Source organism: Drosophila nasuta, chromosome 2R, assembly GCF_023558535.2.
Source record: "Drosophila nasuta strain 15112-1781.00 chromosome 2R, ASM2355853v1, whole genome shotgun sequence".
Taxonomy (NCBI): Eukaryota; Metazoa; Arthropoda; class Insecta; order Diptera; family Drosophilidae; genus Drosophila; species Drosophila nasuta.
The window spans coordinates 7,199,131-7,343,309 of NC_083456.1; the positions used below are offsets into that span (position 1 = coordinate 7,199,131).

At 36.1% G+C, this 144,179-nt stretch overlaps 8 protein-coding genes and 3 long non-coding RNA genes across 24 annotated transcripts; 6 read left to right on the top strand and 5 right to left on the bottom strand.

Moving 5' to 3' along the window:
* Positions 1-29,987: 29,987 nt before the first annotated feature.
* On the bottom strand, positions 29,988-31,420 carry LOC132785656 (opsin Rh3). Its single transcript, XM_060791854.1, has one exon. It carries the CDS (start codon positions 31,388-31,390, stop codon positions 30,245-30,247), a length of 1,146 nt encoding a protein of 381 aa, XP_060647837.1. The 5' UTR covers positions 31,391-31,420; the 3' UTR covers positions 29,988-30,244.
* A 9,608-nt stretch (positions 31,421-41,028) lies between these two features.
* On the top strand, positions 41,029-43,500 carry LOC132785637 (transcription initiation factor TFIID subunit 6-like). 3 transcript variants are annotated; one of them, XM_060791829.1, is made up of 4 exons: positions 41,029-41,047; positions 41,878-42,729; positions 42,784-42,953; positions 43,013-43,500. In XM_060791829.1, exons 2-4 carry the CDS (start codon positions 42,073-42,075, stop codon positions 43,440-43,442), a joined length of 1,257 nt encoding a protein of 418 aa, XP_060647812.1. In that variant the 5' UTR covers positions 41,029-41,047; positions 41,878-42,072; the 3' UTR covers positions 43,443-43,500. The 3 variants fall into 3 exon arrangements, with proteins under 3 accessions (XP_060647812.1, XP_060647810.1, XP_060647811.1); XM_060791827.1 differs by lacking the exon at positions 41,029-41,047 and adding an exon at positions 41,720-41,810; XM_060791828.1 differs by lacking the exon at positions 41,029-41,047 and adding an exon at positions 41,736-41,805.
* A 3,282-nt stretch (positions 43,501-46,782) lies between these two features.
* On the top strand, positions 46,783-51,937 carry LOC132785819 (dual specificity protein kinase zak2-like). Of its 4 annotated transcripts, none has more exons than XM_060792101.1 (18): positions 46,784-46,972; positions 47,206-47,457; positions 47,511-47,834; positions 47,885-48,061; positions 48,128-48,272; positions 48,327-48,514; positions 48,572-48,886; positions 48,950-49,126; positions 49,187-49,325; positions 49,652-49,839; positions 49,900-50,208; positions 50,257-50,430; positions 50,500-50,599; positions 50,656-50,831; positions 50,892-51,230; positions 51,293-51,469; positions 51,528-51,660; positions 51,753-51,937. In XM_060792101.1, exons 2-18 carry the CDS (start codon positions 47,407-47,409, stop codon positions 51,905-51,907), a joined length of 3,267 nt encoding a protein of 1,088 aa, XP_060648084.1. In that variant the 5' UTR covers positions 46,784-46,972; positions 47,206-47,406; the 3' UTR covers positions 51,908-51,937. The 4 variants fall into 4 exon arrangements, with proteins under 4 accessions (XP_060648085.1, XP_060648084.1, XP_060648083.1 ...); XM_060792100.1 differs by having other exon boundaries at positions 46,784-46,933; XM_060792102.1 differs by lacking the exon at positions 51,528-51,660 and having other exon boundaries at positions 46,783-46,933.
* Positions 51,938-52,579: 642 nt separating this feature from the next.
* On the top strand, positions 52,580-53,911 carry LOC132785820 (another transcription unit protein). Its single transcript, XM_060792104.1, has 2 exons — positions 52,580-52,886; positions 52,947-53,911. Exons 1-2 carry the CDS (start codon positions 52,840-52,842, stop codon positions 53,836-53,838), a joined length of 939 nt encoding a protein of 312 aa, XP_060648087.1. The 5' UTR covers positions 52,580-52,839; the 3' UTR covers positions 53,839-53,911.
* Positions 53,912-55,208: 1,297 nt separating this feature from the next.
* On the top strand, positions 55,209-59,046 carry LOC132786560 (mitogen-activated protein kinase kinase kinase 7-like). 9 transcript variants are annotated; one of them, XM_060793108.1, is made up of 13 exons: positions 55,308-55,419; positions 55,480-55,812; positions 55,859-56,035; positions 56,102-56,240; positions 56,297-56,472; positions 56,534-56,836; positions 56,902-57,060; positions 57,121-57,259; positions 57,325-57,497; positions 57,555-57,905; positions 57,957-58,127; positions 58,188-58,317; positions 58,375-59,046. In XM_060793108.1, the coding sequence occupies exons 1-13, from the start codon at positions 55,366-55,368 to the stop codon at positions 58,548-58,550; spliced, it is 2,481 nt and encodes an 826-aa protein (XP_060649091.1). In that variant the 5' UTR covers positions 55,308-55,365; the 3' UTR covers positions 58,551-59,046. The 9 variants fall into 9 exon arrangements, with proteins under 9 accessions (XP_060649099.1, XP_060649095.1, XP_060649091.1 ...); XM_060793107.1 differs by having other exon boundaries at positions 55,309-55,419; positions 57,313-57,497; XM_060793110.1 differs by lacking the exon at positions 56,297-56,472 and having other exon boundaries at positions 55,321-55,419; positions 56,748-56,836; positions 57,313-57,497.
* Positions 59,047-63,177: 4,131 nt separating this feature from the next.
* LOC132786561 (uncharacterized) lies at positions 63,178-63,518 on the top strand. Its single transcript, XR_009632454.1, has 2 exons — positions 63,178-63,254; positions 63,312-63,518. It is a non-coding gene; the product is annotated as an uncharacterized LOC132786561 (long non-coding RNA).
* Positions 63,519-71,881: 8,363 nt separating this feature from the next.
* LOC132787103 (uncharacterized) lies at positions 71,882-73,374 on the bottom strand. Its single transcript, XR_009632508.1, has 4 exons — positions 73,283-73,374; positions 73,091-73,209; positions 72,681-73,027; positions 71,882-72,389 (listed from the first exon to the last, which is right to left on the bottom strand). It is a non-coding gene; the product is annotated as an uncharacterized LOC132787103 (long non-coding RNA).
* Positions 73,375-80,399: 7,025 nt separating this feature from the next.
* LOC132784003 (uncharacterized) lies at positions 80,400-81,180 on the top strand. The gene is made up of 2 exons (XM_060789349.1): positions 80,400-80,460; positions 80,534-81,180. Exons 1-2 carry the CDS (start codon positions 80,400-80,402, stop codon positions 81,178-81,180), a joined length of 708 nt encoding a protein of 235 aa, XP_060645332.1.
* Positions 81,181-83,481: 2,301 nt separating this feature from the next.
* On the bottom strand, positions 83,482-89,340 carry LOC132784004 (uncharacterized). Its single transcript, XM_060789350.1, has 4 exons — positions 89,272-89,340; positions 89,166-89,218; positions 88,901-89,075; positions 83,482-83,571 (listed from the first exon to the last, which is right to left on the bottom strand). Exons 1-4 carry the CDS (start codon positions 89,338-89,340, stop codon positions 83,482-83,484), a joined length of 387 nt encoding a protein of 128 aa, XP_060645333.1.
* A 19,882-nt stretch (positions 89,341-109,222) lies between these two features.
* LOC132786302 (muscle-specific protein 20) lies at positions 109,223-115,974 on the bottom strand. Its single transcript, XM_060792797.1, has 3 exons — positions 115,861-115,974; positions 109,665-109,985; positions 109,223-109,600 (listed from the first exon to the last, which is right to left on the bottom strand). The coding sequence occupies exons 1-3, from the start codon at positions 115,864-115,866 to the stop codon at positions 109,418-109,420; spliced, it is 510 nt and encodes a 169-aa protein (XP_060648780.1). The 5' UTR covers positions 115,867-115,974; the 3' UTR covers positions 109,223-109,417.
* Positions 115,975-120,433: 4,459 nt separating this feature from the next.
* Positions 120,434-121,246, bottom strand: LOC132787104 (uncharacterized). The gene is made up of 2 exons (XR_009632509.1): positions 121,070-121,246; positions 120,434-121,007 (listed from the first exon to the last, which is right to left on the bottom strand). It is a non-coding gene; the product is annotated as an uncharacterized LOC132787104 (long non-coding RNA).
* Between the last annotated feature and the right edge of the window lie 22,933 nt (positions 121,247-144,179).

A 144,179-nucleotide genomic window follows, 5' to 3' on the forward strand; every position in this document is an offset into this window, starting at 1 on the left:
GTAAAAATCTCTTTTTGTTTTATGACAAAAAAAATGGTTTAATGCCATAAGCTGGATGGACACACACGTGGTCTGAGGATTTTGGCTTTTTTGTCACGATCTAAGCGGCGGTTTTTGTTGATTGCTCACATTGTGCTCGGCATGAATATTGGCATTCTTGTCTTTTCGAATCGACTGCATTTTTTTGGTTTTTGTTTGGGACACGCAATGGGCAAAAGTTGGAGACAGAGCTGAATCGCTGTGAGTTTTCGGCGAGTGTAGCAAGTGCTCATAGCTCAAATTACCTGGCCAAGTGGTGAGCATTAAATTAAATACCTTTTGTCTGCGGCTATTAAATGAAATGACAAGGATGGGACAACGAGGATGGAGCAAATAAAAGCAACATTTGCCATACACTTCGGGGTAGAAGGAGTGGCGGAGTGGAGCGGACAAACTGAGCTGCTCCTTTCCTTTCCGCTCGGAACAAAATGGCGTCAAAAGAAATTCAATCAATTCGCACGTGACATGATTATTTTATGCTTTTATTTATTTATTGTGTATGCATTTTATTATTTTTATTTCGTCCCCACACTCGTACTCGTACTCTTCGAAAAAGGCTACCAGCGCGAATTGTTCGTGATCAGGCCGAGAGTTTGGACGAGTTTGAGTTGGGTTATGGGTTGCATGACTGTTCAGATTCAACAGGTCATAGGCGACATATTGAGTGCGCTATACGTGGCACAATTATGTTGTCGAATTTGCAACACTCTCGCCGTGCTTCACCTTCGAATATTCAACACAAATTGTTAACATCTGAAACAAGGGCATGAATCTGTGAATGAAACCCCAAGCAGGGTAATATGCCCCACAATATTTTAGGTGTGGCATTCAAAGTTGAGAGGGAAAAGCAAAACAAACAATAAGCAAGGACGTCTAAAAATGGCCAAGGCAATGGAAACTTGTTAGTTACACTTAACGAGCCAAAAACCGTATTTAAGTCAAAATGGGGGTCTATCCCTCCTCCTTCCCTGCTCACGCCCCTTGCCAACTTTTGTGGAACAAAGCCCAATTCATGACCGTGGACGTTGACCGTCGTTTGTGGATGTTGGTGTCAAAGCAAATACAATCAATTTGATTGCGCTGCCTTTTTGTTGTGCGTTGTGTGTTGCGGCGGGAGGGACAGGGGGGAATTGACCCTTGTATAGGCCTCCCCATAGATTGATAATTTAATTCAATCGCTGCTGTCATTAAAATTGCCTGTTGGGTCATTTGACCAACAACAACAACAGCAACAACTGTTATATTTTGTATACACTGTCTCTTTGTTGCCCCTTGCTTGGGCACCGACAACACAAAATGTTAATTCAAGAATAATCGCACATTTTCCCGGTCTCTTTCACGCTCCTCTCTAACTTTTCCGTATGCAACGACTCTTGTGTTGGCAGCGTTTAATCAGATAATGCGTATTTTCAATCAAACGAGATTGATAACCGCACAACTTGCGAGCCCATAAGCATAATATCATTGTCAACGAAAATGTGACCCAATTCAGTCTTATTTTGTTTTTTTTATTGATGGCCAAAATTATATTCCGTCACGTTTGCCTATCATTTGCACAATTTTTTTTTAAAACTATATTAAAGTGATTTTAATACCCGCTACCCATAGGGTATAAGGGTATTATAACTTTGTGCCGGCAGGAAATGCATGTAACAGGCAGAAGGAGGCATCTCCGACCCTATAAAGTATATGGGCAATTCTCTAGAAACTGCACCCGCCAAAAAATTCAAAGTCTATAAAAGTATGTTTTCTTCACATTTTGAAATATTTCAATACAAAGTCGAAGATGAGCAAAATTTCTGTTTTGAACATTTCTACTGCAAGTTTTGTTTTGATTCATTTTCTTAAAGAGAGTCAGTATGCATTGATACTCGTAGTTTAATATCCAAGGAATATACAAAATATATAAAAGAAATGATGCAATATCTAATAACGGTAAATTTCTTTTCAGCTTATCAGCTTCTATTTTTGTCGTATGCGACAGTGAAAAACAGCATTTGTTATGAGTGCATCTACAGCTTTTGTCCATTGAGCATGTAAAATTGTGTCCAAACACATATTTTGCTACCAAATATAGTAAAATAAAATTTGGTTAAATATAAGAACAACTTCATTTTTAAGAATTTTTGAAAGTTTGTCGCGTGCGACATGGTAAAAAAAATTTTTTTTTTTTGTTTTTCGTTAAATTTTTTTTTTTTAGTGTAGATGATGCATTCTCTTTTTATATTCAGAAAACAACATAAATATTATGTCACCTGCGCTAATTGAGACCTTAAGACCATTAAGTTAGATAAACAATGATAGGATGTGCACAGTATACCGGGTGTAAACCAGATGAATTTGTTTGGCTGCAATGGCCAACAAACGAAATCTACTAGAACAGCATATTCATAAAAAAAATATTTTTGACATTAAAGATGTAGCTTAAGTTAGGTAATTATGTTTCTCATGAATGTATGTATGAATGTATTACTTTTTGTTAAACTTTGTTGAAGTTATCTTTTTAAGTATGAAATTTCTGTTGAAGATAAAAATATATATTGAATATATTAAAAAACTATGAAAATGCTTCATATGCTCTAATTTACCTAAGAAGTAAAAAAAACTGCATAAAAAACTGATTAAAATTTAAAAATTTTAAAAATTTAAAAAAACTACTACATATTTTTAAGTCAAATCAAATACACTATTTAACACACATTAAAATCTTTCATCAAGTTTCGCTGAAATTAGTACTTGAACTGGTCTTTGAAGAAGTAACTTCAGTTTTTGTCGCGTGCGAATGCGCAACATTTTTGCAATTTTCTTCAAAACGAACAATTGCCCAAAATCCATCTTAGCACCAATTATAGTGCTAACCAAGAGCTATAAGTTTCAATTTTTACAAAATTAAAATAATGTCTTGGCACATGTTTTTTTTCAGTTTTAAAACGAACAAATGTCGCATTCGAAATCAGAGAATTGCCCATATATATTCTTGATCAGCATCAACATCCGAGACGATCTAGCCATGTCCGTCCGTTATATGCCCCGCGATTTATTCGCCCGCGATTTATTCGCGCCGCGATTTTTTTGCCCGCGATTTATTCGAGCTTGCACAATAGCGTAGGAACTTCAGTAAATTGTGTATGTAGTACATAATATATGAACATAGATAATACACTACATTTGGGTTAGACGCACTCAGTTTTCCACACAAATTTGTTTTATATTTATTATTTAAATGATTTTTGAAAAAAGTTCATATGCAAAAACCTTGGTTATTTAATAATACTTCAATTATAATACTCAAAATATTTTAAAAATATAACATAAGTTGCGTTTTCAAACATTTTCCTCAAGCAACTTAAAATAATGGACATTTTTATTCGCGCCGCTTTATTCGCCCCGCGATTTATTCGCGCCGCTACCGCTGCGATTAAATTCGCGTCTTAATAACGTATGCACACAAAGCGGAGTGAATTCGTTTTGACGGCGAATTTGTAGCGTTTTTTTCCACAACCGCGCACGCAAGCTCAGAGAAGCTGGGTCCAGTGATTTGAAATATTCAAAAACAAATTGGTGCCCATTGCTTTAAATCGTTTGCCCATGTTTGCCCAGGAAAAATTTTTTTTTGCCTACCCTTAGTTTCGAAATTATGAAAAATTTTTTTTTTCGAAAATTCAAAAATTTTTTTTTCAAAATTTTTTTGCGTAAATCGCTTTAAAATCGTTTGCCCATGTTTGCCCATCTTTTAGTTTTTCGAAAAAAATTTTCGTTTTCGAAATTTTGAATTTTGAAAAATGTTGAAAACTTCGAAATTATGAAAACTAAAGCTCTACAACGGTAGCCTCAAGTGTTTTCAAGTCTGCCCATATCTCAGAATTTGAAAATTTTGAAAAATTTGAAGGTTTTCAACTTTTTTGATTGCCCATACAAATTCATCGTTTGCCCAATTTTCAAAGTCTCAAATTTTTGCCAAATTTCAAAATTTTTTAATTTTTTTTTACTTTTTCAGACTGCCCATTCGCTATTTTCGTTTGCCCACCCTTTAGAATTTCAAAATTTTGCCGTATTCCAAAATTTTCATACTTTTTTGATTTCAGCCTATGGCCCATACAAATTCATCGTTTGCCCAATTTTCAAAGTCTCAAATTTTTGCCAAATATCAAAATTTTTCAAATTTTTTTGACTTTTCAGACTGCCCATTCGCTATTTTCGTTTGCCCACCCTTTAGAATTTCAAAATTTTGCCGAATTCCAAAAATTTTCATACTTTTTTGATTTCAGCCTATGGCCCATACAAATTCATCGTTTGCCCAATTTTCAAAGTCTCAAATTTTTGCCAAATTTCAAAATTTTTCAAATTTTTTGACTTTTCAGACTGCCCATTCGCTATTTTCGTTTGCCCACCCTTTAGAATTTCAAAATTTTGCCGAATTCCAAAAATTTTCATACTTTTTTGATTTCAGCCTATGGCCCATACAAATTCATCGTTTGCCCAATTTTCAAAGTCTCAAATTTTTGCCAAATTTCAAAATTCAAATATTTTAAAAATATAACATAAGTTGTGTTTTCAAACATTTTCTCGCCCCGCGATTTATTCGCGCGCGATTATTCGCTCGCGATTTATTCGTTTTTTTATTTATTATTTAAAAAATGTTTGAAATATTCAAAATATGTTAAAAACATAACATAAGTTGTGTTTTCAAAGCAACTTAAAATAAGGGACATTTTTCTTGGTCAAAAGAATATCATATACGCACTTGGATTCGCTCGCGATTATTAGTTATTTAATAATACTTCAATTATAATATTCAAATATTTTAAAAATATAACATAACAAAGTTCATATGCAAAAACCTTAGTTATTTAATAAATACTTCAATTATTATATTCAAATATTTTAAAAATATAACATAAGTTGTGCTTTCAAACATTTTCGCAGGCGAATCGCGATTCGTCTGCGATTCGCCCGCGATCCGCCTGCGATTCGCCCGCGATCCGCCTGCGATTCGCTTGCGATCCGCCTGCGATTCGCCTGCGATCCGCCTGCGATCGCTTGCGATCCGACTGCGATTCGCCTGCGATTCGCTTGCGATCCGCCTGCGATTCGCTTGCGATTCGCTTGCGATCCGCCTGCGATTCGCTTGCGATCCGCCTGCGATTCGCCCGCGATCCGCCTGCGATTCGCTTGCGATCCGCCTGCGATCCGCCTGCGATCGCTTGCGATCCGACTGCGATTCGCCTGCGATTCGCTTGCGATCCGCCTGCGATTCGCTTGCGATCCGCCTGCGATTCGCTTGCGATCCGCCTGCGATTCGCCTGCGATTCGCTTGCGATCCGCTTGCGATCCGCCTGCGATTCGCTTGCGATCCGCCTGCGATCCGCCTGCGATTCGCTTGCGATTCGCCTGCGATCCGCTTGCGATCCGCTTGCGATCCGACTGAGATTCGCCTGCGATCCGCTTGCGATCCGCCTGCGATTCGCTTGCGATCCGCCTGAGATTCGCCTGCGATCCGCTTGCGATCCGACTGAGATTCGCCTGCGATCCGCTTGCGATCCGCCTGCGATCCGCCTGCGATTCGCTTGCGATTCGCTTGCGATCCGCCTGCGATTCGCTTGCGATCCGCTTGCGATCCGCCTGAGATTCGCCTGCGATCCGCCTGCGATCCGCTTGCGATCCGCCTGCGATCCGCCTGCGATTCGCTTGCGATCCGCCTGCGATTCCCTTGCGATCCGCCTGCGATTCGCCTGCGATTCGCCTGCGATTCCCTTGCGATCCGCCTGCGATTCGCCCGCGATTCTCCCACGATTTATTCGCATTATTATTTAAATAATTTTTGAAAAAAAGTTCATATGCATAAACCTTAGTTATTTAATAATACTTTAATTATTATATTCATATATTTTAAAAATATAACATAAGTTGTGTTTTCAAACATTTTCTCGCCCCGCGATTTATTCGCGCGCGATTATTCGCTCGCGATTTATTCGTTTTTTTATTTATTATTTAAAATTTTTTTGAAATATTCAAAATATGTTAAAAACATAACATAAGTTGTGTTTTCAAACATTTTCTTCAAGCAACTTAAAATAAGGGACATTTTTCTTGGTCAAAAGAATATCATATACGCACTTGGATTCGCGCGCGATTATTAGTTATTTAATAATACTTCAATTATAATATTCAAATATTTTAAAAATTTAACATAACAAAGTTCATATGCAAAAACCTTAGTTATTTAATAAATACTTCAATTATTATATTCAAATATTTTAAAAATATAACATAAGTTGTGTTTTCAAACATTTTCGCAGGCGAATCGCGATTCGTCTGCGATCCGCTTGCGGTCCGCCTGCGATCCGCTTGCGATCCGCCTGCGATCCGCCTGCGATTCGCTTGCGATCCGCCTGCGATTCGCTTGCGATCCGCCTGCGATTCGCCTGCGATTCGCTTGCGATCCGCTTGCGGTCCGCCTGCGATTCGCTTGCGATTCGCTTGCGATCCGCCTGCGATCGCTTGCGATCCGCTTGCAATCCGACTGCGATTCGCCTGCGATCCGCTTGCGATCCGCCTGCGATTCGCTTGCGATCCGCCTGCGATTCGCTTGCGATCCGCCTGCGATCCGCCTGCGATTCGCTTGCGATCCGCTTGCGATCCGCCTGCGATTCGCCTGCGATTCCCTTGCGATCCGCTTGCGATTCGCCTGCGATTCGCCTGCGATTCCCTTGCGATCCGCCTGCGATTCGCCCGCGATTCTCCCACGATTTATTCGCATTATTATTTAAATAATTTTTGAAAAAAAGTTCATATGCATAAACCTTAGTTATTTAATAATACTTCACTTATTATTTTCATATATTTTAAAAATATAACATAAGTTGTGTTTTCAAACATTTTCTCGCCCCGCGATTTATTCGCGCGCGATTATTCGCTCGCGATTTATTCGTTTTTTTATTTATTATTTAAAAATTTTTTGAAATATTCAAAATATGTTAAAAACATAACATAAGTTGTGTTTTCAAACATTTTCTTCAAGCAACTTAAAATAAGGGACATTTTTCTTGGTCAAAAGAATATCATATACGCTCTTGGATTCGCTCGCGATTATTAGTTATTTAATAATACTTCAATTATAATATTCAAATATTTTAAAAATATAACATAACAAAGTTCATATGCAAAAACCTTAGTTATTTAATAAATACTTCAATTATTATATTCAAATATTTTAAAAATATAACATAAGTTGTGTTTTCAAACATTTTCGCAGGCGAATCGCGATTCGCTTGCGATCCGCCTGCGATTCGCTTGCTGCGATTCGCCTGCGATTCGCTTGCGATCCGCTTGCGATCCGCCTGCGATTCGCTTGCGATCCGCCTGCGATTTGCCTGCGATCCGCCTGCGATCCGCTTGCGATCCGCCTGCGATTTGCTTGCGATCCGCTTGCGATTCGCCTGCGATTCGCTTGCGATCCGCCTGCGATTCGCTTGCGATCCGCTTGCGATCCGACTGCGATTCGCCTGCGATCCGCTTGCGATCCGCCTGCGATGCGCTTTGGATCCGCTTGCGATCCGCCTGCGATTCGCCCGCGATTCTCCCACGATTTATTCGCATTGTTATTTAAATAATTTTTGAAAAAAAGTTCATATGCAAAAACCTTAGTTATTTAATAATACTTCAATTATTATATTCATATATTTTAAAAATATAACATAAGTTGTTTCGCGATTTATTCGTTTTTTTATTTATTATTTAAAAAATGTTTGAAATATTCAATATATAACATAACAAAGTTCATATGCAAAAACCTCCTGCGATTCGCTTGCGCCCACGATCCGCCTGCGATTCTCCCACGATTTATTCGCATTATTATTTAGATAATAATAATAATAAAAAAAGTTCATATGCAAAAACCTTAGTTATTTAATAATACTTCAATTATTATATTGATTGCGATCCGCCTGCGATTCGCTTGCGATCCGCCTGCGATCCGCTTGCGATCCGCTTGCGATTCGCCTGCGATTCGCTTGCGATCCGCCTGCGATTCGCCTGCGATTCGCTTGCGATCCGCCTGCGATTCGCTTGCGATCCGCCTGCGATTCGCCTGCGATTCGCTTGCGATCCGCTTGCGATTCGCTTGCGATCCGCCTGCGATTCGCTTGCTGCGATTCGCCTGCGATTCGCTTGCGATCCGCCTGCGATTTGCTTGCGATCCGCTTGCGATCCGCCTGCGATTTGCTTGCGATTCGCTAGCGATCCGCCTGCGATTCGCTTGCGATCCGCCTGCGATTCGCTTGCGATTCGCCTGCGATCCGCTTTGGATCCGCTTGCGATCCCCCTGCGATCCGCTTGCGATCCGCCTGCGATTCGCTTGCGATCCGACTGCGATTCGCCTGCGATTCGCTTGCGATCCGCCTGCGATTCGCTTGCGATCCGCCTGCGATTCGCTTGCGATTCGCTTGCGATCCGCTTGCGATCCGCTTGCGATTCGCTTGCGATCCGCCTGCGATTCGCCCGCGATCCGCCTGCGATTCGCTTGCGATCCGCTTGGGATCTGCTTGCGATCCGCCTGCGATTCGCCTGCGATTCGCTTGCGATCCGCTTGCGATTCGCCTACGATCGCTTGCGATCCGCTTGCGGTCCGCCTGCGATCCGCTTGCGATTCGCTTGCGATCCGCCTGCGATTCGCTTGCGATCCGCCTGCGATTCGTCTGCGATTCGCCTGCGATTCGCTTGCGATCCGCCTGCGATTCGCTTGCGATCCGACTGCGATCCGCCTGCGATTCGCTTGCGATCCGACTGCGATTCGCCTGCGATCCGCCTGCGATTCGCTTGCGATCCCCCTGCGATTCGCCTGCGATCCGCTTGCGATCCGCTTGGGATCCGCTTGCGATCCGCTTGCGATTCGCCTGCGATTCGCTTGCGATTCGCTTGCGATCCGCCTGCGATTCGCCTGCGATCCGCTTGCGATCCGCTTGGGATCCGCTTGCGATCCGCCTGCGATTTTCCTGCGATTCGCTTGCGATCCGCTTGCGATCCGCTTGCGATCCGCCTGCGATTTGCTTGCGATTCGCTAGCGATCCGCCTGCGATTCGCTTGCGATCCGCCTGCGATTCCCTTGCGATCCGCCTGCGATTCGCCCGCGATTCTCCCACGATTTATTCGCATTATTATTTAAATAATTTTTGAAAAAAAAGTTCATATGCAAAAACCTTAGTTATTTAATAATACTTCAATTATTATATTCATATATTTTAAAAATATAACATAAGTTGTGTTTTCAAACATTTTCGCAGGCGAATCGCGATTCGTCTGCGATTCGCCCGCGATCCGCCTGCGATTCGCCCGCGATCCGCCTGCGATTCGCTTGCGATCCGCTTGGGATCTGCTTGCGATCCGCCTGCGATTCGCCTGCGATTCGCTTGCGATCCGCTTGCGATTCGCCTGCGATCCGCCTGCGATCCGCCTGCGATTCGCTTGCGATCCGCTTGCGATCCGCTTGCGATCCGCTTGCGATCCGCTTGCGATCCGCCTGCGATTCGCTTGCGATTCGCCTGCGATTCGCTTGCGATCCGCCTGCGATTCGCTTGCGATCCGCCTGCGATCCGACTGCGATTCGCCTGCGATTCTCCCACGATTTATTCGCATTATTATTTAAATAATTTTTGAAAAAAAGTTCATATGCAAAAACCTTAGTTATTTAATAATACTTCAATTATTATATTCAAATATTTTAAAAATATAACATAAGTTGTGTTTTCAAACATTTTCTCGCCCCGCGATTCATTCGCGCGCGATTATTCGCTCGCGATTTATTAGTTTTTTTATTTATTATTTAAAAAATGTTTGAAATATTCAAAATATGTTAAAAACATAACATAAGTTGTGTTTTCAAAGCAACTTAAAATAAGGGACATTTTTCTTGGTCAAAAGAATATCATATACGCACTTGGATTCGCTCGCGATTCGCCTGCGATTTATTCGCGCGATTCGCCTGCGATTTATTCGCGCGATTCGCTCGCGATTATTAGTTATTTAATAATACTTCAATTATAATATTCAAATATTTTAAAAATATAACATAACAAAGTTCATATGCAAAAACCTTAGTTATTTAATAATACTTCAATTATTATATTCAAATATTTTAAAAATATAACATAAGTTGTGTTTTCAAACATTTTCTCGCCCCGCGATTTATTCGCTTGCGATTCGCCTGCGATTCGCTTGCGATTCGATTGCGATCCGCCTGCGATTCGCTTGCGATTCGCCTACGAGTCGCTTGCGATTCGCCTGCGATTCGCTTGCGATTCGCCCGCGATCCGCCTGCGATTCGCTTGCGATCCGCCTACGATCCGCCTGCCATTCACCTGCGATTCTCCCACGATTTATTCGCATTATTATTTAAATAATTTTTGAAAAAAAGTTCATATGCAAAAACCTTAGTTATTTAATAATACTTCAATTATTATATTCAAATATTTTAAAAATATAACATAAGTTGTGTTTTCAAACATTTTCTCGCCCCGCGATTCATTCGCGCGCGATTATTCGCTCGCGATTTATTAGTTTTTTTATTTATTATTTAAAAAATGTTTGAAATATTCAAAATATGTTAAAAACATAACATAAGTTGTGTTTTCAAAGCAACTTAAAATAAGGGACATTTTTCTTGGTCAAAAGAATATCATATACGCACTTGGATTCGCTCGCGATTATTAGTTATTTAATAATACTTCAATTATAATATTCAAATATTTTAAAAATATAACATAACAAAGTTCATATGCAAAAACCTTAGTTATTTAATAAATACTTTAATTATTATATTCAAATATTTTAAAAATATAACATAAGTTGTGTTTTCAAACATTTTCGCAGGCGAATCGCGATTCGTCTGCGATTCGCCCGCGATCCGCCTGCGATTCGCCCGCGATCCGCCTGCGATTTATTCGCGCGATTCGCCTGCGATTTATTCGCGCGATTCGCTCGCGATTATTAGTTATTTAATAATACTTCAATTATAATATTCAAATATTTTAAAAATATAACATAACAAAGTTCATATGCAAAAACCTTAGTTATTTAATAATACTTCAATTATTATATTCAAATATTTTAAAAATATAACATAAGTTGTGTTTTCAAACATTTTCTCGCCCCGCGACTTATTCGCTTGCGATTCGCCTGCGATTCGCTTGCAATTCGATTGCGATCCGCCTGCGATTCGCCTGCGATTCGCTTGCGATTCGCCTACGAGTCGCTTGCGATCCGCCGCGATCCGCCTGCGATTCGCCTGCGACTCGCTTGCGATCCGCTTGTGATTCGCTTGCGATCCGCCTGCGATCCGCCTGCGATCCGCCTGCGATTTGCTTGCGATTCGCTAGCGATCCGCCTGCGATTCGCCTGCGATTCCTCTGCGATTCGCCTGCGATTCGTCTGCGATCCGACTGCGATCCGCTTGCGATCCGCCTGCGATTTGCTTGCGATTCGCTAGCGATCCGCCTGCGATTCGCCTGCGATTCGCTTGCGATCCGCCTGCGATTCGCTTGCGATCCGCCTGCGATTCGCTTGCGATCCGCCTGCGATTCGCCTGCGATTCGCTTGCGATTCGCTTGCGATCCGCTTGCGATCCGCCTGCGATTCGCCCGCGATTCTCCCACGATTTATTCGCATTATTATTTAAATAATTTTTGAAAAAAAGTTCATATGCAAAAACCTTAGTTATTTAATAATACTTCAATTATTATATTCATATATTTTAAAAATATAACATAAGTTGTTTCGCGATTTATTCGTTTCAAAATATAACATAACAAAGTTCATATGCAAAAACCTCCTGCGATTCGCTTGCGCCCACGATCCGCCTGCGATTCGCCTGCGATTCTCCCACGATTTATTCGCATTATTATTTAGATAATAATAATAATAAGAAAAGTTCATATGCAAAAACCTTAGTTATTTAATAATACTTCAATTATTATATTGATTGCGATTCGCCTGCGATCCGCTTGCGATCCGCCTGCGATTCGCCTGCGATCCGCTTGCGATCCGCCTGCGATCCGCCTGCGATTCGCTTGCGATCCGCCAGCGATTCGCCCACAATTTATTCGCATTATTATTTAAATAATTTTTGAAATAAAGTTCATATGCAAAAATCTTAGTTATTTAATAATACTTCAATTATTATATTCATATATTTTAAAAATATAACATAAGTTGTGTTTTCAAACATTTTCTCGCCCCGCGATTTATTCGCGCGCGATTATTCGCTCGCGATTTATTCGCGCGATTCGCCTGCGATTTATTCGCGCGATTCGCTCGCGATTATTAGTTATTTAATAATACTTCAATTATAATATTCAAATATTTTAAAAATATAACTTATCAAAGTTCATATGCAAAAATCTTAGTTATTTAATAATACTTCAATTATTATATTCAAATATTTTAAAAATATAACATAAGTTGTGTTTTCAAACATTTTCTTCAAGCAACTTAAAATAAGGGACATTTTTCTTGGTCAAAAGAATATCATATACGCACTTGGATTCGCTCGCGATTCGCCTGCGATTTATTCGCGCGATTCGCTCGCGATTATTAGTTATTTAATAATACTTCAACTATAATATTCAAATATTTTAAAAATATAACATAACAAAGTTCATATGCAAAAATCTTAGTTATTTAATAATACTTCAATTATTATATTCAAATATTTTAAAAATATAACATAAGTTGTGTTTTCAAACATTTTCTCGCCCCGCGATTTATTCGCTTGCGATTCGCCTGCGATTCGCTTGCGATTCGATTGCGATCCGCCTGCGATTCGCTTGCGATTCGCCTACGAGTCGCTTGCGATTCGCCTGCGATTCGCTTGCGATTCGCCCGCGATCCGCCTGCGATTCGCTTGCGATCCGCCTACGATCCGCCTGCCATTCACCTGCGATTCTCCCACGATTTATTCGCATTATTATTTAAATAATTTTTGAAAAAAAGTTCATATGCAAAAACCTTAGTTATTTAATAATACTTCAATTATTATATTCAAATATTTTAAAAATATAACATAAGTTGTGTTTTCAAACATTTTCTCGCCCCGCGATTTATTCGCTTGCGATTCGCCTGCGATTCGCTTGCAATTCGATTCGCCTGCGATTCGCCTGCGATTCGCTTGCGATTCGCCTACGAGTCGCTTGCGATCCGCTTGCGATCCGCCTGCGATTCGCCTGCGATACGCCTGCGATTCGCTTGCGATTCGCCTGCGATTCGCTTGCGATTCGCTTGTGATCCGCTTGCGATCCGCCTGCGATTCGCTTGCAATTCGCTTGTGATTCGCTTGCGATCCGCTTGCGATTCGCTTGCGATCCGCCTGCGATCCGCCTGCGATTTGCTTGCGATTCGCTAGCGATCCGCCTGCGCTTCGCCTGCGATTCGTCTGCGATTCGCCTGCGATTTGTCTGCGATCCGACTGCGATCCGCTTGCGATCCGCCTGCGATCCGCCTGCGATTTGCTTGCGATTCGCTAGCGATCCGCCTGCGATTCGCCTGCGATTCGCTTGCGATCCGCTTGCGATCCGCTTGCGATCCGCCTGCGATTCGCCCGCGATTCTTCCACGATTTATTCGCATTATTATTTAAATAATTTTTGAAAAAAAGTTCATATGCAAAAACCTTAGTTATTTAATAATACTTCAATTATTATATTCATATATTTTAAAAATATAACATAAGTTGTTTCGCGATTTATTCGTTTCAAAATATAACATAACAAAGTTCATATGCAAAAACCTCCTGCGATTCGCTTGCGCCCACGATCCGCCTGCGATTCGCCTGCGATTCTCCCACGATTTATTCGCATTATTATTTAGATAATAATAATAATAAGAAAAGTTCATATGCAAAAACCTTAGTTATTTAATAATACTTCAATTATTATATTGATTGCGATTCGCCTGCGATCCGCTTGCGATCCGCCTGCGATTCGCCTGCGATCCGCTTGAGATCCGCCTGCGATTCGCTTGCGATCCGTCTGCGATTCGCTTGCGATTCGCCTGAGATCCGCTTGCGATTCGCCTGAGATCCGCCTGCGATCCGCCTGCGATTCGCTTGCGATCCGCCAGCGATTCGCCCACAATTTATTCGCATTATTATTTAAATAATTTTTGAAAAAAAGTTCATATGCAAAAACCTTAGTTATTTAATAATACTTCAATTATTATATTCATATATTTTAAAAATATAACATAAGTTGTGTTTTCAAACATTTTCTCGCCCCGCGATTTATTCGCGCGCGATTATTCGCTCGCGATTTATTCGCGCGATTCGCCTGCGATTTATTCGCGCGATTCGCTCGCGATTATTAGTTATTTAATAATACTTCAATTATAATATTCAAATATTTTAAAAATATAACATAACAAAGTTCATATGCAAAAATCTTAGTTATTTAATAATACTTCAATTATTATATTCAAATATTTTAAAAATATAACATAAGTTGTGTTTTCAAACATTTTCTCGCCCCGCGATTTATTCGATTGCGATCCGCCTGCGATTCGATTGCGATCCGCCTGCGATTCGCCTGCGATTCCCTTGCGATTCGCCTGCGATTCGCTTGCGATTCGCCCGCGATTCGCCCGCGATCCGCCTGCGATTCGCTTGCGATCCGCCTGCGATCCGCCTGCGATTCGCCTGCGATTCTCCCACGATTTATTCGCATTATTATTTTAATAATTTTTGAAAAAAAGTTCATATGCAAAAACCTTAGTTATTTAATAATACTTAATTTTTATATTTTCAAATATTTTAAAAATATAACATAAGTTGTGTTTTCAAACATTTTCTCGCCCCGCGATTTATTCGCGCGCGATTATTCGCTCGCGATTTATTCGTTTTTTTATTTATTATTTAAAAAATGTTTGAAATATTCAAAATATGTTAAAAACATAACATAAGTTGTGTTTTCAAAGCAACTTAAAATAAGGGACATTTTTCTTGGTCAAAAGAATATCATATACGCACTTGGATTCGCTCGCGATTATTAGTTATTGAATAATACTTCAATTATAATATTCAAATATTTTAAAAATATAGCATAACAAAGTTCATATGCAAAAATCTTAGTTATTTAATAATACTTCAATTATTATATTCAAATATTTTAAAAATATAACATAAGTTGTGTTTTCAAACATTTTCGCAGGCGAATCGCGATTCGTCTGCGATTCGCCCGCGATATGACTGCGATCCGCTTGCGATCCGCCTGCGATTCGCTTGCCAAAATTTTGAAATTCTAAAGGGTGGGCAAACGAAAATAGCGAATGAGCAGTCTGAAAAAGTCAAAAAAATTTGAAAAATTTTGAAGTTTGGCAAAAATTTGAGACTTTGAAACTTGGGCAAACGATGAATTTGTATGGGCCATAGGCTGAAATCAAAAAAGTATGAAAATTTTTGGAATTCGGCAAAATTTTGAAATTCTAAAGGGTGGGTAAACGAAAATAGCGAATGAGCAGTCTGAAAAAGTCAAAAAAATTTGAAAAATTTTGAAATTTGGCAAAAATTTGAGACTTTGAAAATTGGGCAAACGATGAATTTGTATGGGCAATCAAAAAAGTTGAAAACCTTCAAATTTTTCAAAATATTCAAATTCTGAGATATGGGCAGACTTGAAAACACTTGAGGCTACCGTTGTAGAGCTTTAGTTTTCATAATTTCGAGGTGTGGGCTATCGAGTTTGAGTCATTCATGCCGAAAAAATGTTAAAATTTTTCAAAATTCAAAATTTCGAAAACGAAAAATTTTTTCGAAAAACTAAAAGATGGGCAAACATGGGCAAACGATTTTAAAGCGATTTCCGCAAAAAAATTTTGAAAAAAAAAATTTTTGAATTTTCGAAAAAAAAAAATTTTTCATAATTTCGAAACTAAGGGTGGGCAAAAAAAAATTTTTCCTGGGCAAACATGGGCAAACGATTTAAAGCAATGGGCACCAATTTTTTTTTGAATATCTCAAATCACTGGACCCAGCTTCTCTGAGCTGCGCACGCAGCGTTTTTATACCCGCTACTCATAGGGTAGAAGGGTATTATAACTTTATGCCGGCAGGAAATGTATGTAACAGGTAGGAGGCTTCTCCGACCCTATAAAGTATATATATTCTTGATCAGGGTCAACAGCCGAAATGATCTAGCCATGTCCGTCTGTGTGTCTGTCCGTATGAACACCTATATCTCAGAGACTATGAGAGATAGAGCTATATTTTTTTTTTCGACAGCATTTGTTATGTTTGCACACAGATCAAGTTTGTTTCAAATTTTTGCCACGCCCACTTCCGCCCCCGCAAATCAAAAAAATCGAATAACAAGCCTAATTTTTAAGCTAGTGTTGCAATTTCTGTATATACTGTTTTCGGTATATACAATAATGACTACAATCTTCGTAATCTCTGAAAATTTGGTTGCGATCAGATAAAAATATAGCCACCGATAGCTCTGGTGGTAGAGTGCAAGCTCAACATCTTGTGTTGCTCGGGCTCGAGCCCGTTCAGGGTATAAACTTTTTTATACCCGCTACCCATAGGGTAGAAGGGTATTATAACTTTGTGCCGGCAGGAAATGTATGTAACAGGTAGAAGGAGGCATCTCCGACCCTATAAAGTATATATATTCTTGATCAGCGTCAACAGCCGAGACGATCTAGCCATGTCCGTCTGTCCGTCTGTGTGTCTGTCCGTCTGTGTGTCTGTCCGTCCGTCCGTATGAACACCTAGATCTCAGAGACTATAAGAGATAGAGCTATAATTTTTTTTCGACAGCATTTGTTATGTTTGCACGCAGATCAAGTTTGTTTCAAATTTTTGCCACGCCCACTTCCGCCCCCGCAAATCAAAAAAATCGAATAACAAGCGTAATTTAAAAGCTAGAGTTGCGAATTTTGGTATATACAATAATAACTATAGTAGTTATGATTCCTGAGAATTTGGTTGCGATCAGATAATAAGTTTGGAAGTTATTAAAGAAATACTTTTGTATGGGCAAAAACACCAACTTACTAGGGCTCTTAGTTGCTTTGGCTGACAATCTGGTATATTGTGCCGTCTATGGTATATTTTGAATGCGGTACTACACATTTATGCAGTATATTCGGTATATTTTGAGAATAATACCGCAAAATTTATTGCTTTTATTTAAAATGGGTAGCGGGTATCTCACAGTCGAGTACACTCGATTGTAGCTTTCTTACTTGTTTTTTTTAATGATATATGGTATACAATAATTACTATAGTAATTGTGGTGTGCGAATTCGAATCCCGGTCTGTGGTGCTCGAGCTCAAATTCCGATCGAGAACACATGCATATTTTTTTTTAATTTTTTGAGATTATTACCGCAATATTTTGCTTTTGTTGAAAATGGGTAGCGGGTATCTCACAGTCGAGCACACTCGACTGTAGCTTTCTAACTTGTTCTTTAATAACTTCGACATTTTGAAACTGATCTCAACCAAGCATTCAGGAATGATAAAGACTGTAATTGACTGTATTGTATGTACCAACTTCTGACTCTAGCATCAATATTACCTTTGATATTCTATTCATTCGATTTGCGGGGGCGGAAGTGGGCGTGGTACAAATATGAAACATAATACCTTTTGGCAAAAAAAAAATTATATCTCTATGTCTTATAGTCTCTGAGATCTAGGTGCTCTTACGGACGGACAGACAGACGGACGCTGATCAAGAGTATATATACTTTATAGGACCATAAATGCCTTGTTCTGTCTGCAGGCGAAAAATTTAGAATACTCTGTGGGTAGCGGGTATAAAAATCGACTACAAAGCAATATTGACCGAAATGGTTAAAGATTAAATAAGTTTCTATGCTTTATTTATTTTGTTGAACAATACATTACGATTTCAATTTTTCCAAGTTATCTATGGATATGATAAAAGTTACCTTTAATAAATAAGAAGAAATAAATAAATATAACAAGAGTAAAGTTATAAGCTCCTGAAATTTGTTATAATTATCTAAGCCAAAGTGGCGCAATCAGCTGCACTATCTAGTACAAATTATTTGGCTCATCCTCATCGCATTACAAATTCCAAGGTGGTCATAATGGGTATAATTTAGGAATCACAGAGAGCAGATAAACAATAACAACAAAGAGGGCTTATTAAGAATAAACTGTCCGTGTTTGGGGAGTTAAACGAAAGTGCGAGCAATGTGACACAGACAACAAAACAACTCGAAGAGAGCACTCAGTGTTGGCTGAAAGGATTCAATTTGCATGAGATACGTTAACAATAAATTTAGTCTGCTCTCCAGAATCAACGTGCCTTGGCTTTCAATGGGAAAGCGGAGACTCAACCGAAAAAACGGGTTACCGACCAGTGCTCCAAGCACTAGGCACGTTCGCGTCCGAGTGATTTGCATTTGGTCGGAGCTGCTGGGGATATTTTCTAAAGGCTGAGGCTGAGGCTGAGGCTGACGCTAAGGCTGTATGGGACCGCTTCGATTGTTATCCTCTTGTCCCTTTTTGCGGCGGCATTGACAGGCGTGTGGCTGCCTCGCAGAAGCGGAAGCAGCGTCAGCGGCAGCGTCTTCTGTGGCAGCAACATTTGTTGATATGTCAAGGCTCTTTGCGGTGTGTGGCGGAGGATTTTCGTTATCGCCAGACATGTTGCACTGCTGCTGGGATTTTTTCGCGTCTCAACTTGTCCGCCTATCCATTTGTCCATTCGTCCATTTGTGCGCTTGTGCGCTTTTTGTGCCTTTGTCAAAATGGCTTTATCATTTCAATGACAGCGGATCCGTTTGGAAGACTTACTGCCTGCCTTTCAATGTGTCTGACTTGTGGCGCAGGCTAAAACGAAAGCCCCACTTGAGTGTCTCCTGGCTTAGCTAATGATTCTAAATGGCTAGTTATTGAAATCATTTAAATGCGCTCTAAACCCACATACAACCGCAAATCCCATGACTTTTGCCTGCTAGCGGCTGTCTGTCTGCATTCAGAAGTTATCATACGACCCGTTTGCCCAGCTTGCAGTGTGCAAAATGGGTGTCACACACACTCACACACACATTAGTAGTGAAAGACTTTAAAGTGTAACAAATTCCTTTAATTTGAATAAAAGTATAAAATCTCTGAATACGAGCAGACTCTTGAATTCTCTTTAAAATTCGCTATAAATAAAACATACGATAACGAGACAATTGCTATTATTTGGAACTGGGATATTGAGAGACATCCGGCGAGACGTGTGTTAGTCTGATGATGAATCCGGCTTTGACTTTGGCCTCCTAGACTGACAATCTGAGCGTTAGTCAGCCCGCATTTATGCCATAGATATATGCAAATTTTAATTTTATACATAGACAGATAAAAATAAATTGTTTCTACTAGACGTTAGCAACACTTGCCAAGCATATGCACAGTGTCAGCCGTGTGTGTTGTGTGAGTTGTGTGTGTGTCTCAGGATATGTTTGTATCAGTCGAATTTTGTCGGAGTTTTCAGCGTCACATTTTTCTTGTTGTTTATCGCCTTCCAATGCAATGCAGCATATTGATTTTTGTGTTCTGTGCATTGTATTTTTGTTTCGTGTTTTCTTTTTATTTTAAACCGATTATTGCAAAATGTTTATAGTACATTTTCTATTGTATTTGTCCGTAGGAATGCAAGATATATAAAATAGAATGTACAATAAATATAAAAACATTTGGTTATTTTTTAAAAATAATATAATAGTTAACAAAAATAATGATTTTTGTTATGTTTCATCCATTCATAGACTTCTTTGGGCGATTCTTTAGAAGCACTTGAATTGGAAGCGTAACTCGTTAAACTAATAGTTTCATATTTGTTTATTGAAAACATAACCAAATGGTTCAGAGTTTTTGTTACAATATATTATTAAATTATTGTCTGGTTTCGTAGGATTTTCATTTGAAATCGCTGGGGGCAAGTTTGCGGCATAACAAATCAATTTCATATTAGCCTCGATTTTTGTCTACGAATGAAATTCATACTCAAGACAACAATGGCATATTCCCCAAAAAGCTTGCCGGAGAAAATAACTTTTTTTTTGTGTTTGGGATTTGAGTGCAAACTATAACAAGACGCTTAAAATATAACAAATTTTGAAATTGCAACTCACAGAAAATTGAAAAGTGCTTGGGGGCAATTCCCAAGCAAACGAAAACGAAAATGAAGGCGAGAGCGAGTGCGAGTGAGAGAGAAAGCAATAAAAGTTTGTCAAGCTTCGAAGCTTAAAATTGTTATAACAACCTGAACTTGAAATCGAAAACGCAATCGAAATGATTTTACGTAGAACATGACACGAATGAAATCAAAGAGCCACTAGAGTGAGAGTCAGAGTCAGAGGCAGAGTCAACTCAACTCAACTCAATTCGATTCGATTCGATACGAGCGACCTGCAGACCCGCATTGAAAAGTTCATCTCTCTTTCTGGTTTGCATGGATGGAATGTAACAAGCCTTGATGTTTGCCTAATGCAGCTGCCAGCATTGTCAACTGAAACTCTGACAACTGCTAACTGCCAACAGCCAACAGCCAACTGCTAACAAGCAGCAAATGGCAACTACTACTGCCACAGCACTGCTCGACTACAACTTGAGCTCGTAAAACTGCCGCCCCAAGGACAACTTTTAACAACGTCAACACGGCCAAAGCACTGTACTCCTGTACTCCTCCGTCTGTGCCTAACAAGCTCGCAGTGGGCGTGGCAGCAGCGAGACAGCGAGGTGCTAAAGTGGCGAAGAGAGAAGGGCAAACGATGCTGCAGTGGAGTCGTTTGATTTTTTACGACCATCACTAACGAGTTTCACTTTTCCAGTTGTGCAGCCATTGAAAAAAGCGACGAACAAATAAATACAACGTGGCGTATGAGCGATCTACTACACACACATACATACAGACGTCTGTCCAAAGAGGCAATCAGCCTGCATCATGTACACCACACTGAGTGCATCACATAATGCGGCTAATGCATTTCAAATAGAATTACAGAAATGCTAATTTCAGAGCACAACAATACAATCATAATGCTATAAAACCTCAATGGCAAGTTACGATACATTTGGGTTTCTCGGTTTTCTTTAATTATTTAAGTAGATATGCAAGCCATCGATATTAACAATGAATTAATCAATCTGTTTTGAATTCTTCTTTATCTTTGATCACCACAAATGTCACATTCAATACTGTTGACTCTTATCGAATTCTCTATTTATCGGTCCTGCCAACTTATTATAACACTTTGTCACTATGTATTCGATAATCAAACTTCGATTTTAAAAAGTTACCCTTGTGACAATGCGATACTTGTATTCGTTTTTAGCATCTTATACTCTATTTGTACCAAGAGCATCTGCTTCAATGATGCAGTTCTATTATTATGAAAGTGTTTAGACCAAAACTGCATCACCCAAAAAGCTGTTTAGGGGTAAAAAAAAAGTATGCAAACTCAGGCAGTTATAAAAAGGATACAAAATCAAAGGATATCATTAGAAACAAATCAATGAATAATTAGCAATTTAATAAATTATGCGCCCCTCAAAAATATAAGTATATATATATTTTGTTTTAAAGGTGGAGACGCGTACTCTCGAAAGTGGTCAATCGCTATCGTCGATAGTGGTCGATATTTTTTTAAATATCTTTGTATACCCGCAAGCTCCGTAGAGTCGGAGAGGGTCTTCAGCAAAGCAGGACAAATCATTTCAAATGGGAGTACAATAATATTGGTTGAAATAAACACATAAATAGCAGTTAAGGTAAACCTAAAAACTAATATTTTTCGAATAATAATTATTTATTATTTTCAAATAAAGATTGGAAAACCAATTTCATACTCTTATACTTTAAATAAATATTTATTATTTCAAAAACTAATTAAATTATTTTTTTTTTTACTACACTATCGAAGATAGATTTTGCTATCGTCGATAGTCGAAAGTTTATGGAAACTATCAAGCACTATCGACGGCACAGACTATCGATAGTTCTCTACCTCTATTTTGTTTATTATTCATCATCGTCTTGGCGGTTTCAATGTTGCAGCTCAGTCTAAACAGCAAATTACAAGATGTAAGCTCAAATTAATTATCTCTAAAAATACTTTTTATATATTTGAACTCAAAGTCATGTTTACAGAATTGTAAGGATTAATTTGAAAAGACACAATAGTTATAGAGAAATCTCAAATTGATCGCACAGTCGTTTGATATTATAGTATAATATATATGAATTGCAAAAATACTTTTATATATATATTTGAACTAATAGTCATGTTTACAGCATTGTAAGGATTAATTTGAAAAGACACAATAATTATAGAGACATCTCAAATTGATCGCATAATCGTTTGATATTATCGATTTATATTTGGGCTGTGAAATGCAATTGATAGAAACGTTTTCACGTAGCGTGAATATGTAACTACAACTATCTGTATTATATTAAACAAATTATTATTATTTACCCGATTCGATTAATCAGCTAATCTGCTTTAACGATGCTGTTCTATGATGCAAGTTTTTAGACCAAAGTCGCATAACGCGAACAGCTGTTCAGGGGTTCAAAAGTAAACAAACTCAGGAATAAATCAACCAAAAAGAGAGCAATTTAATAAAATAATTCAGGGCATTCAAAAATTATAAGTTTATTTAAATTTAATTTTTGATTCATTAGTTGACTTAACTCATTACCCTTTTGCATCATAATAAGCAGTTCCGTCTGCAACGATCATATTCCTCTCTCTACTTACTTGTAGTACATATATTTGGACTTTGGTCCCTCTCTTACACCCAGCCGCTTATGGAATGATCCGGTAACTGAAATTTTCAATATTACCCACAGACTAAACGGTGAAACAATTTTGAACTTAATTCATTTGAAATGTTTTGTCTCCTAAACTTTGGCGTAAATTGAGTTGCAGCTGTTATATTTTGAAATTGTGCTTCACTGTCATAATATGGAACTCGAAAAAAACTAAGTTTTCAACAGCTTCGTGTAGTAAAGTTATCTTTAACATGTGAAAAGTTCTAGTACTCTGCAGTATTTGTATCATTTTAATTAAATGCTAAAAAGTTAGTTCGAAAAAAAAAAGAAAAATAATCAAGTGTTAAAATGTACCATTTGCATAAGTTAAGAGCACTTGTTTATTTTCTGCTAAATTTATCGAGGCCTCAAAGTTGAGACTCCTTGTTCTATTACGTAAATGAAAGTTGAACATTCTCCCCGAGCTGGAGAGCAAATTTTACTTTAAGTCAATTAGGTGCATAAATTAGGAGCAAGTCTCATCATATTGTCCTGAAACTGAAGTTCCAGTTAATGTGATTTACTACAAAGCAACAGCAACAACACAAACTGGTCATATTTTATGTGCATAGTTTGCATTTATTTTAAGGTCTCGAGTGACTTTAAGCTTTAAAGTCAAATTTACTTGGTTGTCCTTTCGGGTTGCAAAACGAATGGATGCGTTTGTTGGCCAACAGCCAAATGACTGCCTTAGACAGGCCAACACTTTGGCCTATTGTCTTGTTGACACACACACACACACAAACTAACAACAAAATGCAAATTCGCAAGCAAAATAGTTTTTGACGCGCTCAGACTGCAATGCAGTTGGTGTCACTTTGTGCCACAAAAATTGAGCAATAGGCCACGACCTGGTTTTGCTTTGAGGCAATTATTTGCATGCGGGCGAAATTCTTTCTTTTTGCTGGCTGGCTGTTGTCAAAGACAGTTTGAAGCTGCTGCTTATGCTGTTTATTAAAATCCAAAGCAGCTGCAGCACTTTTTGATAGCTCACATAAAAGTGCCAGGCTAAATTAGTTATAAATCAGCAGCTGAACTCTGTATGTGTACTCCGTACTTAGTGGAAAGTGCGAAGTGCAAAGTGCAAAGGGGACTCGGACTTGGACTTTGTAAGCCAAAATGAAGCCATAAATTATACGAACTAATAATTATATGCCATCAAATTGTTGTAAGCTATACGAAATCGCTAAAGCGAGGCCAAGTTAAGCCAAGCCAAGCCGAGCCGGAGTTTAACGGCCAACATAAATTATAGACATTTAAAAAGGGGCAAAGCAACGCGCAACTCTGCGTAGAATATGCGATTTTTATCACAGTTTATGCACTGCACACAAAGTTAACATAATAAGGTCAACACGCACAGGATGGGCAAGGAGCTCGAGCTGTGGGTGGCGACCTCCTGCCTCCTCATCGTTCATGCTGATGCTGATGATGGGTGGCAAGCGGAAAGTGGAAAGTGGGCGTCGCTTTAATTAAACGGCAAATGCGAGAGAGATGCGCGTTCGCGTCAGAGAACAAAGTTCGAGGTCAACCATGAAGCATGGGCCATGGCACAACACGGCAATTTCGTTTCTCTCTCTCTGTTTTTACTTTTTTTGTTGTTGCTGTTGTTTTTTACAGCCCAGCAATTTGCAACAAAATTAGCCAAAAACGTTTTCCGACCCTGGCCATGCTGATGCTTATTGTGAATTAGCCACGCAGCAACATGAACAAAAAGATTGGGTTAAGCCTGTCTCGGGCTGTTGTGAATGAATGGGGGCGTGGCATTAAAGGACATACGTCACAGAGTGAAGTGTCTATGGCATCGTCAATGACTTGTCTCTCTCTCTCTCTCTCTTTCAGCTATGACAAATGCTCCGTCGACAGTCTCCTGCGGCTCTCCTGGCGGTCGTAAAGTAACAGGATACTCTTGACTAGCGCACGCAGTAGAAAACAACGCTGAACAAAACACAAGAATGAAGCGTTTAAATTTTGTAATTTAAATGCAAATTGACAGGCAAATGACAAGCATTGCAATTAACGAGGGACCAGCGGGCGTATACGCAATGTTGCCACGCACAGCCAACGAGATAACATTGCCGCTGACTCCCTTCCACAAGATAACTACCATAGACGCTATGCAGCTCATTATTTAGGCCTTGCAACGTGGCACAAAGCAGCGAGAAAGCACTGAGAATTCATCGAATACATTTGAGGAGTCAACTCAATTATATTTACTTTCTTTCCTATCAATTACGTTGACTTTATGAAATATGTATGTACTTCAAATTGTTGCTCTCTTCATTTGAATTGATTTTAAATTTTAGATTGCACCAACGATGAATTAATCAAACTGTTGATTTCGACTCAATTTTTGACATTCAAATCTATTGGCAATTGTAAAAACGAGAAATGAATTAGTAAAACACACTTAATATTTATCTGCAGAGTATTTGATACATATTTTTAACTGAAATTATGTATTAATTTCTATTGGAGCGACGCAAATAATTCAGCTTCATATCCAGAAAAAGACGATTGATATCTTTAAGTTTCAGAAGATGTAAGCGCACAATATCCAATTCCAACTTAACCGTAGTAAGACACCTTTCTATATTCCCATGATGCATGTTGACATTCTGAGTAGTGACAATATTGGCAAGCAGCTCCTGCGCCCTCTCAATGCATTGCTGAAGGCGGACAACAGATGCTTTTAAAGAAGTCATTACAATTGCGAAGGCACGAGACATACCTATAAGGTAAAAATTTATACGTTCTTATATGATTTCAGAAAAAAAAGGGTATAGTTACTGGTTGAATTGTTTTGCATTCTATGTCTTTTATCACCACAGTTGTCACATTCAATATTGTTGGCTTTTATCGAATTCTGTATTTATCGGTCCTGTCAACTTATTCTTTCACACTTTGACACATTCGATAATAAAACTTCGATTTTAAAAAGTTGCCCTTGTAACAATGCGATATTCGTTTTTAACATTTTACATTATATTTATACCAAGTGGATCTTCAATGATGCAGTTCTATGATGCAAGTGCTTACACCAAAACTGCATCACGCAAAAAGCTGTTTAGGGGTAAGAAAGTAAACAAAGTTAAGGCAAGAAGAAGAACAATTTAAAAAGCACTAGAAACAAATTAACCAAAAATGAGCAATTTAAGAAATTATACGAGTATGCATTTTGTTTTATTATTCATCAAATACCTCTATTTCATTGCGTTTTACATCATAATAAACAACTCGCTTTGCAATATCATATTCTATATAAAATTGCGAAATTGATCGTCTTGGCGATTTTGTTGAAACATTTTATATACCCCTGTCTATTTATTTTGATTTAAAAACAATTTGAAATAATTTTAAGACGCCAAAAGTTGCAAGTGAACTTACTAGCTTATTTCCATCGATATCGCCATTTTTTCGATAAATATACCAAAATATTAGCCAAAATACGGTGCCACCCTTGATGCAACTCCATTAGCTGTTCCTCTCTTGCACACATACGCTTATGGAATGATGCGGTAGATTCTACTTAACGGAAATTTATATGATGAAGCTCAGTCTAAACAAGTTTAATGTCTTAATAACTATTATGTCTTTTCAAATCAATCATGACAATGCTGTAAACGTGACTTTGTGTTAAAATATGTATATAAAAAGTATTTGTGTTGAGATAATTATTTTGTATCGCGTTGACTATATGAAATAATTCAAATTGATGCTCTCTTCATTCGCACATTTGTATTGATTTTAAATTTTAGATTGCACTTATCAATAACTAACTAAGCCAACATTTAATGTGTTACTAAATTTACCTTGTCTTTAAGTTTCTTTAACAAATTGACATAGTAATTTAAAGATTGGGAAACCTAGGCAATAAAATAATACATCTTAATCTTAAAATAATCCATTAATCTTAATGTTTGATCAATTATTATCATTTGATTTATTTAAATCCATATTTTTGTAAATTTGTAGTTAATTTAGTTTATTCTTAACATTTAAATTTAATTTTTTTCATCCAGTAGTTTTAGCAAATGATAAATGATCAAACTAATTTAAACTATTCTAAATAATTTGTTCGTTAATTTAAATTTAAATGTGATTCAATCTTTGACTATTTTAATGTAACCGATCACATTGTAATATTGTAATTTTATATTAAATTACAAGAATCAAGAATATGATTTATTCCAAAATTGATTAATTTGTTTTGCTTAGCTTTCTCAGAAATATAAATACACAGATTAACAGATCAGGGAACATATTAAATTATTAACGTACATATTAATGTAAATACCAAAATTACACTAAAAGAAAACATTCCAAATTTTGGCCTAAGAAGTGCGTAAGAACATGAACAAGAAAATGTTAAAGTTAGAAAACATATCTTGATTTCCAGAACACTTTATATAACACACAAGTTCTTATTAATAAGGCCAAAAAATCTTGTTTCAATAAGACCAAAACATTTCATTATAAGATAAAAAAAATGTTTCATTATATTTTAATGTATTTCTTACTATTTAATAAATAGTATTTATTAATAGTTTTATTTTATTTTGTTGGTGCATTCTGTTGTACGTTATTCAGTTGCATGTTAGTTCTCAGACTGGCCTGAAGAAAGGTTCTCGACAGCTCGACTAATTGATATATGAAAGAAAAAACTCAAAACTAGATAAAAACAAGTAAGAAAGCTACAGTCGGGTATAAAAACAAATAGATAACATTATAGGAATTTTGATAGATTAGAGAATGTTGTAACCTTAATCTAGTATTGTTAGTCTTATTATGAGAATTTGACATTTTTCAGATTAATGTTCTTCGTTTTAAGAATTTGTTCTTAAAGCAGTCTTAATTAAAGAACACATTTTTAAGACAAATGTTCTTGATTTTAGAAACTCGTTGTTTTTTCAGTGTCATCCGATTTTTAAATTGGACTTAAAGTAATCAAAGCGATGAAGACCACATCAGCTTATCTAATAACAAAAATGAATAAATAAATAATAATCCTCGAACGGTTTTTGCATGTGTACAATATTTTTGCATTCCACTGTGGATTTTAGATTTGTTTTTTAATTTATGTGCGAATTTTTAAGTATGGCTTCGCAATGCACATGAAAGCTATGAAAATGTGAGGCTTCTTGTGCTGCACGCAAGCCAAAAGCAGAGGGGTGGCATGTGGTGGCAGTGGCATGTGCTGCAGTCAGTCTTAAGAAGGACAACAGTGAGGCACAGCCACTCATTAAAGGCTTCAAGTGGGCTTCACGTGAGCAGTGCAAATTGCAGGTCCAAGACTATTGCGAACTCTGAGTTGAGTTGAGCTGAGCTGATCTGAGCTTTGAACTGTCACTAAATACGTGGCGTCGCAGTCGCAGTCGCCGTCGCTGTCGCTGTCGACGTCGTCAGAGGGGGTGTCCTTCGAAAAAGGCCTTCGTTTGTTGCACACGTTGAACTTTGAAGGCGTCGAAAAGGCCTAATTATCTTAATTAATGAGTGCGAAAGTGAAATTCGTGGAAGACAAATGTGGCAGGTCTGGCTGTTGGCTCCTGCTCCTGCTCCTGCTCCTACTCCTGCTGCTTGGTGGCAGTCACTCAGTTGGCGTGCACCGCAAGGACGTTTGTGGCTGCCATTTTAATTGTCTTTCTTTGTCTCTCTCGCTCTTCGAGTATGTGTGTGTGTGTGTGCGTGCGTGGGTGATTTTCATTAATTTTGCTTCGTTTTTGCTGTTGCCAGTGTTGGTGGCTGCGGACGATTTTGGTTTACGGTCTGCGCCACTTGCCACTTGCCACTTGCCATTTGCTGCTGCTGCCGTTGCCGCTGCCGCTGCGACTGCTGCTGTCTGTGTGCGGTTTTGGGTCTGCCACAAAGCGAGTCAGGAAAGGCGCTGCTGGCAATGACTGTGCAACACGAAGTCGCAGAGAGGCGACAGGCTATAAAAAAACGACGAAACGAAACGAAAGGAAAAGAAAAGTAACAACAATAATAATGAGGCGCCACACTAACAGACGGCGCAACACTTTTGCAAACAACATTGGCTGAAAATAAAAAATCTAAAAATGCCCAGAAGTGGGCAGTGGGCCATGTGGATGCTGCAGACGAAATCTAGGCGTCTTCAGTGGCCAACATTTGTGTGTGGATGCCATGTGGAACGCAAGTGCAGCGCATGATTTACAGCGTAAGAGAAGTGATGAATGTGCGTCGAGTCGAGTCGAGTAGAGTTGAGTTGCGTTGAATGTGTGTGGAACGCAGGGCTTATGCATTAAAGATGAGCCAAGTCGCTTATCAATCCATGTGGATTCCAAGTTTGCGACTGAGACGTGCGGGAAACGCGTTTACTTCACCTACATTTCTACTATTACTTTCAGTGTGTTGTGTTCCACATGTGTGTGCCAATGCCACAACGTTCCTCGCGCCCACTGCATAGTGCGCACCATGATACAATAACACAAGGTAGTCTCGTCGGAAAAGCTGTCCACTATCTATCACATGCATAAGTGCGAGTGAAACGACTGCGCCTAGTGAGTGCGAAAGAATCGACAGTAGAGCTTTGTGATTAACCCTTCAATGGCGCATAGGGTTTAATTGTTCCACTATATAAAAAAGAGTTGAAATGTTTTTATAATTTAATTATTTACAGTTTAGAAGTTGACAGTAATCGTTGTTTTTATTTTTGATTACTAATTTTTTTGTTCAGGTTCTTAATTCTATCATAAAGTTCATATATTTATATAATATAATTGCAATCTGACATTTTTGTCTTGCACAAGGGTTAACATTTAGGGAAAAAATCGTCCGCGCACAACCTTTCGCTTCAACAAGCACGAGCGCACTGACGATAGTGGACAGAAACCGAACGAAAAAAGCACACGACGAGACTACCTTGTATTATTGTATCATGGTGCGCACTGCGCACGCGTGTTCCAGTGAGCGAAAGCTCTCTCTTTCTCTCTCTCGCGAGAGAGCAAGAGAGCAAGCTTAGTGGACTATGTGGATTGTGTGCAGAAGTGTTGCGCCCTGCCTAAGAAACTAGCACAACATTTTTGGCATTCACGTATTCTGTGCTTCGTTAGTTTCTTCACTCCCTCTCCCTTTCTGACTCTTCTCTGACTGACTGACAACACAGAGCTTAAATTTCACTTTTTCCATTCATTGCTTGCAATAATTCACTATTTGCTTTATTGGATAACAGACGAAACGAAATTACTACAAATCATAATTATCAAATATATGTATGTATATGTATGAGAATCTTGTTCTCTGCTTTTTGTTTTCCTTTTTTTTTTTTGTTGAGTTTTTGTTATAGCTTTAGTCCTGGCATTTTATATTACGTTTTCAGTGCGTGTATCGTTATCGGAATTCTCAGTTAAATCCTTTTGGGACAGGTTACGCCGCCGTCGTCTGCTGTGGCTCCTGTGTGGTTGCCGTGGAAGCCACCGAGGTGGACTCGGGATTCTTCTCACTGATGGCGAGCCAAGGACATCGCTTCTGTAGCTCCAAGCGGTATCTAGGATGACTTATGGCATACACGAAAGGATCTATGCAGGCTACCATTTTACAGGTGCAGGCCGGGATCATTGTCGCACCCGGAGTCAGCAGACTCTTGTCCCCAAAGGCGCCGATTAAGGACATGACGCCATACGGTGTCCAGGACACAAAGAAGAGGAAGCAGATGGTAATCGCCGCCTTGGCAATCCTTATCTCGGCCGTCTCCTTGTTCTTGTCCACATTGGAGCGCAACGATTCAACATTCATCTTCTTGGCCTGGTCTCGCAGCGCCTTCTCGTGGCTGAAGACGTGTCCCACAATCTGGCTGTAATAGTACAGGATCATGGTGGTGGGGCAGACGAAGCTGAAGAAGAATATGACGGCCACAAACATGCGGGTGTCAAAGTTATCGGTCAGATAGTCAAAGCTGCAGGACGTCAGATAGCCCTCCGGCACAAAGCGACCCCAAGTCTCGGTGTAGCAGGCGACCACAAAGGGCGTGGCATACATGTAGATGAAGATGATCATGGCAATGGCCTTGCCATGCGTCATCTTGCCCTCCATGGGCCGCGTGATCACGTTGTAGCGATCGTAGGCGATAAATGCATTCGTGGCGCCCGCTCCAATGCCCGTATAGGAGCCGATGATGCCATAGATCTGGCAGCCGAGGTTGCCCAAGGCGAAGCCCTGATTGAAGCTATTGTAGATGAAGATTGGTGTCTTGGACATCATGAGGAAGTCACAGATGGCCAGATTGATGACCAGTATGTTGGAGGGCGTGCGCAGCGACTTGGCTGCCGAGAATACCCAGATGACCAAACCGTTGCCAATCAGCGACATCAGCGAGAAGAATATGTAGAGTGTGCCCAGCAGATAGTTCATTGATTCGGGCGGCTCCGGATACGTGAGCCAGTGCTCGGGTATGTGACGCAGCTCCTCCGGCGGCACATTCCAGCCCAGCAGCCTGGACTCGGCTGCCAGGCGCGCCTCTGGCCGCAGCGCAGTCGACACATTCGACACCAAGCCACTTATGTTGTACTCCATGACAAGCACTTTGCTGGCCCGGTCGTTGGCCAAGACAAAATCACAGTTGGCCCGGGCTGGGTTTTATATGCTCGGCCAGAATTGGATTAGTTGCATATCTGCATCAGCAGTTGTGGATTACAGCCCGTGGATTGGCCTAATCCCTTAACCGAATTCGCTGAACTCAACGTTTCGCATTGATTTTCTTGCATCTGCAATCAGCAATCAGTACTCATCAATCGACAATTGGCAAACGGCAATCGGATTCCTCTTTGCGACGAACTTTCTTGACTAGTCGTAAGCCCCTTAATTGATAGTCATATGTCACATGGCCTCCAACTTTGCTTTGGTTAATCTATTTGCTCAGCAAAGTCAATGATGTCATTTATTTCCCTATTTTATTTACTTTTTTTTATAAGAAATTACTTTAACTTTATTTTGAAAGTAAGAATTAATAAATGAATTTAACGATGGCATTTAATTGTTCTTTAGAAAAATGTATTCTATAAATATATTATATTTATATATATTTAATTTAATGTAACTATGAACTTACATTGAAAATTTAAAAATAGTTTATACTGTATGTATGTACAATATGTATTAAAGTTAAATAGAAGTGATTCTACAACTGTTTTTAAAGTGAGATAAATATATATGGTTGATGTTGGGGTGAGCATTTTCAGTTAATTTGAACGACTTCGGATCTTGCTGGTAGTAAAATTGTATTGTTACCAGAGCTGCAAATTATTGGAACATAAATAGGATAGTTTAGATTGTCTGGTCTTATTATGAGCAGATCTTTTGAAGGTGGGAAATCTAGCTGACAATTATATTTGTATACCCGGTACCCATTGGGTAGAAGGGTATTATTACTTTGTGCCGACAGGAAATGTATGTATCAGGTAGAAGGAGGTATCTCCGACTCTATAAAGTATATATATTCTTGATCAGCGTCAACAGCCGAGACGATCTAGCCATGGCCGTCTGTCCGTATGAACACCTAGATCTCAGAGACTATAAGAGATCGAGCTATAATTTTTTTTCGACAGCATTTGTTATGTTTGCACGCAGATCAAGTTTGTTTCAAATTTCAAAAAATCGAATAACAAGCGTAGAGTTGCGAATTTTGCTATACATAATAATAACTATAGTAGTTATGATTCCTGAAAATTTGGATGCGATCAGATGAAAATTGTCGAAGTTATTAAAGAAATACTTTTGTATGGAAAAAATGCCTACTTACTAGGGTATAGGTAAGTATATTCGTTTATTCCATAATCTTAGTAAGGTTATCTAGACGATTGTATAGTCGAGATGCATAGCCTAGAGAGTCCAGAGCTCATTTAACTAAAATGCTCCTCAATTTTTCAAGTATGTCGGTTGTGAACATTTTTTATAAATATTTTTTAAAAATATATTTTTTTTTTTTTTATAGTTCTTCCCGAACAAACATCATCCAGTTGAATCGAACCCTAATCCGAATCGAATGACTAAGATAAAAAGAAGAATGTACTGAAGATGTTGCTGCTGTCATAAATGAGTATCGGCATCAATAGAACTCATTGAGTCTTTTCGTAAAGAGTCTGGAAAAGACTTATTTGCAGACAACGAGAAACGATAGCGGTTTCCTCACATTTCTGGGATTCTTCGCGTCGCTGTTGCACAAGACTTTTTAGCAGCTGCTTGTTAATCGCCCGCGATTCACCAATGCTCTGAACACTCTCGCAAAGCGCACGCATTCGACCATCCAAATCAATGGTAGACACCTTCTGCTGCAGATTGGCGATTATTTGCAGACAACGAGACCCTTTACGAAAAGAAAGGCAATTCAATTGACAATTCAATTGCAAATCAAATGAAAATAAGAATATTGTTAATTATTAATTATAATCACAATCATATATCATATTCTGAAAATTTCATTACGATCAGATAATAAGTTGCTCCCTTCTTTGATCACATGGATCATGGATCTCACAGTCGGGCACACTCGACTGTTTTCTTACTTGTTTATATTAGGCACTTAAAGTCCTTAAATTTCAAATGGGTGTGGTATGTATGTATATAAAATCACATAAAAGCTGTTATCACGATATTGCGATATCAATGCCGTAAGAGAAAAGTATGTGCACCAAAAGTTCGTTTATAAATAATATATGACAGCAATAAGGTGTTAGATACATAACCCATCCTATTAGGAAATACTATAGGCAAATAATGCATACAATGAATCTATGTATATGCATTAAATAATTCTTGAAGACTACGATTTGTTAACGTCGAATAATCATGAATTTAAAATAAAATGTGAAATAATGGGCACCTGATATTACATATTGTTGCTTAATTTGGGGAAAGGCATAGCGCCAGAAGCTTTTACAGGTTGGGAGGGTAAGAAAGAAGAACATAACTATCTTCGTTCTTCGTAATTATATATTGAATGCATAATCTTCTTAGCAGGTCTATCGGTTGATAGCCCATCCCGTCTGTTCCTATCTTAACTCTGTATACCTTTTTTTTATTTGTGCGGCTTACTAGGTGGCAAAAGACCTAACCCATTTTCCCTGAGCTTTAGTCGACGATGTAGGCAGAGTACGCCTCCAGTTTGCTGCCCACTTCACGTGTTTGTCACACAATTCATAAATCATTCATCGAATTCAAAAGTTATTTCACATTTCAAATTCTTAACTTAATAAAAACATATGAAATAATAAATAATGTTTTTTATTGACAATGTAATTTATGAATTTACTATATTTTAACTTGTTGCTTACATGCATTTTTTTTTTAATTAAGAAATGTATTAAAAAAAATAATTTTGTTCTCATTAAAGCTTGATCAAAAATGGGCAATTTATTTATATTCTAATTCAATTATAAAATAAATATCATCATAAAACGTAGTTCTTTATAGAAGTCATTAGAGGGTTCAAATTGCAAATTCTCTGCTTAATAAATAAATGTACAAAATAAATAACTTTTCTGATTATTGTTTGCAATATCTGCAATATTTCATTATGATTTAATTGCTAAGTAGAAAATACAGAACTAAATAAATAAGGAACAAGTTAGAAAGCTACAGTCGAGTGTGCTCGACTGTGAGATACTCGCTACCCATTTTGAATAAAAACAAAATGTTGCAGTATTATTTTCAAAAAAATATACCGAAATTACTGCAAAAATACTAAAAATATACCAAATTGTATATTTGGTATTTCGGTATAGTACCACATTCAAAATATACCATAGACGGCACAATATACCAAATTGTCGGATAAAGCAACTCAGACCCCCAGTAAGTAGGCGTTTTTGCCAATACAAAAGTATTTCTTTAATACCTTCTACAATTTTTATCTGATGGCAATCAAATTTTCAGGAATCATAACTATATACCAAAATTCGCAACTCTAGCTTGTGATTGGATTTTTTTGATTTGCGGCGGCGGGAGTGGGCGTGGCAAAAATTTGAAACAAACTTGATCTGCGTGCAAACATAACAAATGCTGTCGAAAATTATAGCTCTATCTCTTATAGTCTCTGAGAACTACATAGGTGTTCATACGGTCAGACGGACATGGCTATATCGTCTCGGCTGTTGACGCTGATCAAGAATATATATACTTTATAGGGTCGGAGATGCCTCGTTCTACCTGTTACATACATTTCCTGCCGGCACAAAGTTATAATACCCTTCTACCCTATAGGTAGCGGGTATAAAAATCTTCAATTCAAGATGAAAGTTGGCCATAAAGATGTATTCTAATTTAACCGTCAAATTCTATGTGTGTTAATATATATGTGTGTTTACGTTATATAATAAATTGTTTTTTTTTCACCGAATGAATAAAAATAATTAATGTTGGCAATACAATTAAATAGTAAATAATGAACTATCTAAATATATTATCAAATAAAATATTTAACTGAAATGCAGGATTACAAAATTAGTAATCAATTGGTCATTGTGCTGATTTCTTAGAATATTGCAGTCAATTTATTTGAGAATAAATGAAGCAAAGTGCACAACTTAAATTTATATATATTCATATTGATATCGTCGGGCATTTGGGGGAGGTGTAACAAATGCGCTGCTTTCCACGGCCTCTTATTAACTCATAAAACGAAAAGTGTAGCATACTTTGCTGCGCTCCCAAGGTGCTCGCAAACATAAGTACACATAGGATGGATGAGTGCATGTGTGCGTGAGTAATTATGCGGCGCTCATGTGTGCCTGTGTGTGTGCTTACGTATGTGCTTGTGTTTGTGCTTGTGCACCTACAATTTAGGTCATAAATCATATGGAAAAAGTCCACAAAGACATGCAAATATTCCCTAATACCCCCCAAGTTGCCCCACCACACAACACACATGCAAAGCCATGTGTGTGTGTGTGTATGCCTACCAATATGGTGAAAGTACATACAAAGATTGATTTCTCTTTGTTTGCCTTTTAGCAGCACTGGGATGTGTTCACCTCAATTCCGAGGCTCTCTCTGTGTTTCTGCCTCGGCTTCTTGCGGCCTCCTCCTGTGTTGCTTGCCACAATAACTATAGTGTGTGAGTGTGTGTATAGAGAGCCATGGGTGGTAATATTAAACGAGTAAGTATATTGTAAGCGTGAGCCTGCTGAAATAATAAGTATGACAAGCAGTAGGCAGAAAGCGAACCCGACATGCCACATTATTTCGATTCGTGCGTGGCTTTTTTTTTTGGCGGCAAGGTGAATGACTCCAACGGGACCGAAGCACTTTGCCAACTACAAATGCGTTCCCAATGGAGCAGATTTGCTGGAGAGGGGGTTGGGTTGATTTCCAAGTAATTAAGTACAGCTGTTTTGGTGCCATGTGATTCCCCCTGTGGCATGCGGCATGTCCACGTCTGTCGACTGTGCAAGTTGATTTGCGCTTACATAAATGGAACATGTGTCCAACACCCATCCATCGCAATTCTTATTCCCATTTGTATTTTCTTTTTCATTTTCATTCTCTTGGCTAATTGTCGTCAGATTCGCGGCCTGATTAAAGGATTGAATAATTGCCAAAGGAAGCTCGTGATAAGTGCGTAATTATGTCTTAAAGCATGCGATGTCACATTTTAAATGTAATCGATGTGTCATCGTTTATAAGAGGCTATCGAAATGGAAATTATAAAAATCCCTAAATAATGTGTTTGGGCACACTATTTGAGCTCGTCTCTTTCCGGTGAGAATACTGTGAGTGATTTGTTAGTTGTGCTCTAAAATCGAATAATCCAGACTCAATCCTTAATGGTAATTATTAAATGGTTACCTGATTAATAAAAACATTGTGAGTCAAGAAAAAGACGATCAGATCTATTTCCCAACATTTTAAAATAAAACAAGGTACAGCTTTTTTTATTGTACGTAATTTTACAGTCTGCACACTAATAATAATACAGTTATGCAACATCAGGTGAATTTGAATAGTCTTAATTGGTGAAGCTAGCATCACTTAATTTGTTTCATACATTATATAAATTAAAAATAAATTTCTCTCAAATATGTTTGTGAAATTCACGTCAGATTTGACTTTTTATTCTATCGATTGTTCATTCCAGTAATCGATATATGATTAAGCTTAGACTGGTACATATAAAGGCTAGAATAGTAAAATCGTACTAGCTTAATCGGATAATGACTGCAATAAATAAATTTAATTTTTTGAGCATCTCAAAAAAATACGCAAGTAAAATTTGCAAAGTTTTGTTTTAAGTAGTAAAAATACATTTTATTGTTTCAATTTATATTATTAATATTTAAAAATAATGAGTCATTCGAATTTTATTTTTGAAATACAAAATACAATATTTTAAGAGAACGAAAACCAAAAGTGAACACCGGAGCATGCCTGATAATTCCTATAATTCCATATCAGTATACACTACTTAGCCTAATGCTTATTTGTATAGTAAACTATCGATCTGTACAAAGATTTGTTGAACCAATTTCTACTTGTCACAAGTGATAAATTATTGACATGACATTAAAAAAAAAAGCAAATGACATTAATTTAGTGATTACAATAGGATACCAATCATTATTAATATCTAATACTTTTGGTATAGACCTGTATTTTTTGTATTTCGTATGTACAATGTATTATCGCTTGGCATCTCATGCGATATTTTAACATTATTACTCACATTATATACTATTTACGTGGAGTAAGCAAAGTCCAATTTAGTTAATGGAATGGCTATACTTTTTGCTCGGATTTTTGTTGTTTGGGGCAGCTGCTGTCTAATGTTGTGTTGTTGGTTGTTGTATTCATTTACATTAATGTAGTTATTGTTGCAACAGAGCTGGCACCAACTCCGCTTCACAGCATTTTATGCATTGAAGCAACAGCAGCGTCAACAATTGTGGAGTATAGTGCAACACAGTGGCCACGACTACAACAATAGCAACGGCAACAACAGCTACAATTAAAAAGCTACTCTCGATGGTCTCTACAACCTTTAAGATACCTGATACTTTTCCTCTAGATTATATTAGTTGTTGTAGATTTTTAGAAGGATACGATTTAGATCGGTTCTTCTTTATATTGTTATTCAATAATAATAACAAAATGCATTGAAGGAATTCATAGTAATTCTTAGTTTGGGGATTAGGAATATGTTTTTGGATATAATAAAAGCAATATCTCTATAAACTATTTAACACTTTTTTTATATAGAAATTTCTCCTGTGCTTAAATAGTATATTAAGTTTTGATCTTTTTGTGATTTGCGAGTATAACCATGTACAATTTTTCAATTAATTTTTTAATATGTTTTAAATGTGTTAGTAACCATGTACAATTTTTCAATTAATTTTTTAATATATTTTAAATGTGTTAGTAATTGAAGGGTGTTAGTTTAATAACTAAAATATGCCCGAGTGTGAGAATTTGCAACATGCACAGAGAGAAAAATTACGTTCTAAAAACTAGAATCAATAGCTTGATTTTAAAAACTTTTCGATCTTAATAATATTAAAAAAGACATCTAAATTTATGGTATATAAAAATGTCAATTAACAAATGCAGCTAAATGTAGTATAAAGTGACTTTGGTTTAAATTATTTAAATTTAAAAATGTATGATTTCAGCTTCAGAATATTTGATTTGGATTGAAATATAAAATTTTTAAATTAATAATAAATATAATGTGTATTATCTTAAAATTATAATTATGATCCTGATCGATTACGATTCCAAACATTGTTTTTTTTCCTGTGTGAGGGTTTCGATAATCATATTGCCGCGGCATGAGCAAACTCATTTAGGTTTGATGTGCCGGGTATAGCAACGACTACAAGCAGCCCCTAAGGTATAATTTCAATTTCAACACTTTACAAACACGCCACAGTTGCGTCATTAACTGCAAAGTTTGCATGCGCAACGCGTCTGCAACTGTATCGTTGTTTTGCTGTGTACGTGTACGTGTCTGCATGTCTGCCTTTGTGTGTGTGTGTGCTTGTATGAATGGTTGTGTGTGTGTGTGTGTGTGGCACTTAGTGAGCTCGCTGACGGAAATGGCCAGCAGCAACGAGGCGACGCCACAGACGGAGATGAGTTCAACGCAACGTCAGGTGCAGCAGCAACTTCAGCAACAGCAGCAACTTCAGGAACAGCAGCAACAACAGCAATGACAACTACAAGCAACAACAAGAAGTACAACAATAGCATCAACACTGCAACAAGACTAGTTATCCTTATGTTTGTTGTTCCATAAAACTTTATTGTTACTTGTTTTGCTGTTTCTGCTGCTTTCGCTGCTATTCTGCCCCAGGCTTAAACATAAAATCATTTCCCTCTTCTTCCCATCAGCAAATACGCCACACTTAGTACCAACAACACTACAAGAACAATCGCAATATTTTGATCACAATTGGCAACAAGTTATTGCGTAACATGGTTTTGATTTCAGTCTAGTTACTGAATATTGTATTTGATCAAATTTTATGGCATGACCTTGTTGTCTACAAAATTCCATTTCCTAATAATATTTATATTGTAAAGTATGTACACTTACTTTTAATAACTTACCTATAGGTATTTATAATTCTTTTTAGCTACTTTAACTTCCAAACACAAAATCTTGATTAAAAGAGAAGTTCAATCTCAAATCAAGACTTTTTAATCGTTAAGTAATCTAACCACATTCATGAATTTAGAATATTTAATTTATTAATTTGTTATATATATGTATACAGTTGTATATATAGATTCGTTTTCTATAAGAAGCTAAGCCTTAGATTATATGCAAAAATAAGATTAAACTGATTTTAAAGCTGCAGCAAGTTATTTTCCTTTCTTTAATTATGGTCAGAGCTACATTAGTGGTTGTCAGAACATTTTCATATCAGGTTAGAGCACAATACTCTTATTTGCTTGCATGCAAATCTCTTTGCACGTTACTCAAACAATGCATCTAGAATGTAAAAGTTGTCTTTATATACTGCAGATGCACACAGCACAATGGCAGCAACTTGAACAACTATTTTTATTTTATTCTTTTTATATACTTTTTTTGCTGTAATCAGGGGTGGCATTTTATTGAGACAGGACGTAGCTTTAGTTTTATCAATGTGTGTGTATTCAGGTGTTGCCGAATTCTTTTACTGTTGATATTCTTTTCACTCACATGTGGCCCTCGCTGCTTTCTCGATGTTTGCTTTGGCACTGCCAAAAAAAAGAGGAGAAAACGTTGCATTCTTGTGGGAGCAAAGTCGCAGCCACAAAGTGGATTCCTTTATCAACAGACAGCATCTGGCGCTTGGGTGCAGGGCAATCTCGATGCGGATATATTAAACTTATTTTTACAGCAACTCTCCGGAGGTTGTGCAATGTTAGTCGCCTTTCAGCCGCTCATTACTTGAGATACCCGCATTTGGTCTTCGGCTGCGCTTTTGCTCTTCGAATACTTCCTTGACTTTGGCATCACTTCCGGCCCGTGCCGACGATTTAGCGAGCGCGATAAACTTGCTACCCGAGGGTACTTTTCAACACTGCCAGACAGACAGACAGTCGGAGGGCCAGACGCACACTTATAGAGTAAGAGAGAGTCGCCGGGAAAGAAGGAATGAAAGCTTAATATTTCTCAACTTGAGGCGGTTGCCACATCCGCTCTATATGAAAAAGAAGAAGAAATACACACACCCAGACACAAGCACTCAGACCCGCACATACATACATTGAAGTTTTTCGTTTTATTGCTCAGCATTTTATTGCACAAATTTTAATATTTATTTTAGCTGTTGGTTTATTTTTCACTCTGCCAACGACTCTTAGCTCGTACATGTGTGTGTGTGTGTGTGTGTGTGTGTGTGTGTGTGTGTAAAGTGTATAGCCGCACACACATACTTGCAGACATGTTTGCTGCCTGTGTGCGTTTAGTTAGCATTTTTCTACCGCAACCACATTTTAATGTTTAACAAACTTGAATGGTGCCGTTGATGGCAACCAAACAAACTGAAACACACTGAAGAATACACATTCATTATCATACTTTTCTTTGCCATTTTCTATTTTCCAGTCTCATTGTGTGGGGGAAAACTTTGTTGAAATTATTTTCAATTCTAAAAGAGTTTGTTTTTCTTGCTTTTATGCTTTTGGTTCGCATCTTCAGTGCAGATGTGCTAACCACTTGTTTTTCCAACTTTACCAATGAAAACGGTAAGTATTATTCCAAGATTTACTCCCGACTAGAATATGGTTTAATTTTACAATTATAACAAACCAAATGCAAGTAAAGCTGTTATTGACTAGTTTGTATTCTATTTATTTACCATCTCTCTCAGAATTGAACAAAATACTAGTCTAGAGGGATTACAGTTTGAACATTGTAATTTCGATCACTCTATTGTATTTTGTTCGTATCGATCCGCTGTAACTTGTATTGTCAGATCAGATAATGTTTTCAACAATATAGAACATATGTATGTGAAGTTAAAATTTGTGGAATTTTTTATTTTTTATTAATAGCTATAGAAATATCTCTATAGTTCAACACTTGGTTTTATATTCTGTTCATAAAACTGGGAGCAAGTTTGGATATTATTTGATATCTGCAAAAGTGCAAGTTGCTGGTTATATGTACATATCTATATGCACATGACATGACATGTGGCCGACATGACTGTCTGTCTGTCCATATGAATACTTACAGTGGCAAGCACATGTGCATACATATGTACATGTGTATCACTTCCGACTTTAATAAAACCCATATTTTTTAGCTACCTTTTTTTAATTTATATAATATATCGACAGCCGACTATTATGTATCTAAAACAGTCGATAGATATTAAGAAAATGCCATCTCCAGTGCGATGTCACACACATTTCTAATTGCAGTGTTGCAAAACGGAGACGCGTTAATTTGTCAAAGAGGTGTCATAAATAAATGGGATGCTGAAAATTGATTAATTCTTGTAAGGTAATTTGAGTCAATTCTTAGGGATTAATCTCGATTGTTATTCTGTTTCTAATCTTACATTAAGCAGAAAATATGGAAGAAAAATTAAAAAACTTTTTTGCCTCAACGGTGTGGAATGATTCGTCGAACGTCCAGAAACACGACCGTGAGTTTCGAATCAACCGATGCATTAAAATCCTAGCCAACATTTTACGCTACGAGGGACTGCCACCCCCAGAGGAGACGAAAAAAGAATTTCGCTGCCACACTGTCGGATCAGTCGATGAATGCCATTGCCGAGACCTATCTGGGTACGACTTTGAATAAGCGAGCATTGCAAATGCTTGGCGATATATTACGCTCGAATGTGAACAAGCTGATGGTGGAAGCCGTCAAATATTGTAGGCACACTCGAGCCACACAACTAACCGTAGAGCACGTGCAACAGGCTCAAATCGAGATGGGCTGCAACCTCTATATGCTACACATTGATTTCGACTGCGAGGAGATCGAAGATCGGAATATTGTCAAAATGTGGATGGAAGAATGTCTACTGTCAATGGGAAACCAAGTTGGTCTTTCAATGCCAATTATCAAATTGCCCAAGCCAATGTTATTGAAGTCGGACTGGAAGCGTTGGAACCGCGAGGAGATCGTAATGCTGCAGAGCATCAGTCGTTATCCTCTATCGCGGGGTCAACAGAAGTTCTATGTAGAGACCACTGAGAAACTGGTGGGTGTCTCGGAAGAAGATCGTCTCGCAGCTCTAAAGATTATGAGCCTCGATCCGGCAGTACACCATGTGCTCTCCCAATTGGCCATCTTTATTTCCGAGGGTATTCGGGTTAATATCAAGGAAAACAACTTTATCATCTTGACGCATTTGTTGCGCTTGGTCGACGGTTTGATGCGCAATCGCTATATCAACCTTAAGCCCTATGTGAGTGTTATTTATATATAAAGTAACGAAAGTTTAATACCCTCTCTTGTTCAGTTGCATCACATTTTACCGGGAGTGGTGTCTTGTGTTGTGGCCAATCAGATTTCTGCTTTTCCCACAGTTGAGGATCATTGGGCTACAAGGGAATTCGCCGCCAGTCTCACAATGAACTTTATTCTCCACTTTGACAGCGATGAGCAGTCTATTGAGAAGAAAGTTCTCAAGTAATTAATGATAATAAAATACCAAAGATAAAATATATTTAAAACAACTTCAATTTCAGAATATACTTGAATGGATTGGAGAAGCCGATGTCGTCGTTAACAACAATTTATGGCTGCATTGTCGGCATTAGCAAATTCGGCAAGTGTGTCTTCTATAAGTATGTGACGCCAAGAATCGCCTTTATTTCGGATCGTATTGAACCCTTTCTGCAAGACGAATCGTTGGAGAAGAGTGACTTGCGTCGCATGGCTGCCAACCAAATACGGCTTCGCATCGCTATGGAGTGTGCTCCTATTTTGAAATATCAATTTGCAACTAGGGCTGATTATCCTGAGGTTGGTTTCAATGAACGCTTATATTATGAGGAGAAATACAAATATGTGGGTAAATCGATATATCAGGCTGTTATATTCAGTCGCATGCAAGATGATGTCTGTGATTTAGTTCGAGCAGAAGTGTTGGAAAAAAACCATTCTATTCAGAATTAATATGCCAAAAAATTATTCTCAACAACTAAAAATTAAACATAATATAATAAATCTTAACATCTCCACATAGAAAAAGATACATTTTTTAAATTTATTTTTTTATGTGAAATTTGTCTTCTCATTATTTAATTACAATTTATTTTATTCAGTTGTACTTGTTAACTATTGCTCACGAAATACTTAACATCAAAGCACGCTAGAAATTTTTGAGGTTTTAGAGAGAAATTTAATATTCATAAATATAGAATGCACAATATTTATTTTGTATATTAAATTGTCAGCCAAACCAACTAAGACCCGTAGTAAGTAGCGTTTTATCCCATACAAGAGTATTTCTTCAATAACTTCTAAAATTTTTATCTGATCGCAACCAAATTTTCAGAAATCATAAAGAATGTAGTTAATTTTGTATGTACCAAAAATCACAACTAACTAGCTTCAAAATTACGCTTGCGACACACTTACGATTTTAAATAAATAAATAAATATAACAAAATGTAAGCAAATGTAAACATTAATAGGAAAATAATCAAATGTTTAGCAAAAACAATTCATAATTATAAATAAATTAGCAAAATTTGTACAAATTTTGTTGTTTTTAAATTTGTTAACTGGTCTCGCTAGCGGCATTTAATTAATAACTTCTATACTAAAATAGATGTCTTTAGAAGGTCTTTTTTCACTGATCAGAGATTTGGATTTTTTTAAGTTAAAAAAAATTTTGTTTTATTTTTTTTTTTTAAACTTCAATTAACAAATTTCATATATAAACTTTATCGAAAAAATGATGGAATGATGGAAAAAAATGGGATAACTTCTGACTCAGAAGTTCTGAGTGCAATACTAAAAAAAGATCCCTTTTTGGTACTAACACTCTGCCTAAAAAAGTACCATAGTTTGAAGGCTAGCAGGTAATAGCAGTTCATATTACACATTTTGGAGGCCACTGATTCACACTTTCGGCTAATAAAAGAGTTAGACTGAATCCACTTGAATCCAGTAAGTTCGACTCCACGAAAGACAGGTGTACGCTAATCCGGACTCGTTGTTAATACACTGAATTACCACTACGTTTTATGAGCTACACATTTATAGACCGGTCACAAATATTGATTTTTTTTGTATTACATACCTTAGAGATAATAAAAAGCCAAACTTTTAACAAATTTAATAAAAATTGTAAATTTCCGAGGAACTCGAAATCAATGCGCGAAAAAAGAAGAATTTTCTAGAGCTCTTTGCAAAATCCTATCGTGTGTTTGACCGTTCACAGCTGATGATCAGTTGATCGTAGAGCTTTCAAAACGCTTTGATAAATCTAATCAAAGCATCTGTTGTCGACTTGTGAAAAAATATCAACGCTTTTTAAATTTCAAAATTTGAATTAAATGCCGCTAGCGAGACCAAATCGCCCACTGTGTTATGGTGAGCTGAAATTATGAATTATTTTTCCTTTCATTGGAATGTAGCTTATTCGAAAAAGTTCAATGTCCAGATGTTCACTTGCATAAAGTTTATATTGGGTTTAAATTAATTGTAAACTCATAAAAGTATTAAAAAATAATACAAAAAAAAAGAACAAAGAAGAGAGTAGATTGAGACTAAAGCAACTCAGCTACTTAATAAATAATATAAATGCAGTAGTGGTTGTGTTTTATATTCCACGTTTTCGAATAGTATCAAGCTAATAATTTTAATGTTTATAAGCACTAATAGTTAATGTTAGTTACACTTAATAGTTAATAATGAGTTAATGATAGCAAAAAGGTTCGGTTTTCTCAATGCAATAAGCTTTAAATTCTGCTTTAGAATTCTGCTAAGTGTCAAAGCAATTCTGCGCATCAGCCAGTGATTTGTTTATAATTTGAAAATGTCACAAAATATATAAACATATGTATACGTACGTATATTATAAACATCTATCAAAGATAAAGATAAGCAAGTTTGGAAATTCCATTGTGTGAATTATTCTTGCAATTACTCATTATTTTAGTTAAATTATCAAGAGTTGGAGTTGGATGGAAAAGTTTGCAATATTCGAAATTTTCTAACTTTTTTCGTTTTTTACAAAAACAAAAGTAGAAAACATAAGAAATAAAATGTTGTGAAATTATTTATATTATTCTTCTCTCTTCTTCGCGCTCAGAATAAACATAGTATAAAACAAGTAAGTCGAGTGTGCTCGACTGTGAGATACCCGCTACACATTTTGAACAAAAGCAAAATATTGCGTTATTATTTTCAATACATATAAAGACTACAAAAATACTGAAAATATACCAATTGGTATATTTGGTATATTTATATAGTACCATATTCAAAATATACCATAGATGGCACAAATTTTCAGGAATCACAATTTCTATAGCTATTATTGTATATACCAAAATTATAGCTCTATCTCTTATAGTCTGACACTGAGATCCAGTGTTTCATACGGACACACAGACGGACATGGCTAGATCATCTCGGTTCTTGATGCTGATCAAGAATATATATACATTATAGGGTCGGAGATGACTCCTTCTATCTGTTACATACATTTCCTGCCGTCACAAAGTTATAATACCCTTCTACTCTATGGGTATCAGGTAAGTATAAAAATTGCACACATCTGAGTGACTTTTAACCAAGAAAGAACATATATACATACTTATATATGTATGTATGAGTGTATGCTTGTCTGTGTATTTGATGGCTTGCTCTGAACGTTTTTTATTGGGGTGTTAATTGTATATGAGTCGTTTTTTGCTTCGAACAAATCTTATCTTATAAAAATTATATATGCATGGCATGCATAATCATGAGAGAATATTAATAGATTCGCTCACACTCAATGTTGAGCCAACAAGGGCTGCCAACATGTTCCATATACATATGTATTATTTATTTATTGATTGTTATTATTAATTTTTTTAATTTCTCACATAACTTACTTAACTAAATTTTTGTTTTATATTTTTATATTTCATATGAATATGAATAAGAAACTTATGTTTTATTAGATTAATGTGTATGAAAGCTGAAAGTAATATTTTTCTTTTTGGATTAAAAAAAATCAATTTTGAATGTACATATGCTTAGCAACCCTAGTTAAACCAAACAATTATTATAACCACTTAACATAAGTGATTAGCTTGGAAACGTGAGGGAACGTAAATAAGCTTTCACACATATGAACATACATATATGATCGAAATGTTTAACAACATGTTTAATATACTTACATATGTATAAACACACTTATTATTGCTTTTGCTTTCACTCCACTCGATTGAACTCGTTGTTGAGAGCGTGAGTTGGTTCGCTCGAAATGTTCGCAGTATGTTTTCACAAACCCAATCAGTCTGTCGGTTGCCCCTCTCTGGATCGTATCATACCAAATTTGATCCGCGATTATTCTTATCGGGGGCATTTACATATTTATTTTTTGTTTCACTACTTCTTTAAAATTTGTGATTTCGATTTAAAAGGCAATTTTGTTTTTTGTGGTACGACTTTTTATTTCGTAATTTTGTGATAACATATATGTATGTATATAAGACTTTTTATACGAATAATACTAGGTATATGTTTCTGTAAATATATATACTATATAATATATACGATAACGCTTTGCTAAACTTGCTAAGTGTCCGATGAGTGTATTTTTGCACTTTTACAAAGTAAAAATATTGCGGAATATCGAGTCAATATACATAAGTGCTAAGACAACGATCGTTTTAAATGTAATTAATTATGTATATTATACTAAATCTTGCAGATATTTATTATAGGGGTCAAAAATCTGTGTTGAAACCGCAATAAAAACGAAATATTTTATTATTGATCAAGATTCACAGCATTGCTGAGTATCCACAGAAATTTCTTATTAACTTAGGTAAAATTCTACTTATCAGCACCAAGAATACCATATTTTTTTGATATATTTTCAATATATCAACATAAAGCTATACAGCAAATTATGAACGATTTAGTTACTGTAAATTTCAACGAAATACAATCGGATGAAGAGGTAAGAGAATATTGCCATTCTGAAATAATTACTTCAGCTTCAAATCTTTAAAGCTTGGAAGAGGTAGCTATGGTGTTGTTCACAAAGCATCGTGGAAAACTGAATTAGAAGTGAGACAAATTGCTGTAAAAATAATTGAAGATAAACAAACCGAGAATATTAATTTCGAAAAAGATATTCACCGAGAAATCCAGAATCTACAAAAATGTATCCATCCCAATATAATAACGTTATATGGAGTCTCTATAAACACCAAGAATAACATTTGCTTACTGTTTGAATATGCGGATTGCGGATCACTCTACGATTTACTGCATCGCAAGAACTTGGAAGTTTCATTCAACGGGAATCTTGATTGGATGCTACAATGTGCCAAGGTATTATGTTAAATGTTCTTTATATTTTCCTTAACTCACATTCTTTGTAGGGTATAGAGTACTTGCATAAAAAAAACATAGTTCACCGGGATCTTAAAACACACAACCTCTTACTTTTCAATGGGTATCGCACATTGAAAATATGCGATTTTGGTACAGTCAAAGAACTTGTAACAATGAATACAGAATTAGTTGGGACTGTTTGTTACATGGCACCAGAAGTTTGCGTAAGTGCCTCGCATTTCTTTTTTTTCTTTTTAAATAATTTGTTCTTTTTTATTTTTCTTAAATAGAACTTAAATGGAAAATACAAGGAAAAGTGTGATGTCTTTAGCTTTGGAATCATATTTTGGGAAGTTATGTCAAGGAAGAAGCCATTTTACGAAATGCTCTCAGAAGATATGCATGTATTGGCTATTCAAAACAAAATTATTGATGGTAAGGATAATTAATCCCAAAATGATCTGAAATTTAAAGTTTCCACCACTCTAGGAAGTCGTCCGAATATAGAGGATGCGATGATTTTTGAGGATTCTGATTGCGTTAGGCCAATAATCGAAAAGTGTTGGGATCGTGTTCCAGAAAATCGGCCGACTATGCAAGAGATTTGTGAACTTCTCCCTATGTATCCTTTAGCTTACAGTTACATAAACGTTGACGAGATTGAACTTGGCAAATTTGTAAGAAAATATAAGCAATCCAAAGAGGTAAATTTGTAATAATTCTGATATTAATAGATTGGACGTGGAAGCTATGGTTTTGTCCACAATGCATTTTGCCTAATAAAAGGCCAAATCAAAGAAATGTCTGTGAAAATAATACAAAAGTACAGTGAGGAAAACGCAATATCTTTCTTAAGAGAAATGCGTAATGTTAAAATGTTGAATCATGAAAATATTGTTAAATTATATGGTGTCTCTAAATATTACGATAATAGCATCTGGTTATTGTTTGAGTATGCGGATTGCGGATCACTCTACAAATATTTGCATAACCAGAATATTAAAATTACACAAAATGAGAGGATTGATTGGTTAGTCCAGTGCGCGAAGGTATTTAAAATTATCTTTTTTATTATTACATATAATATAAATGATATTCTAACTTTATTCTAGGGTATTGAGTACTTGCATAGCATAAATAGAATTCATAAAGATTTGAAAACACAGAAATTATATCTGTTCGATGAATATCGTACATTAAAAATATGCGATAATGCTGCAGTGGGAGAGTTTGCAGATATGAATACGACACAGGAAAATATTGCTCGCTATATGGCTCCGGAAATTTGTGTAAGCGCCTTTTTATACGAGAAGATTAAGAAGAAGTTGTATATTTATTTACTTACATAGAATGCTAGTGGCGAATTTACAGAAAAGAGTGACGTGTTTTCCTTTGGTATTATTTGCTGGGAAGTAATGTCCAGGAAGAAGCCATTTGAAGAATTTAAAGACATGGAGAAATTGGTTCTGCAAAATAAAATTATGAATGGTATGTGGTGTTAATAATATTTAAATGTGTAAAGCTCGGGTAAGAGAAGCTGTTACCAACATAACTGTTACAGTGCCACATGAGCCCTGCAGTGAGTTCTACGGCATAATTTATCGTTTTATCGATATCGTACGATATGTGGTCACACTCTAAAAAAGGAGCGAAGAAGGGAAAGAACGCAAAAGCAAGATCTATTTTTAACAAGTGTACCTTAATTATAATTTCATCATCATATCTCATTATTCTAATAAATATTCATACCAAAATACAAGCCTACACAAAGCCATCCCTTCACAAATGCTATTTTCAATTATTTTCTACTGCAGGGGAACGTCCGGATATAGATTATTTGAAGGAGTATAAAGATGCAGATATTTTATTGCCAATAATTAAAAAATGTTGGGACCAAGATCCAAGTAATCGGCCGCCGATGAATGAATTGTGTAATCTTCTTCCCAAATATCCTCGTGCTTCCATTAAAGTAAACTACAATGCCTTAAAACTGGGCACATATGTGAGAAAACAGACTTTTAGCATAAATTAGTTACCAATTAAATTCATATATTTATTATAGATTGGAACTGGTAGCTATGGCCTTGTCTTCAAATCAACTTGGCAAACAAAATATGAAGTCCGAGACATTACTGTAAAAATAATTCGAGATGCACAAAAACAAAAGGCCATCCAAAAAGAAATTCATGATTTAAAAGCATTATACCATGCGAATATTGCCAAACTTTATGGATTTTCTATTGATCGCGAAGATAGAATTTTGATGCTCGTTGAATATGCAGACTGCGGATCGCTCTGCAATTTTTTGCATCGTCCAGACAAGGAAGTTACATTCTATATGGGCCTTGATTGGATATTGCAATGCGCTGAGGTGTGTTAAATGCCCCTTTTTTATTCCCCTTTCTAATGATTGTTGTAGGGTATGGAATATTTGCATGGCAAAAACATCCTGCATCAGGATCTTAAGACAGAGAATTTGCTACTTTTCGATAATTTTCGGATATTGAAAATATGCGACTATGGTAGAGTAAAGGAATTCGCTACCATGAATAAGGAGTTCAGTGGGATAGATAATAGGGCTCCAGAGGTTCGCGTAAGTATATGTAAATATGTGAAAGGAAATAAATATTTAATACGATTGATTTATTTATTTACATGAAAGACCAATGGACAATATACAGCAAAAAGCGATGTGTTTAGCTTTGCCCTTCTTTCATGGGAAGTAATGTCTAGAAAAAAATCTTTGGCGACCATAATGAATGGTAAGATTAACAAATAATAAGTACCCAGGATTTCTCATTCTTTTCTTATGCTCCAGGTGAACGTCCAAATCTGATTGAAATGATGAAACATGAGGATATTGATGTCGTAAAATCAATAATAAAGAAGTGCTGGGATCAAGATCCAGATAAACGACCGACGATGAAAGAACTATGTGTACTCCTTAAAATTTATCCGTTAATTAATTTTGAGGACATACAATTTGGAAAAAGGGTAAAGAGAGTTCGATGATAATTTCCATCAAACTATTTACTTAATTTTTCCCATTTATAGTTTGAGAGGGGTGGCTTTGGTGTAAGTTACAAAGCAATTTGGAAAACCGAAGGTCAAGAGAAAGATGTTTCTGCGAAAATACTGCTAGATAAAACTTCAAACTCTGAGAAAGTTTCAAGAGGAGCAGAAATGCTTTTTCTGAAAAAGGCTCACAATTTTAAACAATTGAAGCACGAAAATGTTGGCACATTATACGGCGTCTCCAAAGATCCAGAAAACACCATTTACTTCTCACTTTATGAGTACTCCGAGTGTGGATCAGTCCATAATTTCCTACATCGCACGAAAAACGAACTAACCTATATCGAAAAGATCAATTGGATGTTGCAATGTGCTAAGGTATCATTAATACATTTATTATTTTTGAAGTGTTTTAACTACATTTCTGTGATTTCCTTTAGGGTGTGGAATATTTGTGGAGCCAAGGAATTACTCTTCGGTTTATTAAACCACAGACCTTAATGCTTTTCGATGATTTTCGTACCTTAAAAGTATTCGATTATGGATCAGCGAAAGAAGTATCAAAGTTTAATAAACAAGAAATGGTACAGTTTGTTTATATAGCGCCAGAAATTCATGTAAGTTCAAAAAACCATTTAAATATTTCACAAAATATCGATTATTTGATTATCTTAGGATGCACGTAAGAATTCCGACTTTAAAAAAAGTTTAGTATTTAGCTTTGGCGTTATTTTTTGGGAAGTAATGTCTAGGAAAGTACCATTTCACGATTATGAAATAGCGGACGTGCCTAAAATTATTATTTCTGGTAAGACCAATCCCAAAGTCCGTAAAAAACATGTTCGTAACCTTTGTAGAAAGATTTTATATTTTTTCCCAATTATATTAATTCTCTTATAGAATCTCGTCCGAATATAGATGATATAAAATCATGCAACGATGCTTATCTTATCAAACCAATAATTGAAAAGTGCTGGGATCAAAATGCAGAAAATCGACCAACGATCATGGAACTTTCCTCATTGCTTTCATATCTAACTGCCGGAAAACTTTAAGATAATAAAATAAGAGCTGTAACGTAAAAATTGTAGTATATATAATGTTTTGTTGAACAGTATCAATAGACAAGGTGATTCAGAAAACGTGGAAGTTTAGAAAACGAAATTATCACATTAAATCAGATTAGTTTGCAAATTCATCGTTCTTCGCACTCACTCAAAAAATTAGATAAATAAAATCTTTTTGTATCGTTAACACTTTAACATAATTGTGGAAAAAAAGTTCCGAAGATACATGTGAGGTTTCTGTAAAATCTAATTCAAATTTTATCTACAAGACCAAATTATTTTTGAAAAACTAATGAAACAACCAGTCAAATGCAAATGTCATTGAATTAAAAAATAATGTTCGAAAAAATATTGTTTGGGCGAATTCTTTTAAACTTTCCACACATATGCAAATAAATTGCAATTTATTTTAAAAATACCATATTGGCCCAAGCCTACTTATCATCCTGCCATCAAGTTTTATTAAAGCGTTAATTCTGCTTTTTAGAAATTAAATAATATTTTACATAATTACGGTATTGTATTTTCAATTAGTGATATTACAACTTTTATTCACAAAATTACCAACACTGAATTCAAGTCAAAATCTGATGTCAAAATCATAATTCATTTGTATGAATTAAGGACAATCTATGCTTCAGATTTCATTTTGCGCAATCAATTAATGAACTGATATATGAATTCAAGATTGATTTTGAAACTTGCTGTAACTTGCTCGACAAACAATAATACTAACAATAATAAATCCAAATTCATACATACATACATATATTGTAGTTGTCAAGCTAATGTCAAAAAGGGCCATTTACAGTAGGCCACGTCTGAGGTATTTTGACATTTCGATAATATTAAACATCGGCAAAATATCGGTAAGTTTCAGTGCGTAAAATAAAAGTACAAAAGTTAGAACAGCAAACAATATGGACAAAAAGAAGAAACTTCAAAGCTTTTCTGATGCTGGCAATTGGTATGATTTTATAAAAATACAAATATTGATGAAATTATTAATCTAAATCATCTGTACTAGCTCGACTGACTGTTCATTGGGAGCTGTCGCAAATAGACCTCGGCGCAGTCTCAGCTCAAGCAGCAGCGGTGAAAGCAGCAAAAGTGGCGGCAGTAGCAGCGACAGCGATTCGTCAGACAACGAACATGCTACCGAAAATAAGTGTGTTAATTTGGAGAATATTATGTCAGATGCAGAGACCAATGCAGTCTTTCGAATGGATGAGTATTTCAGGGAGAAGTACCTAGACCGATTAGCCGTTGAGTTCAAGTCCGAATGGCCAGAAATTGATTTTGATTTGGCCGCTAGTCAGCCAAGTCTCATGCGGATGCCCAACTTTATGCCGTTCAATCAAAAGCCCTACGAGATGCTGGACTATAAAGATGAAGCTTCCAAAGAGGACCTTAGAGATTGTGAGTCACGAGAGACTTTTCTTACTAAACTAAAGACCACAGTGCGTTGGCGTGAGATCCAAAATGCAACTGGGGAAGTTTACCAAGAGTCGAATGCACGCATTGTTCGATGGTCTGACGGCTCACAAACTTTTCATGTGGGCGCCGAGGCTTTTGATGTAGTCCGTATGCCCCTTTCTGGTACCATGAACCAATTCTATTTGCGTTCGGGCAACTACTATAAGTTGCATTGTCCCATCAAGGAGAAGCTAACTTTGCGCCCCAAGCTCGATTCGAGTTTCGGAATGAGTCATGTGCAGGGAATGCGTCAACGAGCCATCTACAAGCCCTCAACAACCAGTGGCGTGAAGATACTCCCTGATCTTACGACCAATCCTATTGTAGAACGTGACCGGAAGATTAGAGAGGAGTCAGCAAATCAGCGTCGCGAATGGGGTCGTCAACGTTATTCAAGTGTGCAACCTTTGCAGCACTACTCAAGTTATAAATCCAATAATTAACTTGAGAAACCTTATAACATTTATTTGTATTATTCATTTATAAATCTCAGTAATTATATAATTTACTTTTGAATTTGAGTATGATGTATTTTTTCGCATTCGCATTTTTTATTCTACTGTACCTTAAGTTTATTATCCTCAATGAACTCGACTTCAACACCGTTATCTTCGTATATGCTGTTCTTTATATCCAATCATGGGTAAAGGAAAAATAATAGTCCGGAAGCATGAGTCAAATAAATACAGCATTGCAATGTACTAATTGGATTTGATTTACTTGTATTTTTCATATTTTTATAATTCAATTGGAATTTGTAGTTAAAATAAAATAACAAAATTATTTGGTGATTAAATTTTTTTCTGAAAAAAAACAAAATATTATAATTGATTTACCTATTTTAATAGACTGGAATTGTTTTATATAGTTTTTATTGTGTATATATTTATATTTCACATAGATTATAGTATTTAATTTAATCTATTTTTAAGGAATTATGAAGTTATTCATGGAAAATTAAATACAAAATATATTGAACTGTAATTTTAGTTCGTTTGCCGAGGAAATGTGCAAATTATGTATCAAATCGAATATTTAACAAAAAAGTCATTTAATTATTTAGTGGATAACGGTTCTACTTCTATTCCCAAATATAAATAATCACAATATTCGCATGGTATTAAGTTCTAAGCTCCATAGCTTTTTGTTGCCAAAACGTTTGTACACCCACATGACATTCTTTTTGCCAACAAGTACTAGGAAATGTCAAATAATGTGATTCTCAATAATTTGAGTATGATCGGACTCGAGAATACTGAATAGGTAGGAGTCAGCTCACGACCCCACGAAGTATATATATATTCTCCATCAGCGGCAACAGAGACTGAGATTGCCTTGGCTAACAATCTGGTATATTGAGTACTCTATGATATATATTAAATGTAGTACTATACCAATATACCAAAATAATCTCCCGTGTGTTTTAGTAGTTTTTGGTATACTATAGAATCCGGTTATAACGACGCCGCTTATAGCGTCCGTCCGGTTTTTGTGACGAAAACTCGATGACTTGGTGGGTCTCCATACAAATTAAATTGATTAAAAATTAATTAGTTGCATTTTAAAAATCTATGGCAACCATAAAATAAACAACATTTTATTTTTCTCCTTTTGGTTAGTGGGTCTTCCGGATATAACGACGGTCCCTTGAAATCGATATAACCGGTTTCTACTGTATTTGTAAAATAAAATTTTATTGGAAATGGGTAGCAGGTATTTCGCAGTCGAGCACATTAGGCTGTAGCTTTCTTACTTGTTAATATTGTTTTTATTGACAAGATTGCTTGCTCAGAATGCAATCTTATGGCAAACCCTAAATTGTCGGGCGATTTCAGTGTAAACAAAATTTTGGTTCTGCTCTACACCATATCGTTATCAGTATCGATTAGAATTTCTTATCACCTTCAGCAATTCCAGGTATCAATACTAGTCGTAGATTGTGGGTTTTAGTCTTTTGTAGATATCAAGTTATGGACAAAATAGTTACAAGTGTGAGCTCCAATGAGATACAAATACGTGAAAGGGTAGGAAGTATCTTAATTCTGAAAACATCAACAACTTCAGCATTTATGTAATTCTTATAGATTGGGTATGGCAGCTATGGTGTTGTCCATAAAGCATTGTGGCAGACTGAATTGGAAGTTATAACAATTGCTGTGAAAATAATTGAAGACAAAAGTCAAGATTCAGAAACAGAGAAGATTCGTTTCGAAAAGAATATTCTCCGAGAAATAGAGAATTTACAAAAATGTACTCATCCGAATATTATCACATTGTACGGAGTCTCCAAATACAGTGATAACATTTGTTTACTGTTCGAGTATGCGGATTGTGGATCACTCTACAAATTCTTGCACCGCACGAAAAGGGAAGTTTCGATGGACGAGAGGATTGATTGGATGCTGCAATGTGCCAAGGTTTGTTAAATGTTCTTTATAATTTCCTTCACTCACATTTATGTAGGGTATAGAGTACTTGCATAAAAAAAGCATAGTTCACCGGGATCTTAAGACGCAAAACTTGTTACTTTTCAATGGATATCGCACGTTGAAAATATGCGATTTTGGTACAGTTAAAGAACTTGTGACAATAAATACCGAGGTAATCGGGACTGTTTGTTACATGGCACCAGAAGTTTGTGTATGTATATGCATATATCTTTGTATTTAGGAAACACTTAATGTTTGCTTTTTTTTACTTCCATAGAATTTCAATGGAAAATACACTGAAAAGTGTGATGTGTTTAGCTTTGCAATCATATTTTGGGAAGTTATGTCAAGGAAGAAGCCATTTTACGAATTTAATAATTTGCATGCATTGGCAATCCAAAAAAAAATAATTGAAGGTAAAAGCATTTCAGATAAAAATATTCCTTTAACGTTATTTTATTAAAATTCGCAAATAAGCGTCCGAATTTAAATGACATTATTTACAAGAATTGTGATTGGGTTAAACCAATAATAAAAAAATGCTGGGATCATGATCCAAAAAAGCGGGCAACGATGAAAGAGCTGTCTGATTTTCTCCCGAATTATGACATATACATATTTTTTAACGAGATCCAATTTAGGAGAGGTGTAAGAAGAAATAGTTAATTCCGGCAGATTAACTTCTAATTTCGCTAATATTTATTAATAGATGCAGCTTAGAGGAATTACTGATTTTTGCACAGCAATTTGGAAAAACAAAAAAATTGTTGTACACAAAATTAAAGACTATTTTGAAGAAGACGAAAAATCTTTCTTCAAAGAAATTCGTAATTTGAAAAGGTTGAACCATTCAAATATTATTACATTATATGGTGCCTCCAAATATCCCGACAATCGCTTATGCGTACTTTCTGAGTTTGCAGATTGTGACTCACTTTATGATTGTATACATGATGATGATTTCAAGATTTCATACTATCAGATACTGCGTTGGATGTTGCAATGTGCCAAGGTATGTTTAATGATATTTTTATGGCTGCGCTGTGAAAAAGCTCACTATACTTAATTTTTTTTTAGGCTTTGAAGTACTTGCATACAAAAAAAATAGTCCATCGATCTCTAAGTTCGCGCAATTTATTACTATTCGATAAGTATCGTGTATTAAAAATAAGTAATATTTATCAAGTGAAGAAATTTCGTAGTGTGCCAGATCCCTATTTGGCTCCAGAATACTGGGTAATTATTTTTCATGTAAGAATACAATACATATTTCCTATATATCTTTTATTCATATAGGATACTAATGGAAAATTTACAGAAAAGGGTAATATATTTAGCTTTGCCATTATTTTCTTGGAAGTAATGACGAGGAAAAAGCCGTTTGAACTATATAGACTTATGGAGATATTTTCAGTCGCACATAATCTAAAAAATGGTAAGACTTATAAATTATGTCCAGATATTCATTTAAATTTCATAAGTTTACAGATGATCTTTTAGATTTGATTCACATGGAAATAAACGAGTCAGATACTATAATGCAAATAATAAAAAAATGCTTAAATCGAAATCCAGAAAATAGACCAACTATGAAACGAATTGTGTCTTTTCTCGGATGCGATTATAGGTTTCGCATTAATGTGGACCATGCTGACTTGGGATTCACGACATTTGTAAGCAACTACAGATCTAACAATCAAAATAATATTTCATAATGATGGTATTTACAGACTGACTCTACCTGTGAGACGCTTTGCACAGCATTGTGGAGACGTTCGGAATCTAATGGTTTAGTAAAACATGATTTTGATACTGATTTAATAACGACAAAGGTGGCACTAAAAGAAATTGACTGCAATAAGAAAATGATATGGGAAATTATGAGAGAAGTCCCCAAGATTTTAGGTCTAGCTCATGAGAATATTGCCACATTATACGGAGTTTCTTTAAATTATTTGAATAAAATTTGCATGGTTGTCGAGTATGCAAAATGTAGAACACTCTACCATTTGCTGCATTGTCGTAAGTATAAAAGGATCTTATTCCGGGAGAAGCTGAATTGGATACAGCAATGTGCCAAGGTAGATATGTTTAAAACACTTTGGATTTTTTTCGTCTCACATTATTTTTAGGGTTTGGAGTACTTGCATGGGAAAAACATAATCCATCGGGGTCTTACAACTCGAAGCTTGTTACTTTTCGATAATTGTCGTAAATTAAAAATAGCTGATTTCGGAAAAATGAATGAAGTTGAAAAAATTAGAACTGATCTCATGTGTTGCTACTTGGCTCCAGAAGTTTGCGTACGTTTCTATAGTGAAAGTGTGTTTATGATTCTTAACTATGATTTATGTTTTTTAAAGATGGGGAAAAAAAACTATTCAGAAAAGTCGGATGTTTTTAGCTTCGGTATAATTTTTTGGGAAGTGATCCAACGAGAGAAGCCATTTTCCGACTGGGATTTGCATGACATCAGTGAACATATAAAAAGAGGTAAAGGTATTTCTCATAAAGTTCACAGCGGATATTTTACATTTCTGACCATTCTAGGTATTCGACCGGATATTTATAATTTGATCAATGACGATTATAGTGGTATAGTACCGATAATGGAATGTTGTTGGCGCCAATCCTCAACAGATCGTCCAACGATGAGTGAAGTGCGTCGCGATTTAAATTATTCAATTAAGCGCTATGACCATCAATCAAATTGCTGCATAAGTTAGAACTAAATTATTATTAAGCAATAACAAATTATATTATATCAGAATAATATAGATTATGTTGACCCTTTATTTTTGTATGTACATTTTTCAATAGAAGGACTTTAATTTTATTTCTAACTATCCTTCTGCTATAAAATACACGAGCTTATTACAAACGCAATTGTTATGGTTGTCATTGTATCTGTTGAGTTGTTGTTGTTGTTGTTGAAATTACTGTTTGTTGTTGTCATACATTCAAATGTAGCACAGATACGCCTTAACTTGTTCGAGGCTATAAACTAAACTGTCACCGATTTGGGTTGATTTTGGCCAGAGCTTAGAAGCCTCTGCTGTCCTGGGGCGACACGTTCCATTTTGCATTAAGATGGATAATAAAAAACAAATTAAAAAACAAAGCGTTTGAGGCATTTTCTTGTGACGAGATATATATGTTATATATGTATATATTTTAAAATCCAAAAAATGTTGCAGCCAAGTTGCAATACATGTAATTTCATCTGCTTTTTGGAATAATTACATTTATATAATAAGCAAAAGTTTGTGTGGTGTGGCCATACATTTTTATTTTTACCATTTCCATGCCAACTTTAGGGTCATATAGATAACCAAAAACTGGCACTCTAAAATTTGTGAAACTTGCAAAATATATTGCCTTTCCGCTCGTTCAAAATTTTGATCATCTGATCAAGTTTGTTTCAAATTTTGGCCACGCTCACTTCCGCCCCCGAAAATCGACAAAAATCGAAGAACAAGCGTAATTTTTAAGCTAGAATTTTGGTATATACAATTTCTATATTCTTTGTGATACCTGGTTGCGATCAGATAAAAATTGTCGAAGTTATTAAAGAAATACTTTTGTACGGGCAAAAAAACCTACTTACTAGGTTGTAGTTGCTTTTTCTGACAATATGGTATATTTTGCACTCTATAGAGTATCTTGTAGGTAGTACCATATGAATATACAAAATATACCATTTGGTATAGTTTTAGTATTTCGATGGTATATTATTTAGGTATATTCCGGAAATCCTAGAACTAGTTAATGCAATAGTTAACGAAAGTAGGTACTTTTTAGTTTCACTTTCCCGGCCCTCTTTGAAATATTTCTACCACTTATAATTATTTTTCTGCGGCAGTAGAATCACTAAACGTCTTTCGCAACATCATCAAAGTATCCACAGCCGAAATTTTATTCCGCAACCAAAATTTGATAGCTCTTCTCTGCTAATTGAGAAGATCAATAGTATATTTACTCTTGTTTTTAGCAAACGACCAAGAGTGCATTTTTCAACTTTTACACTGTCTGATTTAATTAAATCAGATTTATAGATATACATATATTTATATATATATATATACAAATATATATATATATATATTTATTAAAAAAAAGGTAAGGAATCGAATTTGAAAAGTATTATTATATATATATATATAATATCCTGTAAAAAAGTAAACAAACAAAATAAAAGTTAACATTTCGAAATGAAAACTGCGGTCACCCTGCGCACGAAGTTTGACAGCCGACTGTTGACACGTCACGAGGCAGCCACGAAAAAGCATGTGCCGCAGTCTGTTGGGTTAGGTTAGTTCTGTTTTAATCCACGCCCGAACGAGAGCAGACGCTCTTAATAAAGCAAACGTATAACATTCTATATCTGAATAATACGTATTCTTAATTTATATAAATATATGTATTTCATACAACTATTTGCCACTTTTGTGTAAAAACTAACATCATAAAATTGCAGCGTTGAAGTAAATGCATTTTGTCTAAATAGGGTATAATCGGGCTATATGCAAGTAGCCATATCAATTTCTTATCTGCGGTGTAATCTATGACTAATATTTTGAAGCAACTACAATTTTAGGCTTTAGTCATTTTGATTTTTTCAATTATGAACAACACAGAAATTAACGTGAACTTTGAAGATATAAAATTGTTAGAATGGGTAAGCATAAAAAGCATTAGAACAAATAATCTGAACTTGAATACATGTAATTTTGAAGATCGGGAGAGGTAGCTTTGGAGAGGTCCGCAAAGGAATCTGGCGAAGTCAAGGTCAAGAAACAGATATTGCTGTGGAAATAACTATTGATTGCAAAAATGAGGAGAACAAATTTAAAAACGCAGTCTTTCGAGAAATCGAAAATTTATAAAAATGTATACATCCGAATATTATAAGATTGTACGGAGTCTCTAAAACAAGCGACAACAGAGATTGCCTTATTTTGGAGTATGCGGATTGTGGATCACTCTACGAATTCTTGCACCGCACAGAGAGGGAAGCTTCGTTCAACGAGAGGATTGATTGGATGCTACAATGTGCCAAGGTATTATGTTAAATATTTTTAATATTTTTCTTAACTGACAATCCTTGTAGGGTATAGAGTACTTACATAAAAAAAAACATAGCTCACCGGGATCTTAAGACGCAAAACTTGTTACTTTTCAATGGATATCGCACGTTGAAAATATGTGATTTTGGTACAGTACAGGTAAAGAACTTGTGACAAAAAATACCGGGGAAGTCGGGACTGTTTTTTATATGGCACCAGAAGTTTGTGTATGTACATGCACATATCTTTGCATTTTGGAAACACTTAATGTTTATTTTTTTTACTTCCATAGAATTTCAATGGAAAATACACTGAAAAGTGTGATGTGTTTAGCTTTGGAATCATATTTTGGGAAGTTATGTCAAGGATGAGGCCATTTTACGAATTTAATGAAATGCCTTCATTGGCAATCCAAAAAAAATAATTGAAGGTAAAAGCATTTCAGATAAAAATATTCCCTTAATTTTATTTTATTAAAACTCTCAGATAATCGTCCGAATATAAATGACATGATGATTTACGAGGATTCCGATTGCATTAAACCAATAATAGAAACAGGCTGGGATCATGATCCAGAAAAGCGGCCAACGATGAAAGAGTTATGTGATTTTCATCCTAATTATGATATATACATATTTTTTATCGAGATCGAACATTGGATAGATGTAAGAAGAAATAGCTAATTCCGACAGATTAACTTCTAATATCGCTCATTTTTATTAATAGATGAAGAAAGGCAGATTGTGATTGTGATTTTTTGAAAGCAAATTGGCAAAACAAAGAAATTGTTGTACAACGAAGCATCCCGACAATAGTTTATGCATATTTTTTGAGTTTGCGAATTGTGGGTCACTTTATGATTTTATATATGTGCAGCAAATCAAGATTTCATACTATCAGAAGCTGCGTTGGATGTTACAATGTGCCAAGGTATGTTTAATGATATTGTTATGGCTGCGCTGTGAAAAAACTCACTATACATACTCATTTTGTTTTAGGCTTTGAAGTACTTGCATAGCAAAAAAATAGTCCATCGATCTCTAAGTACGCGCAATTTATTACTATTCGATAGCTATCGTGTATTAAAAATAAGTGATATTTATGAAGTGAAGAAATTTCGTATTGTGCAAGATCCCTATTTGGCTCCAGAATACAGGGTAATTAATTTTCAAGTAAGAAAACAATACATATTTCTTATATCTCTTTTATTCACATAGGATACTAATGAAATATATACAGAAAAGTGTAATATATTTAGCTTTGGCATTATTTTTGTGGAAGTAAAGCTTGAGACATCTGTAAATAATGGTAAGACTTGAAAATTATGTCCAGATATTCTTTTAAATTTCATAAGTTTACAGGTAATCTTTTAGATTTGATTAACATGGAAACAAACGAGTCAGATCGTATAATGCAAACAATAAGAAAGTGCTTAAATCGAAATCCACAAAATAGACCTACTATGAAACGAATTGTGTCTTTTCTCGCAAGCGACTATAGGCTTTGCATTAATGTGGACCATGCTGATTTGGAATTAAGGGATTCGGTATTTGTAAGCAACTACAGATCTAACAATCAAAATAATATTTCATATTTACAGACTGTCTGTACCTGTGATACGGTTTGGCCAGCATTGTGGAGAACTATTGCACCTAATTATTTAGTAAAATATGTAAATATGTATAATGTGTTAACGGGGAAGGTGGTGGCACTAAAAGAAATTGACTGCAATACGAAAATGAAATGGGAAATTCTGAGAGAAGTCCCCAAGCTTTTAGGTCTAGCTCATGAGAATATTGCCACATTATACGGAGTTTCTTTAAATTATTGGAATAATATTTGCATGGTTGTCGAGTATGCAAAATGTAGAACACTCTACCATTTGCTGCATTGTCGTAAGTATAAAAGGATCTTATTCCGGGAGAAGCTGAATTGGATACAGCAATGTGCCAAGGTAGATATGTTTAAAACACTTTGGATTTTTTTCGTCTCACATTATTTTTAGGGTTTGGAGTACTTGCATGGAAAAAACATAATCCATCGGGGTCTTACAACTCGAAGCTTGTTACTTTTCGATAATTGTCGTAAATTAAAAATAGCTGATTTCGGAAAAATGAATGAAGTTGAAAAAATTAGAACTGATCTCATGTGTTGCTACTTGGCTCCAGAAGTTTGCGTACGTTTCTATAGTGAAAGTGTGTTTATGATTCTTAACTATGATTTATGTTTTTTAAAGATGGGGAAAAAAAACTATTCAGAAAAGTCGGATGTTTTAGCTTCGGTATAATTTTTGGGAAGTGATCCAACGAGAGAAGCCATTTTCCGACTGGGATTTGCATGACATCAGTGAACATATAAAAAGAGGTAAAGGTATTTCTCATAAAGTTCACAGCGGATATTTTACATTTCTGACCATTCTAGGTATTCGACCGGATATTTATAATTTGATCAATGACGATTATAGTGGTATAGTACCGATAATGGAATGTTGTTGGCGCCAATCCTCAACAGATCGTCCAACGATGAGTGAAGTGCGTCGCGATTTAAATTATTCAATTAAGCGCTATGACCATCAATCAAATTGCTGCATAAGTTAGAACTAAATTAAAATAAAGCAATAACAAATTATTATTATTATTCTTGTATAATACAGAATAATACAGATTATGTTGACCCCTTATGTCTGTATAGAGTCTTTAATTTTATTTGTAACTATCTTTCTGCTATAAAATACACGAGCTTATTACAAACACAATTGTTATGGTTGTCATTGTATCTGTTGAGTTGTTGTTGTTGAAATTACTGTTTGTTGTTGTCATACATTCAAATGTAACACAGATACGCCTTAACTTGTTCGAGGCTATAAACTAAACTGTCACCGATTTGGGTTGATTTTGGCCAGAGCTTAGAAGCTTCTGCTGTCCTGGGGCGACACGTTCCATTGTGTTTGTCAACAAGCATGTGAACTGAGTGTGTGTAAGTGTTGCCTAGGGGCGGGAAAGGGGAGACGATTGCATGTCCTTTGTGCTAATGCAATTTAGTGTCTGTGCAGCAAATGAACCTTGATTATGTGTTTATTAGACACCAATTTACACCCCTGCAGCAACTGGTCAATGTTGCAGCTACTTGTGGCCATTTACCTGTCTTTATCGTTGCATATGCATAAAGTCTCTTGCCTGCATATTGTTGTTTGATTATAGCCAATACTTTGGTCTATATATGATTGATGTGAATATTTTGAGTTTATGGAAATATGTTAGTTTACATGCCCCGAAGATTTTATTACTACTGACTCAGCTCTCTAGGAGAGCAAATAGCTGAGACTCAAGCGGCAGTCATTAGGTCAACTCACAGACATTTACTATAGCATATTATATGCTTGCTGGATAGTTATAAACTAAAGCAAACACAATTACAGTCAGGCACTCAAATTTATTTACAGGCCATAAACTAAACACCCATTTTCACAAGTATAGTATGAGTACTCATATTAAGTATGTAAAGTTGTTTTCCTCATTCGTTTACTTGTTGTGTGCGAGTGTGTGTTCGCACACACATACCTTGAAGGCATTAATTATTTATGAACCCGACTGGCATGTAATAAAATTAGAAGCAAGTGCCGCAAACACGAATGGTTTTGAAATTCAAGCAAACTGACTAAAAACCGACCAAAATTACATTAAACTTGCAGGCCTAGCTGGTCAAGTAATTAAAGGCTATAATAAAGCTAAGCTTTCACAAATGAGAGGGCCTAGGAATACATGTATTTATGTGATGATGATACTGCCACAAATAGGGACGAATTCTCGACAACACCACGTGTCAGTTGTCAACGCTGCAATTTGACACGAACACCAACCAAAAGAAGCAAGAACCACAAAGTGTCTCTATTCCCAGCCTTTATCCACATACTTTACTATATACTCTATATATACATACATATGTACATATATACTCGCATTTTCTGGACCCTAAAATGCCTGGACTACTTGTGTCCATAACATTTTGACTTTGAACATTTTATGTCTTGCGGCATTCATTATAAAATTAGTGACATGACAGTCGCAAAATCTTCTAATTGCCCTGACGGTCATCAGGCTCCATTCATGACCTCTTTCCAACTTTCCGTTTTTAAGGGGCAGTTATCGCAGCCTCATATAAACAATTGCTGTCTGTATGTGGGCGCATTTATAAAGCTAATATTTGTTTAAATCAATAGTGCTTAGCTCGAAATTTTAGACCACAAACGGGTATTAAATGCACACCATCTAAAATTGTTTTTATGGCTCTCGGTCGTAAAAGCAAATGTCTGGAAATTACTAGTGTCCTTAACAAGGGCTTTACGAGCTCTATTTTATAATTAAAGTTCTCAAAATTAATCTTTATTATTGTGGCAGCTTATTAACAATTTATTCATGTTTTTATTGATATTCATTTTCATAAAAGTGTTTATTGAACAATAAGTGATATAGTACGAGTTTATATTCATATTCATGTTATTTTATTACGGTCTTATTCAAATATAATATTATATTAAAAGATGGAAAAGATTAAGATTAAGATTAATGAATATAGTATAAAGTATATACATATATTCTTGATCAACCTTGATCTGAGTGCAAAAAATAAAACAAGTATGGTTTATTTTTGTTTTAGTATTTTCGTGGGACATTAATTTAGTATATTTAAAAATAAATACCGTACTGTTTTGCTTTCATTGAATATTGTTACTGGTTATCTCACTGAGAGTATAATTCTAGTATATTTAAGCTATAAACTAAAAAAACGAATTTTCACAGTGATGTTACTTTTTAATGTGATGTGGCATAAGAATTAACATACAATATATCCTTGACTTGATTGAGCTGTAGTGTCCATACATCAGCTATAGAATATAGTTTATGGTGACCAAGAAGTAATGACAGACTAAACCACATCCCTCGAGATGAATAAGAAGCACTAATAATTCAAACGTACAATGATAGTTTCAGAGCGGATTTGTTCCTGTGGAATTAGCTCTTAATGTCAATACATACTATAATTTCCTTAAAAAACTGATAAATTTGATTGAATATTTCCAGATTGCTTTTAGAACATTTCTCAAATTTGTTTTAAATGACTTCGATGCAAAATTATGCGCATAATTAATAGTTGATGCTATGAAATTCAAGATTAAACTAATTTACCAAATATTAATATATTATTTTGCACTTATTAGTTAAAGGTTATAATCAGTAAATGTGTGTAAAATAACTTAAACTAAATGAATTCTTTTGTAAACATTTTCCTATCAGTGAAATGAGCCCATCTCATGGCATAGAATGTGCAAGGAAATTAAATTAATTTCTAACCCATTAGGCAGGAAGCAAAAGGGTAAAATGCGGTTTTGGGGTCAAAGAGTATTTAATTCAATTATAATTTATGAACATCTAATTATCCGTTGAAATTTCAAAGGGAGACATTAAATTTGAATGATCATTATTATTTATGTCATGATTTCCAATTGAAATATTCAAATTGTTTTTAGTTATTAAACATTTTGAACTACATTTTAAATGAATTTTATTAAGTATATGTAAAAAATTGTTGCATTTCATTGCAATGTGAGTCACCAGCAGAATCAAAGCACATCCGCAGAAAAACGCAACAAACTCGTGTATTTAACTTGCCTGCCGGCAATTGTCGCAAGTGTTCTGTTGCAACTACAGTTTGAGGATGGGCAGGAAAGGTCGGTGAAAAACATTTGCAACATTTTGCTGTTGACATTTTCGAATTCAGTGTGAGCAAATTAAAGGAAACACAAGTACAAAACAGACAACAACCAATGATGATGGTCAACTGTCAGAACGCTCTTGTTTTTAGTGTGAGTGTGTGTGTGTGCTTGTGAATTTACGTGTGCAACTATTCTGTTTGTTTAGCGCCAGCATAAACAGTTGTAACAGTTGGCTATACACGTCCAGACCAGCCCACTTAATTGACATCGTTCCGCCTTCGTTGCGCACTCGACGCACAGCCTCAGTAATTGCATAACAAAAGTGCATACAAACAAATACTGAAAACTGGGTTAAAATACACACATTGCCAGAGAGAGAGAGAGAGAGAGAGAGAGAGAGAGAGAGAGAGAGAGAGAGAGAGAGAGAGAGATAGTCAGATAGCCAACAAAATGCGTTTTGCTATGCAATAATTATGCTCTGGTTGTTTTGAAGGCCAGCTACATAAATTGAAGCCCTAGAGTCAATGTGCAACCAGTTAAGGCACCAACAATTGATTCTTCTCTCCTCATGTGCGATTTCTTTGGAGCTAAAAACAAAATCGAATATTTAACAAAGTCAGCGACAAGAACTCTCAAATAATATTTTTATTTAGAGAACAAATGCACACAGTTTACAAATAACAATTAAAGTGGCAGTAGCAGATTACTTTGACTTTTGTACCTTCTTAGGGTAGAACACATAGTACATATAGACTATAAGCAAATTCGAATCACAAGCGTAATAATTAAACTAGTTTTGTAGTCTATGACATATTTTTAATGTAAAAGTATATCGATATACCAAAAACATCCTCCGGTATAATTTAGTATTTTTGGTGTATAATTTTACTTTGTTTTGAGACTATATTTTTACTGTAGCTTTCCTACTTGTTGCCATTAAAATTGGCTGATAAATTATCTTGGCAATTGTTATATAAGCGCGGTTTTTACTTGTATTTTTAATCCAATTAATTTTTGAATATATTGAAAGATAGGTTCTGTTATACGAACTTGAACTTGACATTACTGAAAATATGCTGCTTATACCCGATACTCATTGCAATGGGTAGAAGGGCTTTATATCTTTGTGCCTCCAGAAAATGTATGTAACTGGCAGAAGCACCCCATTGTCAACAGCGGAGACGTTACAGCCATGTCTATCTGTCCGACGGATAGTGTCCGTCAGTCTGTCCGTCCGTCGATCCGTCTGTCTGTTCGTCAGTTTGTATGAACACCTAGATCTCAGAGACTGTAAGAGATAGAAATATAATTTGTTTTTCGCCAGCACGCAGATCAAGTTTGTTTCAAATTTCGGCAACGCTTACTTCCGTCCCCGCAAATCGACAAAAATCGAATAACAAGCAGAATTTTAAAGCTAGAGCGATTTTTGGTACATACAATAAAAACTATAGTAGTTAAGATTCCAGAAAATTTGGTTGCGATTGTAGAAGTTATTTAAGAAATACTTCTGTATGGGGAAATAAAGTAGTATAGTATATATATATTTCAGTATTTTTGCGGTATATTAATTTGGTATATATTAGGAATAATACAACTTGCTTTATTTTTAATTTTATTTCTTACTTTCCAGCATTTGAAGTTTGCTTTTGATTATTCAATTTTCACATCTCATTTGCTGTAGTAAGACCAAAGAAGTTGCTGTAAATAAATTACTATTAAATTAACCGCATACGCACTGTGGTCGCAGCTGACATAGATGTATTCGTGTATTCGCTTATAGAGATCACACTTGCACACTTATTAGCTGGAATGCTAATGGAAAGGGTTTGGGTCAGTGTGTGATTTATAACTAATTGATGAACACAATCTTAGGCAATGTCAGGCAAACATGCTGAGTGCTGATGACTTGCCATGGGCGTGGCACTCGATAAAAATTCCAGCTCGAGTCTCTTGAGAGTTGGGTACAGTTGTGCACAAGATCTTCGCGTTTGGTTGTGCGAATAGTCGCCGCCGTTGGCGTTGCTGTCAAATTGATTCATTCAAGCGTTTCCCTTGAATAATTTGAGCCATAACCGAATTTATTATGCTCAGAGAGCTTGCGGCATAACGTTAACTTGGACGTCTGACTGGGCACTATGCAAAGGGTCAGAGGGCAAGCTCATGTTGGTCGAATGGCCCTCACGCATTTCCGTTTCCGCTCGTAATCAATTTAAGTTCATTTTTTATGTAGCTTTGTTGTTTAGCTTTTGTTTTTAAATGATGAATTCATTTAATTGAACTTAATGGATTTTGTTGCACTGTGCCGATATTTGTGTGTGTGAGTGTGGGTGGAAAAGCCATTAGGCTGCACACAAGCACACTCCTCGATTCGTTTATGTTTCTAAATGTATTTAACTCGTACCTCTAAAACGGCGCCTTTTTTGGAATTTGTATTTGTATTTGTATTTGTGTTCGTGTTTGTGCTTGTGTGCGCGCCAACTGGCATCGCATTTTAATTGAATTTCAATTGATTGCAAAAATATTTCATTCGATACCGCAGCGAAATTTCATTTTAATTAATTAGAATTGATAACAATAACGGTCTCGCTTAAATAATAGATGGCTTTAATGGCTTTTGCGTTTGTGTTTCGGGACATACTAATAAATGTCTGCGAGGCTGTTGAGAACAACCTTTACAAAAAGGATTGTCATTTGCATTAGAAATGTAGAAAAATCCGTCGAAAGTAGGAAATGAAAATAGAATAACGGCGACCTTTTCCAGTCATTTTTAATTAGCTATAAGCAAAGCAACATGATTACATTTCAAAATAACTGAATCTATCCAAATACTTCAAGGGTCATGAATAATATATTTCAAGTTATTCATAATATACTTGAATAAATTAATAGTTGCAGAAATATATTCTCTTCTGCTGCTTCTACAAATCTTAAAGTTTAATACAAATTAATTAATTTATACATTCTAGAACTTTACGTACATTAGAATGGGAAACGAGTACTAATTACAAAAGTTTATAATAGTTTGAATAAGAGTGTTTAAAGTTACTAACAAATTTGCTTAGTTTCTGAAACACAAAGAAATCCTATGACTTTAATAATAAAAGGTATAAAAAATAATTATTCATCACTAATAAACTATTTACTATTCAGTTACTTAAACAGAATCACTACTCTACATAAAACTTTTTAGCTTTTAGAAATTGCAGTATCATTATTAAAAAATAATCATAATTATAAACCATGAGTAAAAAATGCAATCAAAGCGTCATCATACAACTCTCAAAGATTTTACTATATAAAAAAAATTATGTTTGTTAAAAAAGAATACTTATTACTTATTATACATCCATAAATTTGGGACTGATAAACTTTAAATCATTTAAAAAGTCTGCAAAAGTTGTATCTAAAGCTACTTACAAAATTCTTTGGTTACTTGAATAAAATTTACTAAATAAAATTAGAGCTTTTAGCAATTGCAGGTATAAAACATCGTAAATAAAAATCACCATAATAATAAACCATGTGCTAAAAGTGCAATCAAAGCGACATCGTACAAATTTTACAGATTTTTGCACATTAAAAATATGTTTGCTACTTTGCTAGATTGTCTCGCACCGAAAGGGGCAAAGGATCATTGCCAAAAAATGCTGGGCCAAAGTTTGTGGCAACAAAAAAGTAGAGAGAAGAAAAATTTAAATTCAGGACAGCAGAGAAAAGAGGATGTGAGAATGTGTATTTGTGTGCAAGGATAAAGCGGGACATGCAGAATAGCTTTGTGGCCGACACTGCGGTGCAATAGAAAATGGCGCCGGCAAATGCAACGCTGAATTTGATAATCAATTACCGTGCCGGGTAGCGAATGGAGTCTGCATAGAGTAGTTGGAGCAGGGGACGGGATAAAGAGTAAGTGTCTGGGGTCACATATGGGCCACATTACTGCAGTGCACTGCATAAAAGGCAATGGAAATGGCCGCATGGCAAGGCACACACAGACACACAGCCAAACACATGTACAGCTGGAGGACTAAACACATCGACACTCGACTGGCGAACGCAAATAGAAAGCGGCAAAAGGATACACTTCAGCTTGCCACGTGTATGTGTATGTGTATATGTGTGTGGGTGTGAGTGCGAGTGGCAACTATCTCTCTGCAGGTAGCATTGCATATAAATATCGGATGCTCTTACATTTGTTGACATTTTTCATAACAGATTGCAAATTGGTTGTCTGCTTTGTGCAGCTGTTGTTTGCAATTTATACGTACATTTCTCTTTATCTGTAGCTGTATCTGTATCTTTATCACTTTACTGGTATTTGTATCTCAAACCAATTAATAAATTGAATGCCACAAATGCTAAACTGCAAAGCCAACAAATTATATTCCATGCTCACATGTGGCCAATACGTGGCTGGAATAAGCATCAGAGATTTATGTTTACCTGGCTACATATTATATTTTGTTGGCTTCGATTTTCAATTGAAACATTGCAGATAAATGCTGTCTTTGGAATTTGCCAAATTGGTAGAATGGAAAGCAATCACATAAGTATTTTTGAATGTTTCTCGCATGCAAGAGAACTTTTTTACAACTTTGATTTTTTTCAGAAGTAATTTAGCTAATTTTATGAGTTGAACTTCGGATAAATTAAATCATAGCATTTAGTAAGTATTGCTTATTTAGAAGGCAGAAGTAGGAAAATGCAACCCAGCGTCAACAGCCGATAAGTTATAGTCACACATAAGCTCCTATTTCTATCCTAAAAGGACTATTTGAAATAACGGTATATTTTCTTTTGGTGGCACGACGATAGCTCTTCCTCTTGTTTATATTGATGTCATTCAATGGATGTATACCAGTTTAGTATATATTATATCATTATCTTAGTTATGAAAGTTTATAATAATATTAATGATTCAGTATTTTTTGGCATATTCACTTATGAATGTATTTGAATGGTAAGTATATTAGAGTTGACTTTCCTTCTTGTAGTAGTTCATAAATATATTTATCTTTATAATTAAAGTTGTGACAAACACGTTAACACGTTACATTGTCGACTACAGCTCAGGGAAAGTGGGGCGGGTCTTTTGCCACCTAGTAAGCCACCGTGCCACACAAATTAAAAAAAAAGATAGACAGAGTTAAGATAGGAACAGACGGGATTATGCGTTCAATATATAATTACGAAGAACGAAGATGGTTATGTTCTTCTTCATTACCCTCCCAACCTGTAACAGCTTCTGGCCTTTCCCCAAATTAAGCAACAATAAGTAATATCAGGTGCCCATTACTTTACAATTTATTTTAAATTCATTATTATTCGACGTTAAGAAATCCTAAAGTCTTCAAGAATAATTTAATGCATATACATAACTTCGTTGTATGCATTATTTGCCTATTGTACAAATTGGCCTATAGTATTTCCTAATAGGATGGGTATGTATTTAACACCTTATAGCTGTTCTCTTAATGTGCCTGTGCCTCGGCGATAACCATGATGAGCGCATAAGGTACTTTAGAATGAAAGAAGGCAGAATTCCGCTGCAAGAAGCAAGAGTTGGCCGCAGAGGTTAAGGGGCTTGAGGTGACGAAGGCAAGGCTAGCGATCGAAAATATCTTGGTCTTGGACTCTTTACGAATGAGCAACCGATTTATGGGTTGTATTGATGCTAATAGTCATTTATGACAGCAGCAACATCTCCAGTACATTCTTCTTATGGGCGACTATTATCTTAGGCATTCGATTCGGTTCGATTCAACTGGATAATGCTTATCCGGGAAGAGCTATAAATAAAAAAAATAAAATATTGCAAAAAAAATATTTACAAAAATGTTCACAACTGACTGATACTTGAGAAATTAAGGAGCATTTTAGTTAAATAGTTTTATTTGACCTGACTGAGCTCTGAACTCTCCAGACTATATAATCGTCTAGATTGTTACTAAGATTATGTTTGTTTTACAATATTATTTAAACTTCATAGCGAGTTGTCATTTAGATCTAGATCCAATGACAACTCAAAATAAAGTTTAAATAATATTGTAAAACAACTTAGATACCTTTGGAATAATTACCTCAACAATTTGGAAGAAACGATATCATACTCTCAGGGCTCCATGGGCATTCAGCGGTACATCATCCTGTCATCAGGGCGGTTTTCAATGATCCGCGAGAGCTGGAAGCGTTTGCAGTCGCTATCATAGCCGAAATGCTGAATTTGAGGGAAATGTAACACCATCAAACGACTGGACATGGTTGGGCGAGATTCGGCTACTGATAGTCCATTTATGACGGCAACGATAGCGAAAACAGAAACATCTTCAGCATCATCTTATGGGCGACTATTATCTTTAGTCATTCGATTCGAATTGGGTTTCGCATTAGGATTCGATTCAACTGGATGATGTTTGTCCGGGAAGAACTAGAAATAAAAAAATAAAATATTTAAAAAAAATATTTATAAAAATGTTCACAACCAACATACTTGAAAAATTTAGGAGCATTTTAGATAAATAGTTTTATTTGAACTGACTCTGAGCTCTGGACTCTCCAGACTATACAATCGTCTAGATAACCTTACTAAGATTATGTTTGCAACGGTATCTGAGTTATTTTACAATAAAAAAAATAAAATATTTCAAAAATATGTTTACAAAAATGTTCACAACCGACATACTTGAGAAATTTAGTTTGTTTTATTTGAACTGACTCTGAGCTCTGGACTCTCTAGACTATACATCTAGGCTATACAATCGTCTAGATTGTTACTAAGATTATGTTTGCAAAGGTATCTTAGTTATTTTACAATATTATTTAAACTTCATATCGAGTTGTCATTTAGATCTAGATTCAATGACAACTCGAAATGAAGTTTAAATAATATTGTAAAATAACTCAGTTACCTTTGGAATAATTACCTCAATAATTTGGAAGAAACGAAATCATACTCTAGATGCAGGGCACCATGGGCATTCAGCGGTACATGATCCTGTCATCAAGGCAGCTTTCGCAGCCACTGATTTACATGCTGACACCAACAATGATCCGTTAGAGCTGAAAGCGTTCAGGGAGCGTCGCATCAGGCTTGGTAAGCATCTGATCTAACAGATTACAGCTCGAAGAATAGCTCTGTCTTAGCTCTGAATAGCTCAATCTTCATTTAAATTAGTATAATTCACACAATTGTTTCATCATAACATTAACATTACATTTCTGATTAAGCTCAATTTTTATTCAGAGCTCGCAAATAACTGTTGACAGTTTCTCGTTGTATGCAAATGACTCAATGAGCAACCGATTTATGGGCTATTGATGCTGTCTCGGCTATTTATGCCGAGTATATATGTATATACTTCACAGGGTCGGATATGCCTCCTTCTACCTGTTACATACATTTCCTGCCGGCACAAAGTTATAATACCCTTTTATCGTATGGGTAGCGGGTATGAAAAGACGTCAACAACAAGAGCGGCAGCGAGTGCAGTAGCACTATCAAAGGCGACAGAAATAGCAACGAGAAGCGGCAGTGGCATCAAGTGGCAATCGCACTATCAGCACAACATCAGATTCGAGATCCGCAGTCTCAGTGACAATAAGAAGCTGCGGACGACGAGTGGCGCAGGCTCAGCAACACATAGCACCAAATCATAGCAGCGCATGGCGCAACTTCCACAACGATAACGAGAAGTGGCAACGATCAGCGGTTCGACAGCTCTGCTCTACTGCCCTGATCCATAATGTGACGGATTTCGTCAGCTTATATTCGTGATCCACTATTTTTTGGTATATTCATTTGGTACATTTTAATAATTGATTACGAGTACAGTAGGGGGTATATTATGAGCTTTTCTTCCTATTTATATTGAAGTCAATGGTTCCTGGTGCATACCATCTTAGTAAATAATTCTACTTCATCTATTCAACATTTATCTTAGAATCGAAAGTTCCCGCTAATATTCGTGACCTGTGCTAAGCGATTGCCCTGGAGAATTTCTTTAGTGTTGGCACGCAGTTGTCCGACGGAAGTTTCAAAGATTTAATTAAATTCAATAAAATGTACGTTCAGTTGGGCATTCTCATTGTCTTCATTGACATTCCCATGACAGCTGGGTTGCGGGTTGTCAAAGGACAACGACAACAGGATTTATCCGCATAGAGCACATCATTTAAGCACACTAATGCCGATTTACGAACGCCTCTGGAACGCCCTGACCATAAACACTCAGCGCTCATCCGGTTTATTTCCTTGCCCACGACCAATAAACTAAAATAAAATAAAATACCAACTCAGTGGAACACTTAAAAGTCGCATATACATATATCTGTGGACATTCTTTTGCTTGGCAGGCAGCAAGTCGTCGTTGGCTGATGAGCAGTCCGGCCACATCATTATCCACTGGGAGTGGTAATGCGAAAGTTGCTTGGTATTCCTGATGAACCGCAACCGGAAAGACAATGCTCGATGAGACCTACTCAGAGTTAATCAAATTAAGTTTCGGCTGCCATTGTGAAACAAACTGTGCGGACAAAAGGTCCTATGCAGGACGAGCCACGATAAGGACGCTGCGGATGGACCGATGGGCGCGTAAATTAATCATCTTTTCTTTTTACTCTTGTTTTCTTCGGCTGATGTTGTTATTGTATCTGTTGTTAGTGTTGTTCTTGTTATTGTTGTGCCTGCATTTGTTGAAGTCACGTCCAGCTATGCCTTTTTTTTCACTTCTGCTGACTTTAATATTTAAGATTTTTTTGAGAGTATGAACTACTCTTTTTTCTTAAAGTATATTTATCATTAGCTGTGATTACATTTAGAAATGTAATTCCACAAGCTTTCCTGAAACACAAATTAATTCTATATTATTACATTGTGTAAAGTTAGAGTAATGTTATTAATAATATAGGCTTAATATAAATTTATTAAAGTAAAATGTAATTTAAATATTAAATATAAAATATTTGGGAATAAGATAATCTTATTTTTTTTGTTAAATATATAAATTTAGTTAATTAACAAGAATTCTGCTACCTGTTATGGCAATTTGACATTGAAAAACAAAACAGTAATCGATCACAGTAATTTGAATAGGGAAACAAATAAAAAGAAATGGAATTTTACAATATTTAAAAGAACTTTTAATTTTATACATTCAATTAAAGGTACATAATAAATCTCCTTGTGAGTTCTATCAAATGAATAGAAAATTTTGAAACAATTATGCGGATACTTAATGCCGCCCTGAAAAGTATGCTACAATAAAATGCAACAGCATTTAACGTCAATCAATTGAGTGCACTCGAGTGCAACAATTATTTGCTTTTCTATTTGAGCAAAGTAGTATACGTTTTTTTTCTTAATCTTATGCAGCGAAGAGTATCTCTCTTCAAAGCGTTTCCCAGCCTCATTTTACTGGCCCACTGCGGCGCAGTTGCTTCTGTGATTTGCTTTTCTCGTTTGTGTTTGGATTGCACTGAACTTACAGTGTTTTTTTTACAGTTTCTTGTGTTATTTATGCTCCTGCGGTTTTCACTCTTTTTTTTTAACCATGGTCATCCTTTGACTCTGGAAAACTTATTACGGAACTTATTAACAAAGTCAACACGCTTTTGGCTTTCAGCGCTGAAAGTTTATTATGCCAAGCTGCGTTTTCCATTAAGACCCACCGTGGATATCCCATGTCCAGGCCATCTCAATCCCCATTGCCCCCATTGGCCATGGTGCTCTTGGCTCTTGGCATTGTTATTATCGTTGTTGTCGTTGCCGTTGTCGTTGTCGTTGTCGTGGCGGTCACATTGTAATGCTCTTTGCCACTTTTCGGGCCTTTGACGGAAATGTTGTGCATTATGGGGAAACTTGCTCAGATTTCCGTCTCTTCCGGTGTGACATTTATTCATTATGATTTGCTCATTTTTCAGAAGTTTTTTCTTGTCGCCTTTTTCGGTTTTGCAGCTCGACTTCGACGTCGAGTAAACCAAGAGAATGGAAATGAATGAGAGCTGTGTTAATTGGAAGAGTTTTCGGTTCCTTTATTTGCAAATAATTAAAAACTCAACCTGCAGAGTTGGGCGGCCAGCTTGATAAACGCGAGTTGTTAATTTATTTATTGACCCTTCTCACACTTTTTGCTTAATTTCATTGCTGTAAATAGAAAGTTTTGTGGCTTTGCTTTTGTCCGCTTCGCTTCCCTTCCCGTCATTGAATTTCCTATGGGTTTTATGCCAAATTGTACACCCTTCCGGTATAATTTGAGTGACCCGCATTGAGTTCTGCTTTGTACCCCGCAAATTTGTATTGAATCAGCAATTTCAGCTCGTGATTTGGGTGCCTTGGCGTCTCTCGAGATACGCTTGGTTAATTAACCGGGACTTTGTTCCTCAATAATTTCATAAAAGGAAACGCTTCAATGCATTAGTAAATAGATTCTCCAACTCATTCGTGCTTTTATTTATAGAAGCCTAAGTGTAAACTCTTTGCTTTATTTTTAGGTTCGTCGATTCCAATAATATCCTGTATCTTATCCTTGGAAATGAGTGTGCAAGTTGATGGAATTCTATGGAATTACTTCTCCATAAATAATATGTATTAATCATATATGGAATTGTATTAAATTTCCTAAGAACTGCACTTAAATTTGATTGTTTCGGACAGGCCAAGCAGGCAGCTGTCGATTAGGGACTCTCCATCTCAATTCACTCTTTTTTGTACCTCCCTTATTTTGTTCGGTACTCGAGCTAGGGGAGAGAAAACACAAATATCTAATAAATATTTATGGCAAAAAAATAATAGCCAAAGCCATAAAATTGTTTGCAATGCCGTTATACACACGCTACACGCACGTACACTCACACACATACATATACACAATTTGTGTTTATAATTGCACCCACACAAATAAATGTGTTTTTGTTTGTGTTACTCTTCTGTGTAGGCTCCATTGCAGTTTGCCTGGAAGCCTACACAATTTTAGTAAAAAGCTACAACTGTTTTTGTGTGTGTGTGTGTGTGTGTGTGTGTGGGAATTTAAATGTGTGTGTTGAGTGTAAATTTTCAAGTACTGTGTGTTATTGTCGACATTGGGATTGTTTATAGCCATGATAGATTCACACTTGCCTGTCGCACAGTAACAGAATAACTGGCTTAAGCTAGTTCACAGGCTTTTCATTTTATTTCAATAGATTTGTCCCCACTTTCAAATTTTTCATTTAAGAATAATATTCTACTCGTATTATTTTGTATCTAATGTATTCAACTGGCAATGGGACAAAAAACATTTGCTTTCTTGAAGCATTTATTACATTTTTCATGAAAAATGCAAAAATAACAATGGGAATAAAATAAGTCTAGTTTATGGCTTACAATTTTTTTGTGATAATAAGCGAGTAACACATGTTTCGCATATACAAAATGTACCATAAACTGCATGTTATCCAATACTTTTCAATTCTGATTTAGTAGCTACAGTTTTTAATACGCCGAGCAAAGGACAATAAACTAACGTTTTGAATTTATTTATCAATAAATTTATATATTTTAAGTTTCATTTAAAATATAATAATGTTAAAATAAAGATTGAAATATATTTATATTTATAATTAATTTCTAGCAGTACTGGTATTTTTAAAATTATTAATAAGTTACATTATGATTATTATTATTATTTTTTTTTTTAAATATGAGATACAAGGGCCAAAGGCATCTAAAAAGACTGCACCCGCAGGATGTGCCTGCTGGGCTGATTCTGATCACCCACTATATTATGTTGTAATATTCAATATAAATAATTGTTAATATATAATTGTATTATGCTGATACATTAAATATAATTGAATAATTTGAAAAAGCTGTTGAAAAAATGATTATTCAATTATTTAGTTTTAAGTTATTTATAAATAAAAGTTTATAAGTTCAGTGCCAGTCACTAACATTTGGTTTTAAAGGTTTCTAAAAAGATATGCTACTTTTTTTAATATTTTGAAAAATATTGTATTAATTTATTATTTAAAAAATCGTAGGGGTAAGCATTTTCAGTTAATTTGCAATTTGAATTAAAATTTTTGCAAGCTAACAGCTGCGCGCGATAACATCTGCATTCGATAATAGATTAAATCAAATCGATACCACACTAAGATTACTCAAACAATATCGATACCCACGCTTAGACTAGGCTAGACCATGATTCAATTATAGAATCTAGATCTATCAAATTCAATGACAACTCGAAATCAAGTTTAAATAATATTGTAAAATAACTCAGATACCTTTGCAAACATAATCTTAGTATGGTTATCTAGACGATTGTATAGTCTAGAGAGTCCAGAGCTCAGAGTCAGTTCAAATAAAACTATTTAACTAAAATGCTCCTCAATTTTTAAAGTATATCGGTTGTCAACATTTCTATAAATATTTTTTAAAAATATTTTATTTATTTATTTATAGTTCTCCCGGACAAACATCATCCAGTTGAATCGAATCCTAATGCGAATCTCAATTCGAATCGAATGACTAAAGATAATAGTCGCCCATAAGATGATGCTGAAGATGTTCCGGTTTTCGCTATCGCTGCCTGTCATAAATGGACTATCGGTATCCGAATCGCGCCCAACCATGTCCAGTCGTTTGATGGTGTTACATTTCCCTCAAATTCAGCGTTTCGGCTATGATAGCGACTGCAAACGCTTTCAGCTCTCGCGGATCATTGAAAACCGCCCTGATGAGGATAATGTACCGCTGAATGCCCATGGAGCCCTGAGAGTATGATATCGTTTCTTCCAAATTGTTGAGGTAATTATTCCAAAGGTATCTAAGTTGTTTTACAATATTATTTAAACTTTATTTTGAGTTGTCATTGGATCTAGATCTAAATGACAACTCGCTATGAAGTTTAAATAATATTGTAAAATAACTCGGATACCTTTGCAAACATAATCTTAGTAAGGTTATCTATACGATTGTATAGTCTAGATGTATAGCCTAGAGAGTCCAGAGCTCAGTCAGTTCAAATAAAACTATTTAACTAAAATGCTCCTCAATTTTCCAAGTATGTCGGTTGTGAACATTTTTGTAAATATTTTTTTTTGCAATATTTTATTTTTTTTTATTTATAGCTCATCCCGGACAAGCATCATCCAGTTGAATCGAACCGAATCAAATGACTAAAGATAATAGTCGCCCATAAGAAGAATGTACTGAAGATGTTGCTGATGTCATAAATGAGTATCAGCATCAATAGAACTCATAAATCGGTTGCTCGTTGAGTCTTTTCGTAAAGAGTCCAAGACCAAGACATTTTCGATAGCTAGCCTTGCCTACGTCACCTCAAGCCCCTTGACCTCTGCGGCCAGCTCTTGCTCCTTGCAGCGGAATTCTGCCTTCTTCATTCGAAAGTACCTTATGCGCTCATCATAGTTATCGCCCTCGCCGCCGCCCGTCGTCCCACCTCCTCCCCCACCTTGAACATCCGTTGGCGTTGTGGCTGTTGTCTGCGGCGCAGGCACAGTAAGAGAAAACAGCTATAAGGTGTTAGGTATGTGGCAACCCCTTTCAGTTCTCGTGATCAACAAAACTCGATAACTCACGCGAGTATCGATATTACGGGAGTACATCTCCAGGAGACACACTCTCCCCTCAATAAGTTTCGTCAGCTTCGTCCGCCGCCACTGCAGAGTCTTTGCCGCTTTCATCTCTCGATCATCTTTTTAGTTTTAAATATAAGTATATAGTAATCAATAAACATAAGGCAAAGCAAATTGGTGACCCCGACGTGATCACTATATACACACGAGTACTGGTGCTTACAATGGCAAACAACGACGCCCCACAAGACGACGCCGAGGTTTTTCACGATACCGTTACTCACGGTGTTGACGCAGTTATCAACCGTGTAGCCGTTTTGGCCCGAACACCCAGAATTATGGCTATCGCAAATCGAAGCCCAATTCGTTCTGGCGGGAATAACCTCGGACGAAACGAAATTTAACACAATCCTAGCGTCAATCGAAGCACCGGTGTTGGCCCGAATTGCCGACGCCATCGTCAACCAACCACGCACAGGCAAGTACGAAAATTTGAAATCGTGCATCCTGGAACGCTTCTGCGAAAGCGAACAAAAGAAAATCCAGAAGTTAATATCGGAGACCGACCTTGGTGACAAGCGCCCCACGCAACTGCTCAACGAGTTAAACGCACTAGCCGCAAACAAAGTTCAAGAATCTTTTCTGAAAGCACTGTGGCTGCAGCGCTTACCAACACAAGTGCAAGCGATCTTGCAAGCATCGGACGCCAGCCTAGCAAACTTAGCTAAGTTGGCAGATAAAGTGATGGAAGTCGGTGATTTTCATCATGTACGCACCATCGACGCCAAGCCGGCGCCAACCAGCAGCGCCGTTTCCGACGATCGTCTAGACCGCATCGAACAACAAATCAACGCGCTCTCCAGAAACCTTTCTCGCAAGAACAGCTTGCGAACGGATCGCAACAGCGTCATAGCTGGAGACATGTGTTGGTACCACAGCAAATTTGGTAACGCCGCCAAGAAATGTCGCCAACCATGCTCTTTTGCATCCGAACCAAAAAACTAAATCAATCTTCGGATTCGGCGGACAAATTCGAAGAAGACCACAACACAATTGCCCGCCTCGCCATCAACGACAATTTCTCCAAAACACAGTTTCTCATCGATACCGGCGCCGACATTTCAGTGATGCCACCCTGCAAAACGCAAAACTATGCTCACTCCAAAGCTTCTTTTCGCCGCCAATGGCACGAAAATACAAACCTATGGAGAAAAACGCATAGCATTGTCACTGGGATTGCGACGAAACTTCGTGTGGACTTTCGTGATAGCTGACGTCAACTGCGCTATCATCGGATCCGACTTTCTTCAACATTTTGACTTACTCGTCGATATGAAACGACGCAAACTCATCGATCGGGCTACGCTGCTGGAATCAAAATGTCACGCGCCCCAACGTAAAATCAACGCGGTTTTATCCTACGACACGAGTAACCAATACGCTACATTGCTTCACGAATATCGCGATCTCGCAACGATCAACTCGAACCGGCTGCCAGCAACATCCGAAGTAACGCACTTCATCTCGACCAACGGGCCGCCTACTCACGCCCGCGCCCGACGACTAGCGCCCGACAAACTCAAAGCTGCACAATCCGAGTTCTCCTACCTCATCGAGAAAGGAATATGCCGTCCCTCAAATAGCAACTGGTCCAGCCCTTTGCACCTGGTAAAGAAAGCAAATGGAGAGTGGCGTCCGTGCGGCGACTACCGAGCACTGAACAACGTAACCGTGCCGGATCGATATCCTATTCCGTACATACTGGATGTAACGAGCATCTTATACGGTAAGAAGATATTTTCGAAAATCGACCTGCAAAAGCATATCACCAGATTCCTGTCGAACCACAAGATATTCCCAAAACAGCAATTATCACGCCTTTTGGGCTATTCGAATTCTTGTTCATGACGTTCGGTCTGCGCAACGCAGCGCAAACTTTTCAACGTCACATAAACAACGTCATACAAGGCCTCGACTTCGTTTTTGCTTACATCGACGACATTTTGATCGCTTCAGAATCCGAGGCGCAGCACGAGACGCACCTCCGCACAATCCTCGACCGCCTTCGGAAGGCACATCTCACCGTAAACTTTGAGAAGTGCCAATTCGGTAAGACACAACTTACATTCCTGGGACACGACATCAGTCAGCACGGCTTAAAACCATCCGAAGCCAAAGTGGAAGCCATACGGCATTTTAAAAAAACCGCTTATCGCTAAAGACCTAAAAAAAGTTTCTGGGTATGATTAATTTCTATAGGCCGTTTATCCCACGAGCAGCCGAGAACCAGCACATACTCCAGACGCTGATCCAAGGCAATAAAAAGAACGACAAAACCCCGATACTTTGGTCTACAGAAGCCGACTACGCATTCACCGCCTGCAAGAACGAGCTTGCAAACGCTACGTTGTTGAATTACATGGCACCAAACTCACAATTAACTCTAACCACCGACGAGTCCGACGACGCTATGGGAGCCGTAGTACATCAGGTCATCAACGGGCAGACACAACCACTGGGATTCTTCTCCAGGAAATTCACATCGACGCAAAAGAAGTACAGCACCTACGATAGAGAACTGACTGCCATCTATCAGGCCGTTTTGCACTTCAAGTACGCACTGGAGGGCAGGAATTTCGTTATTTTCACCGACCACAAGCCGCTTATGTACGCCTTCAGTCAAAACAGCGAGAAAGCATCACCTCGACGCGCTCGGCAACTGGATTTTATCAGCCAATTCAGCACCGATATCCGGCACATCTCTGGAGAAGAAAACAACGTGGCTGATCTTCTCTCACGCATCGATGCCATCAAACACATAAACTTCGACGAGATGGCACTGGAACAGGAAAACGATGCGGAACTACAATCGCTACTCAAGTCTGACGCCGAAAACCCATCTCACTAACAAAATTGTCTCTTGCAGGCTCAAACAAACAATTGTACTGCCACGTCGCCAATAACCATACACGTCCGTTTGTGCCCAAATGCCTACGCCAAACCGTGGTTGAGGCCCTACATTCGCTGAGCCATCCGGGAGTTAAGGCAACAAACAAGTTGGTCGGAAAACACTACGTTTGGCCCCGCATGGCGAAGGATGTCGCTAAAATCGTACGCTCTTGTATCCCGTGCCAGAAGGCCAAAATCCAACGTCACACCAAATCGCCACTAGGAGAGTACACCGCCAGCGACACCCGTTTCGAACACATAAATATCGACATAGTCGGCCCGCTGCCTTCATCGAACGGATACCGATACTGCCTCACGTGTATCGATCGATTCTCACGATGGCCCGCAGCAATTCCTTTAGTAGACATCACAGCAAAATCTGTAGCCAACGCACTGATATCGGGCTGGTTCGCTCAGTACGGTATTCCTCTTCACATCACAACCGATCTGGGTCGACAATTCGAGTCTACATTATTCCAAGAGCTTTCCAAAATTTGTGGTTTTAAGCACCAGCGGACGACGGCGTACCACCCACAAGCCAATGGTATGATCGAACGCTGGCACAGAACGTTAAAAGCTGCTTTAAAATGCGTCGATCCAATCAACTGGAGTAGTTCCTGCATCTAATCCTACTCGGCCTACGCACAACAATCAAAAGCGACATCGGGCTGAGCCCTGCGGAAATGGTTTATGGCACCACACTACGGGTGCCAGGCGGATTTTGCACCGAGCACACAAAACACACTGAGTCCGAGTTCACCGAGGCTCTTCAAAACCATGTCTCAACTGCCAACCACTAAGCCAGTGCACCATCATACACCGCAAGAATTTGTCCACCCGGACCTAAACCATTGTACCCACGTCTTCGTTCGAGTGGATCGAGTGAAAACCCCGTTGGAAGCAAACTACGAGGGTCCTTTCGAAGTGGTAACAAAACACGACAAATATTTTACACTCAAGGGCCACACAAAGGAAAACAAGGTTTCCATCGATCGACTTAAACCAGCTTACATCTTCAAAGACGTACCGCCTCCAACACAGGAGCAGACGACAGCGCCAACTGCTCAGACACTCGAGAAAGTGTCAAGATCAGGACGACAAATCAGATTCCCAGCAAAGTATCTTTCCCAACTGGAACTCTAGGAGGGGGGTACTGTGGCAACCCCTTTCAGTTCTCGTGATCAACAAAACTCGATAACTCACGCGAGTATCGATATTACGGGAGTACATCTCCAGGAGACACACTCTCCCCTCAATAAGTTTCGTCAGCTTCGTCCGCCGCCACTGCAGAGTCTTTGCCGCTTTCATCTCTCGATCATCTTTTTAGTTTTAAATATAAGTATATAGTAATCAATAAACATAAGGCAAAGCAAAGGTACATACCCATCCTATTAGGAAATACTATAGGCAAATATGCGTACAATGAATCTATGTAGTACATATATGCATTAAATTATTCTTGAAGACTTTAGGATTTGTTAACGTCGAATAATCATGAATTTAAAATAAATTGTGAAGTAATGGGCACCTGATATTACTTATTGTTGCTTAATTTGGGTATAGCATTCCTCCAGAAGCTGTGACAGGTTGGTAGGTTAAAGAAGAAGAACATAACCAATTGTAATTGTATATTGAATGCATAATCTTCTTAGCAGGTCTATCGGTTGATAGCCCATCCCGTGTGTGTGTGTATATATACTCTTGATCAGCGTCAACAGCCGAGACGATCTAGCCATGTCCGTCTGTCCGTATGAAACACTGGATCTCAGAGACTATAAAAGATAGAGCTATAATTTTTTTCGACAGCATTTGTTCTGTTTGCACGCAGATCAAGTTTGTTTAAAATTTTTGCCACGCCCACTTCCGCCACCGCAAATCGAAAAATCGAATAACAAGAGTAATTTTAAAGCTAGAGTTACAAATTTTGGTATATACAATAATAACTATAGTGGTTATGATTTGGAAATTTGGTTGCGATCGGATAAAAATTGTGGAAGTTATTAAAGAAATACTTTTGCTTTGGCTGACAATGTGGTATATTGTGCCGTCTATGGTATATTTAGAATGCAATACTATATCGATATACCAAATATATCATTTGGTATATTTTTATACCCGCTACCCATAGGGTAGAAGGGTATTATAACTTTGTGCCGGCAGGAAATGTATGTAACAGATAGAAGGAGGCATCTCCGACCCTATAAAGTATATATATTGTTGATCAGCGTCAACAGCCGAGACGATCTAGCCATGTCCGTCTGTCCGTCTGTCCGTCTGTGTGTCTGTCCGTCTGTCCGTATGAAACACTGGATCTCAGAGACTATAAGAGATAGAGCTATACTTTTTTTTCGACAGCATTTGTTATGTTTGCACGCAGATCAAGTTTGTTTCAAATTTTTGCCACGCCCACTTCCGCCCCCGCAAATCAAAAAAATCGAATAACAAGCGTAATTTTAAAGCCAGAGTTGCGAATTTTGGTATATACAATATTTACTATAGTAGTTATGATTCCTGAAAATTTGGTTCCGATCAGATAAAAATTGTCGAAGTTATTAAAGAAATACTTTTGTATGGGCAAAAACGCCTACTTACTAGGGGTCTTAGTTGCTTTGGCTGACAATCTGGTATATTGTGCCGTCTATGGTATATTTTGAATGTGGTACTATGTCGATATACCAAATATACCATTTGGTATATTTTTAGTATTTTTGCAGTATATTCGGTATATTTTGAGAAAATACCGCAAAATATGTTTCTTTTATTCAAAATGGGTAGCGGGTATCTCACAGTCGAGTACACTCGACTGTAGCTTTCTTACTTGTTAGTATTTTTTTTTAGTATTTTCGGTATATTTTGAAAATAATACCGCAATAGTTTGCCTTTATTAAAAATGGGTAGCGGGTATCTCACAGTCTAGCATACTCGACTGTAACTTTCTTACTTGTTTATTTGTGTGGCACGGTGGCTTACTAGGTGGCAAAAGACCCACCCCACTTTCCCTGAGCTGTAGTCGACGATGTAGGCAGAGTACGCCTCCAGTTTGCTGCCCACTTAACGTGTTTGTCCCAATGTTTGTATCTTGATTTTCATTTCATTATATTTCCATTAATGTTTAATTTAATAATTTGTTATTGAAAATATTTGTGTATTTATTTCTCTTAAATTTTATCATCTGCAAATCTCTTTATAGTTTTTTTGCTGTACCAGCAGAATTCACAGATTATCCCACGCATGCTGAATATGCTTTTGTGGTATCGGGTAGAAGAGAGCTCAATCATATTCTGAGCACACGAGGGCAAAACGTAAATGCGTGCAAAGTAAATTTTACATTTAATTAGGAGCGAGTGTAAAGCAATGCCAGAAACATAAAAACAAGCTGAGAAATAATAACAAAAAGGAAAGGGAAAAGATATGGAGATGGAAAAAATATTTGCCGCTTGAGGGAAATGGGAAAATCACTTAAAATTCATGACATGGCTGGTAACTCAAGTCGAAGTCGCGAGGCCTAACACTTAAGTGTAGGCACATTGTTGAAGGCCCAAAGCGAGTGCGAATACGAATGTGAATGCGAATGCGAGAGTGAGTGTGAGTGTTTTGATCATAAATTAGCACTACGCGCCACTCTCGACGAGGACTCTTGCAGGAAAACCTCGGCCTTTTATTTATGTGGAACCGGGCCTTAAGATTGCCACATGAGAGTGTCTTGGCTATGTGTGTTTGTGTGCGTAATAAACGAGTCTGGGTTGGCAACAACTTGTAAATGTATCTCTGTTGCTGTTCGCTTTCCACATCCACATCCACATCCGGCTCTTGCTTGGCTCGGTTCATTTTCATGCCTTTTCTTTGTGTGCGCTCGCTTTTACGGCCTGAGCGTTTCTTACAGCTTCGCTTTATGCTCCAATTATAAGCAGACAGCGCTCAAGCGTATCCTGTTCAAACAAGTACCGCAGTACATGCAAGACCACAGCATTGGATTGGATTGGTTTGGCCTGGATTGGATTGAGGATGGCAAGGAATGGGATTGGATTGTATTGGAGTCTTGTCCAACTTCAACTCCGATGCTCTTGCTCTACCCGTTTTCTGTGTTCTGTTTGCGGTTTACTGTTACTTTGCTGATTTTGTTTGCTTATTTCCGCTAAATTAATGGCGTCCACTGCTGACACTTCCGTTACACTCACACACACACACATACAGACTTATTGTAGTTCTCATTGTGGCTCCATTGCTGGCAAGTGGCTGCGTTTAATGAAGTTGTGGTTAGTTGACGTCGCTGCTCTTCACTCTGCCTCGCCACCCGCTGCGTACTTCGCATACACCGGCCAGCTGTTATTACTCCTCATACCTCCCCTTTCATTTGTCCCGCTCTCTCCCCCACTACCATTTCAACCCGGTTGTTAATCAGCCTTCTGCCATTATCCTTTTACACGCGCCTCTGATTATGAACATCATTAGTTACTGCTCGCTGATTCTGAGCTGCCGCATCGAAGATTTATGACTGTGCAACAGTGCCTCCCATTTACCGCCACCACACACACACACACACACACACACAGTATCAAGCTGTAGTTACAGTTAATTTGACATGCATAATTGTGGGTGCGTCTAATACTTAGTGTGTCGTTATAGCCAACTTCTTGTGTCTTTCACTTTATTTACACAACTCTCAGTGGCCACACGTGGCGATAAGCACCTCCAACAGGTTGTAATGACACCCGAAATTAGCTCATAAACTGCGTAACCTCTCTTTAATCATGACTCACAACTTACGCTGTGTGTGACACTGTTCAACGAAATGCGAATTAAATAACAGACTGCTTTCGCTAAGAATGCGTTTACTTGACAAGTAATTCCTTTAAATGCATTAATCACAAATCTTCTGTAAATTCAAAATAGAGATTTGTGCAAAATATTGCTTTGTTGTCAAACTTCCAAGTCATTGCTAATAGATAATCACCAGTTGGCAACGGAAGTCGTAATAGATCAGGCCGCAGATAAAAGCCCTCAATTATTTGTTCGCCCTACAAAATACATAATGAAATACATAAATACAAAAAAAAAAATAAACATTTTATAAAAAAAATATAGAAACAATGAAGGAAAAAAAGAAAGATAGGAGGAAAGTAAGATATAAATAAGAAAAACTAGCTAGAATAAATAAAGGAATGAAAAAAAAGTAAGAATGAAAGAAGGAGCGAAAGAAAAAAAGATCAAATGAAATAAATAAATACAGAAATAAAGAAATGAAGAAAGAAAGATAGAAAAAAATGATGGAATGAGTGAAATACAATGACTGCAAGATAAAAAGAATGAAATAATGAAGAAAAGAAGGAATGAATGAGAGAGAAAGAAAGGCAGAACGAAGGCAGTAGAGAATAAAGAAAGAATTAAAGAATTAAGAATTAAAAAAAATACAAAAAATTAAGAAAAAAAAAGAATGAAGGGAAAGAAGAATATGAATGATGGATATAAACAATGAATGAAAAAATGAGGAAAAAAGAAAGAAACAATGAAGAAAATAAATAATAAATGAAGGAATGAAAGAAGGAATGAAAGAAAGAATGGAAGAAAGGAAGAATGAAAGCAAAAAGGAAATGAAGAAATATGAAAATTAATAAATATAGAAATTAAGAGATTGAAAATAAATAAATGAAGAAATAAGGAAAAAAGTATCAAATATGTTAAACAAAGATATAAAGAAAATAAATAAATGACTATAAAAAAGAAATAAATAAATCAAATCAAATATTGGAACTTATGAAAAGAAAATATATCTCACCATATAGGGGCATGTGTGATTGATATTAGAGAACTCCTTAAATAGATTATAGACGAGGATAGCGAATGGATTGTACGACTTTTTCACAAATCGACAGGCATCCACGGCCGTCTTAATAAGCCAAGGCTTGTAGCCATTGGCCTTTTTGAACATTTGAACTTCAACCAAAATATTACTGCACGGATGTTGAACAGTTATGTTGAAATTGAAGACAGTCTTATTACGGCTGAGTGCATGCAATCGACATTTATTGATGACAACCCACGTTTTATTCCAGCTCTCACACACCGCATTGGTAAACTTGAACTCGACAGCTTCCTGTTTTAAGAGAATGTATTTCATTTGTCAGCTATAAAGTTTATTAAACTTACATTCCAGCTCAGCATGTGAGCCATGCAAATAAGAAATATTCCAAAGACAAACGCGAGTCTTCCTTTCATGCTGGTTAACTATACTAAAAGTAAACTTTCAAATCAATGCATATTAAAAATTAATATATAAAATACTATTTAAATCACCACCCAAAATGATTTTAAATCACCCACGCATAACATTCAGCTTAATAAAAAACGTGGAAATAATTACTTCAAACTTTTACTAAGCATATGTAAATGAAATTTAATTTCACTTTACGTCGATACGTGTTGCTGTCTCGTTATGAAATTTGAAGGCTCATTAGGTAACCACTCTGACAGACAGTCGGACAATCGAATGCGTAATCGTAATAACATGTCAATTATAAAGTTTCAAACATACAAATTAATGTATGTTGATGAACAATGAAAATATTGAAGAATTAATCAAGCTTGAAACTTAAACAAACTTAAAGTTTGGTAAATTCAGTTAGGTAACACATGTATCTGAATTTTGGCTTAGATCGAGAGCTGGATAACAACTGGCAGCAATTTGTAGAGCAATAACTTTATATCGTTTTATGTGCTTGAGGCCTATTGCCAGCCAAGTTGCAAGTTGTTAGTGTTGTACCTCGAAAAAAAAAACTTCAGTTGACCCCATTTGGACATTTGGCATCTCCCCCGCTTGCCACTCGCCTACTTTTGGCCATTTCGTGCAGTCAATTGAAGCCAACTGTGACTGGCTACGCAACGTGTCGCTTAATTGATAACGACGTCAACAAAATCGACGCAATTCGAACACAGCAACAGCAACAGCAACAACGACAAGAACAATAATAAAGGGGGACAACAACAGGGGCAAGAGCAGCATCCGGAAGGACAATCAAAAGAACGACAGCAGCGTCCAGAGGAAGAGGAAGAGGAAGAGGAAGAGGAAGACGAGGAGCAGAAACGTTGTTCGGCTGCAAAATCGAGTAAGCAAAAATTGTTTTCAAGTAGAGCAACCACTGGACATCAAAAACATGCACATGACCAAAACAATATGGCGACCGAAAAAGCCTACATATGCCTCTTGAAATCTCTCTTTCTCTCTTTCTCTCTCTCTCTCTCGCTCGGTGCTCGTTGAATGCTTTGGCGAAACCGGAAGTAGCAAGCACGAAAACTCACACGACCCTCTCGAGAGTCGAGGCGGTTATGTTTCCCATGAGAACGTTTCGATGTTTTTTTAACAGCAACAATTTTCCAAACAATTATTACAATTTGTATGCTTCGATTTTTCCCCCCAAATGGCAGTTGTCCTTTTGTTTGAGTGTGTGTATGTGTCTGTGTGTCTGTAAAATAGGACTTTAATTGGTCGTGGTAGTCAAAGGTTAACTGTGAACTTTCGATTGCCTCAATTTTCGTAACACTTGAGGGCAATTGGCTTAAATGGCCAGTTGAATTTATTTCATTCCAAAGAGCCAAGAACAACAATAAATATTCTATCAATCAATTTTACTGTTTAAGCAAACAATCCATGACTTCTAGGCAAGACAATATTTAACCGCCTTTAAGTTGTATTTGTTTTTCTTTAATAAATTTACATATGAGACATACAAACTATTTCAAGGAATGTGCATACTCAGTATACATAGATTTATTTACAGAAATTTAAAATTAATTATACAAAGATCATTTAGAAAAAAAAAACCATAAAAATTGTATAACACTTTTATCACATTTTTCTGCTTTCACGAAACTTTTTAGCTCACATTTTTGGCATCACACTTTTGGAATATTTTTAATATGCAGTTTCACATTATTCAGCCACCGTTTCTCTTTATATAGTGTATTTTTGCATAAGGCTTCTTTTCAAAGGGATATAAATTCAGAATTTTAATTTGGTGGACTGAAAGTGTTGGCTGGCTTATCAATCTTTGCGTTATTGATGTCTGTCATATTATTCACATGCTCAACAACGAAATGTGAAAGGATTATTAATTTGTGCAGACTTCAGCATTGTTCCATAAAATCAATAGTGAATATTTATTTAAATACATTCAATAATAATAGATAAAGAAGGTGAAGTACGATTATTAAAATAATGCTGCCTTTGAATGCAAGAGGACTTTAATTTTTCACGAATTTATAGTGGAAAGTGGAATGAATTCAATATTTCTCGAATTAATATTAAAAACCAAAAATAAATAAATGGAAAGTGAATTGAAATTTTTCTCGAGTTAATATTAAAAACAAAACCAAATAAATAAAAAAATGGAAAGTGCCAATTATAGTTTTATGTTTTCTTTTATTTTTTGTGCTGGGTATTTGGCTGTCGTTGCCTTTTGTCAGAATGATTTTTATACGCTTTTATATATGGGCGTTCGTATCTTGTTTGCTTTTATGCTTTTTGGCGTCAAAATTTTATGAATTCGGAAAAAGTATTGGATATGAAGTTGCGAAAAATCTACAGAGCCTTTCGCCTGTTCAATGTATGTGGACGATAATAGCAGAAAAACGAGAACTTGTTGATGTATTTGAACGATATTTTACCACAGGCTCTGAAAATTTATGCTTTTAATTGGTTTGGTCAAGCGGAAATTTCCAAAAGAGCCCTTAATACTGATGTCTGTATTTGTGTGTGTCTGTGTGTGTGTGTGCATGTGCATTTTATGTATGATGTTCTGTTGCTCTTTGGTGGTGTATTGTAATATGTTTTCGATTTCTTTTTGCGGAGTCTGCTTTTATTTCTTCTTTATGCAATATTGTATTTTACTTGCGTTTTAATAATTGATCATCTCGTGCAGTTCTATTGATTGCGTTGTTCTAGTGGAAAAAACACATTGTGAATGAAACAAGAGAGAGAGCTTCTCCTCTGGCTTGTGAACGCAAACAATTTTTGGGGGAAAAGCCATTGAGTTTGTTGAAAAAGTTTTCATCGTATTGCTTTTTATTAATATTTGCATTAAAATTGCACAATAAAACGAATAAATTCTGTACAAAAATTGGTTGTTTGTTTTGACTGAAAATCAATTTGTTTTGCTGCTCAATTATATTTCATTTAAAAGTTATCAACTGTTATTGTGAAAAAATATAATAAATTATTCTGTGTTTTTTTTTTGTTTTGTGGCTTTCACCTTGCCAATTAAAAGAATATGAAGTGCATAACATTTCTTTTGAAGAGTAGAGTATGCTCAATCGGAATTAACTGCATATCTTGTATGTCATCATAATATTTAATATTGTACTCTTCAAAAGAATACCGGAAATTAGTGATCGGAAATAAAGTTGAAGATATGAAAATCCAATTAATAAATTTTATTATACTCTCATACAAAGCTACAAACACACATTGCGTATACGTCATGGGTGTTAATGCCTTTTCATGAATCTTATTCTGCTCTTTTGGATTTTATTATAAAAGCGCGCTCCGTTCCCAATGACTATGAAAAGTGTTATTCCTAATGAATGTGTGAGTGTGAGGGAAACTCGGTTAGAAGGAGTGTCTGTGTGTGTGTGAGTGTGAACACAAAGCTGTAAAGCAACAATGACGAAGACAAAGGAGCAGCATGGAACCATAAAAGCGTGATGACAAAGGCATAAACAGTTAACAAAAATACATAATGTGGCAACACACTTCGACACACACACACACATAACTCTGGAGTTGGAATCGGAGTAGCAAACAATGCCAAAAATTTTGCCGCACATTACCAATTTTGCATTTTGCATGATGGAAATAGAAAAGCCACAAAAAGCTAGAGAAAGGATTGCACAATGAATTGGAAATGGGTTCTGGGCGTAGTAAACATGTCTAGCCTCAAAATGCATTTGCAAAATGTATAACCAGACTTTGAATGTGGTCAGACTTTATGCAAAATCTAAGAATGAAACAAAATGTAAAGCAATTTCAATGTTTCGAAAGAAAAGTGAAGAATTTGTCTATCGAAATCTGTTTTAATTATTATTTATTTTCCGTATTTTTACATTGTGTGCTTTTGGAATTGAATTTTGTTTTACACTTATTTTTTGGGATTGCTTTTACATATATGTATTTAATTGAGCTTTGCCTTTGTCGATTTTTTCATTTGGTCAATTGTCGAATAGAATCATGTCAAGGCAGACAAATAAAAACTTTTAAACATATATGTATATATATATTTATTATTACAACAAGAGCAATAAAAGTCCTGCTGTGCACAGTAGCTCCACCCTCTGCAGTTTAAAAAAGAATTGGAAAAACAGCATATAAATAAATGCCGAATTTGTGAGTGGAAACTCGACCGAAAATGGCCTTTGATTTTTCAGGCATTTTCCGGAATTTTTCGGGGAATTAAAGTTTTTATATGTGCATTTATAGTCTCTCTCATATGTGTGTGGGTGCTTTTGAGTGTGTCTGTGTATGTACGTGAAGGACTTCAAAAGCGCTTTAATGCGCATCGACTTGTTAGCGCCCACGCTTCAGTAATACTTTGACTCATTTTCCTCGCTCCCTGCCAACTATCGTTGAATGTGCGTCAAAAGCGTTTGCTTCATGCTGTATGGGTGTTCTTAAAAATAAATTGTAAATTTAATTTATCCTCCTGCTGAAAAAAACAAACAACAACAACAATAATAATAATACACACGAGCACACACTCTTGGGAAAAAGATCAATTGTCATTTGATTGAGCACAAACAAAGTTGCGACCAAGGGGCAAGATATTTGGAATGCCAAAGGAATTAGTCATTGGATCGAATAGTTAAATGGAATCTGTAATGCCTTCACTTTAGTTTGAGAAAACGCTTTAAACAGAAGTATTATGCCGTAACGCAAAGAGTAAGGGTTCCTTCTGCTTTCCATCATTAAAATTCCAATCATGCTTCTTGTGCTTTCAAGTTTGCAGTTTCAGTTTCAGCTTCAGCATAAATATGGATTGAAAAAGTTCCCATGTTATTGTGCATATGTACGGAAAAAGGTAGATTGCAACCCGGTTGGGATGGATTAGATGGATCCACCACATTTTAGTGGCCTCATGTGGACCATCTTGGGACCAAATGTGGTCAGGCACTGAAGGTCGTTAGCAGTATTTGTGGCCATATGTGTCTTATTAGAGGTGTTTCTGTGCAGAATACCAGCTGTGATGTTTGCCGATGTGAAGTGTTGCCCAAATATTTTGTGAATTTGCCCCAAACACATCTGTTTCCCAAACTCATTCCATAAAGTGAGATTCTTTGCATGAATTTAAACAAATTAGTGCAACGCTTTAAATCATTTTAATTAAACTTCGACGTCTTTTTTATTGCACTGTTTCCATGACAGCTTTTGTTGCCAAGCTCCTCTAACCACTCCTTTCGGTGTTTGCAATTTGATGACTGCAATTTTCGAGCTGACGAGTTTCCACATTTGCGTGAAGCGAATAAAATTAGCGGAAAAGCTTTGACTGTGGTTATAATAATTGTCTGTTTATTGCATTTTGTGTGGGTGCAAATGGATTTCATCCATTTATTTAATATATTCAATCATTATGAATGGATTGACATGATTTGAGGTTTTTTCTATTTATATAATAATATGGATTTTTTTACCCACTACTTATAGGATTGATGGGTATTATAACATTGTGGCGGCAGAAATGTACATAACAGGCAGACAGAAGCATCTTCGACCTCATAAAGTATATATATTCTTGATCAACGTCAACAGTCGAGACGATATAGCCACGACCGTCTGATTGTCTGACTGTCTGTTATGCACTTGTTATGTTTGTACGCATATCAAGTTTATTTAAAATAAACTTTATTTAGAATTCTGCCCCCAATTGAAAAATAATGAACAACAAAGGTAATCTTGAAATTTCGATTTTTGCTACAAACAATAATAACTACACAGAGAGAAAAATCTAGATTACAAAATATCTTGATTTAAGATTGATTTAAGATTTTTTCGATCTTAAAAAGAACAATCTTCAAATAACAGTTTTAGATTAAAACAATCGTTGATCAATATTTTTATGCTAAATTGGCATTTTAAGATTAAAAACATTTTACTTTAAGATTAAAATCTTGATTTAAGATCGGTTTATTCTAGATTAGAAAGAGGGACATAAAGTCTGGATTTAAGAAAAAAAATTTTTTCTTCATGTGTTTTAAAATGTTTAAATTTCCTTCCTTTCAAATTAGATCCTAATTTATAGTGTTGTTGCCGTTAGCTTATAAAAAAGTAAGTGTTATAATTGAAACTAATATTAAAAAAAAATATACAAAAAAAACAACACGCAATTTTTTTTTTTTTGGTTTTTTCCTAGGTTTAATTTAATAATTTTTTACAGAATATAATTTTGAATTAAGATTGTGTTATCTTCCTCTTTGAATAATAAACAATCTTATATCCAGTATATTCAATCCAAAATTAATTTAGAACGTTTGATCTTTATTTAAGATTTTGCCCTTTTGGTTCAATTTTAAGATTTTCCCGTTCTTGAAACAAGGTTATAATCTTGAATTTCAAGATTGGACAATCTACATTTTTTGTAGACTTTCGATCTTCATTTAAGAACAAACCTTCTTGGTTCAATTTTAATATACAACAGTCTTGATTCAAGATTTTATCCTTGATTCAATCTATCTATCTCTATTTGTCATCAGATTAAAATTGTAGAAGAAATTCTTTAGTATGGAAAACACGCCTATTGCAATAGAGTATTAACTTATTTGGGTTACAATCTACGGTATATTGATTTGATATTCTTCAAGAATAATACCGCACTATGTTGGTCTTTACTGTCGCTCCTTAACTTATTTATTATTACTTTTTATATTTCACATCAGCGGGAGTTAAGTCATGAAAGAAATTGAGCACGATTTTTATGTTTACATTCTGAAATAATATAAGAAACGTTCGGAGAGGCGATAAATAAAAAATATATATTCGTTAAATGCATTTGCAGGATGTCAAACGAAGCGATGACAAGTTCATGTTGCAGAATGTGTGGCATGAAAATATAAAGCAGAGGCAGAGGCAAAGGCAGAGTCATTGTGGTTTGGTGATGAGCGCCAATGTGCAACGCTATCTGTATCGATGTCAGCAATTGCTGGTCGATTTTTTGGGGAGGTTTGGCGGCGTTGTTGAGCCTGCCACTTGCCAATAGACGAACTGATTGATGGCCTGGCAGCGACTCATATATCAAATCAACATGTAAATGCGTAGACAAGCCGTACAGACTGGAAACTAGAGAGGAAACTAGAGAAAGAATGGGAATCTGGAGGGAGAGAGACTCGCAGACTAACAGACTGGCAGACGGTTTGGCCACACGCAAGCAATTTAAAAAGCCATTTGTCTGCATAATGTGGAAAGATCTGAACCATGGGTGGCCACGGGGCGTAACCCAGTTGCTTTTTTTCCCCCCCAGATTTCTGTGCAAGATAGTGGAAATATTCTCGCTGATTCCAAAATAAAACATGGCCTAGGACACGCCACATAACAAGAAGAAGGCAAACGATTCCGACTGTCCGACTAACCAGTTGGCCTTCAGGCTGCGTGTGAAATAACTTCATTTCCGCTTGGCCCGCCCTGGTCACAGGACTCAGGACGCAGGACTCAGGACGCTGGTCTCTGTTCACATGCGTGTAACTATGCTTGTATGTGGGCGTGTGGTCGGTTGTTCAACTGCGCGTTAAAAATTCAATTTACACAATTTTGAACGCAATTAAATTGGAGCCGTGGCTCCTCTATCGCCTCGCCTCAAGGCACCCGAATACACAACCCCGAGTAGTTCAAGGCGCACACATCGCGTTTCCTGTCCACTTTTTATGCGTTCACATTTCACATGAGCAATGTGTGGAGCGAAGAGAGGGGGAGAGCGGGTGGTCACAACTTTTATGTTCATATTTTATGCATTAAGTACTCTATTAAATTTTGTTTTTTTTTTCGCCATTTCTTGTTGCTGCTACAGACACGAGCATTATAACACTATGCATCTAACCAGCTTGTACCAGTTATGTTGGATGACCCTCTGAGATTCTGGTGAAGCTTGTTTATTGTGCGGTTTCCGCACAAATTTATAGGGTACTTGACATGCGGCTTTTATCGCCAAAGCGGCGAATGTGGGATATTTATATGATTTTGATGATACACTGCCCAAATGCAGGATGAAATCAGCTGAATACCGCGTAAGACGACGACGAGACACAGCATATTAAATACTAACTTAACAAGAAATGTATAAATAAGTGCGAAACTTAATTATGAAATAAATGTATAGTATATATAAATAAATATTAGATTTGTTCATAGATTGTGCATATGCTTAAAGACAAATAATTATTTATCTTTGTTTTTTAAAAAGAGTTAAGGCTTAGATTCATTTATTTAGTCTTATATATATTGTACCCATCATATTTTAAACTTTAATATAAGTAGTTAACAATATCAGTTGGATTCAATGCAAATAAAAATCATAAATATTCTTATTGTACATAATATAAATTATATATTAAAAATATTAACTTATTTTACAACATTTGTGCTATTTACATTAGGACAAAATGATTATTTCTTGATGGCATTTAATTCAATATATATTTGTTGTTACTACTTCCAAGAAAATTTAGATTTTCAATATAAATTTTACAAATCTAAACTGAGCAATAAAATAAATAAGAATCAATGTTCTTATAAACTCTACAATAGCTTTTTTTCTAAATAAAATAAAATAATCAGCGAAGTCTGCACGCATTCTTTTGCTACAAAATAATACAAAAATTATTATTCTATATAGGTATATAGTACAGTTTTTATTTGGAATTGAATATTTAATATTTTATAACTCATATTTAAAGTAATGAAACTGTATTTTCCTATGAAAAATAACTTAAGAACTGGATATAATAGTCTTTAGCATTCGATATCGATTTCAATATTTCCATTCACAAAATAAGCTTCTTGTAAACACTTTTATTTTTTTTATAGGGTATACAAAGGGTATGCAGTGCTAGCTAGGACAATAGTTGTTTGTTGTTGGCATTGTTTGCTTTATGAGTACAATGCTTTTGATGACCTCACATGACACACAAAATGGCAAGGCAATGCACTATGGTCCCAAATCCCGATTTGGTGGCATAAAGTCCAAAATTTCATGGAAGAAAATCTGAATTTTTTTTTTATATATTTAAACTAGATACCCTAGATAGAAAGTATCAATAAATACTTTTGTCAAAAATGCAACCTTGCAATTTTTACACATGTTTAAAGTCAGGTGATTGAGCAGCTGATTTTTGTGACAAAATTGGCGGCAAATTTTTAGTAACTTTGAGCGCTTGGCAAATCTAAACTAAACAATATTTTTCTATTATTTAAAATGGATATTGAAGTGTTGAGGTATGTAAATTACGAATAATAAACAAAGTTTGTATGGTAATTTGTTTAACGTTATATATTTGTACTGTTTTGTGTTGTCCAAGGAAATCAAAAAGCTGACAAGAGTGTTCGTCTTCTGTAGAGGAAAAAAAGGTGTTCTGCGTATTTGTGCGTTGTTTAATGTATGTTAAACAATAGTAGACACTTTATATTAAATTTTAATAATAGTTTGGTTTGCGGCTTTTTGCGGCTTTTCCGATGCTTTAATTATTTAGATGTGCTTGAATTCTGTCACGCCACGTTGCTGGACGTGTGGATGGACAACGGGCGCCACTTTTCAGCGCTGGTTGAACTTGTATTTGGTCAAATAGATGAATGTACACTGAGTGACGACAAAAAGAGAGCAATAAATAAAAAAAAAAAAAAAAATTTAAATAAAATATCACGTATACGTCATGATGTCTATATGGGCATTGGAGTAGGCGTGGTCAAACTTACTTGAAAGTTTGCTTTAATATTTAGAGTGGTCTATTAATGAAGTATGCCAAGTTTCAGCTCGATAGATGCAATATTCGATTTTATGCCACCAAATCGGGATTTGGGACCATAGTGCAATGTAACGGAAATCGGCTTAAAATTTACTCGGAACTGGCAAGCTCACAAACGCATACATACATACATATGTATGTATGTACAAACAGACGCTGTATATAGACGCAGTGTGATGCCGACAACGCGTGCGTGATTTATGGTCATGCAGCCTTTAGGGGGTGTGGGAATGCTGCAGGCAAACACTTTCTGAAGTCGCCCGAAATCAGAGAAGAGCCACAAGAAGAGAGAGAGTCAGAGGCACTGCCATGGGGCATGTCGACTTATGCAACTAATGCAACTGAGCGTCGTCGTTGCCGTCGCGGACCAAGTGGAAAAAAGTTATTTACGGCAAACTTCCGGCTTGTGGTACAAGCGCAGAGAGCAGAGCAGAGGAAAATGGCAACGGGTTTTTGGTTTGAGTGTAGCTTTGCAGCCTACCTGCCGCAGTTTTTAAATCATTTTTCCTACTTTTTTTATTGTGATTTTTTCCGGGGTATTTGCGTTGCTCCGGAACAAGGCTTAAGGCAGGCAGCAAATGTTGCATTGTGGCATGAACGACAATGGTGCCGCGTTATTTGCAAATTATGTTACTTTAGTCAACTCGAATAAATCTTGAGAAAAGTGCGCGCTCTCTCTCTCTCCCTCTCTTTCTCTCACACACACACTCACACAAATCAGAGGCAAATTAGTTGCTGCCTCGCAAACGCTTGGCTCCCCTGGCAGCTCTAGGAAAAATTTGTTGAGTTGCAAGTTTGCAGCGCTCTTGGGCTGGAGTATGCGAGTATATGACCAAAACTTGCCGCTAATGAGTAAATGTGGCAAAAGTTTAAATTAATTTTTGCCGAAATGTGTTTGCAAGCAAACCCAGCACGAGGAATTTTCAATTTCCTTTATGGCCCGCCCGGCCACAATCTCTTCTTCTCTCTAATTATATTTTCGACATTTGCTGACCCCGCCCGCATTTTGGCTTTTACGATCTGGCCATCCATCTTGCTACAAAGAAAGCCATGTACGCATAAACCTTGCCACCTCATCTCAGTTTACAGGTCGAAGGTGACCGATGATGTTATTAAAAATAGCAGTAAATTCAATTCACCATCTCGTTGACAATCCTCTGAGGAATTTCAGCTCTGAGGTCATCAGCATCATCAGACCCAAGACGAGTTTCTTTTGTCCAATGTTTTTTAAATGCCATAAAAATAAGGAATTGCTGTTGTGTATAAAATGAACAAAGTTGAATTTAGGCAATTGTGAGTTGATTTTACTTGCTAACAAAAATAAGGTTTAATTTCAAAATATAAACACAAAAGTAGAGTTTCTCTCGGTTATCTATTTTATTAATTTTAAAATTATATTAAATTGGTTTATTCTTAAGTTGAACTAAATAGCAGAAAACAATTGTGAGATACAATAAAAATATTTCATTTGGATTGAATTTTGCTTGATTTATGAAATGTTAAGTAGTTCGATAACAATTATAATTTGTGTTGTTTTGCTTGAAGTCAACAAAAGCATAACTATTCAATTTAGAATGCAAGCAGAACAGATTGTTATAAGCAAATTATTCAAGCATTGAAGTCAATCTGTGAAACAAGTATTAATTTGAAAATAATAGTGTCTTGATATGGAAATCCATTTTCACTTAACCAAAAGCCTAAATACAACTCAATTAGTAAATTCGGCAGCACACTTAAAGGAGTTTAATTCAATGGAGTCGAAATTTGAACCAAGCAATGCTTCGAAGTTGCACTTCAAATAATGATATGGCAGTAAGTTAATTCTCTGTGCTATATACTGAATATGGCAACTAAAACTTGGGGTGGCACACCTGATGGAATATTGATTGACTTGAAGCGACTGCTTCAAGGATATTGATGGCAAACTGTTGATAAACTTATTTAAGCATAATTGAATATTAATTCGTACGCTTCGATAGCCATTACGTTATATTGAACAATTGGGTTTCCTTACATACCTAAAGCATTCTGCTTTATGTGGCAAAATGTCTCAAGCATGTGTGTTCTGAGTGTGCTGCCATTTTGTTTATGTTGCGCATTTCCCATTTCCGGGTGTGTATGTGTGTGAGTGGAGGGGGGGAGGCGAGGTAAAGAAGCACTCGTAGTTCATGCGTCGCTGTGCCGTCTTAGCTGTCAATCACAACTGCTTGACAAATTGCTTTTGGACCCAACTGACGTGTTGACAGCAGTCCAACAGCCATTGGCGTCGCCTCACGACTCGATTCACGACTCGTTGCGCTGCTTGACACATTTTGGACGCGACATGTCTTAAGAATTGCATTTAGTAGCAGCTCGGCTTCGAAAAATGTTCCTTGATTTGATGGCCTTACCAGTGTTGCATAAGCTCATCCACTCCATCTTTGCTCTGCTCTGCTCTGCATCTCAATTCGTTTGCGTAGAAAAACTTTTACTCAAAACACTTGCGGGACACATTTTCAGTTTTCCAGTTGAGAAAGTGCGCGCAAACACTCGACCTGAAGTAAAGGAGAAGAGAAGAGAAACGAACGAAATTGTTTGACTTGAAGTTTAATGTCACACAAAAGCCAGGTGAAAGTGCATTTGTGGGTTTCATATCAAAATAGTGCCAGCGACTAGAGACATAGTTAGAAAATTACTTTGACTCACTTCCATTGAGAACGGAAGCGGGGCAAGTGCTGCTCTATACATACACACATACATACATACATATATATATTCCCTTAGGATATTTCTCAGTTTTAACTAAACTGTGCGACGTTGGCATTTTCGAGCACCGCTGTTGCCCAACTTAAATGTGTCGCTCACTTTGCCTTTTGTTTCCCCACGAAAGGAGTTCAAGGACCAGTTACAGCTGCTGCTGCTGCTGCTGCTTATGCTAGATATTCCATACTCGTTTATCCTACTTTTATGTAAGCCAGCAACCTCTTTGTGGGCCACGGCATTTAATACAAATGCGTCAGTCCCCAAACACATTTGCAGAAAAGCGTATTTAAATTGTTAAGGAAACCAACAAACAGCTTCAAAATGTCTATAACTTTTACATAACTTTAAGCTGCACATAAAGAGAGTTAAGTTGTATACTTTTAAAATATGATTTAATATTTAATATAAACTTAGAAATTTAAAAAAAATAAAGAATTCCAATAATAACAGTTGAAATACTTGTATCACTTTTAAAATTAATTCCTACTTAACCAATGTTTAAAGTTTATCTCTATTCGATTTATGCTACAAATAAAAGGAGTTAAGTGGTGTTCTATTGAAATATGATTTAAATACTTTCCCATTAAATTTATTCGATATTTTTAAATAAAATTTGGAATCAAAAACAAAAAAAAAAAAGAATGTACATAATAATAATTTAAATATTTTTAGAATATTTTTTTATTCAATTCAAAATAAACTCTACTCACTTAAGTATTTCTTGACATATTTTTAAAAAAGTGATTTCAAGCAAAATTAATCACTTTAAAACTATTACTCGAGTATGATAGTTTTTATTAAATGTGTTTTTAAATAAATCCTAAGAAGAAAATAGTTTGTTTTAAAGTTTATTTACTATTTGTAAAGCATTTACAATTTTCTAAGTTATTCAGAATATATTCGTACAATATATATATTGTATTGTATTGTTACATATATGTAACTTCACATTACTTAAGCATTGTATATATTCATATTGCATTTATTTTATTGTTTATTTAAATGTATATTCAATTCGTTTTTAGTCTTAATATAAATTTTAATTTTGAAAATTAATTTTTAATGTTTTTTTTTATTTTGTGAATATGGAAGCATACGCAATTTATAGCTTCATAACTTAATAAAGCATGTGTAATAAATCATTGTCTTTAATTAGTCTTTATTTATGTTCCTATTTATTGCATCGAGCTCTGTTCTATTAATGTCCTGTTGTTTCAACTTAATCTTCTTGGTAAACTTCTAGCGCGAGCTCAACTGATAGACTGTTTATTGAAGCGCTCTAATATGATTATGTGTCTTGGGTAATGGCTTTATAAAAGTGCCCCGAAATGTGCTCGAGCAACGTGTCGTCCATGCATACTATATATACATCACAAGACGACATTATATCATTTTCATGCAAACTCGTACTTGCTTACCATACATACATATAGAAATATATACATATGTATATACATAGATACATATGTAGTATGTACTTGTGGATGGAACCGATGAGCCGTGAGGAAAGTCGGGTCACAAGCGGACCTGGGCGGACTCATCAGACTGACGCCAGGCCGTCTGGCGAGGAGTGTGACATAATGTGATAAATGATGATTTTATAATCGTTTGCATGACACACACGTATGCATGGCACAAGTATTTAAGGCTCTATCCAGGAGGAGTCGATGGTAGAGGAAGAGACGGTGGCCAGGCCAAGTTTGGTTTTCGGCCATCCTCTGCAGACGTGCGCCTGTCAGTCAGCTGTAATAACTAGCCTTGGGGCTGAGCCACTTTGCATGTATAGTATAGTACATGCTTCGTAGATATTTTGGGCTTAGCCATGACCGGGCTGAGAACCCTTTTACTTGCTCACTTTCATTTAAGCTTTTAATTTCAAAATTGTCCAGCTTTCCTCTCCTGCTTTCCTAGGCTCCAATCTATAGAATTGTATTTCCTGTGCCCTGTGTATCTCTGTGTGTGTGTGTTTATGGAAATGATAAATTATCGTTTGTCTACTTTTTGATGCAATATGATGTCCTTGTTGTCTCCGGCTGCTGCTCCCTCGATTCAGGATCAGGATACTGGGTTCTGGGCTCTCCCATCTCTGTGTCTGTGTCTGTGACTGTCATTGGCCTCAGCCTCAGCCTCTGCTTGCCCCAATTTTTTTGATTAATTGAATTTCACTTTAAGACAAATAGAAGTTTTCATTTTGTCCAGGCAGGCAGACACAACAGTTTGTTATGACACTTTTGTGTGGATGTATGTATTTATATACAAAATTCGAAATTGAATTATTACCAGGCAAATGCGAATTTAATTTCATTTTGATTTTGTAAATAGGCAATGACTCTCAGATTATTTCAACTAAACTATTCTCTACCAGAGTTAAAACTAATAGTTAACAAGGGTCGAATTGATGAGCAAACTAATTGAAAATCTCATTTATTGACAATCAACACTTGGTGATTAGTGAGAGAAAGAAACGCTTAACAAACTGTATGTAATTTAATTAATTCAAGTATTCACATGTTATTTATTTTGCTTTTACTGCGACTAAAATGAGATTTTAATCCTAGTTGTAAATAAGTATTGCAACTTATTGTGTTGTATTATTCTGGGTTTTGCTTATGAGGTATGGAATCATTCTTCATCCATGCGTATTGATGAAGCCCTAGTAAACGATGAGCAAGAACTTCAAATGAACAGATCTAATTTAAGACATCGTCATCTTCTGCTTCATTTGAAGTAAATGAGTGAGAATCTGCGATACCGATAAGTGCGATTTAATTATGCAAGTGCTTTAACTAAAATAGCATCAAGTGAACTGATGTTTATGGGTGTAAAAGTAAACAAAATTAGGCAGGAAGAAAAAGAATATCAAAGGCAATTGAAACAAATTAACCGATAATAATAAATTTAATAAATTATGCGGACTCTGAGCCATCAAATGACTATATTTATTTTCGTTTTACATCGCATTAAGCAACTCGCACTACACAGATCATATTTGCATACAAGGTGATCAAATTAATCGACTTGGCGATTTTCTTTAAATATTTAATCTTATTATTTCGACATATTTGGTATTTTTTTAAATTTTGTATGTGGAATAATCAGTGGATTTCCGTCTATATCGCGCTTTGTTCGACAAATATACCAAAATACTTACTAAAATACGGCCACATTTTCAGAATCATTGCCGCATGATCAATGATGCAGCTCCATTAGTCGTCCCTCTCTCACACACCTTATACGCACCTTATAGAATGACCACGGTGTAAGCAGGGTATAAGAGGAAGACGAAACGATTGAGCTTGGACTGAAAGGCGGTGTAGAGTCGCGTCGATATTTCATTACTTTTAATAAAAACCTAAATACATAAACATACACTTTATTAGTACTTTAAAATCCGGATTTAAAATAATAAAATGTGAAATATCTCAATATATTTAAGTAAATGTTTCAGTTGATGATTTTGTAATAAATGAACGAAAAATAAAATCCGTGCGTAAATGTAAATCGATTTAAGTAAAGTATTTATCAAACACTTTGAATTTTAATAATATCGAACAAAATGTAATCGCTGCTAAGTTTTATAGACAAACGCATCTGGCTGAGATTGACAGTAGCTGTAAAAATATGTAATGAGCTTCGAAACTGTTTCACATCGTAGTAAAAGCCATCATAACAGCAAATTGAAATCAAGTCTTGAAGCTAACTGCACATAATGTCAATCAATGTCCATGAAAATAGCATCAGCAACAGCTTCGACATCAGCATCAATATCAACATCGTCTTCGACATTAACATTTCCATTGCAGGCGTCGCGAAGCGTCGTCAACGTCGATGCATTAAAGTGCATTTTAAAATGGTGTAATAAATATTTACTTAGAGGAGGATGTGGTGCTATTTCTCTCCCTCCATTCCTTCATTCCTCCATCCCACCTTTCTCCTTACTGCTCTGCCATTTGATTGCCAAGAGCCCATATCGTAATTGCAGATAAACTTTATGCCATTAACCTTAGCGTGCTGTCTAGTTGCCTGTCTACGGGCAAACTGCAAAGTGCTTTTGAAACATTTCATGATAAGCATTTGCAAACGTGTCCACAACCGCATCTTACTCTTCTTCCTCCCCTCTCATAGTGTGTGTGTGTGTGTGTGTGCTGCATCGAGCTGTACTTTTTGTGTCCTGCCCCAACAACAACCCTTCATTTGTGGCACATGTGGGTAGAAGCTGGTGTTGAGTGAAGCAAATAATATGCAGAATATTGCACAACGTTCGTCTCTCCCTCGTCCCGACTCTTTGCACTCTGGATGAGGCATCTTCGTTTGCGATTTCCCTCATTAAATTTCTTCACAAGCATCAGTAAAATGCATTAAACTCCGAGAATGTCGTAAAAATTAATATGAACGTTATCTGTGGGGGAGAATCCAACCAGCTCTCGATACTTTCAAAGAACGAAGAGGAGACTATAAATTCTCATATCAAAAATGGTTTTTCCTTACCAAGCAGAGTCAGTTTATTCAAAAGGGAGGAATTTGCTATTATTTTCTGGACAGAGGAAAATGCTAGTTGCTTTGCCACAACTCTATCTTTCTGTAATGAATCCTATTTGTATTCAGTATCTTAATCGTATCTAAGGGGGAACACGTCATGTAGAAATGTGGGAGTGTTGGACTTTAGGTAAATTGTTTAGTTTTATTTAACCAACAATTATTGCACAACCAACAATAGTCAATAATACAAATGTTAACGAACCAAATAAATCAAATTACGATAAAAACAAGTAAAAATGCTCTAGTTGGGTTCAGCTACAAAATACTCTATTCTTCAGATGTATAAATTAATTATAACCGAATAAAGTTGGTGAAGTTTACAATTACAATTTTATTTGTGTTCAAATTTAAATAAAAATAAATTAATCTGTTCACTAAATAGAGGATCCTAAGTAGCGAACTAAAATGAATGGTTCCACACAGATTCGGTGAAATAACATTGTAAAAAAAATCATCATGAATATAAATACTTTCGAGAGTCAAATTTGTATCATACATTTCACTTACATACTCAACACGCCTTATTTCCCAATCAGAATAGGGTATAAAAATCAACGAACAGCCGAAGAAAAAAGTGGAATAAAAACTCGTAATAAATTCCTAAACAAATAAAACATAAATGACAATCACTTACACATTCTCCACCTATCATCTGGCTATTATACAAATTGGACAACAATGCGTGAAAACCCATTGATTGCAATAAATAATTATACTACCTAAATAAAGCATTGAAAAACATGTAGAAACAAAGCAGTGTATGAATCCACCAGGTCATAAATAAATATAACAATAAATAATCATATTGACCACAATAAATATAAATATAAAGCCAAATTCAATGAAATCACAACACAAATGCCACGCCCACTGACCTGGCTAAAAAGGGGCCGAAAGACCTCAAACTAACAATTGTGAGGGGGAAAAAAATAATGGAGAAAGTCAACAATTGTCATTGTCGGACTTGTGGACTGGCAATAAATTATATTATTAGTATATTGTACATGGAAAAACCTGTGGAAAACTATTTGTAATATAATCGAATATCGCACTATCTCTTTCTATTTTACTATCTCTATCTCACTCTGTAGTCTTGTGCGTGCGTATTTGTTACAACTATTGTCAACATAAATAAAATTAAATGTGCGTTGCTGGTGAAAGTAGCGTTGTCAAGGAGGAAAAACCAGACACACAAACACACACACACACACACACTTTCATACCTCAGACACACTCTCATGCAAGGCAGCTGTCAGTGGCTGTCAAAGTGACCATTTCATTTAATACAAAAGCAGAGTCCGCTCGTTTTTGCCCTCGACAAGTGGAAATTAAACACAATCTTCACACGCAAGTCTCCATTTAGATCTGACTACCTCCTCCTCCTCCTCATTCTCCTTCACTTTTTTGACCTCTCAGTGGATTTGCCTGATCATTGAGACAAACACACAAGCTGAGGGAACGAATTCGAATTCGTAACTGGTCCTCTGAGAATCTCGCCAAATCGCCATAAGGCAGCTCCACTTGCCCATATCCATTTATGTGTCTGGCATTATTCGCATTGGGCTTTGCTTATTTTGTATATTTGCTTTGTCACCTTCATTTAATTCGTAGTTTGCGGTTTTCCCTTTTGTGCAGCCCTTTCAAAGAATACACATAATCGTTACCAAGATTTTTACACTTTAGTGTAGTGTTCTGTTGTTTCATACAATCAACTATTTTTTACTCTTTGTTAATTATATTAAATTATGTAGCAATTAATTAAATATGCTTTTTGAATGGCTGACATTTTTTTTACCATTTCTATTTTATATGCAAAAAAGTAAGGTAATATTAATTTTGATAAAAGTTAATTTAATGTATTGAATTTGTTTATTAAATGCATATTTAATAATGTAACAATTTAATCTTTTTTCGATACCTTAGCCACCAATATTTTGTGTTTATAATTTTCATTTTCCAGTTAACTTTTAAAATAACATTTCAGTTATAAGAAGATGAACTATTTCTAACTTTGAAAAATGTTTACACATACATATGTACAACAGATTATTACAACTTTACTTTATTCAACATGGAGAAAAAATGGTTCTTGTTAAGCCTACCGAAATCGGGTCCATGGTATATTTTTAACGCAGTTCAATATCGATATACCAAATATGACCTTTGGTATATTTTAGTATATACCTTTGGTATATTTTAGTATTAGTATATTTGTAGAAAATAGAAATATGCACTAAAAAAATGTTGATTTAATAGTTTAAAAAAGTTGAATAATGTTGAGCTTTTTCTGTATTGCCTGTTAACTAAGCTACACTCTCTCGCAGTGTATTCAATCAGATTGAATTGCTGTGTCTGCTTTGTCCCTGCAAACACACACTGGCACACACACTCACACACACACACGCGCGCATACACTAATAGACGCACTAAGAGACGAGGACATAGAAAGAGAAATACAAATACAAATGGCCTTGACATTTCTTATGCTTATCGCTGTCACTGCAGGCGTTGAAATTGTAATTTGTGTAATCTCAGGTGGCCAACGACGAACACTCCGAGTGTGAGGCGGACAAAGCGACAAAGGTGTGCCACTCCACTCCACTCTGAGTGTGTGTGTGTGTGTGTGTTAGGGTTGTGGCATGACTCTATTCGAAAAGGGGAGATGGGGTGTAAGTGCAATGGGATGTGGGAGAAGCACTTAATCCGCGTGGCAGCTGCTGCTGCGTCTGCGTCTGTCGCGTGTTTTTCCCTAATTAACAGCAAAAATAATGCTAATCCGATGAGGAAGGCGGATTGCGTGAAACAAGTCCACTTGATGTGTATATTGTATTAAAATTAATTAATTTATTTATTTCATAATATATAAATTACATTTAGAGTGCCTCCTTATTTCAAAGTACGAATCAACTTTGTTCCACTAATTCCATTCTGCTGTACTCTTCCGGGTGCATATGTGTGCGGGTGGGTGTGTGTGTGTGAGTGTTGGTGTTGGTGTGTGTTGGTGCTAATTGCCAGATGTTTACATGTGGCGTGTGTTGCTGAAGCCACCATGACCCGCCTGGGAGGCGCCCTTGTTGAAGCCCATCTGCAGGTTCAGCTCACCCTCGTGAGCACGCAGCTGCTCCTCGGTGAACGTGCGCTCGTTCTTGTCGGACATCTTGGGGCCCAGAGAGGGGCCGGTGAACTCGGGGTGCTTTTGTGTCTGTGGAAGGCGAACTCGAATGTATTTCACAATTCTCAAGTGGTCAGTGAAGAGGTGCACTTACAATGCGGCCCAGGGCGTAAAGCGACAGGGTGACTTGTGGAATATTGCGACGCTCGAAGAGATCGGCCGTCTGGAAGATCTCCTCCTCGGGGACACCGTACTTCTTGACGGCAGCCTGGAAGCGCTGAATGTTCTCCATCAGCTGGAAGTTTGTGCCGCGCTCTTGGATCTTCTTCACCGAGCCGGGAGCCAGCTTGTTGGCCAGCTTGCACAGCCAGATGCCGTCCTTAAGGATATCCTCATACTGACCGCTGGGCACCTTCTCGCCGATCACGGCAAAGATCCAGTTGAGGACTTCCTGTTCTTGTTCCTTGTTGCGTGGCTGCAAGGAGAATAAAACATTAAAATACCGAAACACGATATCATCAACTAAGTGCTAAACAAATCAATTTGCTGTAATTGTAGACAATTTGGTAAACATTTCGATTGCCCAGTCTAGTCTCTCTATTGTCTAAAAATAAACAGAGAAATCTCACAGTTTGCCCGCCTACAGCCGAAAGTCAACAGCTTGGAGGCTTAATTTGTGTTTTTCACTTGCTGAATGTGCTCAAAGTCACAAGCAAATAGCCAGACTCGAGGACTTCAAGCCTCCCCCCTCGCCACCCAGGTCACATTACGGTTTCCCCTGAAGTAAATTGCGTTAAAGCTCAGTAAGCTAACCCACTTCAAATGCCGGGGAAAAATGCGTTGTACGTCAGGGGCGAAGGGAGGGGAAAAGCAGAGGAAAAAGAACAAATGAAAGTACATTAATTTTCCAATTAATTAATTTCGATTTTAATAGCTGGGTCCGTGAGAAGCTCAACTACGATAGAGCCGCGGTCAGACGTCCGCCGTCCGATGTCCGATGTCCGACAGGCGTCGCAATTTATGTGACAGTTGACAGTGAAAGCCGCTAACTGTTTAATTGAAATTTACTTTTTGCAGTCTGCGCTGTGTTCTTGACTCGAGCTTAATTTGCGCCCATTAAAAGGAAATAAATCAAGGCAGCTAGAAAAATTCATTGTTTGCATACAACACACGAAACACGAAATTAAAGCACTTCAATATGCTGTTCAATTCCCAGAAGAAAATCCAATTAAGCAAACTCGTATTGCTAATTAAATTCAATGCAGCTAATGCATTAGTTACATACATATATTTCGAAATCTAGTGCTAATGAGGCGTATACGCAACGTTATTGTGCATACATTGTGAATAATGACTACCGGTCAGTGTTTTTGCATATAAGAATTATAATTGAAATCTCATGAGCAATTCATTAATATTTTGCCTAGTTAAGCTAATTTATTGCGCTTTGTGGTCTTTTTCCACATCCATATTATATTTGATTTGTGGCCATGTGAAATAAATTTGAATACATTTTTGGAAAAACCGCATTCGCATGGCACAACATTTTAAATATGTATTAACGAAAAAAATATACATATATGGTATTTGAATATTACAAAGTGAGATTTATATTTTCCTTTCACTTTTTCCCATTTGATTTTCTTGTTTTCTCGCAATTATGACTATTTATGCAGCTGACAGTTGTATTGCCATCCATTATATATTTATATTTATTATTTTTATATATTTATTTATGTATGCTATGCAGTAGGGTCGACTTTTCATCTCCAGCAAACGGCACGCTTAAATGGCAGCCAATGAAGCGAAGGCATTTTAATGAATTGCGCGTCAATTTGCATTTGCAATGGATTCGATTTTAATTTTATGTATTTCCCTGAATAAGAGTGCCAATAACTGCATTTACAATTTACCATTTACCATTTACCATTTGCGAATGCAATCTGCCCTTTGGTCGTCGTTTTGCTTTTATTTTTAATTGAATAAACCAATAAAAACAACAGTTGTTTTCACTGCCCGCACAACTGTTTTCGTTAACGTCCAGCGATAGATCCAGCTATCATCCACCGCGAACATTGTTTATTGCCGATATCTCTGCCCTTTGGGCTTATTTGATTAATTGCTTTCCCACCTGATATACGCCGCCTCTACTATGTATATATGCATTTCGAATGTTCTCCGTTTGTTTTTATTGAACTTTAAAATACAATTTACAACTATCTAGCCGACAACTTGGTAGGAGTTAATCACCCAGAGATGACGCGACAATCGACTACTTCAGAGAACCGCAAGCAGTTGATATTATTTATTCGATTCAATTAAAATCTTTAATATATTAAATACGTATTTTTATGTGCTATCTGTTCTGTGTCTTTTCTTCTTGCTTATTATATATTATTCTTGGATTATTTTAATGGACCTAATCGACAACTTGAGCACAAGCAGATGAAATTATAAAAGTTAAAAAACGATGATATTAGTAAAAAATGAGTCTAATTCGTTAATGTGCTACAGGGTTTGAAAGTTAAGTACCATTTAAATTAAATTATTTTTCACATTCCCTTTCTATATTTACTTCGGATGTTCTTTTTTTATTGCATTTTAATGCGGAATTTACATCTGGATAAGAATTAATAGTCTAGGTATGAGTCGACTACTACAGAGAGTAACAAGTTAAAAAGTTTTAAATTTCTAAGATTTGCAACTGTTCATTAGTTAATATATTTTGAAATGAAGTGAACTGTAATTCGAGTAAAGATGTTGTTAATTGTATCCAAATTTGGTTCAAATGAAGTATTACTCTTAATATTCTTGGTTCTTTCGAAATCGAAATTAAAAATACAATTTACAACTATTTGGTTTTTAACTTAATAGGAGTTAAGGAACGATGCGATAATGGAATACTTCTAAGTACCTAAAGCAGTAAAATTTATTTCTTCTATTGTGTTCGAATCTTTTCTAGCAATGAATGCATTTTAAATACAAAATAGATATGTTTTTATTTCCCACATTCTTTTTCTATATTTCCTTGTAAATTATATACTAACAAATTTATTAGTTTGAATATTCTTTAATTATTTCAATAGATGTAATCGCTAAGTTCAAAACACCACAAGCAGCTTATATAATTTATTCAATATAGTTAAAAACTTCCCATTCAATACTTTAAATGCTAAAAATTTCTTTGCATTCTTTACACTCCCATGCAGTATTGCTTATCTTTTTACTTTTGTATTTTATTAATTTTTTATATGCACATGATGGCCTGTGCATTGGCCTTCCTGGTCAACAACATCATAATTTCTTTTGGCTACACGGACAGCCATGACCTTCAAATAACCCTCAATTTGTGTGTTCGCTGGCGCCCCGCATTATTTAGCTTACAGTTTTCATCTTTTTTTTGTTCAGCTGTTTTTTTTTCAGCTGTTCGCCTTTTCCGGCCGAGCGCATAAATAAAAATATTCATTTGAACATAAAGATAAACGTTCATTTTTGCGCGCTTTTTTCTTGACTTTATTTTGCTTTTTGTCGAGGGCCAAAAAAAAAGTGTTGGACGTTTGTTTTGTTCCTGCAGCTTTTGTTGTTGTCGCTGTTGCTGTTGTTATTATTTCAATTTGTCATTTGGACTGCTGCCAATTGGCGGTCGTCGGCCAGCATTATTAACCAGCAAATGAAATGAAAATGTGCAAGCGGCGCCCACACGACTAAGAACACCGACCATTCAACAGGAGGAATTTAAAGATGGGTACAGCAAGGAGAAGGCCGAGGTTTGACCATAAGTTTTTCGTTTTTATGTTTATTATAACACATTTTGCGCTTTAATGTCTCTACTGACGTGAACGCAACAATGCATAAAAGTCGACACATTTAATTGAATTTTTATGCCCACTACCCATGGGGTAAAAGGGAATTATAATTGCGTGGCTGCAGGAACGGACAGAAATTTTGGGGAGAATACTAAGAATGAACAAATATGTATGTTCAAAATAATAATAGTAATAGATATTGTAAAAATTACTTTAAGAAATACTTTTGTATGACAAGAAACTCATACTGAAAATCTAGTAAATTATTTTATATGGTATATTTTGAATGTAGTACAATAATCTGTAAATATACCAAAAACATACCACAAAAATACCAAAATATACCGAAGGATTTAATTGGTATATCGGTAAATTATGTACAATATAGTATATTTTGAATGTACTGCAGTATAGATATACTAAATATATTACTCGGCGTGTTTTAGTATTTTTGCGGTATATTTTTGGTATATTTGTAGATTATGCCTCACCCGATTGTAGTCACTTGCCTTAAATCTCAAATCTCTTAACTTGTATGTTACAAAATAAATAAAATTAGTTAATTCACTTCTATCTTCAAATATTGTTTAAAGACTTTTCGCATTTGTTTATGAAGGCAACATAAAATTGTTATGTTTTTGTTTGTGCCATTTTATGGGTTTTGTATCGTTGCCAAAAAATTGGCAGCTGCCAGCGAATAATTTTGCAGCAACGTATCTGATAGATTAACTATCAACAATAGTTGATGTATAGACTATAAACAAACGAAACTTTGTAGGTTAAATATTCAGGAATATGTATATCTCTTGGTAAAATTATAATTTAGTGCCAAAGTAAATAAATGCAAATTAAAAAATGTTTGGTTAATTGAAACGGAATTCGAACATATTTTTTAAACCCATGTCTACATTTGTTTGTAAAATAAGTGAAGACTGAAAAATGCTATGTGTGTATATTTATGCGATTCTAGGTCAACTTTTATTGGCCTTTATTATTTTTACCAATAAATTGTCAAATGAATTATTTGTTTAATTATTTAATGCTGTCACCATTGGACAATTGCACATTGAAATATTTGCATGAACAGTTTGTAGGTGCAATTTTGTCACTCCAGAATTGGGGTTAACATAAAACATAGTGAAACACAAAGAGAAGTATGAAATGGAGCACGAAAATGGCGAAAAGTGCTCGACAATTTATGCATGAAAATAATGAATATATATAAATGTTGTATTCAGAAATATTTAAATGTATCCGTGATGAGTGATATCCAGAGAGGGACCGTGGCTCACATCGATCCACTCTGACAGCTTGAAATTTATGGCATGTGAATGGTAAGTGTAACAGACCTGAGGACTGGGGGGATTTAGTGCCAGAGCCCAGGGCCAAAGTGTCAACAAAGTGATTTTTATTTTAATTTACAAAAGCGAAAAAAAAACACAGAGGCACAAATACGATATACAAGAATGAAATATGGCACGCCAGCTGTCCAGAGTGGGCGTGGAGACTCGTTCAACTGTGCCAGAAATATTATATGTACTCGCATACAATACACACATACACACACTCACTTGGCAAGCATTTGTGTGTGCGGCCACGGGGCGTATGATGGTTATGTGTCTCTATACACATATGAAATTCCGTTTTTATATTGATAATTGACTATTTAAATATTTAATTAATTAAACATTTTTAATTAAATCACAAAACATTGAACTTTGTAATTAAATGTTTTGAGCTATAATTGCTTATTGAATTGAAACATCAATTTACTTAATCATATCAGCTACTGTGATGTAAATTTTACAGATTACTAAATGTAATCTATAAAACACTTGATACCCTGTACTAAAATACGAATAAATGTGAGCAACTAACATCATCTGAATTGATTCGAATATTCAGAAAACCAGTGAAAGAAACACTTCTGATTCAATGCAGGGTAAGTCTTAGTTCATCATTTGGTTTTACTACACAATTATTAACAATAAATTTCTTATGATGTTGCATTATTATTGGTTGTGGTTGTTCGTGAGTTCGTGACTTTAAAATTGCTTTTATTAAACACTTTTCAATTTATTTTCAATAATAAAATAAATCCTTTAAACAATTTTTTTCCGAGTCATTGTGAAAGCAAATCTCAAAATTTTTTTTATCTTTACGGTCATTATTTCATTTAAAATTGAATGAGTATGAAAATTATGTAAATTAATCAATAATCGCAAATAAAATCTATTTTAATAAATTATAGCACAAATTTCTTTTGAAATATAAAAGTTAGTTTGTATTAATCCGTTCATAACCTGAAAGGCTGCCAACATTTTTTATTCAAAGTATAATTCTTTGTTTGAATATTTGATTTTCTTTAAACAATTTATTTATTTAAGTCGAAAATCCAAATAAAAGCACTTAAATATTTTCCCTAATTACACTCTAAATATTTCACTTTTTAAACAATTGCATAGAATTTAATGTTTGAAATTATTTCCATAATTTACAGATGCTGATGAAGGATTATGATAATTCCGTTAAAAAAACACTTACAGCCATTTTTATGATTGGAATCTAAAATGCAAAAGAATCTGCTGAGCTGTGCGCGTCTTTGGCGAACAAAATATAATTTTCAACTGACGCAAATTGCTGAAACAGTTTTCCATTTATCCTAAGAGCCCAAAGATAATTTACGAAAATGCTCGAAAATGTTTTAGGTTAGACTAATGCCGCAGCCAGCGTCAGCGTCAGCGCCGACGTCAACGTCAACGTCAGCGGTAACGCCGACGGCGACAGCGACGCCAACGTTAAATGCGAACAAACGCAGACTCGCCAGTTTTTGTGAATGCTAAAATCGCCAGAAATAAAACCAATGTAGGCAGACAGGCAAACAATTTTTAGATATGAACAGCGGAAGCTATATGCACATGACGTCACGGTGACATTAACAACACCAAGAATTCTAAAAAGAACTAAAATCGAATTGAGGGTAAAAAAAAAAAACGAAAAGAAATTAAAGTGTATCTCTCTTTCTCTTCTAGCTGGCATAAGTGTGCCTTGTTCAAGTGCCAGAACACGCAAAATATTTGCTCCCCTTTCGCTTTTCAACAATTTGTCAGTGCCTCGAGCACAAATTTCTATTTGATAGATACATTTCGGTGATTGCAAAGATATTTTGTGTGGGGGTTCGCAATTAGATGCCAAGTTCACTTGCATATCTAACGTGCTACGAGTATAATAAATTGCATTTGCCCATAAAATGTGCAATGATTAAATATATAGAAGAGAGACACAAAACCAAAAAACAGGCAGATAAATATTAAATGCTTTCGACATTGAATTATTTGCACCAGCTAGTTTTATAAATTAATTTATAGTTTCAATATTAACCTAACACTTTTGATTGTAATTCGTTTAATTATTATTTATGATAGTTGTTGGAAATTGCAGTATGCATTAAGTGTCGGAAATTGTATAGCAAAAGCCACAATGATATGTATTCAATTTATAAATATCGTTTATTAATATATCGGAACTTATATTGACTTTAAACTAAATAGAGTGAATCCCTCTGAAGCTAGTTAGTGTTGTGATCTAACTGTGAGTGACAGCAATAAAGAAAACGTATAAAACCAAAGTACTAAAGTATTTAAATATTTATTTTACTTGTCTAGTTATTTAACATCTATAAAATAAAAGTGTATTGAAAAATTGACATTACCAAGAAATTATTTGTTTTCTTTGCACTTGATTAATGTGCATATTTTCAACACTTGCAGCTAATTTTGTAAATGACGTTGACGTTGACTTTGAATGGATTTTTTTCTCGTTTTTTTCCGACAATGTCATTTGCCAAAAAATTCGCTAATTTGTTTTCAGCTTATGGTGAATTTATTTCAAATACTTGTGCTAATATCTGTTCACGCTTCATTTCAAGCAAATTGACGCGCCACATGAAGGTCACACGGAATGAAATTGTAATTTCAATTAAAAGTTTTATGACATTCAAAAATGCCAACTTTCCGCAAACAATTTCGCTAAAAGCACAAACACGACCTCCACCTCCAATGGCACATCGAAGAATACAAAAGCGCGAAGCAAGGTACTGAAAAGTTTGTCATTCCTTTTGTTTATTTGAAACTAATTAAATTATCTAGCAAAACATTTTGATCAAGTTCAAGTTGAAGTGCTCGCTGCCACTGAAAATATTTCTCAAATACCTTCGCAATTTAAATGTAAACAAAAGCATCTGGAGGCGCGTTCATTTCTTTTCACACCTGAGGCTCATAAATTTTAGCACCTCTGACGTTTGTTTTCATTCGCTGCTTTCGGTTGGGGGTCAATGCTATGGCCTCTTTAATAGTCGGAAGTTAAAAAAAAAAGAAACAGAATTTTAATAGGAAAGTAAACCATCTACTTTAGTAAAAAAATAAAGATAAGTATTTCAAAAATATGCCATATTTTTGATTAAAAATCTACAAAATATTTTAACAAACTCAATGAAAATTCAGAGAAAAAAAGAACATTGAGAAATTTGTATTTATTTGAGATGAAAAAATAACACAAATTTATGGACAAATGAACTTTACAATGAACTGTGATAAATTTAACATATTGCTTTTTCCACAGTTTCCAAATTTTCAATGAAAATACAAAAAGGATTTTGGGAAAAATAACAAATAAAAAATAAACACACCTACACACACATGTATACTATATGTTTTCATAGAACTTTTTCGGCAAACAGCTGCCAAGGCTGCAATCAAAATTAATTGAGCGACTCAGAGCTCAGTGCCAGCTCATATAAATGTATATAGAATATATACATATGTATGTGTGTGGGGCATGTTTTTGTGTATGTCAAAGTGAAGGCGTTGGCGTGGGCGTGGGCGTCCACACATCGACCTAGAAAAAACATCGCACTCTGACAAGTTGCGGCGGAGCATCTGCATGTTTATTTGGGAAGAGTCGAGCATCAGCATCAGCATCATTTGTGTAAAAAGCATCAGATTTATGAGAGCATAATAGGCAACACATCTAATTGTATACCCTTTCAATGTGGAGAACAAATTTATAAAACATTTTCATTTAATACACATTCTTTTCTTTTGTCGTAAATCTTCTTAGACGATTTGCGAATTGAAATGGAAATATTTTGATAAAAACACATTGAGATCGCATTCTGCAATGAAATTGATTGTGCTCGTCGTCAATAGTGTATTAAAATACGTACGCAGCTGCTTTTGTTTTGGTGCGTACGAACAACTGTTGCTCGTAAATAAGAACAATTTGGAATTAAAGCAACAACAGACGGAAGCAGAACTAAGCTACTTTTATTGTTGTCCGTCGTCCCCTTCTCTTCCTTCCTTTTAAACTCCTTGATGTTTGTTGATAATTATGTTCAAGGCAAACCGCACTTGAATCGAGGTCAATATGTATTCGATTCGTTTAAGTTTTTAATACCTTTTAAATTAGCCAATTATATTCTATTTCTTTTGCTCAGCAATTTTCTTTTGGAAATTTAATTATTTACAGTCACTTTAAGAACTTTAATATTATCATCACAAAGATACGAAATAAGTCCTATCAAAATTTGTGTGCACATAAACAGCTTTTCAATGAATATCGCAGACGCACAAGTAGAGCGGAATGTTAACTTCATTCAGGCTAATATTTAGCAGCTAAATTCAAGTTTCCATTGAAAGCAGCCCTTTAGCGCTTTTACTGCTCGTATCTGCTGACTTATGCAGCGCGGTTTTTCCTTTTTAACTTTGGACTGCCCCAAAATAATTCCCCACCAACTTGGTTGGACTGCGAATATTTATCTCTGTCCGGCGCCAACAACTGTAAGACAAACAATTTTCAATTTAAATAATTTTTTTTCCGAGCGCGTATCTTGCGCTCGTTTTTCAGTTTTTAGTTTTTGCTTTCGCTTGTTGTTAGTTCCAGTGAAATAGTTGAATAAATATTATAAAGAGAAAACAAAAAGATATCACGAATAAAGAATATGAAAGCTGCGGGCAACACAACACGGGCAAACAATTGCGATAGAAACTCATATAAATACATAAATATATATGAATACACTCGCTTTCGCATTCGTGCTTCTTCAGGCAATATGCGAGTACGTTTGTATTTGTATCTGAATCTGCATCTGTATCTGTAAATGTATCTGCTGCTGTTGTGCTGTGGCAAGAATTATATTTCACCCCGGGCTGTTTACTAATAAGTCGCACCATTTGCATTGTAGATTCGGGCCCCATTTTCCCATGCAACTGCAGCATGTAAACAATTCTCTTTTATCATGTTTTCTATTAGTAAACATTTTTTTGTATTTATTTTCCAAATTTACCACCCATTTCCGTTGCCCGTTCCTGCCCACGCAGCATTTTGCTCTCGTTTTTGTTTCTATCGTATTCTTTATACTTTATTCTCTGGCACAAATCTCATGACAGCTCCCATATGTTGAGCATCGGCTTCAGGTTCAAAAAATACTATGCCAATGCCTTTTATACCTATATCTATATGCATAAACAAACACATAAGTATCTATATTAATGTTATGTTGGGCGCATTCATTTTTTTGTTTTGTTTCGTCTGTGTTTAGCCAATTTTTATTGTGATTTTCCATCACAATATGATTTGTGGTTTGCGTATATTATATTTTATTTATAATTGAACATAATTAGTATTTGTGATTTGTGATTGAATTATCTATAAATATAATTACAACAAAGTTGTAACAGCGAAATATTTAAATATTTATTTTAAATCAGCTTTTCAATAATAATAAATATGAAAGCTACAGATAAATGGGCTCAGCTGCGAAATACTCTCTACTCTGTGACAATGTGGGCAGGAACTGGAGGCGTACTCTGCCTACATCGTCGATTACAGCTCAGGGAAAGTGGGGCGGGTCTTTTGCCACACAAATAAAAAAAAAGTAGACAGAGTTAAGATAGGAACAGACGGGATGGGCTATCAACCGATAGACCTGCCAAGAAGATTATGCATTCAATATATAATTACGAAGAACGAAGATGGTTATGTTCTTCTTCTTTACCCTCCCAACCTGTAACAGCTTCTGAAGCAATGCTATACCCAAAATAAGCAACAATAAGTAATATCAAGTGCACATTACTTCACAATTTATTTTAAATTCATGATTATTCGACGTTAACAAATCCTTCAATAATTGAATGCATATATGTTACATAACTTCATTGTATGCATTATTTGCAAATTGTACAAATTGGCCTATAGTATTTCCTAATAGGATGGGTATGTACCTAACACCTTATAGCTGTTTTCTCTTACTGTGCCTGCGCCGCAGGCAACAGCCACAACGCCAACGGATGTTCAAGGTGGGGGAGGAGGTGGGACGACGGGCGGCGGCGAGGGCGATAACTATGATGAGCGCATAAGGTACTTTCGAATGAAGAAGGCAGAATTTCGCTGCAAGGAGCAAGCCAAGGGGCTTGAGGTGACGAAGGCAAGGCTAGCGATCGAAAATATCTTGGTCTCTTTACGAAAAGACTCAATGAGCAACCGATTTATGGGTTCTATTGATGCTAATAGTCATTTATGACAGCAATAACATCTTCAGTACATTCTTCTTATGGGCGACCATTATCTTTAGTCATTCGAATCGGATTCGGATTAGGGTTCGCTTCAACTGGATGATGTTTGTCCGGGAAGAACTATAAATAAAAAATAAAATATTTTAAAAAAATATTTATAAAAATGTTCACAACCGACATACTTGAAAAATTGAGGAGCATTTTAGTTAAATAGTTTTATTTGAACTGACTCTGAGCTCTGGACTCTCTAGACTATACATCTAGATTATACAATCGTCTAGATAACCTTACTAAGATTATGTTTGCAAAGGTATCTGAGTTATTTTACAATATTATTTAAACATCATTTCGAGTTGTCATTGAATTTGATAGATCTAGATTCTATAATTGTATCATGGTCTAGCCTAGTCTAAGCGTGGGTATTGATATTGTTTGAGTAATCTTAGTGTGGTATCGATATGATTTAATACGATACCAATGTGAATGGCAAAACTGATCCTGCCAACTCACCCTAAATATTGGATTACTAGATCAAATATATACTAACATCTGTTGGCGAGTGCATCTATTATCGAATACATATCTTATCGTGCGCAGCTGTTAGCTTGCACAACAGTCGCATCGCAAATATTGATACCGCCTAAAATTTAAATTCAAATTGCAAATTTACTTAAAATGCTCACCCCTACAACCCATAAAAAATGTATAAAATATATAGAAAAAATACTAAAGGACACGATGGCAGTATTCGGTACTATAGATCGACTGTGAAATAATTACTAAAATATACCTATTTATTTGGTATATAAACAAACTATTAAATGCAAAATATACCAATCAAAGAAGTTAAGATTCAGCATGTTACGTAAATTAAACCCTTCTACGTAGCGGGTAGCGGGTATATAAATGTGTGTACAACAAAGCAGATGTAGATACATAATGTATTTGTCATTAAATTATTCATAATTGCAATTGGCACATAAAAAAGTTGAAACAGCGACAAATTTAAACAGAAATATTTTTTAAAATTCAGCTGTGCCAATAATAAATACACAAACATATAGATATCGATATGAATGTGCAGCTTGCATTGGAGATTCAATTCAATTAAGCTTATTGGGGAAGCAACCGTTGCGTATGATTAATTAACTTAGACGCCTGCTGCGTGTTGCGCATACGCCATGTGCGACTGGCATGTGCAAGCGGCAGATTGTCTGCGTGGCAAGTCGACTTCATGCCACACTCGAGTGTGCTTCAACATTTTGGCTGCATTTTAGCCATATGCCAGGCAACTCGCCTGGCAACAACTATCAAAACTGTCTGCAGCAGTAGCAACTTTAAACTTGCTGGCAACAATAATGTGTGTGTGAGTGTGTGTGTATATGTTTGTTGGCTGTTCAAACTTTAAGAGAAACTCCTGCCATTCTGCAGGCAGCAAAGTTTCTTTCTGTGCGGTTGTTGAGCCAACAACGATGGCAGCAACAATGACTGCTTAGAAGCAGTTTTCAAGTCAAGCTGCCATTTTAATTGATATTGCTCTCCCGCTGTTGTTGTTGTTGCTGTTATTAACACACACACACATACACATATATATATACATTGTCACCAGAAGCAGCGGGAATGAGCTGAAGGTACTCAGTGTATGCGTGTTTTTGATTGCTGACTTGTTTATTATAAAATGTTTATGGTTTTTCTTGCTCTTTTTTCTTTGCCTTCTTATTTGGCTTGTAACAAAATAAAGTTCAAAATTAATTTTGCAAGTTCTGACCACTTTTGTGTGAGGGCGTATCGCAATTTCTCCTGCATTACTTTCTCGTCCTCTCCTCCTTGAAATTGAGTTGAACCTACACATCACAAGTTGATTTGTTGACTGTTGATTTTCTTGTCGTTGACTTGGTTGGATTTGGCTTTGTTTTGCATTGCGTTGAGCATGTGTTTTGCTTTTCATTCAACTTGATTGCCTTCAGACGCTTTGAATTGTGTTCATTTTAATTAAAACATTTCTTTTCATTTGTCTTCTTTCTTTTTCGCTTTGCATATTTAGTAATTGGAAACTTTATGCCCTCAACATCGTCATGACACACAATAAATTATCGGCAGTTTGGTTTTATATTTGTCCCTTAATTAGAATGCTGCATGGCTAACGCAAGTCCCCACGCACTGCCTGAGTGTTTTTATACGTGCCTCCGACTTAAGCAGTCTATGGGGAAGACATCCCATCATCCCATCGAATGCCTTCACAACTCTCTTGAACTTCTTCCCCTTCCCCTTTTGTCGACTAGTCGCTTGTCAATTTCAGCGTCATGTGCGCGACACTCATAAACAACATCGCAAACTATTAAATTGGCTAATTAAGCGCCACATGTATGGCACTTTCACACATTATGCAAACACGCATCGCATCACATTCGAAGCGCGATCCTGACTCTTCCTCTCTCTTCTCTCTTCATGCATATTTAATGCTACCTGCTCGGCGGCATTTTAATGGCTCACTGAGAGAATCGAGCGTGTAATGTTTGTAGATATTTATATATATACGAATATGTATTCTGAAAAGATAAATAATAGTACCCTTTTATATATTATAATACTTAAAAGGAAATATAAATTATAAAAACTGGTCGCTTTACAATGAAAAATAAATATTTTATATATTAAAAAAAAATGTATTCGTCTGTAACAAAATATAATAGATAAATATATGTGATATGAAATTTTCCAAATTCAGAATACAGTTTTTTATAATATTTAATCTTTATTTAAATAATTTCTAATAAAATTCAATAATAATAAACATTGCATCATTTAATATTATAATTTTTTCATGTATATATTACAGTAGGAAAATAAAAATAATATTTACTTTATTTGGTTTCCATTTCATAAGTTTGAATTTATAATACTTAGTTTGTAGTTTAATATTTATTAAATTAAATGTTTTTTAACGATGGGCATGGAGTTCACATTTAAACTTAACTTTGTTCTTACAACTCTATGTGCGACTTTACTTAAACAAACTTTCTTCATGTAGGGTAATTTTCGAATTCTTCATAAAGATACTAACTATACAAAAACTCTTGTAGGCAGATGAAAACAGATGGACTAGCTGATGTCATAGTTTGATGCTTATTGATAAATGTGCAAGGTTCGCATACATTTATAGTATTCATAACCCTAAATACTTACAATACATCTTGTTTCTTTTTCTTTGAAATAATATTACATTACACGTTCTAATGTATGTAAAAGGGCAATATTTGATAAATTCTCTCATTAATTTATTTTAAAAGAGTATATAAAAATAGTCTTCATATTTAGAATATTTTAAATTAATTATTTTTATGATATGAAAAGTTCGATAACTTAATGTATGTACTTCTTTTCATTTATCTTTCCTAAAATTGAAATATTATGCAGATGTTAAATATTGCCTTACAAATTTTTGTGTACTTCGTCTTACTCACTTAATTATTTTAGTATATAAAAAAGTCTGCATACTTCCTTTAAAAAATTAAAATTATTCAATTGGGTAAATGATTAGCTACAAATTGGTATGTCATTTCCTTATATTATATATTCCTTATATTGCTTTAAGTTTTAGGGTACATTTGTAATCAAAAAAAGAAATAGATATACAATTTTACACACAGCTTTTGCAATTGTGCTTTACGGTTTTATACTTAAAAAAAATAAAGCAAACAAAAGTGAATAGTCGAATACTAGTTTTGATTTAAATCATGGTCATCGTATAGTCGAATATGATTGTGGGTAATTATATCGTTCAAAACGGAGATGCAAATCCGGAAATTAATGAAAAAGTGCACCCAAAAAAAGCAATCTGCAATCTGAAGGTAAAATCATCATCAGCGCTGTCCGTGTGGCTATCATCATGGGCCACAGTCAGCTTGGCCGCTTTGTCGCCAAAAGGCAGACAGCACAAAAATTGTGGCATACAAGGCAATTAGCTGTGTGCTGTCCTCAGGACACGGGACACGGAGCATGGAGAACAGGATACGGGACAAGGACACGGGCTCTGCGTTGTCGCCCAGTGGCAAAGTGCACAACAATCGAAATGGTGGCTGGCGACAGCATGCCGGCAAAATTCGAAAAGTTGCCAGAAGGCATTACCGTGCCTCCAATGGAAGTGGCACGCATTCGCGGCCCCGCCTGAAGGGGAGAAGTGAGGAGGCGTGTATTTTTCCGCCCATCTCCGGTTTTTGGCGTAAAGAGGTAAAAGCCATTGGAGGCCAGAGATGGGCCAAAACCTGCAATTGCCTTGCAACTTCGCCCAAATCAATGCAACCCCATTTTTACTTTTTTTTTTTTTTGAGTGTTTGCCTCGTTGTGCACAATTGTTGCACAATCCTTGACTTATGCCACAGTTCAGCGTTTCGCGTAGTACTTCAGCAGCAGCCCCGCGATCAGTTGCCTGTTGCCTCTGGCTGCATCAGGTGAAGCACATCACAGCCACGGCCTGAGCCGCCACGTTTGTATTAGACGAACTGACGGGTTGGCAAAGTAAACCAGCGAGAGCCAATTATGAACTTAACGAACGAAGGGACGCAGAAGAAGACAAGCAAATGTGCAACTGAAACTGTTGATTGGATGCCATTCGAGGAGATGAAGAACCGGTTTATAAACAGTGCTGAGTGGAACCCAATTTGGTCATCAATGCAACTAATCTATGAGAGTTGGATGAAGTCAAAGTAGATACGAAGTGGCAGTTGAATCGGTTCAGCTGATTTCTGGGCAACCAGAGAAGTCCCTTGCAATCTGATCCGAACCTGACCGAAGGCGACCTCAGTCTTTGACTAACGAAGCCAATCGACAGACCTGGCAAAGTTGGTTTAACAGCCAGCTGGGTCAACAGACCGAGAGAGAGAGAGAGAGAGAGAGAAACAGAACAAACTGCAGTTTGTTAGAGATTGGCAGGTCGGCTGTTGGGGTTACATTGTTTGATGCCCACTCATTCGCACAGCTTCGAGTTGATTTTGATTAATTTGTTTGCTTTCACTAAGCAATTTGGCCAGGACACCAGCAGCAGCTGCAGCTGTAGCAGCAGAGGACTTGTAGAAGGACCAAAGATGGCACACAGATAACACTGATAGAGTTATGGTCAGGTGACGGCAATGGACCAGAAATTCTGTGTGCTTAACACATTTGCCCAACTGCAATGCGTATGTTTGCATGCTGCATGCTGCGTGTCGACGAGTCGAGAGTTGAGTTGAGTTGAGTTGAGTCGAGAGTTGGGTTGAGTTGAGCTGAGCTGAGTTCAGGATTGTTTGCTTCAGATTGGCTACGGGTTTGCTGCTGTGGCTCTTGCCTCTGTCAATGGCTCTGTGGATGTGGCTATGGGGACGGTTTCAGCGGTCGGAATACGGATGTGCTCACATTTGTTAGCTGCCAGGGGATTATACAACAAGCGCACGAGTATTTACCGCTGTTCCTGCCCCTGCCCCTGTGACACTCCTTTGCCTTCCCAACACTTGTTTCGCTGCGTGTGCTGTTTGTTTTTGCTGGCAACTTTGCTAAGAACGTTGCACATAGATTCGGGGTTTTGAGACCCAAAGTGAGGGCTGCAAATTGCAACGCGTTGCGTAGCGTGTCCTTCCAAACTGTGCTAAAGCTGTGTACTGCTCCTCCTCCCCATCCTCCTCCCCATTCGCCCTGCCAGAGCTGGCTGCGTGGCAACGTTAGACGCTTGTTAAACAATTGCCAACAAATTTCACAAACGAAACCACCGAAATGCCACTCGTTCCGCTGCTGAGGCTTGTTCTCCTCGTGTAATCTGTCAAACTGACAAAATTGAGCATACTAACAAATTAATTTAATATTTTGCTAAACGACACGCCCCCAAAAATCCCCCTCTGCAGCCTTCCCTCGCCGTCCAAAGACCCGTTTTGAGGATTCATAACTGAAGCCCGACAAATATTTATCGGTAAAGTTAATTACAACAAAACTGTCAGGGACAACAAAAAAGTTGGCGCTCGACTTTCAAACAACAACGTTAAAAAAGTTCTAAGCTAAAATTATTTTCATTAATGGGTTTTTTGACGAATCGTGGGTACTCTACGTTAAACATAAAGCACAATCACTTGAATTATTAAATTTTAAATTTCAAAGTAAATGCCAACAAAATACATTTTAGCTTTGTAATATTAATCATTTAATTGTATTAAGTAATTAATAAACTAAATGTATGTTGACTGTTGAAATATCCCCATTCAAACAATCCAAAATACCAAATCATGTATTGATAACTTTAATATAATTCCTATACAAATCAGCTGGCCATACTAGGACTTAAAAATATACAAATAAAAAGTGGAATTCCTTTTTTTTTGTCTTATTTAGGAATACCAAGTTTAACATTGACTTAACAACATATAATTTCTTACTTAGCCTGACTTCATATGAACCCGTCTCCGTATAAACTATTTTATCATTCAAAATGTTGCAAAATGGGAAAAGAGTTCCATTACTATTCCATCTAAGCAATTTATTAATTCCTATATACGACAATATGTAGGCATTTTCAGTTAATTTGCAATTTGAAATTAAATTGTATGGTGGTATCAATACTTGCGATGCGACTGTTGTGCAAGCTAACAGCTGCACGCGATAACATATGTATTCGATAATAGATGCACTCGCCAACAGATGTTAGTATTTAATCTAGTAATCGAATATTTGAGGTGAGTTGGCAGGATCAGTTTTGCCATTCACATTGGTATCGTATTAAATCGCATCGATACAACACTAAGATTACTCAAACAATATCGATACCCACGCTTAAACTAGCCTAGACCATCTCTTTCTAATTGAAAAGCTCCAGTGAAAAGTTGAGCGCAGTGAAAAAGAAAAATAAATCGGTCGACATCAGTCGTATTATTATATATAATCAATATTCGTGTTGCTCGGGCGTGCGCCCTATGTAAAATTAATGTTTCGACTATTCTTTGGCTTTCTCGTTGGTTCTACAAGGTACGTAGCGAGAAAACCAAAATTCTTAATTTTAATGACCTTTTTGGTGTAGGATTTTGTGTGATAAATCACGTGGAGACGGACACAGTCCAGCGCACACCAACGGGTCTTCAACTGATAGTGATCTCCGCCGCTTCTCATTGTCGCTGAGACTGCGGATCTTGAATCTGATGTTGTGCTAACAGTGCGATTGCCACTCGATGCCACTGCCGCTTCTCGTTGCTATTTCTGTCGCCTCCGATAGTGCTACTGCACTCGCTGCCGCTCTTGTTGCTGACGTCTTTTTATAGCCGAGGCAGCATCAATAGCCAAGAACCCTTAAATCGGTTGCTCATTGAGTCTTTTCGTAAAGAGTCAGAAAAAGACAATTATTTGCAGACAACGAGAAACGGTCAACAGTTATTTGCGAGCTCTGAATAAATATTGAGCTCTAATCAGAAAGGTAATGTCAATGTTATGATGAAACACTTGTGTGAATTATACTAATTAAATTGAAGATTGATTTCAGAGCTATTCTTCGAGCTGTAATCTGTTAGATCAGATGCTTACCAAGCCTGATGCGACGCTCCTTGAACGCTTTCAGCTCTAACGGATCATTGTTGGTGTCAGCATGTAAATCAGTGGCTGCGAAAGCTGCCTTGATGACAGGATCATGTACCGCTGAATGCCCATGGTGCCCTGCATCTAGAGTATGATTTCGTTTCATCCAAATTATTGAGGCAATTATTGCAAATATGCTGATTGATAGAAACAACAGTATCGGCCATAGGGACGGCAAATGTTATGATGAAATTTTCAAAACCGACTGAATAATTGAGCATTTATGATTTTTAGTTTTATTTAATTTTACTTCGACCTCTAGATTCTATAGACTACCTTACTGAGATTATGTAATGTAATTGTAATTATGAGTAACAATAAATGTAGCAATTAATATTGAAATAATATGTTGCAAATTGTAAATAATTAAAAAAAATTAAACACATTGAATGTTGAAATTCAGGGGAATATATTCATATCGGTTGTGTGGGGAATATATTCATATTGGTTTGTGAAAAATAATAATAATAACTAAAAGATAATGTGACCGGAGTCAATTCAACTTCCTCAGATATGTACATGAAAATTAATTGTAGCCACTCAGAAAAATTAAAATTGACTTAAAAATATCTCATTCTTACTTGGAATACTTACATACATATGAACCCGTTTCCGTATAAACTATTTTATTATTGAAAAAAAGCATGTATATTTAATATTATAGAGTATATATTATTCCATGTCGCCATGTCGTCAGATATTGTGAGTTTCTGTTTTACATATTACACAAACTGCAACTCAATTAATTTGCCAACCATCAATTGGTGGCAACACCTTTTCTATGTTGAAATAAAAAGAAACTTTGACAGGAATGGAAACTTTTTGGCTTCCGCTTAATTTGACTTCGATTCGCAAAACACACATTTTTTTCTATTCAGCTTGTTAAAGTTAATTAAACACATTTTACGAGCGATGGAGAATTAAATATAATAAACCAAATAACAAGATTAATTAAAATAAATTATTACAAAAAAAATCTTGTTGCTCAGTTGATTAATTAATTAAAAAATTTCCGAAATAGTTTTTTTTATACTTTTACCGCTTAAAATATTTCAAAATACAGTTTATTTTATAGTTTTCCTTTAAAATCTCAAATCTATAATTAAATTTAGTACGAAATTAAATTTAGTACGAACTTTTTAAAAGTATGCTGCAGAAATTAATTTTTAATTATTTAATATTATTAAGCTAAAATCTGTCTTGACAATGTTTACAGTTAATCTAAGAATTATAAAAATCATTCTTATTTAATCAACAAAACTTTAAGCTGTCCAGCTCTTTCATTGAATGAAATTGTGAGATATATAGATTAAGCATTGTATCCTTAATCTATTGTTAATCATGTATACTTATTATCTTAAAAATTCATTAAATATTTGGAGTCCTTCTTCTTGGATACAACTGAGTGCAATTAAGGTTTTGGTCCATTGTTGAGTCTCAATTGGAGGTCTATGACGTCCAATTCCACAGTGAATTTCGCGCTAATCAGCCACATAACATTCCTCGTACTCAGCAGCGCACCTGTTTTCACCTTTGATCTGGGACAAAGCTCGGTAAACACTCTGCGAACCGCGTAATCAGGCCCCGGACACGCAGTTCCTGAATGAGAATGTGGGTCGAGCAACGTGCTGCATTATTTCAGAGGCAGAGACAGAGACAGAGACAGAGAGACAACAACAAGTCGAGCGCTTAAATCAATGCAATCAATAAAAGTGTGCCACACCTCAGACCTCACACTGAGTCAGAGCCAGAGTTGATCGCCCAACGGGACCAAAATTGTGAAGCACTCGACTCCCCCGCCATGCCATCGCCTTGCCTCGATTGGCACATCTGCAGTGGAATGCCAATCATGGATGGCGTATACAATTTTCACATACTGCAGCTCATTTGGGGGTCCTGGCGTCAGCCTGCGGCGAGCATGGCAAACTAACTCCGCAACTGACGGCGCGGCGTCGTCTGCTCTCTATTATAAATGTAGCTAAGACCCTGAATTTGTGTTTGCCAAGAAATACGGGAGTGTCCGTGTGTGTGTGTGTGTGTGTGTGTGAATGTCTGTTAATACACACATGAGACAAATTTCAGGTAAACACACTTCAGTTGCCTGGCGGCAGCGACAGTCGACAGTCGACGGAACTGTCGAAAAAGCCATTACCTTGGCATCGGAGGCGTGCCAAGGACACGTGAAGGATTCAGATTCATTTATAGCGCCGTCGGAGTCTGTGATGCGGGCAAGAAGAGAAGGATGCGCCATTAGTAGCTTCGCTTATAAGGATCGTCAACCGGTTGGTTGCTTGCTTCGTTTGCTGCCCTATTCAGAATATATTCAGAACCGACCTGCCTCAGGTTTTGTTGCAACGGCTTCTAAATTAAGATAAATGCGCAGTGGCCTAGGAACTGCCTTCTGCAACACAGTATTTGTGTATGTGTGGGTGTGTGGGTGAGAGTTTGTGGTATTGAAAGTGGCACGTGGGAAAAATGAAAATGCTGGCGTGAAATATTTGATGCCAATTTTTCTTGCCACCATAATGCCCTGCTTGCCACACAGCCCCTCCATCATCTAGGCATCCAAATGTATATAAATGTTGTCTATTTGCAGCATAATTTGTTCTGCGGTTAAACTGCCTTCGCATCCAACCTTAAAGCGCCAGCAGAGCCTGCTCTGCTCCTGCGATTCCAGGTTAAAGTCAATGACAGCAAACGGCATCCATTTAATTTGCATTTTGCAATGGCGCCGTGGCAAAATGCGTTCCTAAGGATTATTTAAATATTTGTTGATTTGCATAGGAAAATGGCGTGCAGACAGCAAATGCACCAGATGCCAATAACTTTTGCAGCCCTCACAGCCCAGCAAAGTGAACTCTGATCGCACAGTGGTCAACATGTAGCAAAAGCTAACGAAAAATTTATTTAAGTTCGTAAATATTTTTTTTATTTTATTCGCAATTTAATAATCGACTGAAATGTAATATGTGATTTTAATGAAAGTACACAAAATAGTAATTTAGAAATATTATCTTCATTTCAATTAAACACGATAACATGAAGATATTAAAAATATATTCAATTGATTTAATGTATTCATACATTAGTAATTGACTTTATGTCTTTCTCAAAGTGCATTTATGCCATTTTTTAAATTTAAATAAAATATCGTTATCAGTTAGCGATGGTAAAGCTGTGTGAACTCAAAAAGTATTTATTTGTTTTACTTATATGTATTATTTTATGGATTAATATATGTTCTTCATTTTGTATTAGTTATAGTACAAATGATTAAATAAGACAATATTTTAAGTATTGTTTCAACCAGTTAATGAAGTTATGCTCAATATATACCTAATATCATCACAAAAATTTACCTAAGTTGGTGTATTATAATTATAACTTATTATTATTGTATATTTTCATTTATAGTAAATTATAAGTATTAGGCATTGAAATGACACTCAAAAGAAATGATTTATTACAATTTAATTGCGCCAGAATATGAATTAATTCCAATTTAATATATATTATAACATCATTCATGATTTATAATTTAATTTGAAATACTGAAACACAATAATATGCCTGTAACTGATTAAAATGAGCATTGACAAATTTAATTTATTTTTTACATGTTATACATTAATATATACCGCTGTTAATCTTTACCGAAAACTTAATGACTAATATTAAATACATGTCGGCAATACATATCATTATAAAATTTTGTAATTAAAAACTAATCATATGTATTAGTCATATTAATAGACAAATAAATGAAATTATGAATCACAATTTAAATGTGGCAAAATGTGCATTAATTCCAATTTAATACGAATACAATCTAATACATTATGAATAATTTATCAATTTATATTAAATACTCTAATGCAAAACTGGTTAAGAAAATGTTTTGGATATGCCTGTACATAATTTTTTAATAATGCGTTGGAAACATTGCAATTTATCACATTTAATAAATTATAAAATATTGCCTTTTCATTATTTGAACACGATATTAAAGCCGTGGTGATACATTACAATTTTACTATGAGAAAATGTGCATTTATACCATAGTAGAACATTTATCTATTGAATGATTTATCTTTCAGAGTTTTGACCACGACTGAATAAATAAGTTTATTTAATTGATCTTCAAGTCGAGCAAAGTTCTTTGACCCTCGCTCTCGATGGTGTTGCATCTAATATCGTATTATAAAGTTGGCCAACCTTGGTGACATTGCACCTTTTGTGTGTCTCGCTTCCCTTAGCCTGGGTCAAGCTGGACTCAAAGTGTGGACAACGTGATGTGGTCGTGAAACCCTGCCAACCGACAGCCAGCGTCCAAACGTTTTTGCATTGACTTTTGTCGACTCTTGGAAAATTGGCACGTATGCCAGACCTGTAGACTGTGACTGGGTTTAGTTGAGTGTGGGGACAACATGGATATTGCTTCGATGGCCGACTGATTGCTTGGTTGCTGCGAAAGCTTGACGGAATGCAATTTGCAAATACTTTGCATATTTTGCAGTAATTGCAAATGGTCTTCTCCTCAGATTTAGCTATCAGAGTTGGCTAAGGAAAACATTGGGCATTGAATTGTGTTTTAATTTGGACTTTGAAGCGCTTTGTAATGCTCGAAAAACTAAATCTCATTCCCATAACAATCAACTATCAACAATCAACGTCATTCCCATGAGTTGTGTTTTCAAACATTTGAAACGAAATCCGAATTTTCGCCGTCATATGCAAATTGGATGAGTGTGAATGCGAAACTACATAGAGACAATCCATGGTGAAATTTCTGAAAGTTAGACTTCTTTGCGGGTAGGTAAAAAAGTATACGAATATATGAATATTATTATTATTATTATTATTTGTATTTTTTATGTTCAATTTATATTCAAAAAAGTATGAAAAATAATGTTTTTATCATAAACATAGTTAAAACTTTATTTTTAACCCATTTATACACTACTGGCTCATTGAAAGATATGCAGGAAGTTTCAAGCTACGTTTATTTCGATTTACGATAATTTCGAATGTTCTTATAGCAATGATAAAATGTGGAATCCCTCATGAAAAAATCCACAGCACTTTTAATCGTAAACATGTTGAAAATCTATATAGCTTAAGGCAACTGTTGGCCTGAAAGGGTTAAAACACTCATTTTTAGCTGCATTAAAAATAATTTTAAAAATAAAAGTGTTTCATTGGAATCTTTTCTAAGCTACTATGAATCACTGCTCATTTCAACCACCACCAACCGACAACTTTAAATCATTACACTGGCCAATCTAAGATAGAGTTTAAATTTGTTTAAACGTATTATTTGAATTTAATGTTTCAACATAAAACATTACATAATTTATTTTCTCACTTTTTGTTTTCTATATAAATTATTTAAAAAATAACACAGCTTATTTAACTAACTGGAAAACACTATTTATAAATATTTTAAACTATGTATTCAGTACTTCGAATAGCCTCCATTTCAGTTAATAGCTATTAGTATTAGGTTTTCGGCTTCACAACAACTACTTTATGAGCAGCCCTCGTAGGTGCAAAATAGCCACTTATACATGCAGTTACCTTCACACAAAAACCCGACAGCTATACACACACACACTCACTCGCACACACATTCGTGTAGAGGTAGCAAATTTTTGGCATGCCAAACGACTTGCATCGACCGATTTTGACAGCTGTCATTGCGCTAGACGTCTGTTTGGCAAGCTGGGGGCGTGGCAGCATCCCCCCAAAGCAGTTAACTTTGTTGCGCTGTCTCGAGACGCACAGACAATCCATTTAAGTTTCTTCATCTCTTTCTCTCCCTCTCTTTCTCTCGCTCTGTCTTGCTATTCATTTCTTAGAACCCTCGACATGTGCGTTCTTATGATGAGAAAAAGGGGGAATGTTGAAAGCGTGTATTGTAATCGTAAGTGGCTTTTGAAGCAATTGTACGTCTAATATAAGTATCTCGCTATCTCCATGGAATTTTCCAGCTTAATCGCTTGGTTGAAAGGATGAAGTAGTTCATCTCTTATCCATCGCACAATCAAAATACCACACGAGCTCTAATAACGCAAATTTTAGGGAATAATAATTTACATTCTCGACTTATTAGTAAAAATAAAGATTGATAAATTCAAACTATTCACATTCACATTTACTTTGGCTTTCATATTTGTGTATATAAGAAATTTTGAATCTAAATCTACTTTATAAATTTTCAAAAAAATATACAAGTATTTAAAAACTAATTTTAAAGCTTGACTAATAGAAATTCTATTTAAAATAATTCGATAAAAAGTTAATCTTCGTTTTCCACACTTATTTTTGATAGTTTTTTTTTATCATAAATTAATTAATATTTTTTTCAATGAAGTTTTTATTATAGTTCACGTTTTCCATCAATTGCCCTAGTTATCAGTTTAATGACATGTTCTGAAGTCAAAATCAGACATTTACATTTGTAAAGCACAAATCCCTTTCCTCATACAGTTCAGTTTGCAATTGGAACATTATCATCGGCATTAGCGCGGATTACGCGGAGGGAAAATTCTCGACTAAAGACCGCATAATGCACAGAAATATTCACAAACGAAGCGAATCGAGAACTCGCCACAATTCGCACATTCCTCAGACTTCAGACTTCAGCAGGTTCATCGCCACACCTGCGATTCTCAGTGGAGTTCGTGAACTCATTTCATTTGCTCGGTGCGAATATTTTTCGCTGATTTCACGCGTTTGCATCGAAAAAAAGTTTTCCACCCCTCACATATTCACAGCAGACTCATTCTTCAGGCTCGCAGGCGAAGTTGGCCCAAAAAACACTTTTTGAACGCAATCATTATCGGCTTTTTACGTTGTGCTATTCACATGCTCAAATAGTTTTTTCCAACTTCGATTTCACTGCGGACGTAATTATTCTTATTGGAGTTTGATTCTAGGAGTGCGTTTTCCACATTTTTGCCTGCATACATTAGTTGCAGCAAAGGGTAATTATTCAGCAACGACCTAAATGACCAATCATCAGCAAATCGGCAATTAGACGTCTATAAATTTTATACTTACGCGAAATCAAAGTGTTTGTTTGACTCCGCTTGAAAGTAGAAACAATCTACCGAAATAATGTTGCTCATTTTATGTTCACTGAAAAGTATAAACTAACATTTTTCATGCAAATTCTGTTAGCTAAACACTCGTTTGTTTATGATAATGAGCAACAAATAAATTGAAGCCGGCGATAGATATTCAATATTAGCTGATGCATAAATGCAACAATTGCATTTCAATTGGTATTGATATTGCAAATCAATTAGCTAAAATATACAATTTCTATGGAATAAGAAATCTACTTTTTGGATACTCCCCCCATTAATAGCAGTTCTTATTGGTTCACGTCGATCAAGTAGTAAGCGTAATTATAAAGCTAGAGATTATTGGTACTCATCATAATAACTATATTATTTATGATTAGTGAGAAATCAGATACAATTGTAGAAGTTATTTAAGAAATATTTTGGTATGGGAAAAAGTCTACTGCAGTCAGTATATTTTGAACTCTATGGTATATTTTGAATGTATCACTTCATCGGTCATACCAACAGACCAACAGGTCATATCACCTTTGGCTTATTTTTGTATTTTATCTTGTATATATTTTAGTATAGTATGGTTATATTAAAAATGGGAAGCGAGTATCCCGTAGTCGAGCATACTCGGCAATAGCTTTCTTATTTGTTTTCATTTGCAGCAGCAGGAATCTTCTCGTGGCATGAAAATTCCATCAGCACTTAATGCAAATGATACTTAATTATTCATTAGCTGCAGCAATATATTTGGCATGCACTCACACTGGTGCAGACCCCATCACACATACATACACACACACAGACACACACATATATATGTATATAACTTCATCTTTACTGTTGGGGAAGCTGTTGACAAGGCTCTAAGCCCGTTTGCACATTGACATTCAATGGATATCCTTTTCACAAGTGCAATTACAATTACAATTAGAATATATGGGCACAGCCACGCCCTCTGCCTTGCCCAACGCCGTCGCCCTCGCCCTCGCCCATAGCCAGAGCCACGCCCACACAGCAATCGGACTGAATTGCAATGGCGCCTGGAGCTTTGTGCCACAATCGCAATGCGCTAATTGCAAATTTATTAACTGCAATAAATGTCAGCGGAGCTTGAAGTTGCATCGAAATGATGCACATGCCACAAACTGCTGAACGGAAATTCAATCGGATTGCGTCATTGATTATCCGATTAAGCGGTTCGGTTAGATTCAATCCATTTGACAGCATCCACAAATGGCCAAACGCACAAAACACTAAACATGTATTCAACATGAATTCCTCTTAAATAGGAAAATTGCGAAATTTTTCCTATTCAACAAAAATGCATAATATTAAAGACTAAATATCAACGGTTAACTAGATGCAATAAAATACTATTTCTCGACCCAGGGTAAACTATTGACTATCATTATTGACAATTTCGCATCCAATTTCAAATGAAATTAATTAAAATTGCTAAAAAGGCACATCTGTTCTGGCTATAGCTTTCGATAAACGCAAATAGAATTCAATAATGAGACAAGCAAAGACTACTATATAAATGATATATTATTGCTGATTTGAGTCAATGAAACTGGACAAATGTTTAATACAAACTCGCTGATTTCCGAATGTGCATCGGGACATACTATTATTAGAAACTTACCATATATAAAGAAATAAATTAGATTAGATTAGGTGAAGAAATCTTAAATCAAGGCAAACAAGTTTTTTAATCCGTTATTTAAATTATATCTTAGTATCGAAATAAAGTGGTAATGTAAATTGCTTTCTTAAAATTTGCTTTCTTAAAATTTTGCGTAATATTATTTTAAAATTTAAGTTGCTTATATCGTTGCTCAGCCGAGCTGTGATTTGTGTTAAATTCAGAAAATTTTGTTAAAGAGTTTTTGTTGATTTACATTAAATCTTATCTGCAGTTTAGCTAATTTTATTTCCTTTTTCTGCAATACTTATACATTTTAGTTAAATGGCTTGTCTGCAATTTGTTGCCTTGAGCTTTATGTGTTTGCCATAATTTCTAACAAATTCCAAAAGAAAAGCCAGCAACTAAATGAGGAGCGCCGCAAATAGAAAAAGAGAATAAGGCCAAAGTAGCATAAGCAACAAATACAGCTGTTTTCTTTATTATTATTTGGCTTAAACATGCAAGGGCATTTATTTTGTTGCCGGCCACAATATCCTTGTGGTGGTGGTTGAACCCAAAGTTGTAGTTCTGGTTGTAGTTGTAACAGTAGCAGAACAGAGCTTGCTCAACATATTTATACCTAATTGCTGAAACTTTGTAACAATTTATAGCTGCAATGCAGTGGTTAAAGTTGAAGCCAAACTACCAACAACGATTTCGATACACGTTCCAGTTAAAGTCTCCACTCTCGCTCTCTCTCTCTCTCTCTATCCTTGCTGGGTATGAACATGCTTCACTTGAGTTTAGCAAATGGCAGAGTACATATTGGACAAATAGTAGGTAAGCTGCTATACAGGTGAAAGCATCCATGGTGTGCATAGTTCTTAAGCGGATTGCCAGTCGTTCACACACACACGGCGATCCGCATTTATGATCTCCATTGCCGGCTAAAATGAAACCAAAGTCAGGAGGACTCTGGGCGTAAAACACTTCAAACATATTTCATGCTCAAGTGCACACGGACTGGACTGTAAACAAAGCAACGTGGCAAATGGCACTAAACCAAGCGCATTAAACTGTCGTTCCCTCTCCTTCCCCTCTTTCTCGGTGTCTCTGCCTCCTCGATTGCCAAGCAATAATTGCTGGCCAACTGCTTGCTGTAATCATCAACCAAACCCAAGCCCACAGCCAAAGCAAGAGCACGAGCACGAGTCAGAGCCACAAACTGAAGCAGAACCACAACCAAAAACCGGAACCATAGTCGAAGTCATAGTTGCTCTTGCCTTTGGCTCTTGCTCTCGTCCTGATACCAAGTACTGCAAATGCCAGTTCACAGCCAAAACAACGAACTCAAAAAGCGGCTAACAAAAACACAAACCGTGTAACAAGTGATTATGCTGCTTTCGAGATGCTGATCGACTTGATAATGCCCAGTTAATTTGTACAACTCCGTAAATCATAAATACAAAATATGGACAAATTTTGATGATAAGTCTAGATCAGTTATATGTATGCCCAGATAAATACAGTTTATCTACAACAACCGTCATGCTTGTAAAGTTCGCTTCTACTTAGTCGAACTTCTTTACTGGCGGTTCACAAATTCGGTTACAAATGTTCAATGACCTCCACCTAAGGAGAAACGACACATAACCGCATTCGACACATTCACTGGAAATGTCTCCGTGCGATTCTCCCTAGGAATTGAAAATGATTTGTGCTTGCACAAACTGTGCGAACTTTCACTACAAATTGACTATTTACATTTAGAGGACGCTCGCACACTCACACACCTGAGCATTTTCCTGTGGTTTGCTTTCGTTGCTAATTCCATTGCCCACTTTTTTGGTCTCTTTGAGCTTTGGGTCCCCCACTTGGCGTTTATCTAATCCCAATAAATCAAAAAGTAGATTTCTGCAGAATATTAATAATCCAGCACATGCCTTGATTTATGCATTTTTTTTTTATAACATTTCATTTAATATTTTGGCTTTAAGGCTCAGGAGATTTATATACATATTTTTTTATGTGTGTGAACTTCCCAGCTATCGTAAATGACAATTTGACTACAATTTATAATAATTCAATAATTTGTGCATCAAATTGAAGGTAATGGAGGCAATATATGGGATAACTTAATTATTTTTCTTATTTTATTAAAATTTAATTTTACAATTTGGTATCAGATATTAAATATTATAAAATTGTTAGATTAAAGTAATACAAGTACTTGATTTAATTTTATATATCACATACATGTCTATAGTGACGTCTAATTTGGATTAAGCATGCTAACAAATGATATGACAGATATGTTTACTCTTTTTTTATTATCTAACACTTTTTTAGAACGTTTCAGCGCTGCCGACCTTAAAATAATAATTACTCCAGCAGGACATCCATACCGATGAACCAAAATTATACAGACTATATTCTAAAGATGCCAAAGTATTTAAACTTAATGATTTAAATTAGGTTTTAAGTGTTTACTGTGATTAATTCGACTCTAATTAAATGCTTTTAAGAAGCCTTATTCATTTATATACTAAGTTACATATGTACTATATATTCAACTAAAAACAGAAAGTACGAATGATAGAGAGGATTTAATGTGCCAGTACTCGTATCTCGCTAATTCGCTGGGCCATTGCTCACTTTAATGGCCCTGACTGTTGAAATAAAGTTTCGCCACGTGATTTAGCAACATCCGCGAGGGAGCCACATCAATAACTAATTTTTCATAATTAATGTGCTGGTTGCCAGTCTGCTCTCGCTCTCAGCGAACTTATCTGACACTCAGTCATATTTACACTTAGGTACACATGTATATTCCTCTGTTTGCTGCCAACTTGTATTGGAGTTGGTCCTTGGGTGATTCAGTCTGTACGCTTAGCATTAATCCCGCCACACGTTTTATGTTCATTAGAGGAACATGAGGCATCAGAAGAAGAGGAGTGGGAATGCCAAGCGAATGCCATAAAATGTTTCATTGTTTTTCATTATGCTTGCTGTTCTCCTCTATGCCCGGGCAAGGCAAATGAACAGCTTGTGATGATGCCTGACTTGAATGCTCAGTGCTTTCGAATTCATCCGGTTACCTGGCAGCAAACACATAAACACACTCCATACTAAATCATAATCACACATCCGTTTATCTAAATAATGCCGCTTAATCGTTGCGGAGCAGCGAAAGTGAAGTTACCATTAAAATGATTTCATGTCGAAAAGGTCTTAAAAATAATATTACATATATGTTGACGAAATTTTAGTTCAGTTTATCGACAATTCATAAAACATCCTCAACTTTTTTGTAGAGGTAAAAAATGAAAACCGCTTGTAAGCCGCTTAGTTGTTTGTTGGATTAGTTTGGAAAGTGTAGAAAACACGAGTCATACATTTGGCCAAAGGACGACGACGATAAATATCATTTTCGGGCAAATTTATTAGATCAAAATGAAAGCTTATTAAATTTACTTTGATCCCATTTGTGTGTGCTCAATTTATGAAAGTATTTTGCATTAATTAAGCCAATTTGCATAGTTGCCACAGAATGTTCTAAGCCAACTGCGGCTAGCTCTAAATCTAAACACAAACCTGTGTGACGGAAATGATGACAAAAGGGAGTCCTGTAGACCCTGTTTGTTGTCTCTGGCAACCAGCTAAATTTATGACATGTTTCAATAAACAGAGTTCGCCTTATTTACCCTCACTTTAAGCAACACAAATATTTAAACCCAACAAATTTAATTGAAATTCTCGCTCATGTTTTCAATGTTCATTTTGACTGCGCCATCGATGTATTTCCCTTTTTGAGGTGACAATTTAAGCACGCTCGATGCCATCACATAATGACGTTGATTGTGGTTCTTTGCGTCCCACGCTCTCAGATCCTTTTCTTTCCATCCCTTCGCTCCTCTCTCCCAGTGTTTCCCATCCATCAATCGCAGGCATGTTGCTCGCCCTCGTCTCGCTGCTCGCCTTGGCATAACAAAAACAATGGGACATCATGTTGAGCACTCTTCCTGCTGCTCATCGTCGATTCCATAGTTGTCCCCCCAATGCCCTTTGCTCTCTGACATTTTGAGTTTATGCATTATAACTCTTATGCAAGTGCGTCTCGTTGAGTGCGAGACATGCTTCTCCTCCTGCTTTTGCTTCTGCTTCTGTTTCTGGTTGTGCTGCCTCAATCCTTTTAACTGGCCACAAATCCTTTGCATCCCATGCGCTCTTCATGCATGTCTCTTGCTCTCTGCTCTGCATCGGGCTTTTGTCCTTTGCATGCTGCTCTTGAACAATGACGTTGAGGTTACCATAAATGCATAAGACCCGCTTTTCGGTGCTTGTCCTGCAATTTGGACTCGAACTCGACACGACTTGAGACTTGTGCCTGCTGACACAGCTGTTAACATGGCAAATAACAATTCTTGCTTGCATAAAAAATTATGCACAGCTTAACAAACTAAAACTATTTGATATTTGTTATTTGCTTTTCGAGATGGGGTGCCAGCCTTTTGTGGCCTCTTTTAATTGCACAGTTTTGCTGACCTGCTAGCACATTGTTAACCCATTGTTGACGACCTGCTGGCACATTGTTAACCCATTCTTGCCGACCTGCTGGCACATTGTTAATCCATTGTTGCTATTAGCACCAGTGCACTCGAACGGGTTTAGTTTGCCTAAAGTGGCAGTCATTAAAACATCTAGCTGTGAATATAATTTGATGAAAAATATTTTGGACTTCAGTGACTATACTTAACTGCAAAAGAATGCTACACGATATTAAACTATGAGTGAATGTTGAAAATATAACATTTTTGGACAACAAACTTTTGTGTAATAATCTTTCGGAATCCTAGAGACGTGTAGGATTGCTAGAATTTACCTTAAGTAGTAGGGTTTATCAACAGAATATTTCTTAAACCCGCACCCATAGGCCAGAAGGATATTATAACCTTGTGCCTTATTTATATATATTTCAGTAATATTAATTTGGTATAATTTTACAAAATAGTTTAATTGAATAGCGGATATCTTAATTCTTGTTTATCAAAGACACATTATTGTTTTAGTTAGAAAAAAACCTTATCAATAAATGTGAGGCTCAGTGACTATAATTAATTATTAATTAATAGTGCTCCAAATTGAAAATGTATTTATAATAAGTTTATAGAAAAGTGTTTGATTGCTAGAATTGTCCATAAATACACTTCTGCCAAAAATTAAATGACTCCACTTAAATTTTAGTTTCGTCGCTCGAAGCAGAATGTTAAAACTAAAATGGTCAAAACAAGGTATGAAATATAGTATAATAAAACCACAAAAAGTAATTCACAAAAAGCCTCTGTTTGCATCTCTCGTTTTCCAGTAGTCTAAGAACAAAATGATTTTTAATGAAAAATTGTATTTTTTCTAAGTGAGAAAAAACACTCTTCACAATGTGATATGATTTAAACAAAATAAAATTCTCTACCATTTTGAGACTTCAATTATATATTTGTAGTATATGTTTAAAAAAAATTATTTTAGTACATTAGGTCGCAATTTGTTATTGCCCAAAAAAAGTCTTAAAAAATACTTATATTTAATATTTTAGTTAATTAAATATTATTAAAGAGTGAGTCAAGTTCTAGAATCATTATTAACAATATTTCTTTTTGTGAGCTCAATTATATTTAACAAATAAATTAAAGTATTTTTCTGATAATTTATTGATCTCAATTTTATTCCCATTAAACTTCAAGTATTTAAAAACTCATAATTTACAATTCATCGTAATATATAACCTAAATGTAAACATATTTTTAATACAATAAATTTAACATTTGAATCAAATATTTTTTAAATTAATTTTATATACCACTTTTTAACAAATCACATTTTTGATTTCATTCTCTTTTTCTTTGCTATTGAGTGACTTAAGAGCACTTTAACCCTTAATTACATTCTTAGCAATAGAAAGAATATGAAAATAGCTTTGATAATTTAACCTGCCAGTATGCCAATTTACTTATGAATTTGGGACAATTGCCGTTTACGACTTAGACTATGGACTGCCAACTACTAAAAGCCAGTTACTTTGGACCCGGCCACAACTGACGTTTGCCACGCGCTGCCAATTTGCTTAGCTCGTCTTTTGTAGGCAGCCAAATCAGGGCTTGGCTTGGCTTGGCAATTGGTGACGCGTGTCCCGGGCTTGTTGACATGGCATTGACCACGTACTCCGACAATGACTGCGTATCCACATGACCCATAACCTGCTGGTGCCCGCTCTTTGTCAGCAACGTCAGAGGCAGCGCCAGCGTCAGCGTCTGATAACATAATTTAGGAGACACTGTAGCGACGTGGGTGCTCGTTGATTTTCGCATTTCATAAGCCGACGGCCGAATCATTATGCATGCCTTGGCTGCTGTTGCTGTCGCTGCTTCTCGTTTTGCGGGTCGAGGCTACGAGTTGGGGTCAAAAAATTACATTCATTAATATGGCCTTTGGGAAGGGCATGAACTGAGAGCTGGTTGGCTGCTTTGTCCGGGACGGGAATGGGAACGGGAACGGGAACGGGGACTGGGCCATGCTCAATGGGACACTTGAATTAATTTATCTTATCGCTAGCTGCATTTAGGGGCCTCATGCGTTGTTGACGTTCAAGTTCCACTTATCAACATCAAGAGCGCAACAGCAACAGCGATGCCCAGGCAGCGAGAGCTGTACAATGGCATCGTCCTGGCTATCAACATCAACATCATCTCATCAGCATCAGCATCAGGATCAGAAGCAACAGCAACAGCAACATCATGCCCATCACGAGCTTCATTTAAGCGCATTCATTTTTATGCCATGCGCTTTTCACGCGACCCGCTTTTCTACCCCATTAGAGGCTTAAGTGGGCGGCAGGCAACGGCTCCAACTTCCCTTCTAGCCGGACTGCCGGGCGAAAAATGTTGCATACTTAGGCGGGCTAAAATTCAATTTACTGTTGTTTGTGCCTTTAACTTTTTGTTG

Coding starts and splice junctions, on each gene's coding strand:
- LOC132786560 (XM_060793107.1), top strand. CDS start 55,366: ATGGACAAAATAGTTACAAGTGTGAGCTCCAATGAGATACAAATACGT. Junction 55,420..55,479: donor AGATACAAATACGTGAAAGG/GTAGGAAGTATC, acceptor TAATTCTTATAG/ATTGGGTATGGCAGCTATGG. Junction 56,241..56,296: donor CCAAAAAAAAATAATTGAAG/GTAAAAGCATTT, acceptor TAAAATTCGCAA/ATAAGCGTCCGAATTTAAAT.
- LOC132784003 (XM_060789349.1), top strand. CDS start 80,400: ATGGCAAACAACGACGCCCCACAAGACGACGCCGAGGTTTTTCACGAT. Junction 80,461..80,533: donor TCACGATACCGTTACTCACG/GTGTTGACGCAG, acceptor CGCAAATCGAAG/CCCAATTCGTTCTGGCGGGA.
- LOC132786302 (XM_060792797.1), bottom strand. Junction 109,601..109,664: donor TTTACGCCCTGGGCCGCATT/GTAAGTGCACCT, acceptor CGCCTTCCACAG/ACACAAAAGCACCCCGAGTT.
- LOC132785656 (XM_060791854.1), bottom strand. CDS start 31,390: ATGGAGTACAACATAAGTGGCTTGGTGTCGAATGTGTCGACTGCGCTG.
- LOC132785637 (XM_060791829.1), top strand. CDS start 42,073: ATGAATGCCATTGCCGAGACCTATCTGGGTACGACTTTGAATAAGCGA. Junction 42,730..42,783: donor ATATCAACCTTAAGCCCTAT/GTGAGTGTTATT, acceptor TCTCTTGTTCAG/TTGCATCACATTTTACCGGG. Junction 42,954..43,012: donor ATTGAGAAGAAAGTTCTCAA/GTAATTAATGAT, acceptor CTTCAATTTCAG/AATATACTTGAATGGATTGG.
- LOC132784004 (XM_060789350.1), bottom strand. CDS start 89,340: ATGAAAGGAAGACTCGCGTTTGTCTTTGGAATATTTCTTATTTGCATG. Junction 89,076..89,165: donor TGTGAGAGCTGGAATAAAAC/GTGGGTTGTCAT, acceptor ACATCCGTGCAG/TAATATTTTGGTTGAAGTTC. Junction 83,572..88,900: donor ATCACACATGCCCCTATATG/GTGAGATATATT, acceptor TTGTCGACCCAG/ATCGGTTGTGATGTGAAGAG.
- LOC132785820 (XM_060792104.1), top strand. CDS start 52,840: ATGGACAAAAAGAAGAAACTTCAAAGCTTTTCTGATGCTGGCAATTG. Junction 52,887..52,946: donor TTTTCTGATGCTGGCAATTG/GTATGATTTTAT, acceptor CATCTGTACTAG/CTCGACTGACTGTTCATTGG.
- LOC132785819 (XM_060792101.1), top strand. CDS start 47,407: ATGAACGATTTAGTTACTGTAAATTTCAACGAAATACAATCGGATGAA. Junction 48,515..48,571: donor AGATTGAACTTGGCAAATTT/GTAAGAAAATAT, acceptor TGATATTAATAG/ATTGGACGTGGAAGCTATGG. Junction 49,840..49,899: donor CCTTAAAACTGGGCACATAT/GTGAGAAAACAG, acceptor TATTTATTATAG/ATTGGAACTGGTAGCTATGG.